The following is a 138,382-nucleotide window of genomic DNA, read 5'->3' as shown; positions in this document are numbered from 1 at the left end:
AAGATAAAATCTCTGGCTGAATAGCATCAATACCGTTGTTCAGTCGTATAGTCACTTGCTGGATCAAACGACTCATGTAATAACAAATAGTCAATATCGCCAATGAACAATTTTGAAGTCGTCGTGGCCTAAAGGATAAGACGTCTGGTGCATTCGTATCTAGCGATGCAACTTTGTTCGAATCCCGCATGCGGGTACCAATCTATTTTTCTAATGAAATACGTACTTAGCAAATGTTCACGATTGACCTCCACGGCGAAGGAAAAACATCGTGTAATAAAAATCAAACCTGCAAAATTATAATTTGCCTAATTACTGGTGGTTGGACCTCTTGTGAGTCCGCACGGGTTGGTACCACCACCCTGCCTATTTCTACTGTGAAGCAGTAATGCGTTTCGTCTTGAAGACTGGGGCAGCCGTTGTAACTATACTGAGAATTTATATCTCAAGATGGGTGGCGCATTTACGTCATAGATGTCTATGGGTTCCAGTAACCACTTAACACCAGGTGGGCTGTGAGTTCGTCCACCCATCTAAGCAATAAAAAAAAACATCAGCAAACAGAGCCGAGTCGCTTATGTTTTCACGCGTTTTAATTTAAATTTATCTCAACATGAATAATTACTTTATTTAGATGAGTAGATTTAACGAGTTCGCGGCCCGTTTAGTGTTAAGTGGTTAATGGAGCCCAAAGATATTATACATTGTGAATGCCATCCGTTTACGATGCGAGATGCAAGTAACAATAACAAGATGGATTAGAAGCATTTAAATTGAAACTAATTATTGCCTTAGCGCATGAATATACTGAAAGGAATTTGTAATTTAATCATCTGCTGTACTACAAAGTAGGAGGTTGTTAATGTAAATACGTATTTCTTTTTTGTCATTCTATGGCTCTTTTGAATATTGACACGAAATTTAACGGAACATTTCTACTTAAAAGTCGTAATTAATATTGGATTAGGCTAATAAAAAACATAAATTTGCATAGCTTTGCACATAGTTAAATAAGATTAGTTCATTCTTCATGAATGCATCTTTAATGAATGCAATGTAATCTGGTGCAATTACTTTTAAAAAAAAAATAGACGAGATTTTAGTCCAATTAATTTCTTCTACTACAATTGTTTAATTATTAACGGCCGTCTGGTGTAGTAGTAAGTGACATGGTCACTACACAAGGGAGTCTCGGGTTCGAATCCCGCCAAGGGAAGACATTTGTATGATAAATATAAAAATGTCTTTTCCAGCGTTATGGATGTATATTAAATATATGTATGTGTATAATAAAAATCTTATATTTATTTCCGTTATCTGGTACCTGTAACACAAGTTCCTTACGAACTTATCACGGGACCAGTTAACGTGGCGTGATTGTTAGTAAGTATTTATTTATTTAATTAAATTGTCGAAATGCATCACTAATGTCATATCTCATGAAGGTAATTGCAAATAAACATTTTAGCGAGACTAACGAACAGCAATTCATTTTCCGGGTCGGGTCAGCTAGTATTAGAAATAAAAAGGAATTTTAAGTACCTAAATGAAGCATTTTTTATGATATTATATTGATTAATTATGGCTTGTTTAAACATGAGAAACGAAGTCTAATAAATACAGATTACACTAATATTATATAATATAGCAAAGTTTCAGTATGACAATCATAAATATTATTGTGCTATACATATATTAAAGTTCACAGATCCAACTATTTTCGTGGCATTGCATTATTGGCAAATGGCGCGGACTGGTGTTTGTATTTGGCGATATAATATAAAAAAAAAACTATGAATATAAGATCAAGTTTATTTATTTACGCTTTTTTGCAATTTGTAAAGTAATAACCAGCAGTAGTTACGTAAAACGAAAAATGTGTTGTGATAAAACTATAATTTATTCTATATAGAAATTATGCAGCTAATACTTACTACACACGATGTAAAATCTTCAAACTTAGCTAAAACTATATAATTTACAAATAGGTCCCGTTAGAAATTGGCGATGTTTATAAAAATTATCAAGGGTATTCTCCATGTTAATAGTTTTTTTCCGGGCCGCGGGCCGAAACTCCTGCGAGGTACCCGCGCCTAAGGGGCGCGCGCGGTATGTGGGACTTGACGATCTGCAGATGATGGGATCAGATCGCGGACCTAAGGACATTGTAGGGTCCTGCTACACTAAACGATTCCTATGTATTCTTACACCTGACGTGCGATCTCCTCCTGGGGTCAGAACCCGGTCGGAGTAGGGGGGCTCCCGCGGTCAACACTACAACTTGCCACCCCTAGGACGCCCGACCGACGGGTCGTCGAGGTGATAGTCAACGACCAACGATGCCAGTCGCCACGGTACGGCGGCCCTAGCATTGCCCGAGCGATGCCGCTGATGCTCCGGGATACCCCGCTGGGTCAGAACCAGCCTGCCGGGTCGTAACGCGATACACCGCTGACCAGGTTGTTCTTCCACAGTATGTTCGGCGATGACAGCGACGACTACGACGCGGACCGCATCGCAGGCCGCAGCCGCCGACGCGTCGTCCCATCTTCCTGGTGCCAGCGCGCTAAAGTGACGGTAGCGTGCGGCGCCGCCTCAACCCCCTTAGGTCGCCCCCTGACCATCACCGGGAAGAGACTGCCTCCTCACAAGGGCCGGAGCTGGATGAATGCCCTCCTCCGACCCCCGGCTCGACGGCGGCGGCACCGAGAGGGAAGAAGAGCTCTCTCTCTCAATGCTAAAAGTAGATTAAGTAGTGTGATTGTTTAATATTTAATGTGATTTCCTTTGTGATTGTGATTTATTGTTATATTATTATTACATTTTTATTATTGCTATTTTATTATATTTATTATTACATTTTAATTTCTGACATTTAAAGTTAGATTAAAATTGAAAATGAATTGAGAAAATGGCTGAGATTAAAAGCACTCAAAAAATAATTAATCTATATATATAAAAATGAATTGCTGTTCGTTAGTCTCGCTAAAACTCGAGAAGTGCTGGACCGATTTGGCTAATTTTGGTCTCGAATTATTTGTGGAAGTCAATAGGAAGGAACTTATAATCTGTTAGATCTCATCACTATAAACTCCGATAACAATCAGACAAGCCAGACAAGACAAAAAAACACATACGCAAAGAAAACATTACCCAAATAATATTATTTATTTATTAAGAATAAAATACGTTAACACGTTAATAATTCAGAGATCCAAAATATGTAAATGATAAATTTATAACCTCAGCAGTAAATTTTAGTGGAACATACATCAAAATCTCTATTCGCTATTCATTAAATCATTATTCATAAATGATAATTAGTTTGATAGCGGTGTGCATTTTTAACATACATATGACTACCATATAAATAAATATATTAATGAAGTCACTAACGCACATATTTTATGAACGTAATTCGGAATGTTCAATGCTCCAGTTACCGTATTTACGAGCTATATTTGGATGAGTACAAGGGTGTTGGTTATTGAGGTGGTTCAGCAATAAAATCGAGGAAACAAAAAAAAAGGCGTATATTTTATCGAGAGTCACAATGAACAAAATTGAACAGCGCGTTGCGTCCGTTAGGCCGGTACACGTACGAGTCCTTCATTTGACCGTTAGGCGATCACAGACAATACCAGACATTACAAACATAGACAAAATATATTTTATTTGAGCGGTTAAACACGTATGATCTAGTTTTGGAAAAAAAGTATCCTCTTTAGTGTACATTCACGCGTCTCAACAGATCAAGTTCAGCTGGTTATCTTAATATTCAACACATGTCGATTCAATAGACAGGATGGTGGTACTACCTATAGTGATGACATTACTGCTTATCAACACTAACTTTTATTGGTGGTAGGAACTCGCGTGAGCACGGGTAGTTACCACCGCCCCGCCTATTTCTGCCGTCAAGCCGTAATGCGTTTCGGTTTGATGGGTGGGACAGCCGTTGTAACCATACTGAGACCTTAGATCATATCTCAAGGCGGGTGGCGCATTTAGGTTTAGATGTCTATGGGCTCCAGTAACCACTTAACACCAGATGGGCTTTGAGCTTGTCCAACCATCTATGCAATCAAAAAATTGAAAATCAGGATGAATCGCGAGCTCGTTTATCTACGCCAACTAATTAAAGTATAATTTATATCGGATAATAAAATGTAAACATTCTAACACTTTTTTCACGTATGATATAAAATAGAATTAAATAATATTATGTTTAACAGAAACGAGTTACAAAATAGACTTTCGCTCTCGTCGTATCTCATGGCCTTGTTTTGTTTTCGTTCATTATCGAAATTAGCACTTCACTAATGGCACAATCCTTGAATATATCTACAAATTCGAATTTTGTTGAGAAAAATCGATCATAATGTATTTTTTACTCGCAGTTGGGTGTATTGTAAACCCGCACGGTTAGGTACCACTGATATGCCTATTTCTGCCGCAGAGCTCTCATGCGTTCCGGCTCGAAGAAATAGGCAGGGTGGTGGTACCTACCCGTGTGGACTCACAAGAGCTCCTACCACCGGTGTTAGTGTTTCCATTGAGTGGAGATCACAATTTTAACACCGCAACCATATTTGACGAATGAGGTGGAGTTTGGTATCTATAATAGATATAGCGGCTATCCCAATTTTTTAAGATGGAATGAAGGACTGTTTGGCAAAGGCAAGATGGCGGTACCGCGTCACGTCACGATGGCACACTATACCACTAGTAAATACTAGTTGGTGATCGCAGTGTTTCGGTATGATACTCAAAAAATGCTGCTGCCCGTTCTCCGGTTATTTCATCATTTTAGATAACGCCGAAAGATATGGGATTCTCTAATTTTATGTCTACGCAACGAAGCCAAAAGATATACAGAGGTAAAAAATGCATGATCGTTTTGATTTGATTAAATTAATGACTTACATTTTTTTAAATCCTTTTGCTATTGATAACATGTGACTTATTAACAGACATCATAAACGTATGAGATATAGAAACAAAGTTTTGCATTAAATTTATTAATTTATGTTTTTGCAATCGTTATCAGCCTCGATCGTGTTGATTCGAAATTCGCAACGTTGCTTATTCTGGTTTCGACTACTCTCAATTCTGATTTACAATTCTAAAGCCCATTTTAACACTGAGACTGCACATTGAATTATTTCAAAAGTAAATTAATCATTTAAGATCATTTTATTAGACAAGCGTGTGCGATTCGCGATTATGCATTTATTCATAAGTGCACTTGAGGTTTGATTGACATATTATCTCAAGGTCAGTGTGCAGTGAATATTTGATTTGGTTGTAATTTAGCAGCATATGGCCCGTGAACTTGTCTACCTCTTTCGAGAAAAACAAAATCGCTGAAATAAAAACATTAAACTAGTTTTTCTTAAATTCAAGCTCCAGCTGAAATTAGTCCAGACAGACTTACGGGGAACAGCGTGCATGAACGCACCAGCAGATAAACAGTTTTTTTTTACCTTATGCAATTTGTAAGCGGAGTAAAATTTCTCTTTAGAACAAGGTGACACTTTATAAAATTTACGTAAGGCCCGTCATGACTTACGCGGGTGTGGTGCAAACATATGAAGTCAGCGTCGGAACGGTACTTCGATAAGGATATGCATGCCGCCGCTGACTACTAGCTAGTCACCGTCGACGCCCTAGACACATTCTTACGGATCTATCAGATCTAATAACTCTTGCATTAGAAGCCTTCAGCTCTAACACTAGGAGCAGGCATAAGGACCCCGATAACCGTACTCGTAACCGTACGTGCACCCTAACTTAAACATCAGATCGCTAAGTTTCTGGCCGGATCTTCTCAGCGGGTCGCGATTAAGATCCGGTAGTAGATTCATTTGCGAAGTAGCTGCTCTTGAGTTTTTAGGTCTCCTTTGGAGGCGCTCGGGTAGCTGTTAGCAAATGTCCGTACCGCCAGTACCCGCCTGAGATTCGAACATCGGTGCATCGCTCAACACGAATGCACCGAACGTCTTATCCGTTAGGCCACGACGACTTCAGACTTCAGTCCGCGCGGGTGGGTACCACCGCCCTGCTTATTTCTGCCATGAAGCAGTAATGCGTTTCGGTTTGAAGGGTGGGGCAGCCGTTGTAATCATACTGAGACCTTGGAACTTATATCTCAAGGTGGGTTGCGCATTTACGTTGTGCATGTCTATGGGTTCCAGTAACCACTTAACACCAGGTGGGCTGTGAGCTCGTCTACCCATCTAGCAATAAAAAAAAACACAAGAGGTCCTACCACCAGTAAATTATGTGAACACATTTCACTTTACTTATTTACTTATCTTAGGAATTTCGATTAAACAAAAAAAATAAACATAATGAATAATGCCCCAACAATTTAGCAACAAGTTTCATCTATTGGTCGGTAAAAAAATAAGCATTTACTTTGTATTACAGTCGAAGGCAGACATAATGCAGCAGACAAACACGGCTAGCTGATCGCTCACTTACATCAGCAAAAAGGAAAGGAAGATCTGTCGCTGAGAATTCTGTTCTGAAATCATTTGCAGAGTCGCATGATAAGTTGCAAAAATGATCTTTGGAAACGCCCCGGGAAGAATACTGTTGTTCCAGGTTCCACTTTGCTCTAGTGACGGGCGACGCGATTGAAAATGAAGATGATCTGAACATTTCCAAATACATTCTTCTCACTGTCCATGAGATAGTCGAACTGTAAGTCTAAATTTAAAGTTTCAGTAATATCGTACGTAAATGTAAAGGTACACATAATCATATCGTAAGTTAAAGAGTTGTTAATTAAAGAGTAAATATTTTCTAATCGAATATTCACTGTACGATTAAATAAAGTTTACAATTGAATTAAAAGTCAATAATTTAATTTCAGATTCACTTAAGTTTAGGTCAATGCTTGTAAAATAGATGAGCACGCGATCCCTCATTAAGCAAATATCACGTTTCCTGCCAATTTGAGATTAATCTCTCATTAACCCGTCAAATCAGGCATGATATTGTATAAACGCAATCTTATAAGTGTTAATTGTTAGCACAGATAAGAACGGAGTTTTAATTATGATGTCAAAATAATGATTCGTGATCATTTAATTAGTTATTTGCTGCTATCACGGGCGTGAGAAACACACACATAAATAGTAATGGAAAGGTACTAAAACATCTAATTAGTTTAGTATTTAGTTTAGTGCACAGTTTTTTATAACACCAAAGAGAAAAAAATAGGTTTTTTTTATTGCTTAGATGGGTGGACGAGCTTTAAGTGGTTACTGGAGCCCATAGACATCCACGACGTAAATGCGCCACACACCTTGAGATATAAGTTTTAAGATCTCAGTATAGTCACAACGGCTGCCCCACCCTTCAAACCAAAACGTATTACTGCTTCACGGCAGAAATAGGCAGGGTGGTGGTACTCACCTGCGCGAACTCACAAGAGGTCCTACCACCAGTAAATACCGTTTTGATGTTTTAATTGTTTTTTCTTACTAACCAAATGAAATGTAATTTTTTTTATTGCACTAGTTCGCTGGGTTACGGCCCACCTGTTGTTAAGCGGTCATTGGAATAGTTATCACAGTGTGAATGTCGCCACCCGCCTTCAGACATGAGTTCCAAACTCAAACTTCAAATGCTTATTTATTAGTATTTATTGTTCAACACGTGCATAGTTTTAATCAAATTATCTTTTTAAAGAATTTTCAAGTCAACTTTGGTTTGGCTTGTGATAACCGCGTTAATGTTTCCCGATAGTTGAATTCGTTTACTTAAAGACTTCAAAGCTTTCACTTCATTCCGATAGAGGCACCCGTCACGTGCGGACGTGCTCATCGTCCACTCGATCGCCCGGTCTTTGTTCGCCCGGCTTTTGTTAGCCCGGCCATTGTTCGCGCGGCCTGTGTTTGTGGTACATCTGCCGACTAAGTGCTCTTTCTGGAAGTTTTTATTTGTTTTGTTTCCTTTTGTTGTTTCTGTGTTCGTGGTACATCTGCCGACAAAGTGGTTTCCTGCAAGTATTTATTTGTTTTGTTTCTTTTCGTAATTTCTGTTTTGTTGTGCTTTTTCTTTGTCCTGTAGTAATCGCGCCGCATTGCCACCTGTGTTCAATAGAACCGCTCAGGTCCGAGAAGTTGGGGCCTCGCCGCAAGGCGAGTGTTTTCAAGACCCGGGGCCGCCCCACCTGGGTACTCAGCGATCATGGACGCTGTATTCGCGGAATTCCTCCGACTTCGCCACCCACAGCTCGCCTCGGAGTTTTTGGCCTTCAAGGCCAATCACACTGCGAGCCCTCTCGAGGACTCCGCCGCGCTCGCTGCTCCTGCGTCGCCTGTACCTGCGTGCAGAGCTTCTGCATTGAGCACCGCAGCCTCTGTCGTGCCTGCCGCTCCCGTGTCGCCTATACTGGCGAGAAAAGCTGCTGCGTCGTCCGCCGTGACCATCGTTTCAGCTGAGCGATCATCCGCGGCCTCCGTCGCGCCCTCTAAAACACCTACACTTGCTCGTAGGTCGCCTGCACCCGCCTCCTCGTGCTCCGACTCTGACTCGGACATGGAGGTCGACCTCGCCCCCGCCTCATCGACGGATGGATTCACCCTGGTACAGAAGGGTAAGAAGCGTGCCGCGGAGTCTCGAGCTCCCGCGGCCGCTAAAATTAGCAAAGCCGTGAACGCGTCGCGCCCCCGCCCTCAGACTCCCGTTGCGCCCCCAGCCCGTGCCACTCCGTCGCCGCGTCCGGTGGCACAAAATAAAACCCAGACCCCTCCCCCGGTTATCCTTCAGGAGAAGGCAGCTTGGGATCGAGTTTGCCTGGCCCTTAAGGCCAAAAATATAAATTTCACGAATGCCCGTAACCTCGCGAACGGCATTCAAATTAAGGTTCAAACACCCGACGACCATAGGGCCCTCTCTTCTTACCTCCGTAAGGAGCGTATAAGTTTCCATACGTATACGCTCCAGGAGGAGCGCGAACTCCGCGTTGTAATACGCGGAATCCCTAAAGAGTTAGATGTAGAGCTCGTAAAAGCCGACCTGTTAGAACAAGGCCTACCAGTGAATTCTGTGCACCGTATGCACACCGGTCGCGGTAGGGAGCCATATAATATGGTTCTAGTCGCTCTCCAGCCTACCCCCGAGGGTAAGAAAATCTTTAACACACAGACCGTCTGTAGGCTCTCTGGTATCGCTGTCGAAGCCCCCCATAAAAAAGGCACTCCTAGCCAGTGCCATAACTGTCAATTGTACGGGCACTCTTCCCGTAACTGTCACGCGCGCCCCCGATGTGTTAAGTGTTTGGGCGATCACGCCACGGCCCTCTGCGCTCGCGACCAAAAAACCGCGACGGAACCGCCTAGCTGCGTCCTGTGTCGAACACAGGGTCACCCCGCGAATTACCGTGGTTGCCCCCGAGCCCCTAAAATAAATCGCCGCGTCACCCGCCAAAACCGCCTCCGAGCTTCCGGCCCAGACAACCAAGCCTCGGCACCCTCTGCGTCGCAGGCTAAGCCAGCGTTCGTTCCGGCGGCGGTGCCCAGTGTCTCGGCCTGGGCAAAACCGCTGCCGTACACGAACACGGCTACAACTCCCTCCTCCGCGATTCGTCCCGCCCCCGCGACTCGTCCCTCTCCCGCGACTTGCCCTCCGACCGCGTCCGACAATCTCGCTTTAGCGATCGACTTCTTTCAGTCGATCAACTTTGAGCGCGTTAACGCTTTGGGCGACGCCATTCGCGCTGCCTCCACTGCACAACACTTTATCGCCGTTGTGCAGGAATACGCCGACGTATACGCGTCATTAAATACGTACGTCCTCCCCTCACTCCGCCGGTAATCAATGGCGTATATAAGTAGAATAAAGCCCCTATCCGTAACGATAGGATTTTTTAACGCTTACGGTCTCGCAATTCAACGTGATCAGGTTTCTGACTTTTTGCGTGACCACCAAATTGATATCTTTTTAGTGCAGGAGACCCTACTTAAGCCCGCGCGCCGTGACCCTAAAATCGCGAACTATAACATGGTCAGGAACGACAGGCTCTCTGCCCGTGGTGGTGGTACCGTCATTTACTATAGAAGAGCCCTGCATTGCGTCCCGCTCGATCCTCCCGCGCTCGCTAATATCGAAGCATCAGTGTGCCGAATCTCACTGACGGGACACGCGCCGATCGTTATCGCGTCCGTTTATCTTCCACCGGATAAGATCGTTCTAAGCAGTGATATCGAGGCGCTGCTCGGTATGGGGAGCTCTGTCATTCTGGCGGGCGACCTAAATTGTAAACACATCAGGTGGAACTCACACACCACAACCCCGAATGGCAGGCGGCTTGACGCGTTAGTCGATGATCTCGCCTTCGATATCGTCGCTCCGCTAACCCCGACTCACTACCCGCTAAATATCGCGCATCGCCCGGATATACTCGACATAGCGTTATTAAAAAACGTAACTCTGCGCTTACACTCGATCGAAGTAGTTTCAGAGTTAGATTCAGACCACCGTCCCGTCGTTATGAAGCTCGGTCGCGCTCCCGATTCCGTTCCCGTCACGAGGACTGTGGTGGATTGGCACACGCTGGGCATCAGCCTGGCTGAATCTGATCCACCATCGCTCCCGTTTAACCCGGACTCTATCCCGTCTCCTCAGGATACCGCTGAAGCCATAGACATCTTAACGTCACACATCACCTCGACATTAGATAGGTCATCGAAACAAGTTGTAGCGGAGGACTTCCTTCACCGCTTCAAATTGTCCGACGATATTAGGGAACTCCTTAGAGCTAAGAACGCCTCGATACGCGCCTACGACAGGTATCCTACCGCGGAAAATCGTATTCGAATGCGTGCCCTACAACGCGACGTAAAGTCTCGCATCGCCGAAGTCCGAGATGCCAGATGGTCTGATTTCTTAGAAGGACTCGCGCCCTCCCAAAGGTCTTACTACCGCTTAGCTCGTACTCTCAAATCGGATACGGTAGTAACTATGCCCCCCCTCGTAGGCCCCTCAGGCCGACTCGCGGCGTTCGATGATGACGAAAAAGCAGAGCTGCTGGCCGATACATTGCAAACCCAGTGCACGCCCAGCACTCAATCCGTGGACCCTGTTCATGTAGAATTAGTAGACAGTGAGGTAGAACGCAGAGCCTCCTTGCCACCATCGGATGCGTTACCACCCGTCACCCCGATAGAAGTTAAAGACTTGATCAAAGACCTACGTCCTCGCAAGGCTCCCGGTTCCGACGGTATATCCAACCGCGTTATTAAACTTCTACCCGTCCAACTCATCGTGATGTTGGCATCTATTTTCAATGCCGCTATGGCGAACTGTATCTTTCCCGCGGTGTGGAAAGAAGCGGACGTTATCGGCATACATAAACCCGGTAAACCAAAAAATCATCCGACGAGCTACCGCCCGATTAGCCTCCTCATGTCTCTAGGCAAACTGTATGAGCGTCTGCTCTACAAACGCCTCAGAGACTTCGTCTCATCCAAGGGCATTCTTATCGATGAACAATTCGGATTCCGTACAAATCACTCATGCGTTCAACAGGTGCACCGCCTCACGGAGCACATTCTTGTGGGGCTTAATCGACCAAAACCGTTATACACGGGAGCTCTCTTCTTCGACGTCGCAAAAGCGTTCGACAAAGTCTGGCACAATGGTTTGATTTTCAAACTATTCAACATGGGCGTGCCGGATAGTCTCGTGCTCATCATACGGGACTTCTTGTCGAACCGCTCTTTTCGATATCGAGTCGAGGGAACCCGCTCCTCCCCACGACCTCTCACAGCTGGAGTCCCGCAAGGCTCTGTCCTCTCACCCCTCCTATTTAGCTTATTCGTCAACGATATTCCCCGGTCGCCGCCGACCCATTTAGCTTTATTCGCCGACGACACGACTGTTTACTATTCTAGTAGAAATAAGTCCCTAATCGCGAAGAAGCTTCAGAGCGCAGCCCTAGCCCTAGGACAGTGGTTCCGAAAATGGCGCATAGACATCAACCCAGCGAAAAGTACTGCGGTGCTATTTCAGAGGGGAAGCTCCACACGGATTTCCTCCCGGATTAGGAGGAGGAATCTCACACCCCCGATTACTCTCTTTAGACAACCCATACCCTGGGCCAGGAAGGTCAAGTACCTGGGCGTTACCCTGGATGCATCGATGACATTCCGCCCGCATATAAAATCAGTCCGTGACCGTGCCGCGTTTATTCTCGGTAGACTCTACCCCATGATCTGTAAGCGGAGTAAAATGTCCCTTCGGAACAAGGTGACACTTTACAAAACTTGCATAAGGCCCGTCATGACTTACGCGAGTGTGGTGTTCGCTCACGCGGCCCGCACACACATAGACACCCTCCAATCCCTACAATCCCGCTTTTGCAGGTTAGCTGTCGGGGCTCCGTGGTTCGTGAGGAACGTTGACCTACACGACGACCTGGGCCTCGAATCAATTCGGAAATACATGAAGTCAGCGTCGGAACGATACTTCGATAAGGCTATGCGTCATGATAATCGCCTTATCGTTGCCGCCGCTGACTACTCCCCGAATCCTGATCATGCAGGAGCCAGTCACCGTCGACGCCCTAGACACGTCCTTACGGATCCATCAGATCCAATAACCTTTGCATTAGATGCCTTCAGCTCTAATACTAGGGGCAGGCTTAGGGACCCCGGTAACCGTACTCGTCGAACTCGACAAAGAGGTCGACGTGCAACCTAACCCATGCATCAGCCCGCTGAGTTTCTCGCCGGATCTTCTCAGCGGGTCGCGATTCCGATCCGGTAGTAGATTCATTCGCGAAACAATTGCTCTTGAGTTGTTAGGTCTCCTTCGGAGGCGCTCGGGCAGTTGTTAGCAAATCCCACCCCTCTTGGCTGAGCCTTTGCTCGCCCACCTGTCCTGGTGAAACTGGAAAGGCCTTCGGGCCACCAGTAAACTTTCAATCATAAAAAAAAAAAAAAAAAAAAAAAAAAGCTTTCACTAAAGAACCATCATTTCTACTAATCTCTTTATTCTCTCTCTCTCTTCGATCGGTTCCTCACTGCTGAGGATCGTGATTCCGTCCGATTTCGTCAAACAACTGTCTCCATCGATCCCGCCCTGCAGCCCGGTGGAGTGCGTCGCTGATAGGTATCCCCAGTCCCTCCGCTATTTGGTCCGACCATCGTTTGGGACCTCTACCCCTAGGCCTTTTTCCCTTCCAAATTGCTGGTATCCCTACGTGCAACATGACCAAAATACCGCAATATTCTTTGTAGGCAGATTGTGGATAGACGTTGAATCTTTTCTATTTTTAACTGCCTGAGAATAGATATGTTGGTGCGGCGGGCCGTCCATGGTATTCGTAGCATACGTCGCCAGCACCACATCTCAAAAGCGTCGATTCTCTGCCTATCTGCGGCTTTGAGTGTCCACGTCTCTTTATTACAATACGATGAAAACAACAATGATTTCCTACATTAATAATTTTTTAACGGGGTCAAAGTGATGAATCCAAGGCTAAACCTAACAAGTTTAATCCTTGTTTGTCAATTATAATTGGTTTTAACTCACAATTATACTAATTAATGCACAGTAAATTTGCCTTCATCGGCCGAAGAGTCGAGTTTCATATTCAAGGATTCGAAATTAAATTGATGCTTTGTTTAAAGAAGCACGTGGATATTTCTCGATTAGACTCTAGCACTTATTGTGGATTAGGAATACTTAAGCGGCTTTACGTCTTTGTCATTAACGGCAAACTACAAATTGGTTCGAAAGAGACAAAACATGACCTACCCACGATTAGTTACATTGAAGCTTATTATGAACAGGCGAAGAGTTGAATAATTGTTATGTAAGATAATGTATTCATGAATTCAAAAAAAAAAAACAAAGAAAATATAAACAAACAGATGAACAAAGGAAGATAAATACGGAAAGGTTATTTTTTACAATTGTTACTTATCTAAAATTAAAACAATTTATTGTTATCATTAAGATAAATAATGTCATTATTTTTTTATTCATTTAGGTCAGACGCAGTGAGGTCACGTGACTGTAACTATTTATGGATTGTTTATTAATCCGTAGGTAGATGCACGGGCTCACGGCTCAGGTCATGTTAAGTGGTTACTAAAGTCCATCGCAATGATAATGCCCCCACTTACTTTAAAACTGGAGGTCTCATTTGCAGAGTATTTATGCAAACTAAGGTTTTTTGCCTGTTTGTTTTTTATCACACGATGCTATCTATCCCATGAATGTGGAAGTCATTGTGGAAGTTAACTACGTGTCTCATTAGAAAAATTGGTACTTGCCTACGGTACTTGAATAGCGGCATAGTCGCATCGCTGGATACGCGTACCGGGCATCTTAATCTTAGACCACGATGGCTTCGAATTGGGTCAATATAGATATATCTCAGTTATTAATATCGGGGTACAGGTCTTTGATCTTCCCTCCCACTCCCACGACTGGTTCGTATAATAGTGTTACGCCAGTAAGAGTAACGTCATCTATCGCCGAATAGTCGAACGAATATCGAAGGATCTAGTAGCATGCTTGAGAAGTACAACGCCATCTATTGTCAGATAGCGGAAACACAATACTAGAGATGTGTGGAATATTCTCGATAATTCTAGGGATGTGGTATCAGGTATAAAAGCGTTGCAGAGATGGCACGCAGTCAGTTAGTAATCGGAACTACTCGAAGCGAAACAGCGAAAGGATCACCTGAAGCGAAGCGGAAAAAGCGAATTGGTAGTTTTAAAGTGTTTGTTGAGTGTTTGAAGTGTTCTAAGTGTTGAACACAGTGTTAGCTTGTAATTCGGTAGAATTTTATTTATCCCGAGCCCCAGCGTGATCACAATAGCATCATCATCGGCGGACGAGCACACCGCTCATCTGGTGTTCATTTTCGGAGCTATTAGATATCTCAACTTGAATGTAGTTTTTCTTAATAATGCACATTCAATTGATTTAAGCCGCCTTTCGCATTCTATTCGCATTTTCGTGCTCTATTGTTTCAGAACATTTTTGTGTTGAAATCAGTTGTCTTTTTTGTTCAAATTTTCTTTGTTGAAATCCAGTAACAATGTTACGAAACAAAAACAGTTATTTTATATAAATTGACATATTTTTTATTAAGCAAGTATATATTAATTTTGGAGTACTAAAGAATAAATTCTTCTTCTTTTTCTCAACCTTATCCCACTAGGTGGGGTCGGCACAGTTAATTTTTCTCGTCCATTCTCTTCTATCAGCCGCCATCTCAACACTCACACACTCCATCCGACATGGATGGAGTGTGTGAGTGTTCTTCAGTCGACCTCTTCTCCCTCTACCTAGCACTACCATTTCTACACATCTCCTAGTCATATGCATCTTCTCTCTACGCATCACACGTCCATACCACGCTAGCCGTCCGCTCTTTAATTTGTTGATTACCGGAGCTACTTTCACACTTCCTCTGATATACTCATTCTTTATCTTGTCCACTCTTGTCACATCACACATCCATCTCAACATTCGCATCTCTGCCGCATCACTCCTCTTTCATGCTTTACTTTGCTTCATTGCTTTACTTTACTTCCGTCGTCCAACATTCAGATCCATACAGCACGACAGGTCTAATGATCGTTTTTGTAAATGTTTCCCTTGAGCTGAAGGGCGCATTCTACGATCGAATGCTGTTGCAAAGACCTGTCGCCATTTCACCCAACCAGCGTTCATTCGGTTTGTTACTTCTCGGTCTATGTTACCGTCGTTCTGGAGTATAGAGCCGAGGTACTTCAAGTCGGAGTAAACTGGCAGGATTTACTAAAGAATAAATTATAACTTACAATAAACCAATAACAATAAAAAATAAGGGAAGCAGAATTCCCGTCGTATACCACTTTTATTTTTTCCCGGTTGAATTTTGAAATATAAATTACTGCTTCGCTTCAACAGAAACATATTTTCCAATAAAAACAAATTTACAACGTTTGTTTAATACTGGCTTTTGAATTCGCCTCCCCTATCACCCCTTTTCATTTAGTTTGCTACAAAGGGGCTCTCAGTGTTCTGCAAGAGAGGTTCCCTCTAACGACCTCCCTAGTTGATGAAATTCCATGGAGCCACGAATTTCTCTGGCGGTGAGAATACATATTTAATATATTGTTCTGGACAGAGTTATGTATAATGGAGCGTAATAACTATTAACTTCTAAATGAAAATTTATCAATGCTTAAATTTAGCACTAAACTTGACATATTAAAATTCTAACTAGATGATGATCGAGTTTTGTTCGGTTTTTTTTTTTGATAACGCCATCTTGTTGTTTCTTTAAAGCGGTTAGTTGCCCTCAATTAAGAAAAATAGTATTTTTATTCACCAATAGATGTCGGGAAGAGTTGATTATTGAAAACACGTATAAAACAACATTTTCTGAAAATAAATCGTAACTAGATCGATTTATCGCCCCCGAAATCCCCTGTATACTAAATTTTATGAAAATCGTTGGAGTCGTTTCCGAGATTCAGATTATTTAAGTATATATTAATATACAAGAATTGCTCGTTTAAAGGTAAAAGATATGTCAAGTGCCACGAAGAGTGACGTTATCGCTAACTTCTTTTAGACAAGCTTAGAACGTAAATGATAATCAAATATTATGTTTTCGAAACATAGACTTACAACGTAATTATTTGTAGATAATTAAAATCCTCATTCACACGAAAAAAGGAAAACAAGCGAAGATACACCGTGGACAGGAATGTAACTTGCAATTAATCAATGCGCTGTAATATATATACACAAAATTACGAGTATTTTGTGGAATTTGAAGGAAACATTTTTTTTAAAGTAACTCTATTGTAACAATTCTGTTTATTTATCTCATAAATTGTACATTAATATAATATTATTTTACAATCGATTTTTTATATGTGGACCTTCAAGTGGTTCTTTAATTAAAGTCAGATAGAAGTTCTCTAAGGTAACGTTGCCACGTACCATCCGGCTATGGAAGGAACTCCCCTCCACGGTGTTTCCCGAGCGCTATGACATGTCCTTCTTCAAACGAGGCTTGTGGAGAGTATTAAGTAGTAGGCAGCGGCTTGGCATTGCTGAAGTCCATGGGCGATGGCAACCACTTACCATCAGGTGGGCCGTACGCTCGTCTGCCTACAAAGGCAATAAAAAATAAATAAATAAAAAAGTGTCCAATGACAATGTCCAAGGGCGACGGTAACAAGCTATCTTCACGTTTTGACACGTCTTTTACAGTAATGTGAGTCTAAATCACTTTCCTGATTTACATAAACGTGTTATGCCAAAATATATCCGTAGACGGCTACGTGAGCTACACATAAGCCGCTACGGAAAAACGGATCTTCTGGCGTTTCGTTAATCCGTGTTGTTTTTGTACCTTTCAACTAAAGTGCTGCATACATCGTCGAGCTCTATAGCGCTGTGAAAACAAACAAACTATACCATAGAGTACGTACACGTTTTAGGGTTGCCACAAAGGGTGATTTTTTTTAAAAAAAGCCGCTTTTTTATTGAACTTAAGTCGACAGACGGACGGGCTTCTAACGCAATTATTTTAAATGTCAATAACGAACTAATGGCTTAAGAGCCCGTAAACCTCAGAACTTTGTTATTTTATTTATAAAAGCTGAAAGTTTGTCAGCGCTTGCTCCCAACATAGGTAAGAACGATGAAACATTATGAAGTTTGGGTTACAGTGGCTATGACAGGTACACACTACTAAAGGTGTGTAAAATACCAATGTTAATAATACCGATCTAAGTTCATTAAATAATAAAGTGTGATTTTTTTATATTATCTTCAGACTATTATTAAAAATCACGATAATCATTGCCAGACACTTAACATCGTGGCAATCCCTCGTCAGACACCCTTAATGTTTGTGAAATTATAATTCTACTTTCGTAATAGTATAAAAGCTGATTTTTATATATAATACTAGGGTAGCTTGAGATACTTGGGTTGTTCTATAACCGTCGCGAGCGAGCCCTAAATCTAATACATACTACCTTACCTTAAATAAAAAACTATATTTTTTGCATTTTAATTTTAGAATATTAATATTGAACAAGCGAAAAATGTCTCCATTGTTAGGACGAGGATTTATCTAAAATGAAATAACCATAAAAATGTAACTGAATAATTTTGTGAAATTTAAACGCCTTATCGACTTCAATTCTGTTTTTCATAGTATCGCGAATCTCAAAGTCGATTGCACGCACGAATAAAAGTTGTGGAACTAAATTCACGACGAAGTTTGATGACATTGGAAAGTTGTTTAATCTTCTATTTCAGTACACAATTTGATCTTGAATATCGAAAAAAAAATCGGTTGTCTGTAAAGTCGGTTTATTGACGATAGTTGAACGTGACAACGTCATAGGAAAATACTGATGGAATGGATATCATTTTTCAAAATAAAATTTTAATTTTATTTGTTTGATAGATCTTTTGTATGGACAATTGACACCACATTCACTTTTTACTGAACTTCATACTTGACGAAAAAATGTAAATGTATTATTGTATAGCAGCTGTCCACGCGGATGCATCGCTCACTCAAGTAGGAGAGAGACAGATGTCGGACGCTGCCGAACCCGAGGCCGGCGAGGAAGCTCGCTTGCACTTCAAGCCTTAAATGGAACGCCTCAATGAGTTATTTTTTTTTTCGTGCGTGCAGCCTGCTCCATCGAATTATAAGACGTTGTCACGTCAAAAATACGCATAAAAGTACCTTATTTAATTGGGTACCTCCGTTGATGTCGTGGTAATCAATTCTAGTCGAGTATCCAACACAACCGTGCATCAAAACCACAACACGAACAAACACGCAAATAAATAAATATTTGTTATCTTCATATTCGTATCTGAACAATGACTAATGTGAAACAAAATACATATTACATAAAATAACTCTTATTAGTTTTTATTATTTTACTAGCTGACCCGGCAGACTTTGCAGTGCCTCAATCGATAAATAAAAGACCTAAGCTTTTGTATAAAATAAACTTAAAACACGCAAAAGGAATCCGTCCGATGGGGGACACATCAAAGGAAAAACAAAATTGATATTTTTATTTAATTCCGAGCATTTTCATATTTATCTACCTTTTAAACCTTGTCTGGACTTCCACAAATAATTCAAGACCAAAATTAGTCAAATCGGTCCAGCCGTTCTCGAGTTTTAGTGAGACTATAGAACAGCAATTCATTTTTATTTATATAGATTATGACTAAGTATTTCCATCAACAGCTTGTTTGAACACACAGAACACGTAAAGAAAGGGAAAGTAAGTAATGAACAAGCTCCCAAACGTTTCTCTGTCTTATGTCATTAAAATTAAGACTGCATATTATTTTGTACGTGAATACGAACGAAGTAAAATGCATAATACATAAAAATGTATAATTTGATATTTACGAAGCCGATAAATCAAGCAAAGCAGCCGAAGAGTTAATTTGCACAATAAATTCGACCATTAAAATCGACTATCGGCATCATCAATTAAATATTAATTTCGTTCTCGTGTTTCAAATTAAAAGCAACTAAAACCATTACCACGTAAGTTCACGTATTGGATACTGAATTAGATCACAACATCAATCACAGTTAGTTAAATTATTTTGCAATTTCGATAACATGTACCAAATCCGTGACCTCGGTGCTTACTTTAAATTTAACCACGTCTCGATAATTTCATTGACATTTAACAGCTGACGTATCAACTGATATAAATCAATGGGTAATGCTAATAATATTCATACGTGTTAAAATTCAAATATTCATAGTTTAAAAAAAAACTGATAATGTCAAGTTCTGGTTAAGAATCACGGTTAACAAACTATGTAAAATCGAGCCGATGGAAAGCGTCATTTATGATTATTAAATGTATTTTAATGCGATTTTTTAATGCGATTCATATATAAGTAGACTGAAGCTCACTCCACGAGCGTTAACTCATTTTGCTTCACTTAAGAATTACGCACTTCGCTTTTCTTTTTTCTATTGCTTAGTTGGGTGGACGAGCTCACAGCCCACCTGGTGTCAACTGGTTACTGGAGCCCATAGACATCTACAACGTAAATGCGCCACCCACCACGAGATATAAGTTCTAAGGTCTCAGTATAGTTACAACGGCTGCCCTACCATCCAAACCGAAACGAATTACTGCTTGGTGGTACCTACCCGTGCGGACTTACAAGAGATCCTATCACCAGTAAAATTACGCAAATTATAATAATTTTGCGGGTTTGATCCCCATTACACGGTGTTATTCCTTTACCGTGGAAGTCAATCGTGAACATTTGTTGAGTACGTGTCTCATTAGAAAAATTGGTACCCGCCTGCGGGATTCGAACACCGGTGCATCGCTCAACACGAATGCACCGGACGTCTTATCCTTTAGGCCACGACGACGACATTCACTTACGCATTTCACTTACGAATAGACTAATTATGTAAATAGAGTGTAGAATATAGATACAATATGTACAATAGAATATATATACAATAGAATAAAAATAGTATAGAATAAAATTGCTGTCTACTTTTCTCTGTTTACTTCATTTAAATAAGGGAACTGGTTCTGATAAATTTTCGACGGTTAGAAGGAGCGATATTGAGGAAGGTTCTCGTATACATTAGGTAATAATACTTTAGAAAAAACTGTATACATATATGTTTACACAAGTTAAATCGTGACAGTGGTTTGTCTAAAAAAGTGTATATACAGATTATATTGCGACCGGAAATATTTTTTAAAAATTAAAAACAATATGTGAGTGTGGGTTAATAAAGTATGCACAATAATTTTCAAAAGTAATTAAGGTTTTAAGAAAAATATATTTTGAAAATTGCTAAATCTAGTCTGCACAAGGAGCTCATTTCGTGCAATAAATATGCAGTATATGTAATTGTTATAATAAGCCCGTATCATATTGAACAGAATTAACAGAAATTAAAGTGTTTATATTTAAAAACACACATAATTACTTCTGTATTTAATCGATGATTTCTTAATAATACTATCGGTACGTCATCACCATATTATACTTTATAATCAGCCTATAATACCTGTATAATATTCACGCTACCGACAAAACAATTGATTTAATTGTCCATGAATGTATAATCGTTCATTCGATACTTTAAACGCATTGTGTTGCGTTTTCTTAATACTCATTTAATTTATTATGCTAACTATGTAGATTAGAGAAAACTTAATCCAAAAATACAGACGGCGTGTGGTTCTGTTGAATTGAAAATACTAAATTCGTCTAATTTTTAAGCTATTGCATAGATTTTATCGCGGGCTTTGAGCGCGGCGACTAAATCAAGAAATTTCGTAACGAAAATAACCTGACACCCCCACTACGCCTACTATGTAGCTCGCATTCAACACATTCACACGTTGCGCTGGTGTAGTGTTTGTCAATAAGCGCGCGGCGTGACGTCGCACTGCATGAGCATCATGAAAAGTCTGCCCATCTCTCTCTCACGGGGTCTAGCTTATGAGTGTGAAGGAGACAGTTAATGTTTTGCTTTTGTTAATGTTTATAAATATAGCGTGGTCTTATTTTTATTATTGTTTTAATATTAAATTATTATTGTCTAATTGTAATTGCATAAGTTGATAAAAAATGCTATGCAATAGCTTTACCGCGGCAGTCTCCGAATGCCACACGTGTTTTCTTTTTCTTAGCACGTAACGTAAGTTGTCTAATTGTCGACGGCGCGCCACGCGGAAAACGAGTCTTGACAGAGCGCATGCTCCAGCTGTTTTACTGTAACATTATAGCCGGTATAACAGTAAATGTATATAGTTAAGTAAAAGATGTATTATGTTGATCCATGACGGTAGTTTACATTTCAGATTCAGGAAATCGTTCTTTTATACATCCTAATTACAAATATGAACATTTTCGGACGCAACTTCTAAACATAATTGAAGAATGAAAAATATCAGTTTAACTTAAATTCTTTAAACTTCAGTTCTTTCGACTTCAATTCAACTTAACACCAGGTGGGCTGTGAGCTCGTCCATCCATGTAAGTCATAAAAAAAAAACAAAAAAAAAAACTGCTGAAATATTTCGTTAGGTCGAGTTGCATCGCCAGCCAGAAAGAATCGACTTAATTTTGATCTGCCTTAGAAATCCGAAAGATTCATTTAATTTATAATCATGCTTCGTACGAACGAATGTATAACTAATTATTTGGAATTCTGAAATGATATATTTTTATTTTCAATTCTGTACCCGCCTGTAACTCAGCCGATCGTAAAACTCATGCCAAATCCAAGGATATTCCTAGCCTACCCCACATTTTCTGGGGATAAGGTCAAGAAGAAGAAGTGAAAAAATTAATTTTCGCAGGAACTTGTTCTATTAACCGATGTGGAAGTTGGCCATTACATACATAAATAAACAACTAACAAAAAAGCGTTTGACTAACTTAAGAGTAGCAATTAATTTTGTCGACAAAAATATGTCATTTACATCTTACTTCACTTCCCAAACACTAATGTGTTGTGAGGTATATAATGTGTTTAAGACAGAAAACAACTTTGTCCAAAACAGTAATTATTATTTTATTTACATACATGATGTAGCTAAACGATAGTATGTTTAGAAGGTAAACTGCATTTATGGTGTCCGGGTGAATTTTTAGTAAATTAGAATTTTATTTATTCATTGTTATGTTTCATTAATGCTAATAATTAATTAATGTATGTTCAATATAATAACGCGTTTAGGGTGCTGGTGGTGCTGCCCCGCTTTTGTAGCGCATCAGGGATGTTTGCAGACGCGCACGTAGATTGTTTTTACGCTACCATGCGTAAGAGGTGTGCATCTCTGGTAAGCAGAGTGAGGGCCAGCTCCAACAGTATCCTGAGCATGATCGCAAGCAGGCTGGACTGTGTATACATGGGTCGCTGTGGTGCCATCTCCCATGGGATGTTACGACAGTAATTCATTGTGGTGTAAATATAACTACTAACATAGGTCTAAGTCTTATTAACAATTTATATGAGTCATGGTTACTTGCATTTAAAACATTATTATTATTAATTTTCTTGCTTATTATTTGCTAGAAATAGCTTTTATTACCACCATTACCTTACAATAGAGAGTCAAGTTCCCAATTCATGTCATGTTTGTTTATATGTATTATTTAATTTAATTATTGTTTATATTATGATAACAAGTAACGACACACCGGGGGATGAGTGTGGTGTTAGGGTTATTATTACGAGTATTTATTTAGAAGATGTGAAGAATTTACTGTAGTGTGCAATAAAAATATAATTACAGACTTAAATTATAATCCTTCAGTGTCTTTCATAGAATTTGTAGACATATTGGGAACTGAAAATGAAACTGGGATTCCTAATACACTAACATCAAAAAACGGTAAAAATAACAAATCGAATGAAAATTCCAACTAAAGCGGTCTAGCGTGACGCATTCTCAGACGCATGCAATTTTGCATTCCATTGTTTCACTAGGTTTCCATTTTCTAAAATGAATACCCTTTTTTTTATAACTTCAGCAAATAAAGATTGTTTTTCAATATTCCGTCCGCATATTACACATAAGCAGTACGACTGCAATTTAAGAATTTAACAAAAAGGTTCAAATCCCTGTACAGATAGATATACCAAGCGTACCGAATCGGTGACAAGTACAATGGCAAAATATGCAAATTTGTAAAATGTACAAGTAAAATGAATATGTGCGAGTGTGTGCACATTTATTGATGTGTTAACACTCATACATAATGCGTTTACTGGTGGTAGGACCTCTTGTGAGCCCGCACGGGTAGGTACCACCACCCCGCCTATTTCAGCCGTGAAGCAGTGATGCGTTTCGGTTTGAAGGGTGGGGCAGCCGTTGTAACTATACTGAGACCTTAGAACTCATATCTCAAGGTGGGCGGCATTTACGTTGTAGATGTCTATAGGCTCCGGTAATCACTTAGCACAAAGTGGGCTGTGAGCTCGTCCACCTATCTATGAAATAAAAAATAAAAACTTTTCTATATATTTGGAGAACAAGTTCAATAGGTTTCTTTCTATTCTATGAACCCTTCTCAGCTATCACTCCATAAACACGATAAATCTACCCTCGCGGGTGTGTTGGAAGAGAAAAAAAACACTGCTTTTGATATAATTTTTCTGTTACTAATAATAATTTGTTTTTAATCTGTGTGTGTATAATATAGCTAAATAAATATACGTGTCTAAAGTATCTCTTGCTTAAATAGATCAAAGAAGGTAGGTAAATATATTTAAGTTGCACTGAATCTCATGTACAATACGTATAAGTGCCATAGACCTATATAGTAGGGACACGACATATTGTTCTATACGTACAATTGCTTATATAAATAGCACCCATTTTGAAGGCACACACATAAACATATATCTATCTCGTTCTTACTCAGCACTTTAACTCGCAGGAAAATAATATAACAGTATTTCAGTGCGTACATAAAATGAAACATGAATATACGTAAATGTCTCCGTCTCCGTCTAATGAGGCCGAAAAACCGCCATGTTTAGCGCGCCAAATGTCATTGTCACGTTAGTTCGGCCGTCTGTTTTGGGTTGTACATTATTTATTGACTTTGATATCGATTTAATATGATTGCTTAAACAAAATTTCTAATTTTATCATGCTTAAAACATACAAAAATAATAATTAAAACATATTTTATAGGATCTCAAGAAGGTCGATGCTCCAAAACTGTTATCTATATTTAAATTCATTATGGAGCCCTCATCCGAAATATAGATTATACACTTAATAATATATTTGAATCCGAAATATCGGACACCATTTTTCGGTCGGAATCTATTCATCATGACACTAATCATAAATACCTCTTTAAAATATGTCATCAAAACATATTTAGACATTCTGTTTAGATATTTCGGGAAAAAGGCTACCGACAAAATCTCTTCGGAACTATTTAAATAAAATAGTTTTATTCCGCAGTGAGTAAAACATTATTGTAATTTCGTTAAATATTTATTAATTAAGTGATTTTAGAGAGGAAGTCACAAGAAATGACGTTTGTAATTTCATTAACGAATAAATGTTCTGTAGGTGTTTTTTTTAACAGGCGGTCTCTTGATAAGTTTAAAATTTGAATCACTCTCAAGTGAGAGTGATTCAAATGGTGCGGTGCACCTTCCTTGAGGTGCACTGCGGTAGTCTGTTACGGACTTTAGAGTCAGCAAAACAATTAAAATAGATTGTACTAATCTAAGAAAAACACGTACTCAAAATACGATAACATTCAGCATGCTAAAAATGGGCTGATGGCACTGTACTATGCCATATTTTTATGTTTTGCGGCAAACGACAACTTTATAAAATCAGTGTAGCAAATTTTAAAAATCGTCATATCGTTTACTTGGAAGATTTGAAGCACGAACTCGTCTTAGATTTCACATAATATCTAAATCTCATCATCTTTGCACATAACAATATACTTAATTCCTATTAAAGTATAAATTCTACAAATACATTCATACTCAACAATATTTAAAATAAAATAAGCCAAGAACGTTTATCGATAAAACCTACTAAAATTAAAATCTTCTGGGCAGCACTAAAACCGCCATGTTTTGTGGCCAGATGACGTCACAGTGGCACGAATTTTTTGTTATCGTTTCATTTCCATAGGTTTCTTACTTCAGTGATAAGTGCATGTTCTACAATTTTGAATAATTCGAATACCTTCAACACGGACGACGGACCGGCAATCAACGACTAATATGTCCTGTAACCTTTTTTCTCTTCGATTTTCGTATTTTGAAAAGTAACTTGCCTTGAATCTGTCGCTGACCGACACGATGTATTGCAAAACTCAACATTGTTGTTTTCGTTTGCGAAAAACAAAAAAAAACACAAAAAACAAAAATAACAAAGCACCAGAGATCACGAAACGGTTTTAAAAGTCGCGAAATTGTACCTATTTTTTTTTATAGCTCGGTGGTGGTGCAGTAAGTAGTTAGCGGTCCTGACGTTCGCGCTAAGTGTCGTGGGTCGATTCCCACATCGGGCAAACGTTCGTGTGATTAACACGTTTTTTTGTTCTTTGTCTGGGTATTCGTTATGTATATATGTATATATTTAAACGTTTATATGTATGTCAGTCTCTGGTACCTATAACATTCCGATCCGGTAGTAGATTTATTCGTGGAGCAGCTGCTCTTGAGCTGTTAGGTTTCCTTTGGAGACGCTCGGGCAGCTGTTAGTAAATCCCACCCCTCCTGACTGAGCCTTTGCTCGCCCACCTGTCTTGATGAAACTGGAAAGGCCTCCGGGCCACCAGTAATTCTTGTATCATAAAAAATAGGGAATCCGAATTTGAGGCCGGACGACCCAGTTTGTTCTTCCCAGTTATTTATTATTATTTGTAGCTTCATCTGAGTCAACTAGGCCGTCTAGGGCTAAGTTGCTGACGGTAAGTAAATACCGTCGTCCACCATCAGACGTGATTTCTAGGTCTCAGTTTTTTCTCAGGCCACCCCACTCTTCACGGCCGAAATAGGCAGAGTGGCAGTATTTAACCGAACGGACTCACAAGACGCCTTACCACCATTAATTAGGCAAATAATATTTTTTTGCTAGTTTGATCTTTTTATTATACTACTAGCTGACCCGGCAGATTTCGTAGTGCCTCAATCGATAAATAAAAGACCTAAACTTTTGTATAAAATAAACTTAAAACGAACAAAAGGAATCCGTCCGACGGGGGTCACATATCAAAGGAAAAACAAAATTGTTTTAACGAGACTAACGAACAGCAATTCAGTTTTATATACTTATATAGATAGATAGATGTTACTCCTTCACCGTGGAAGTCATTCGTGAACATTTGTTCAGTATGTACTTCATTACAAATATGTATCATTAGTACCAGCCTGCGGGATTCGAACACCGACCATTATCATTTTTATCATATAATTGATTTACAGTTTCAAAAGCGTCGATAAATTACATCATATTAAATTTGTGCAGTGTAAAATGCAACATGTTTTTTTTTAAATTTGAATACGTAATCGAGGTACGAAATTTACAGACAGAACTCGCATGCAATTATTAAAATTAAATGTTGCCAATGTAATAAATCGATTGAGGATTTAACTTAATCTAATAGATCTATTATGCACAGGGCCAAACTATTCTATTTATAGTCTAGGTTTACAATCAACACGTGCAAACGAAGGCTTTGAATTCGTTGCATATATTTTTAAATTTAAAATTTTGGTTCCGTATAGAGCTTTTGTTTTAATAATATTAAGTTTGAATAGGATTCTAGTTTATCTATGTATTATTTAAATGTGAACACTTTAATAGGGAAAGCTTGATTCAAATTTTGAATTTAGATATCTATAATATTAAATACTGCTAGTGGTGCATTTAAATAATTGTCTTTTAAAAGATAAACTATAATATTTGTTTTAATGTATTTTAGTTGTTAATATCCCTAATCGCCGGTAGTCCAAAACTTACCCCGCTCGGTGTCAAAATTAATATTAGGCACTTGGATATTTTATCTGTAGGTTTCATTGTTGTCTTCTTTTATGTGTGTAACGTCATTTTATTAATAATTAATAGCTTAATATGGAACATTTAAAGCTATATTCAGGAAGTATTATTAAGATATCAATTTTCTTTTTGTAATAAAAATATTGTTTTTGTTTAATCCTCCTTGACCAATACTTAATCCTCTTAATACCCGCCATGGGTAGCAGGATATAAAACCGAGTCATATCCAAAAACAGTACTACTAGTAGCAGGCATTGAATATATGTTCAAAAAATATGCAAAGGCAAACAGCTAAGTGCTTTTTTCTCTTCTGTTGAGTTTGAGGTTGGAAAGTTGAGGTTGGATTTCGATCATTGGGTGAACACTAGTTCTATAAATCAGTCTCGAATTTTGAAATTTAAAAATCAATTTCTAAACCATCAATTTAAGAATCACAATTTAAAAAATTAGAAATGGAACGTTTAAAATCTTTTTTTTTTCATACAGGTTTCAACAATACATGCAGTGTTCTACTTATATTTGTAATATTAAAATGCACCACACTACGATTGACATCGGTTCAAAATGTCGAGTTCAAGATCGTGTCCGACTCAACATTGACACGTCAAATGTGTCAGGACTTTCACAGGAAGTTCCATTGTCATCAAATTAAAAAGTTAGGAAACCCTGTGCGTTCGTGAAGGCTAAGCATGATTAGTGGGTGCTGGTAATTGAACATTAGTGCACAAAAAAAAATTGCCGGTCCGCATAATTTTTTCATGAGCACTTAAAGTTTCTATCGTACTCAAAGTAAAGTATTTGGTAGCCGCTTTATGCCAGGTGGTGGTACAATCGTCTTTTTGGGGATAAAGTGAGGATAGAGAATATTATTACAGACTTCTTGACGTTTACGTAATTCCTCGGGATATCGTTTTTTAAGGCCATTATGTCATTCGGATGATATTACCATTGATACCGATCGCGTCCAGGCAATCGGTGGGCGGCCTCAACCTCCTTTGCCTTTTTCTTCACAACTAAAACCTCTTAGGTCAATATCGAGGGGTGAAAGGCTATGTGCTTTAAGTGACATTTCGCTTAATACGGGACACTTATCTTTGTAATTAAAGATCCGTTTTATTTGGTATTAGAATCAACAATTTGATGTTTTTAATTAAACTTAATTTATACCATTCAAATAGATCAAGAAGTTTTTTTTGTTATGATATTTTTTCCAAAATTTTCCACTTCGATAAAGCGGCACGACACGAGAACCCTCTCATCGTGGCCGCCGGTAACTACATTTCCGATCCTGCGGAAAGAATGGAAAGCAGTCGACGTCGCCCCAAACACGTCATTTCGGATCCTCCCGACCCACTAACGGTGCTTTTAGTACCTCAAGCACCGGAAGGGCTCGACGAGTAAATTAACCCTCAGACACAGCCCACTGAGTTTCTCGCCGGATCCTCTCAGTGGTTCGCGTTTCCGATCCGGTGGTAGATTCTGCGAAGCACGGCTATTGCTAGGGTTCGTGTTAGCAACGTCGTCAGGTTGAGCTCACCTACTAGTTAAGGTTACGCTGAAATAGCCTCTCAAGGCAATCAGCTTAAGTAGGGAATTAAAAAAAAAAAAAATTTAAATGGCTCTTCTCTAGAGTAGCAAAAATTTCGCTTAAGCGAAACAGCCTTTCATCCCTCGATATGAAATGATGTTATCTGTGATAAATATAAATGCAATATAGATACGTATTAGTTACACAAATTTCTCAACACATAACACGAATTAATCATGATGATTATTCCGCAAAAAAGAGAACGAACAAAGCTGCCAATTTAAAATCGCTAAAGATCAAAGTTCAAAATAATCGTGATGACATTTTGTGCTTCATTGATTGCTTTTATGTTACGAGCCTATAATGGATTGCAAAAAAAAACGTACATATAAAAAAAAAAGTTGTTTTTTTCACGTTTACATAAATGATTATCATATGTATCATAAACTAGGACACGGATTCAGTCATTAAGTACGCTATACTTTTATTGATCCAAGCATGAAACGAGATGTACAAACTTTTTGTATATGTATGAGTTCTCGCTATATCTATTATAATATTGAAAAACGTTAAATTAATATAGCAATCAAAATTATAGTGGCTAAAAATATATATGGAATTTTCTAAGATTTATAATAGCAACCACTCAATAGATTCAATTCATATCAATTTACGAAAATGTCGAAAATAAATGCTTATCGTAAAAAATATTGCTGTGCTAGGTATTGATATTAATTTTGTGTATTCCGCCTTTTTTTTTCAGTGTGTCTTAATTTGATCTTTTGTTTTAGAATCCACTAGAATTTTTGTTTTAATGTTTCGAAAATCGTTGAGAACATTTTTATCGCGCCAAAACTCTGGCAGCCATATTGGATTCGTTCACTTTACTATTCAGTTAAAAACACTGTTAACCGAAATGTAAGTACATCGAGTCTAATTTAGAGCGTGTTTTGAATTTCGAAAACAAGGAAATAATTTTAGAACAGGAAACTTTACTTGCTTGTTATTTTTTAATTTTATAGTTATTATTATACCTTTGGTATGTCGTTACAATATTCTTATGATTTAACAACGATACCATTAACTTTTTTTATTTAGAACATCGAGTGTCTAATTATAATAAAATGGTTTAAGCCAAAAGAGGTTTTGGGCGAGTCGAAATTTGTTAGAGAATTTTTACGCAACATGCGGTACCAAGTACCACCAAAGTTCCTCCATGGCTCCACCACGGTAACAGTTCGAACGATTTTCGTCTCTATTGCATTTTAATAAAATATTTTCAAGAAGACCGGTGCATTCATATCGAGCTATGCGACTATTCTGGTGTTTAAATCCCACAGGCAGCTATTAGTTTTTCTAATGAAATACGTACTTAACAAATGTTCACGATTGACTTCCACGGTGAGGGAATATTAAGTATATCATGCAAATAATAATAACATCGTGTATTGAAAATAAAACCCGCACAACTATAATTTGCGTAATAACTGGTGGTAGGACGTCTTGTGAGTCCGCACGAGTCCTGTCTATTTCTGCCGTGAAGCAATCATGCGCTCTGGCTTAAAGAGCGGGACAGTCGTCACACTACAATATTAGGACTTATACCTCAAGTATCAAGGTTTATATTCATGTGATGACGTCTACCGGGTCCGATAGCCGCTTAACACCAGGTGGGCCGTGAGCTCTTTCTTCGAGCAGAGCAATAAAAAGTGACAAAATATCGAAGAATCGTTTTCCGCATACAATATCACAACAACAACTTGTAAAACACGGAACTGAAAACGATTAAGAGATCATTTCGGAGACGGAACTTCAACTCGGAGTTCGTTCAAAAAGGTTTTGCAAAGATTCTCAAAAAAGGTTCAGAAAAATAAAATATATAATATACGTCGTGACATTGAAACAAAACATTTACTTGTAGGTATTTATTGCAAGTGTTTTGTAGACAGTTTTCACGTAGCATTCAAAACCAGAAGCTTAATACAGTAGGTCACCTCTTAATTCCTCAGTGGCTGGGTATCCGTAAGCTATCATTACCAAGCGATAAAAACTAGCTTAACTATTCAAACTATCTTAACTAACTACAAATACCATTCAAGTTATAAATTTTTAGATTTGATATTTTGCGATATTTTTTTCGATATAAATAGAATAATTGTTTTTTTTTTTTTTTTTTTTATGATTGAAGGATTACTGGTGGCCCGGAGGCCTTTCCAGTTTCACCAGGACAGGTGGGCGAGCAAAGGCTCAGCCAGGAGGGGTGGGATTTGCTAACAGCTGCCCGAGCGCCTCCGAAGGAGACCTAACAACTCAAGAGTAGCTGCTTCGCGAATGAATCTACTACCGGATCGGAATTGCGACCCGCTGAGAAGATCCGGCGAGAAACTCAGCGAGCTGATTCATGGGTTAGGTTGCACGGCGAACTCTTTGTCGAGTTCGACGAGTACGGTTACCGAGGTCCCTAAGCCTGCTCCTAGAGCTGAAGGCGTCTAGTGCAAAGGTTATTGGATCTGATGGATCCGTAAGGACGTGTCTAGGGCGTCGACGGTGACTGGCTCCTGCATGATCAGGATTCGGGGAGTAGTCAGCGGCGGCTACGATAAGGCGATTATCATGACGCATAGCCTTATCGAAGTACCGTTCCGACGCTGACTTCATGTATTTCTGTATAGATTCGAGGCCCAGGTCGTCGTGTAGGTCAACATTCCTCACGAACCACGGAGCTCCGACGGCTAACCTGCAAAAGTGGGATTGTAGAGATTGAAGGGTGTCTATGTGTGTGCGGGCCGCGTGAGCGAACACCACACTCGCGTAAGTCATGACGGGCCTTATGCAAGTTTTGTAAAGTGTCACCTTGTTCCGAAGGGACATTTTACTCCGCTTACAGATCATGGGGTAGAGTCTACCGAGAATAAACGCGGCACGGTCACGGACTGATTTTATATGCGGGCGGAATGTCATCGATGCATCCAGGGTAACACCCAGGTACTTGACCTTCCTGGCCCAGGGTATGGATTGACTAAAGAGAGTAATCGGGGGTGTGAGATTCCTCCTCCTAATACGGGAGGAAATCCGTGTGGAGCTTCCTCTCTGAAATAGCACCGCAGTACTTTTCGCTGGGTTGATGTCTATGCGCCATTTTCGGAACCACTGTCCTAGGGCTAGGGCTGCGCTCTGAAGCTTCTTCGCGATTAGGGACTTGTTTCTACTGGAATAGTAAACAGTCGTGTCGTCGGCGAATAAAGCTAAATGGGTCGGCGGCGACCGGGGAATATCGTTAACGAATAAGCTAAATAGGAGGGGTGAAAGGACAGAGCCTTGCGGGACTCCAGCTGTGAGAGGTCGTGGGGAGGAGCGGGTTCCCTCGACTCGATATCGAAAAGAGCGGTTCGACAAGAAGTCCCGTATGATGAGCACGAGACTATCCGGCACACCCATGTTGAATAGTTTGAAAATCAAACCGTTGTGCCAGACTTTGTCGAACGCTTTTGCGACGTCGAAGAAGAGAGCTCCCGTGTATAATGGTTTTGGTCGATTAAGCCCCACAAGAATGTGCTCCGTGATTCGGTGCACCTGTTGAACGCATGAGTGATTTGTACGGAATCCGAATTGTTCATCGATGAGAATACCCTTGGATGAGACGAAGTCTCTGAGGCGTTTGTAGAGCAGACGCTCATACAGTTTGCCTAGAGACATGAGGAGGCTAATCGGGCGGTAGCTCGTCGGATGATTTTTTGGTTTTCCGGGTTTATGTATGCCGATAACGTCCGCTTCTTTCCACACCGCGGGAAAGATACAGTTCGCCATAGCGGCATTGAAAATAGATGCCAACATCACGATGAGTTGGACGGGTAGAAGTTTAATAACGCGGTTGGATATACCGTCGGAACCGGGAGCCTTGCGAGGACGTAGGTCTTTGATCAAGTCTTTAACTTCCATCGGGGTGACGGGTGGTAACGCATCCGAGGGTGGCAAGGAGACTCTGCGTTCTACCTCACTGTCTACTAATTCTACATGAACAGGGTCCACGGATTGAGTGCTGGGCGTGCACTGGGTTTGCAATGTATTGGCCAGCAACTCTGCTTTTTCGTCATCATCAAACGCCGCGAGTCGGCCTGAGGGGCCTACGAGGGGGGGCATAGTTACTACCGTATCCGATTTGAGAGTACGAGCTAAGCGGTAGTAAGACCTTTGGGAGGGCGCGAGTCCTTCTAAGAAATCAGACCATCTGGCATCTCGGACTTCGGCGATGCGAGACTTTACGTCGCGTTGTAGGGCACGCATTCGAATACGATTTTCCGCGGTAGGATACCTGTCGTAGGCGCGTATCGAGGCGTTCTTAGCTCTAAGGAGTTCCCTAATATCATCGGACAATTTGAAGCGGTGAAGGAAGTCCTCCGCTACAACTTGTTTCGATGATCTATCTAATGTTGAGGTGATGTGTGACGTTAAGATGTCTATGGCTTCAGCGGTATCCTGAGGAGACGGGGTAGAGTCCGGGTTAAACGGGAGCGATGGTGGATCAGATTCAGCCAGGCTGATGCCCAGCGTGTGCCAATCCACCACAGTCCTCGTGACGGGAACGGAATCGGGAGCGCGACCGAGCTTCATAACGACGGGACGGTGGTCTGAATCTAACTCTGAAACTACTTCGATCGAGTGTAAGCGCAGAGTTACGTTTTTTAATAACGCTATGTCGAGTATATCCGGGCGATGCGCGATATTTAGCGGGTAGTGAGTCGGTGTTAGCGGAGCGACGATATCGAAGGCGAGATCATCGACTAACGCGTCAAGCCGCCTGCCATTCGGGGTTGTGGTGTGTGAGTTCCACCTGATGTGTTTACAATTTAGGTCGCCCGCCAGAATGACAGAGCTCCCCATGCCGAGCAGCGCCTCGATATCACTGCTTAGAACGATCTTATCCGGTGGAAGATAAACGGACGCGATAACGATCGGCGCGTGTCCCGTCAGTGAGATTCGGCACACTGATGCTTCGATATTAGCGAGCGCGGGAGGATCGAGCGGGACGCAATGCAGGGCTCTTCTATAGTAAATGACGGTACCACCACCACGAGCAGAGAGCCTGTCGTTCCTGACCATGTTATAGTTCGCGATTTTAGGGTCACGGCGCGTAGGGTCTCCTGCACTAAAAATATATCAATTTGATGGTCACGCAAAAAGTCAGAAACCTAATCACGTTGATTTGCGAGACCGTAAGCGTTAAAAAATCCTATCGTTACGGATAGGGGCTTTATTCTACTTATATACGCCATTGATTACCGGCGAAGTGAGGGGAGGACGTACGTATTTAATGACGCGTATACGTCGGCGTATTCTTGCACAACTGCGATAAAGTGTTGTGCAGTGGAGGCAGCGCGAATGGCATCGCTCAAAGCGTTAACGCGCTCAAAGTTGATCGACTGAAAGAAGTCGATCGCTAAAGCGAGATTGTCGGACGCGGTCGGAGGGCAAGTCGCGGGAGAGGGACGAGTTGCGGGGGCGGGACGAATCGCGGAGGAGGGAGTTGTAACCGTGTTCGTGTACGGCAGCGGTTTCGCCCAAGCCGAGACACTGGGCACCGGCGCCGGAACGAACGCTGGCTTAGCCTGCGACACAGAGGGTGCCGAGGCTTTGATGTCTGGGCCGGAAGCTCGGAGGCGGTTTTGGCGGGCGACGCGGCGATTTATTTTCGGGGCTCGGGGGCATCCGCGGTAATTTGCGGGGTGACCCTGTGTACGACACAGGACGCAGCTAGGCGGTTCCGTCGCGGTTTTTTGATCGCGAGTGCAGAGGGCCGTGGAGTGATCTCCTAAGCACTTGACGCATCGGGGGCGCGCGTGACAGTTACGGGAAGAATGCCCGTATAATTGGCAGTTATGGCACTGGCTAGGTGTGCCTTTCTTGTGTGGGGTTTCGACGGCGATTCCGGAAAGGCTACAGACCGTTCGGATGTTGAATATTTGCTTACCCTCGGGGGTAGGCTGGAGGGCGACGAGAACCATGTTATATGGCTCCCTTCCGCGACCTGTGTGCATGCGGTGTACGGAGTTAACCGGTAGGCCTTGTTCGAGAAGGTCGGCCTTGACTAGCTCGGCATCCAACTCTTTAGGGATGCCACGTATGACGGCACGGAGTTCGCGCTCCTCCTGGAGCGTATACGTGTGGAAACTTATACGCTCCTTACGGAGGTAAGAAGAGAGGGCCCTATGGTCGTCGGGTGTTCGAACCTTAATTTGAATGCCGTTCGCGAGGTTACGGGCATTCGTGAAGTTGATATTTTTGGCCTTAAGGGCCAGGGAAACTCGATCCCAAGCTGCCTTCTCTTGGAGGATTACTGGGGGAGGGGTCTGGGTTTTATTTTGTGCCACCGGACGCGGCGATGGAGTGGCACGGGCTGGAGGCGCAACGGGAGTCTGAGGGCGGGGGTGCGACGCGTTCGCGGCTTTGCTAATTTTAGCGGCCGCGGGAGCTCGAGACTCCGCGGCACGCTTCTTACCCTTTTGTACCAGGGTGAATACATCCGTCGATGAGGCGGGAGCGAGGTCGATCTCCATCTCCGAGTCAGAGTCGGAGGACGAGGAGGCGGGCGCAAGTGACCTACGAGCAGGTGTTTTGGAGGGCACGACGGAGGCTGCGGATGATCGCGCTGCTGGAACGGTGGCCACGGTGGACGACGCAGCAGTTTTACTCGCCAGTATAGGCGACGCGGGAACGGCAGGCACGACGGAGGCTGCGGTGCTCGATACAGAAGCTTTGCACGCAGGTACAGGCGACGCAGGAGCAGCGAGCTCGGCTGAGTCCACGAGAGGGCACGCGGTGTGATCGGCCTTGAAGGCCAGAAACTCTGAGGCGAGCTGTGGGTGGCGAAGTCGGAGGAATTCCGCGAATACAGCGTCCGTGATCGCTGAGTGCCCAGGTGGGGCGGCCCCGGGTCTTGAAAACACTCGCCTTGCGGCGAGGCCCCAACTTCTCGGACCTGAGCGGTTCTATTGAACACAGGTGGCAATGCGGCACGATTACTACAGGACAAAGAAAAAACACAACAAAACGGAAATAACAAAAAGAAACAGAACAATTAAACACTTCCAGGAAAACAGTTTGTCGGCAGATGTACCACGAACACAGAAACAACAAAAGGAAACAAAACAAATAAAAACTTCCAGAAAGAGCACTTAGTCGGCAGATGTACCACGAACACAGGCCGCGCGAACAATGGCCGGGCTAACAAAAGCCGGGCGAACAAAGACCGGGCGATCGAGTGGTCGATGAGCACGTCCGCACGTGACGGGTGCCTCTATCGGAATGAGAATAATTGTATTAAATGACTAATTGTATGAAATGACCGACTCAGTGGTGGAGTAGTTAGCCACTAATTATTGCGCCGAGGTTCGTGGGTTCGATTCCCACCTCGGGCAAACACTCGTTTTATTTATTTATTGCATAGTTTGATGTAAGAGCTCACAGCCCACCTGGTGCTAAGTGGTTACCGGAACCCATAGACATCTTCAACGTAAATGCCGCCGCCCACCTTGAGATATGAGTTCTAAGGTCTCAGTATAGTAAAAACGGCTACCCCGCCCTTCAAACGCATTACTGCTTCACGGCAGAAATAGGCAGGGTGGTGGTACCCACCCGTGCGGACTCACAAGAGGTCCTACCACCAGTTGTCTGGGTGTTTATTATCTAGATATGTATATATTCAAACATATATAAGTATGTATGTCAGTATCTGGTACCAATAACACAGGGAATCCTAAATTCCCCAATTAAGGATTCCGATGGCCATGCGTGATTTGTTCTCAGTTATTATTAATTATCGTAAAAAATATGTATATAATATGTAGAGAAAATATGTATAATTATATAAATATTTTCACTTTCACTATTAACTTTTGTTAACCTATTGCCAACGAGCCGAGTCTTGGTTAAGTCTTGGTTAATTTCTATTATAATTAAATAATTCTAAATTGGCAACTCCGAAATCTGACCACTTAATTTCTGACGTATAATGAAACTTTATTTCGAACACAGAAAAAAAAAACAGAAAAGTGTTTTGTAAATAAATGTCAAATTCGTATAATTTCAAAAAAGCAATTCCTCATTGAGTAATTAAACACATTTCCATTGATTCTACTTAAAGTTTAAATTCCTAGCTGTCATGCGTTCTTGCCATACTTGAAATCAAGTGCGCCTTTTACTTTTTTTTTTTCAATTGAATTCACAAGTAACTTATATCCTTCTTCAAAAAAGAAGGATGTTTTCAATTCACCTTTTTTTATCTGAGACCTTTGATGATTCCTTTTTATTTGAAAGCTGTTACTTTCCGTGTGGGCTTATTTAAATTTTATAAAGACGTAACCGATTATTTTTCGAGCTATCGTTAATAATGCATATTTATAATACTTGACTTTGACTATATTAATGATGTTCTAATTTTTTATGTTAAAGTAGATATTCATTTTGGTTCATATATCATGGAAGACCGACCGCTTGTCTTTTTTTATTATTACAGAATTATTATTAATTGTTACAGAATTATATTAAGATTATTACAGAAAATACCATATCGGACTTCACTATAGAGGCGTTTTATATGAAAACGTGACTTTTATTCGTTTAATTAAAGTTAAAATGCGATCGAAATTTAAACGAACAGTATTCTTGCTGAGAAATACTTTAACAAATCACAAATGACCTATACGATAAGGGAATACTGTTGTACATACTTTTATTTTATTTTTATTGCTTAGATGTGTGGACGAGCTCACAGCCCACCTGGTGTTAAGTGGTTACTGGAGCCCATAGACATCTACAACGTACTCACAAGCGTGCGGACTCACAAGAGGTCCTACCACCAGTAATTACGCTAATTATAATTTTGTGGGTTTGATTTTTATTGCACGATGTTATTCCTTCACCGTGGAAGTCAATCGTGAGCATTTGCTAAGTACGTATTTCATTAGAAAAATCGGTATCCGCTAGCGGGATTCGAACACCGGTGCATCGCTCGATACGAATACACCGGACGTCTTATCCTTTAGGCCACGACGACTTCAAAATACATAAACAAAATGAATAAAAGCTGTCCTACGTTTAATGGTTGGTCCCGGATGGAGGTTCCTGGTGTGGTCTCTGGCAACAACTTGCATACAGGACTAAAAATAAATGATCTTTGAAGTTTTTTTTTTTTTTGCTTAGATTGGTGGACGAGCTCACAGCCCACCTGGTGTTAAGTGGTTACTGGAGCCCATAGACATCTACAACGTAAATGCGCCACCCACCTTGAGATATAAGTTGTAAGGTCTCAGTATAGTTACAACGGCTGCCCCACCCTTCAAACTGAAACACATTACTGCTTCACGGCAGAAATAGGCAGGGCGGTGGTACCTACCCGCGCGGACTCACAACAGGTCCTACCACCAGTCAATATATAAAAATATAGTGAAACGATACATTAGATGAAATATACGATTTATATTGAAATAGCTTCAGTCGTACCTAAATGACGGTACTAAGAGAAAAACCACAAAAAAAAAAAACTTCAAAGTCGGAATTGAATCGGATGATCGACAGGCAAACGTATACGGTCACGAACAAATAAACACACAATTATTCATTTCATACATTTTATTATGCAAATAAGACCTAGATAGTTTTTATTACACGTGTATTATAAGTCCAATTAAATAGACGTGAACGGCATTGTGGTGTGTAGCAAGTTGATATACCTTTAGGTCATCTAAATCAGTTAAAATATCATTAAAGCATAAATCTTGTTTAGCGGTTTTGTTTTTAACTATTACTTGTTATTTATTAACCAATAGATAGCCAAACTGGCTGAGTTGGCATGTTCGAACGATATATGCGCTCTCTATTCGAGATTTCAAATAACATTTCTCCCACTTGTTTTTTTAGGACATAGTGATTTATTGGTGTTTTGGAAGCCTTTTCAACTACACCAGGACAGGGGGGCGAACACGGGCTCAGCCAGGACGGGTGGAATTTGATAACAATTGCCCAAGCGCCTTCGAAGGTGACCCGGTCCGGTGTGAAACTCAGTAAGCTGATGTGTGGGTTAGATTTCCCGTTTAACTATATATAACTATAAGGTGGGTGGCGCATTTACGTTGTGGATGTCTATAGGCTCCAGTAACCACTTAATACCAGGTGGGCTGTGAGCTCGTGCACTCATCTAAGCAATAAAAAAAAAACTCTTCGACGAGTTTGACTTAGGTTACGCATTGCCTTATCGAAGTACCTTTCCGACGCCGACTTCAGTCATTTTCTGATAGTTTCGAGCCCCATATCGTCGTGACGATCGAACGCATTTATTATTGACTTAAAGTTAAATATCGTGTGTGATATTTGGTGAAACTGAGTCTTCTGAGCTGGCATTGACGAATGGAATTTCTATCTAATTAGCATTTTTTTATTTTTTATTTTTTTATTGCCTTTGTAGGCAGACGAGCATACGGCCCACCTGATGGTGAGTGGTTACCGTCGCCCATGGACTTCAGCAATGCCAGGGGCAGAGCCAAGCCGCTGCCTACCGTATATAGGTACACAATAGTATTACAATAGGTATTACAATAGGATTTAAAAAAAAAGACTGCTGTACTGATTTATTTTACGAATTGTGTAGATTTTGCTTTATTTATCTGCCTTAGATTACTTTAGGGGCTTTATTCGATAATGTGGGTGAACACGCACACGGCCCACACATAGCAAATAGACAGTATGAAGTAAATGACGCCACGCACCTTGAAAAATGAGGTCAAACTCTCAATGTATTATGCTAGTCTCAGCCCTTATTTGATTTCCTGACGTAAATATAAACAGTGTAAAATCATATCTTTTGTTCATTTTATGACTTGACATTTCTTTATGTACATGCAATCTATTGATTTACACGCTTTTATTAGCTTTTTTTTAATTGCTTAAATGGGTGGACGAGCTTACAGCTCACCTGGTGTTAAGTGGTACTGGAGCCCATATACATCTACAATGCGCCACCCACCTTAAGATATAAGTTCTAAGGTCTCAGTATAGTTACAACGGCTACCCCGCCCTTCAAACCGAAACGCATTACTGCTTCACGGCAGAAATAGGCGGGGTGGTGGTGCCCACCCGCGCGGACTCACAAGAGGTCCTACCACCAGTATTCTACACATCTGACCTGCAAGGTCATACCGGCATGGCCTCTACATTTCTATGATACAATCCAACTGTAGAGAAAGCCCCGATCCTGATGAAGATGCAAACTCTTCTGGGCAACAAGCAATCCTCCACAAAACAAAGCTTAGGGCCTTAAAGTCACTATAAATTTTCAATGGTTTTTCTTAGGGTAATACCAATAAAATTGATATTAAAATGTTTCCGGAGGCTTAAATTTTTATTTACGATGCGTTATTATACATAGTTCATTAGAAAATATACATAAAAACTGGAAAAACTAGCTTGACCCGATTCACCTTGGCTTTGGGGTGAATCAGGCTACGTACGGGGACAATAGTTTTTCGATAGGGCTGGCACTATTTAGTTGTTAGGTAGCTACCTAACTTTAGGTAATTAACTTTTTAATATCTTTAATGAGTTACAAAACTTTGATGACTAAATTAAACTATTTAATATACTTAAACACTAAATAAAAGTCATATTCAGTTCATCAAAGTTATCAAAATCTAACAACTCAACAAAAGTATTGTGGCATCCCAGATTTATCCCTATTCTAACTCTAGTCTCTATTCCTCCCAATCTACTGTACTGGCACTTTAATTGCGTAAGCTTATACATTTTATTAACAGAACCCGTAAAGCTTAGAGCTATTAGAAGCACGGAAACTTCAAACTGAAAACGTTCAGGCTTGAAACTATTTAAAGAGACATATGTCAGTTTTGAAATCGTTAAAACTGTTCGGTTTCAAACTACTTTGATAATATCAAACTTAGCATCAAATTTACGATCTTGTTTCTATTAGAAGCCCTAAAAAACTCTATATATGAAAAATGTTTTTTAAATATTCCTTCCGCATTAAAAATTACATATTATATAATTAAATTTAACTAAATAATTATACTACATTAAAATTGTGAATTCTATATTAACCAAACCGGATTTCAAATAATAAATACATCATGTAAATTTTCAAGACACGCGATCTTCAATTCGTGTACTATAAAAATTATTTAAAAAAAAAAAAAAAACCATTTTTGTGTTGTCTGCAGAATAAAATCTAAAATTATCTGACTCTCAGACATGTTTTACTTCCTAAATCGTGTGAGTATTTCCTATGAAAGATAAATTAACTATATTATTTAATTATGTTTTTATTTATCTTTATCTTGTTATTTTAACTTAAATGTTACGTTTGGTTTAATGCGAAATGTCAAACATCAGTGCGTTTGAGTGGAGATACTACGGAACTTGTATGATTTTTTTATTGCTTAGATGTGTGGACGGGCTCACAGCCCACCTGGTGTTAAGTGGCTACTGGAGCACACAGACATCTACAACGTAAATGCGTCACACACCTTGAGATATAAGTTATAAGGTCTCAGTATAGTTACAAAGGCTGCCCCACCCTTCAAACCGAAACGCATTATTGAGGTACAAGAGGTCATTACCACCAGTAATTACGCAAATTATAATTTTGCGGGTTTGATTTTTATTACACGATGTTATTCCTTCACCGTAGAAGTTAATTGGGAACATTTATTAAGTACGTATTTCATTAGAAAAATTGGTACTCGGCTGCGGGATTCGAACACCGTTGCATCGCTAGGTACGAATGCACCGGACGTCTTATCCTTTAGGCCACGACGACTTTAGATATCGTCGGCGGTGCTATCTGTGATTCAGAAGTGGACTAAAATCGAAAGCGGTCTTCCAGGATAAGTATCCTAATGGAAGTATGCGTGTAAACTTGAAACATCGGCAAGATTCGAAATGCGGTAAACCCGCTGCATACACCGATTGAATTCATTGCTGACGTATATGACGAACACTGTCAGCTGTTCAGTTCCCTCATCGATAAGCAATAGATCACGTGGAATATGTACTTAAGAAATAGTGGCCTCTCATCTATTCGTCTATTCCGCGAGCAGTGTCCTGCCCACTATTTTTTTATTGCTCTTGTAGGCAGACGAGCATACGGCCCACCTGATGGTGAGTGGTTACCGTCGCCCATGGACTTGAGCAATGCCAGGGGCAGAGTTAAGCCGCTGCCTACCGTTAAGTACTCTCCACAAGCATCGTTTGAAGAAGGATATGTCATAGTCACTGCCCCTTTTACAACGCAATTCTCTGAGCTTTGTCAGTTATCATATTTCTCCTGCGAGTCTCTTCATTTCTTAACTAACCTCACAGGAAAGTTCCAAAGATAGCCCCATGCTGCAGTATTTTCATCAATTTTTCGACTCAGTTTAGGTAAATTAGCGAATCGCCTAATGTTTTACTCTCTCATTTGTATATATATTGTTACGCCAGTAAGAGTAGTGCCATCTGTCGTCGAACACCAGATGGTGTGAAATCAAAAGAACTAGTAAAATCGAGAACGCTCGAGAAGTGCAGCGCCATCTATTATCAAATAGCGGAAACACATATCGAAACGACAGGCTTTATGGAGAGTGTCCTCGATAATTCCAGGGGTATCATAACAACTATAAAAGCACTGCAGACATGACACGAAGGCAGTTAGTCAACGGATCTGCCACCCCAGCGCGCAACAATATCTATATAATATATCTATATGCGATAAAGTAGATAAGTTATAAATAATTAAACTTGGGAAAATTTAAAACCAATTTCAAACGATATATTTACTTACTTATGTATGTCGAAATGAGTCTTATCGTAAAAACCCTACAATGTGGATTATGTACTTGTTATGAAATGTCAAAAATTCTCCAACGCACCAGAATCCGCGTTCATATCCGTTTCGATGCTATGCAAATTTTATCTTCCTATATCAAACGGTACTAATTAAATATTTAAATATTGCATACATCCGAACCGGTAAATGCGTTATGTAGTAGTCGATAAATATATTATAAACTAGCTGACCCGGCAGACTTCGTAGTGCCTCAATCGATAAATAAAAGACCTAAACTTTTGTATAAAATAAACTTAAAACAAACAAAAGGAATCCGTCCGACGACATCAAAGAAAAAACATTTTTTTTTGTTTTTCTATAATTCCGAGCATTTTCATATTTATTCATTCCTTCCTTCCTATTTATTCCTTCTCTGGACTTCCACGAATAACTCAAGACCAAAATCAGCCAAATCGGTCGAGCCGTTCTCGAGTTTTAGCGAAACTAACGAACAGCAATTCATTTTTATATATAGAGATAGAAGATAGATATAGATAGAATAGATTTTTATATATATAGATTTAATTATCTGGCTAATTAGTGTCGATGAAGCTCTTTATACGTGGAGGATATTTCCAATGAACCGACTTTTAGACCTGCGACAGATTTAAAGCCTAATTGTAGCGGCTTGGTACTAACTTTACAAATAATATTTTGCTGCAACGTAATTCTCGTAACAGAGTATGCTAAATCCTGTATTTAATTCAATATAGTGGAATGTATTATATTATGTTGCAGGGAAACTTGGAAAACCGATTTTGTTTGTTATTTCAATATATCCATCTTTGTACGTACTTTGTTTTTATTTAATTTATAAATAGCATTGCTAAATATATTATTAAAGCTTGACCAACTTAAATGTAAGGGCTTAATCTCACACTGTTATAACTGACTAGCTGTACCCGTCCGCTTTGCTGGCCATTTAAAATTACTTATTATTATTTCTTATCCACACAAAGATTCTCGTCATTAAGGCCCTCGAAATTGATGTAGGGAGTCCAACACTCATATAAATATTAGCCTATCCATTAAGTACATGTATTTTCTACATGGATACCAAGTTTCAAATCAATCGGATGTATGGTTTAGTAGTTATAACGGAACATCCGAAGGAAAAAACCGCAGTAGATTTATATATTAGTATAGATAACGGTAAACAATCAAATTCTTTGGGTAGTACAATGTTAATTAGTAGAAAATTAACAATGGCTGAAATAGAAATAAATGTAGAGAAATTTGCATTTTTTTAAAACCGGTGAAGAGTGAAGGCTATGAGGCTTAATCACTAACGTATCAAAATTACGTTCTTCGTGTACTTTGGTGACGCTACCGAGATCGTCTATGTATGATTGCACCGTACATTAATTAAAACTAGTGGTCCCGCAGTAGTCGAAATTCGACTATAATTAATTGAAATTGTAAGTTTGTACACTATTATGATTGTAATTTATATTTCTATAATCACAAATTTCGCCAAGGCTACACTATAAAAAAATATTAATAAAGACAAACCATATTTAATCTATTCTCAATTTGACCACAGACGTCAAGAACAAAAGTTTGACAATAAATAGTATGCATGCGTGTGTGCGTCAAATACATGGTATGTAGTGTGTGTAATGTTTTCTTTATTGATTTAATGTATCTTTTATGCATTATTTAAAAAAAATATTAGCTTTGTGCACTTCTTCTCTATATTCTCTATAAGTATGGAAAATTTAATGCTCCTCCGTCCGCGCAATTTTCGTAAAAAGGGATACAAAGTTTTTGCTTCACGTATTATATATAGATTATCCTGGTACTGACGTATTAGAAGCCTGCAGGGGTAATTATTTACCTATATTTCTATTCTGTTTGTTGAGTCTCTATATTGGGCAAGGATTAATAAGACACGTGTTCAGTTAAGTGATTAACGTATATTGGGATTACAACATACGTGCTATCGACAGCCCGACAATCCCGAGACTGACGTAGCATCACTGCAATATAATAATTATCGCTAGCACATACATATTATTATTATTAGTTGCTATGGGGAAATTTGTGGTCCGTACATGATCTATTCTTCACTTATTTCTGTATAATAGAGCGGTCAACTCCTCGTGTCAAGATGGACATTCAAGTGATTATGTTTATGGACTCTGCACGTTACATCGCTTTAACGGTAGGCAGCGGCTTAGCTCTGCCCCTGGCATTGCTGACGTCCATGGGCGACGGCAACCACTCACCATCAGTAGGGCCGTATGCTCATCTGCCTACAAGGACAATAAACACCAAGTGGACTGTGAGCTGGGTCACCAAAATTTTCAATAAAAACCAAAATATATTTCATTATTCGGCGCTTATTTAGGTTTTATATCAATCTTCAAATCATTTTCCAAATCATTTTCCTACCTACTTCCAGTCCTAATCTTAGTTCTTTTCAGATCATTAGTGTAAATGGCTCACGGCCCATCTAGTATTTAAGCTACCACAGCATCACGCAGAGAACAACATCTTTGAGCTATGAAGTCGAAGACCCGTGTACAACGGTCGTTCAATCAGTCATCAAGCTACGAAATCATACTTTAATTACTAGTGGCAAATAGTGCCATCAGCACGCGGCTTGGTACTGATGCCCTTACTATTTTTTTTTTTAAATATAACCTAAAATTTAGAGTTTCAAGCAATTCATCTTCCTGTGATATCATGAAAGAAGGACATTGAAACTTAATTAAATTCAAAGTCTCATTAATAATTACTAGCGAACGGTTTATGAAAGGGGCCATATATCATGTCAGGATTCAACTAACCGCGACCCTGAGTTTTTGATTTAATTAAAAGTACATGTAGATAAATAGATATGTACCTACGTAGTAAATTTTATTGCTCTTTACAAAACCGATCTAATCCGATAGCGCTCGCTGGATTATGTAAATACAAATAAATTTATATTATTATGGTTAGTTTTTTTTATTTGCATATGTACTTCCCGTAGTTAAAATTTTGTTTCTAATTAGCTAAGATAACAAACGTTTGGTTTTTGTAGCATTGAGAGCAACAAAACTGAAGATGTTCTTTACGCGTACAGATATCTAATTTTGCGTTTGAATTTGATCAATAAAAATAAAAATAATGTTATTTCGTTAATTTATTTCACTTTAATTTCATTATCTATACTAATATTATAAAGAGGAAAGATTTGTTTGTTTGTTTGTATTGAATAGGCTCCGAAACTACTGAACCGATTTGAAAAAATCTTTCACTGTTTGGAAGCAACACTATTCCCGAGCGACATAGGCTATATCACGGAATAGATAAAAATAAGGTTACCTAATTTATCTATTCCGTGGGCTATATAATCTTAATTTTTTTAAATTAGGGATCTTTACTAAAACTCCAATAATGTAACCCAAGGTGTAAAAAAATTATCTAAAATATTCTTTACATCGGGTACCCTGCGAAAACTATTGATGATAGAATGAAATAATGTACTACGACTACTATTAATTACAAAAAGTGTCACGACAGCATATATCTAACTTGTGCCGCAATAAGTGTTCTTTTATTTATCTATATATTAATACGTGAAGCAAAAACTTTGTATCCTTTTTACGAAAACTGCGCGGACGAAGGAGTATGAAATTTTCCACACTTATAGAGAATATAGAGCAGAAGTGCACAATGCAAATATTTTTTTAAAATAATGCATAAAAGGTACATTAAACCAATAAAGAAAACATTGCACACACTACATACCATGTATTTGACGCACACACGCATGCATACTATATATTGTCAAACTTTTGTTCTTCACGTCTGTTGTCAAATTGAGATTAAATATTGTTTGCCTTTGTTATTATTTTTTATAGTGTAGTCTTGGCGAAATTTGTGATTATAGAAGTATAAAATGCAATCATAATAGTGTACAAACTTACAATTCCAATTAATTATAGTCGAATTTCGCCTACTGCGGGACCTCTAATAAAAATAAAACAACGTCAAATATCGTTGAAATTTTTTGTTAAAGACCCGAGCGGAGCCGGAGCGGGCCGCTAGTCTTCTTATACTTCTGCATAGGTATGTGAATAGAAAACTGAAAATTGTGGAAAATTGTAAGCTATCATTGATGGACGAAAGCCAACTGGACCATAGATAAGAAAATGATAAGCTTGTATTTAAAAAAAATAACATAAAATAAATCGGTAAATCAATCGGTAGGTAAAATATTCTAATGAAAAATAATATTGTATCTGGACATTTCCTTTAATTAGATGCTCCGCTTAATAAATTTTAATATCAAGAGTCTAATTTAATTAGCCAATAATAAAATTTGGCAGTTAAATTTGCAACTGTCTGGTATGTTACCGGAAGCAATCATAAAGTTGGTTCTTTGAGCCTTCGAGGAAGGTTGTGTAGCTAAATCATTTGAAGAATTAAAAGGGTAGCCTCTTTAACCTACTTCTTGGAAGGGGTTCTCAATTCGACTGTGTTTTGTGACCTCAGAACTTTGATGATTACTTTTTATTTGAAAGCTAGTTCTTCTTACGTGGTCCCAATTAAATTTTACCCAAGATCCTGCCCGAAAATAAAAAGGCAATGGAGACGTGATCTCCTTGACGTGGTCTTTTTTATGATTGAGGTATTACCGGGTACCCGGAGGTACCCGGAGACCTTTCCAGTTTCACCAGGGCAGGTGGGCGAGCAAGAGCTCAGCTAAGAGGGGTGGGATTTGCTAACAGCTACCCGAGCGCCTCCAAAGAAACCTAACAACTCAAGAGTAGCTGCTTCGTGAATGAACCTACTATCGGAATCGCGACCCGCTGAGAAAATCCGGCGAAAGACTCAGCGGACCGATGTTTAGGTTAGGTTGCACGTAGAACTCTTTACCGAGTTCGACGAGTACGGTTACCGGGGTCCTTAAGTCTACTCCTAGTGTTAGAGCTAAAAGCGTCTAATGCAAGGGTTATTGGATCTGATGGATCCGTAAGGACGTGTTTAGGACGTCGACGGTGACTGGCACCTGCGTGATCAGGATTCGAGAAGTCTTAGTTCATATAAACACATAAATTTGTATTTAAGAAATACCGTTTTGATCGGTAACATGAAACACAGGATGTTTTTCTTATATAATTTATGCGTTTGCCAAAAAAAAACTGGCTACAAATAGTAAAGATAGGACATCTCTTCATTATAAATTAAAACGAGTAAGATACTAAAGTAACTGTAGTATTTTATGGTGTCATTTATCGACATTTGAACATTATAAACACTGTCTGATTATTTAGTAAGAAAATAATAATGCGTTCGAAATTAAAGCTTTAATTACAAAGTTGTAAGCTTACAAATGTATATTAATAACGACAATTAGAAAAAAAAACATGACATTTTCAAAATCATAATGATTGATAACTTGATTATATTGTGGTTGTTGCATAAATGTGAATACATTAAGATTAATTATGAAACATTATCATAGTATTGCAGAATTTGCACACAACAGATTTTAGTATAATTTTTATTTCAAATAAGTATTCAGTTGTATTCATTAGTTCCGTAAAATGAGTTAAAAGATTTGAAACCTTGCAATATATATGTTTTTATTATTATTTGTTAATCTATGGCAAATTTTTAATAACGAATTAGGATTAAGATTTAGAAATGCTTATAGTATTTTTTAAAAAATGACCTAATAAGTCCTGGACGGAAATTTCCGAATTACTAAAAGCGTTACGCAATATGTACTCTATAGTGTTCAAAGAACAAAAAAAAACATGTAAACATAAAAATTGGTAGATAAATGCAATAACCGGAAATTTTATACTTAGTCTGGCCATAAATACTGTTACAATTAAAAATAAGCAAAATATTACATTTGAATTTGGAATCTGTCATTTTTATATGATTGCTCATTGAGTTTTCTCATTTTGGCGCCAATACATTGTACAATATTTTGCGATATTAAAATGGAGTGGGGTGATAAAGAGAACCGAATCGCTGTGATTGGATTACACAAAGTAGGTATGGAGCCAAATGCAATTTTTAAAACTCTTCATACGCTTGGTATTAGTAAAATGTTTGTGTACCGGGCTATTAATGGGTGCAATGAGACCTCCTCTGTTTGTGACAGAAAAAGATCTGGCCGTCCACGTAGTGTTCTTACAAAAAAGGTGGTCAAAGCAGTAAGGGAAAGAATTCGAAGAAATCCTGTCTGAAAGCAAAAGATTTTATCTCGGGAGATGAAGATAGCACCTAGAACCATGTCGCGTATTTTAAAACATGACTTAGGACTTGCAGCCTATAAGAGACGTACTGGTTATTTCTTAACTGATAATTTAAAAGAGAATAGGGTAATAAAATCGAAACAACTACTGAAGCGGTACGCAAAGGTAGGTCATAGAACAGAATTTTTACAATTGAGCAACATTTTAACAAAAAAAATGACCGTATTTATGCTCAAAGCTCTAAGGAAGCTTCCCAATTAGTCGACAGAGTGCAACGTGGGCACTATCCGACTTCAGTGATGGTTTGGTGGGGTATTAGCTATGAAGGAGTGACTGAGCCATACTTTTGTGAAAAAAGTATCAAAACATCGGCACAAGTGTATCAAGATAACATTCTTGAGAAGGTAGTGAAGCCCCTTAACAACACCATGTTCAATAATTAAAAATGGTCCTTTCAGCAAGACTCGGCGCCAGGTCATAAAGCTCGGTCTACGCAGTCTTGGCTGGAAACGAAGGTTTCGGACTTCATCAGAGCTGAAAACTGACCGTCGTCTAGTCCCGATCTTAATCCACTGGATTATGATTTATGGTCAGTTTTAGAGAGTACGGCTTGCTCTAAACGCCATGATAATTTGGAGTCCCTAAAACAAACCGTACAATTGGCAGTGAAAATTTTTCCCATGGAAAGAGTGCGTGCTTCTATTGATAACTGGCCTCAACGTTTAAAAGACTGTATTGCAGCCAATGGAGACCACTTCGAATAAGCTTTTTATACTTTAAATTGTTTTATATTTATTTATTAAACTAACACACTGTAAAAGTAATAAATGTTATTTGCAATAGAAATTGTTTTTTTTCCTTTGTCTCAGTATTTAAGGCAAGACTAGGTATTTTCCATTGTAGGAATGTCGAGAGCCATTTACTCGGAAACTTAAAAAGCTTCTTTTACCAAATTTGAACGATTACCAAATTTATAATCAAGGACGGACTTCATACATATAAGTAAAGGATAATAAGTAAAGAATAAAATAGTATGTTGTGCACCAAGGGAGAAAAGTTGGACATCGCGGAAAAGTTGGACATGGTAAACACGCGGGATAAGATATTCTACTTTTTTCCCGCGGTGCACATACTATTTTTTCTCCTACCAGGCCGAAAGTTCGTGGAGTACCGAGCCGGGGTCCAGGGGCGAAACCCTGGCGGGGGTTGAGGGCGGAGCCCCCCTCACTCATAAAAAAAAACCATTTAACTGTTTTTCATTTTTTAAATAAACTTCTATTAATTGAATAACAATTGTCTGATGAATTCATCTTTGTTTAATACTTCACTATTAAATTTTATTGCCCTTTGTTTATTTCACTTTTACACTAAACACAATATTGCAAATTACCCGAGCACAACAATGGCGGAGAATTTTAGGTGCGTGAGAGCAGACGTAGACACTAACGCGCATGCGCACTTGTCAGTACCCAGGGAGAAAAAGATAGACTTTCTTCCCTTACAGCGGGACGAAAGCCGAACTTTCGGCGTAGGTAGGAGAAAAAAATATTTAATGTATCATTGAAAATGTGTAACAATACACGCACAGGAACCGAAAATCACGCGTGAATGTTGCCATTAGGAAAACAACGAAGATAACCCATTGAGTTTCCCGCGGGATCTCCTTAGTGAGACGCGACCCGATCTAGTGGTAGATTCAGCGAAGCACTGATCTTAGCCTTCCACGTTCATAGTTAACACTCTATTACCAACCTCATTGTCATTTCGTCCTTCATTAGCTACTGAGCTATGTATGTTAGAGGAAGTCTGAAAGTGGCACTTGTGACAGAGAAGTTGAGAAGTGCTCTTTTTGGTTGCTATGGACATATGATGAGACGAAATGACAATGAGGTTGGTAAGAGAGTGTTAACTATGAATGTGGAAGGCTATAGAAGAAGAGTTAGACCTAAGAAATAATGGATGGATTCAGTGAAAGACAATATGTGTAAGAGAGGAGTGAGCGATGAAATAGTATATGATAGAGGAGTATGGAAGGAGAAAACATGTTGTCGATCTCAGGTGACTGGGAGAAGGTCGGAAGAATGATGACTGGTCTTAACCAGTCATAAGCAAGGGCATACGTTAGCAAATTATTTCAGGCTGAACATCGTAAGCTGGCCCTTCAAACTACAGTCAGATAGGCAGGCAAAAAGAAGAAGAGGAGCCGTTAAATTATTGATGTTTTCGATATAGTGTAAGTCCCATTAAAACATAGTGCTCTCATTGCATTGCACACCCGTAACGCGGATGGCGAATGGCTTAAGTTTAGTTGCGTGAGGCAGCGCTTTCTTCTTTATAGCTTCTCCTACAATTTTCTCGTTTGTAGTGTAGTATAGGTTGGTAAGTGATGGATTGGTTCCATTTCTAAATATCACCCCATGACCTCACCACGTGGAGTAAAAATGTAAGCCGTCAAAACCCCAGCTAAAAAAACGGCAAAAAAGACTACCGAAACACTACAATAATTTTTCGGCCGTGAGCCATGATGCTAGTAATGTAATTGTGTTTAAAGAAATATAAAATTAATGAAGCAACTTGTCAACACGATTGTATATTATTAAAAACTCATTGCATTGCGAATTAACTGACGTATAATATAGTCCGTGTGTTTAATGAGTTAGGTTACTTAAATTATAAACCAAGTCAGGATTGCGATCAATTCTGATCTTGACATTTCGGTTTTTGATCTGCCCATGACAGTTTGTTACTTGTTATGTTTAGAAACATTTATTTTAACTAGTCATGTTCATATAGCATGATAAAACGATCTGTCTAAGTGGTTTCTTAGAAAGTGGACATAAATGAATATGGTAGATTGTTTCAACACAGGCGTTTTTGTTTTCTGAAATTATTTTCTTGTATTTATTTATTTATTTTAACCATTTCATATTGGTTTTGATGAGAAAATTATTATAACAATAATAGATACAATATTAAATGCAATAATAAATCCATTGATTACAATAATAGTCATCAGGCATACGTGATTATTGTTTTCAAAAAATGCACCAAGCCGAAAAAAATACCATAATTATATTTTGAAAACTCAATAAAATTAATGAAATAAATTTTAAATTTATTATATTTAAATTTAAAATTTATTGATAATGTTATAATACAAAAGTAAGTATAAACAAAATAAATATAAAATTTTTATATAAATGCAAAATATTCAATCTCTCTAATTAGTGCGCGAAAACTCAGTCTCGTCAGAGTCCTGACGAGTCTGAATCATCATCATTATCCTACCTTTCTCCCAGTCACCTGGGGTCGGCGCAACGTGTTTTCTCCTTCCATACTCTTCTATCATATACCATTTCTTCGCTCACTCCCCTCTTACCCATATCGTCTTTCACGCAATCCATCCATTTCTTCATAGGTCTACCTCTTCCTCTGTACCCTTCCACATTCATAGTTAACACTCTCTTGCCAACCTCAGTTTCATTTCATCTCATACATACCGTCCCAAACGTGCACTTCTCAGCTTCTCTGTCACAGGTGCCACTTTCAGACTTCCTCTAATATATTCTACCCATTCTCGTTACTCCACACATCCATCGCAACATTCGCATCTCTGCTGCATGCAATCGCCTTTCGCCCAAAGCCAGACCAAAGCCGTTCCCAAGGAGGGTTGACGTCAGGCAGGCGGCCGGTCATAATATTTTTGCCAAAACTTAGAACAACATGAGAAGGACATTCCACGTAATACGTTTCATAATAGTGTCTTATAATATTCATGGACTTAATAGTTCTGCATAATGTTTGTATCTTATTTTAATATTGTTTTAATTGTGCAAAAAATCCGGAAATCATTTGTTCTTATGTACAAAATTGAACTTTTTTATTGAATAATTAATGGGTGTAGTAGACTTATGCGTTGAATCAGTGTTTTCGATTAGAATAACCTGAGTATTCTGCGTGTCGAGTGCATGTCGGAGAACAAATAAAAATAGATATGCGTTGCCACGGGCTTTTTTGTAGGACTGTTTGAGATAAACATTTACATATAATATAGTAAGTACAACAGTAAGTAACAACAACGGTTTTTGCGATACGCGCAAAAATAGCTCGCAAATGGCAGATTTTTTTTCTTCTTACGTGACATTTATCGTTATATTTTCAATTATTCACACTATATTTTTTTAAATTCTAGCCTATTTGTAAGCTTAGTGTCATATTTATTTACATCGAATCCACAGACCAAACAAAGGTTTCAAGATTTTAGTTCTAAAAATGACGATAATTCCATACAACTTTTCATGCCCCCCTTACAAACATTTTTGTGCATTAAAAAGTAGCCTGTTTTCTTTCTCAGGCTCTAGACTATCTGTGTACTAAATGTCATTTAAATCGGTTCAGTAGTTTTGGCGTGAAAGCGTGACAGAAAGATAGACAAAGTTATTTTATTTTATTATATTCGCATTTAAAATATTACGTATGGATAGTGTTGGTCATCATGCTTCTACCCCAAATTATATACTAAGCATACTAAAGTACAATGTGATGTTCCATTAGTACTCTAGTATTGCAAGAGACTGGAACTTTCAAAATTTGTAAAAGTTTTGTCATTTCAAGATCATAAATTAATAAGTACAAAAGACATTTTTACAATATTACAAAAAGTTTTTAAAGAAAGAAAGCTTCAAGTGCTTTTCGAAGTTGTTTTTTTTTTAAACCAAATTACCTACTTATTTGATTTTTATCATCATCGTGATCTTCAGCCTATATAGTTGGCTTCTCTGATCCAGCTCTTGCCAGCCACCCTGCATAGATCGTCACTCCACCGAGCTTGAGGGCGACCGCGCCACGTTTTTTTTTATTGCTTAGATGGGTCTACGAGCTCACAGCCCACCTGGTGTTAAGTGGTTACTAGAGCCCATGGACATCAACAACGTAAATGCGCCACCCACCTTGAGATATAAGTTCTAAGATCTCAGTATAGTTACAACGGCTGCCCCACCCTTCAAACCGAAACGCATTACTGCTTCACGGCAGAAATAGGCAGGGCCACGTTTGCTGGTTCACTAACGATAAAATGTACCTTAATGTTTCGTAAATTGTTATGTTCTTTCCGTTCTTGTTTTTTTGAATGAGTGATTACTGGTGGCCAGAGGCCTTTCCAGTTTCACAACGACAGGTGGGCGAGTAAACGCGCAGCCAGGAGGGGTGGGATTTGCTAAGAGCTACCCGAGCGCCTCCAAAGGAGACCCATCACCTCAAGTGCAACTGCTTCGCGAATGAATCGACTAGCGGATCGGAATCAACCAGCTGAGAAGATCCGGCGAGAAACTTAGTGATCTGATGTTTAAGTTAGGTTGCACGTACGGTTGCGAGTACGGTTACTGGGGTCCCTAAGCCTGCTCCTAGTGTTAGAGCTGAAGGCGTCTAATGCAAAGAGATCCAGCTGAGAAGATCCGGCGAGTAATTCCGTTTATTTTAGTTCCACAGTAAGCGTCTTTACTATAAATAATGTATCAGAAATGCTTATTACAGTTCTATTTATAGTTCTCGGGACTAATCAATCGGATTCTCGAAGTATCCATCAAGTGTGAAATTGTTTTTTTAGTGACGTGCAAATCCTAAAGAAACTAATTGTATGCACAAAAAACGTAGGTACTATTTACTTGTGGATAAAAACACTTCAGGAAGACAAATCATTTGTTACTCAGCTAATTGTCGAGGTTGGAATTTATTCTAATTTAGTTGCGAGATAAAATGTGAACTTGAGACCTGAACTTGGCAACGGCGTGGCTCTGCGTCTGTCATTGTCGATATATTGCATGAGCGATAGTAATCATTCGTCATCGGGTGGAAATTGCATCTGGCAATAAACTTAATACACAAAACACACAAAATAAACCTAGATCTTTTGAATACATTGAGGAATTATAAAATGATAGTCTTGGTTTTTTTAATTATTCTATACGAAAACAAAGTTTGAAATCTTGATTGGCAACCTATTAACGGTGGTTACGGAGATAGGACTTTTACTATACCGATCCCAAAAAACATGTTTATTATTTGAATTACTGACATTGAAGTTATATATCTCATTAATATCCGAATTATTTACATTTTTAGTCAACAACATGCATGCGTTTTTTCACGATCATGAGATTCAAAGTTATATTAAATTTTTGTGTGTTTTCTTTAATTATTGACTTATTGTACAATTTACATGTAACCTATCAACGTATTTTTCTTTCTATAATTCAGGTTTTTATTTTTAATATCTATGTTTGCTTGACCGCTACAGATATAACAAACAATTATTAAAAAAAATGCATTAAGTCCGTAGTCTTAATAGTTGCGGCGTGAGTTAGACCATTAATTTCTACACGACCTTGATCACGTTTCGATTATTTGTTGACATAACTATATGCGTTGTAATTGTTTTGTTATCTGCGTTTCTAATCATTATATAATATACCACAATTCTGCTCATGCGCATCATCAGTTTACGATTCATCGGACGTCTAAGTTGATATGATACTGTATCGTAAAATTAATAAATCAATGCAATGTGAAGGGTTTAGACATTTTGCGTGAGTAACTGTTTTGGCCATTAGATAAGAGTAGAAATATTAATTATTTCTGATCATTTCCATGAACATAAGAAATTAGTTAAGATTTTTGCATACATTACATTAATTAATCTTAGATATTCGGCGTCTAAAACGGTCACATAAAACTTATAATTAGTATATATGTACTTAATTTAGAAAAAATATAGCTTAATATAATAAATATGTCCTGTACGAGTATATTACTATTATTCCTGTGTTTTTTTGTTCATAATCTATAAAATTTAATTATTTTTTTTATTGCTTTGATGGATGGACGAGCTCACAGCCCACCTGATGTTAAGTGGTTACTGGAGCCCATAGACATCTACAACGTAAATGCGCCACCCACCTCGAGATATAAGTTCTAAGGTCTCACTATAGTTACAACGGCTACCCCACCCTTCTAACCGAAACGCATTACTGCTTCACGGCGGAAATAGGCGGGGTGGTGGTACCTACCCGTGCGGACTCCCAAGAGGTCCTACCACCAGTGATTACGCAAATTATAATTTTGCGGGTTTGGTTTTTATTACACGTACATAATAACTTTTATTTGAAACCAACCCTTATCGTTATATGAATAGTGTTGATAAATATTTGTTTTATCTTAAACATATTCTACGTGTTTTATGCAGCACTTTAAAAAAAATTAAATCCAGTCCAGATATGATTATATGATAAACGATACATCATATTTGTGGTAAGAAGGTAGGCGTTGTATTTGGTACGTAGGAGGTAATTTAGAATAAAGAAATAAATTCAGAACAGACCGGTCATTGAAACTGCTACTCATAAGGGATAGCTACGGAATATTTGAGAAAAAAATGTATAAAAAACACTAATTAACGTTCCAAATTTAGAAAATAATTCAAGTAAACCAATGCTTTTTGTTGAGATTATGAAATATAAGATAATTTTAATTCAAAACGGAATCACATTTTCGCAGCAAATAAGACATTAAAAGCATCTCTCTGCTAAGGCTTTCATGATGATATTAACAATAGTATCCACATTGGGCAATCCTGCATCGTGGGTACTGATATCTACGTGTTATAATCTATATATATAAAAATGAATTGCTGTTCGTTAGTTTCGCTAAAACTCGAGAACGGCTGGACAGATTTGGCTAATTTAGGTCTTGAATGATTTGTGGAAGTCCAGGGAAGGTTTAAAAGGTACATAAATATGAAAATGCTCCGAAATAAATATAAATAACAATTTTGTTTTTCCTTTCATGTCGTCGGACGGATTCCTTTTGTTTGTTTTAAGTTTATTTTATACAATAGTTTAGGTCTTTTATTTATCGATTGAAGCACTACGAAGTCTGCGGGTCAGCTAGTTTGTTATACATATTTTAAAGTCGACCACATTATATTTAAATTAAAAAAATAACTTACCTTACAGAATAGTTGCTTGTAGAAACGAAGGAGCCTGCCTGTCTTGTTTATCCCACGGGAGACGCGCGAATGATAACAGGACGAGAGGGTGTCTGACGGATATTCACAACCTGTCCCGTTTATTGCGTCCCATTACAAAATTACACTACACCCAATGAACTGTATTATGTACATATCTGACTATATTTATAAATGACTTTGATAAGTTAATCAAACAGACAGCAGACAATCGATCGAAAATTTAAGAGAGATCGAATATTCTAGAAAATGCAGAACGTAATAGATGCGAATAAGAATAATCCAGTATCTAGTATGGTAGGTAGGTATCTAGTTAGAAATCGTCAGAAGATCGTTTCAGAACAGAACAGATCGTTTTACGTATTGAAATAATACCATTGCCTTTCCGGCAGATATCACTGATTTGTTTTTTTTTTACGTAGACTTGAGCCCATAGTTAGCGCATTAAGAGTAGTCGAAACTTGTGATTGCTTGCAAAGATAATCATGTACTTACCGTCTTGGCTAAAATATGCTTTATTAAGCCATATCTATACAGATTCAAAAAAATATTAATTGTTCTCGGGTAGAAAATACGAAAAGGCACAAAGCTTAACGTACGAGGTTAGGGCTTCACTTCAGAGTTTCATTTCTAAAGGACATCTAACGAATTATAGGTTAAAAAAATTGCAGTTGTATGGGATATAAGCCGATAAGTGGACGAGCTCACAGCCTACCTGGTGTTAAGTGGTTACCGGGGCCCATAGACATCTATAACGTAAATGGCGCCACCCACCTTGAGTTATGAGTTCTATGGCCCCAGTTTAGTAAAACGGCTGCCCCATCCTTCAAACCGAAACGCATTACTGCCTCACGGCAGAAATAGGCTGGGTGGTGGTACCTACCCGTGCGGACTCACAAGAGGTCCTACCCTGAGTAGTCTCGAATATAATCGCACAGAAATAAAACATCTTAATTTTCGGTTTGCAATTACGGTTTATAGAAAACTACATGTAATCGGCAATAACTGTAATTAAGAAAAAATGAAGCACGTTGCTTTTTTCTGAGGTTACATATATATTATTAGTATTTTTATTATACCTGGCGTTGTCCGGGTCATGCCATTTACCACTATAAAGATTTTATCCTATGTTTGTACGAAATCAGAAGGCACAGAGGCAGAAATCCAATGCGCTGGTCGGACCAAATACGCTCCACTCTCAATAACTCAGTCCACGTTGCTATCCACACAGCCAAGGAAAGGCAGGAATGGCGCAAGATAATGCAGAAGAAAGTTATTAGAGGAGGCCACGACCCTCAGCACTGAGGATTATCGACGCAAGGAGGAGGTAGAGTACGAAATCTAAACATTTACCAAATTTGCGTGATTGAGAAACTTTCAGAACTATATTATTATTAGTACGTGGTTAAGGAAAGAGATGTGTTGAATTTGAGTAGATAGCTATGATACTCCAAAAATGCCAACTTCGTGAATTTAGTTGTCTTGTGATATAAAACTAGAAATAGTAGTTGTAGATTTTTATTGGCGGAGACCAAGTTGGCTGTAAATCGACAATCGGTAACCGGGCACCAGAATCTGAAAACCGGCAGTTACTTGAGACATGTGAGACAAATTTCAGTTATATTAGAATAAGGATTATTCCATTCTTCAGATCGAAAGGTCCGATTCCATTACACACGAAGATTTGCTGATCTTCAAGGGCTCACCACACATCACGCTCTGCCACTAGCTTCTGCGCAAAATTTTCTATACACAATATTAATTTTTCATGGTAAAAATACGGAAACATAGGTTAGCATATAATTAAGCCGTAGCATGAGATTCAAATGTCAACGAATAACAATTTAGTCATGCGTGACCACGAGATTTTTTAGAAACTTTAGTAATAATAAAAGTGAAATAAAACCGTGCAATTTGTCTTATTTTAGATATGCACTCGCAAAAACTGGAGAAAACACTAGATATTGGGACATTGCTATAATAACAGAGACTGTTTTTCATTGGTTTATCAGTTAGACTACGGACATTTCGCATCACACAATATCTTTTTTTAACGCGATTCTTATAGTCCCATACCGAAGTAGTTAGTTCCTGTCATTGAACAAATTACGTAGGAGTGTGACGCTTAAAAAAATCGACTCCCAAAACGTAATCAGCGTCAATTGACTCAAATGGACTCCGACCTCGTTCCTTATTTGAATCATAGGTGATATTCTTTCGGTTAGGCAATATCCAATTCAATCTAGATAAGTAAGGCGTCTTTTTTTTTCTCCCTACCTAAGCTGATAGCCTTGAGGCTATTTCAGAGTAACCTTAACTAGTAGGTGAGCTCACGGGGCTCAAGCCTGACGACGTTGCTAATACGAGCCCTAACAAGAGCCATGCTTCGCAGAATCTACTACCGGATCGGAAACGCGACCCACTGAGAAGATCCGGCGAGAAACTCAGTAGGCTGTGTCTGTGGGTTAGTTTACTCGTCGAGCCCTTCGTCGCAAGCGACGGGTTCGACGAGAACGAAGACCAGTGTTTGAGGTACCTAAAAGCACCGTTAGTGGATCGGGAGGACGGGAAATGACATGTTTTGGGCGGCGTCGACTGCTTTCCATTTTGTCCGCAGGATCGGGAATGTAGTTATCGGCGGCCACAATGAGAGGGTTCTCGTGTCGTGCCACTTTATCGAAGTGTAAGGCGTCTAAGAGCAATTGCATGATATAACGAAAGTTTAGATATTAAAAATGTTGTAATTTGTAGTTTATGGATATTCGATTCGGGTGATTTGAACAGGTCAACTGTGATAATTTTCAATCATCATAGAAATTCTACGTGTAACTATATTTGATGCATGATTACTTTTAATTCTAATATAAGGTTAGCATTAATAGCAATTGAAGCATACGTGGTATACAGACGGCTTGTGATTTAATATCGAGGGATGTGATAATAATGCCAGTTTCAATCACAATTTTTCTAAGTAAATACGTCTATCTGAATCCTGGCGCTCACAAAAGATGTCATCGATAGTGGGATAGCTTCGTGTATTTTTTATTTGTGACAAAATTGTAAATTGTTTTACTGGCGATAGAATGAATCGTAGAACTGACATGGGGAGATATTATTATATTCGTCGTATCTATTTTTGCCGTGAAGCTGTCATGTGTTCTGGTTTGAAGGGTGGGGCAGCCGTTGTATCGTAAAAACAGCCTTAGAATTCACGTTGTTGGTGTCTATGGGCTCCAGTAACCATTAATCATCAAATGATCCATAAGCTCGTCAAGTCACGTAAGCAATAAAAATAATTATAATAATATCAAAGTTTGTTTGTCATTAAACTCGCAAATATTTCTGATCGCATTTGGATGATTTTTCAGATGATTCTACCGGCAGTTTATAGCCCAAAGAGTGATCCTAGTAAGTTTTTTTTTATTGCATAGGGATATGGATGTATGGACGAGCTCACAGCCCACCTGGCGTTAAGTAAGTTTTTTTTTATTGCATGGGGATATGGATGTGTGGGCGAGCTCACAGCCCACCTGGTGTTAAGTGGTTACTGGAGCCCATAGACATCTACAACGTAAATGCGCCACCCACCTTGGGATATAAGTTCTAAGGTCTAAAATCGTCGTGGCCTTAAGGATAAGACGTCCGGTGCATTCGTGTTGAGCGATGCACCGGTGTTCGAATCCCAAGCCGATACCAATTTTTCTAATAAAATACGTATTCTACAAATGTTCACGATTGACTTTCACGGTGAAGGAATAACATCGTGTAATAAAAATTAAATCCGTAAAATTATATTATAATTTGCGTAATTATACTGGTGGTAGGACCTCCTGTAAGTCCGCACGGGTAGGTACCACCACCCTGCCTATTTCAGCCGTGAACGAGTAATTCGTTTCAGTTTGAAGGATGGGGCAGCCGTTGTCACTATACTGAGACTTTAGAACTTCTATCTCAAGGTTGGGTGGCGGCATTTACGTTGTAGATGTCTATGGGCTCCAGTAACCTAACACCAGGTGGGCTGTGAGCTCGTCCACACATCAAATAAAGAAAAAAAAATATCTAAAAATAAAAACACCAACATATCTTATTAACACATTTTTATTTATACACAATACTTCCATTTAGGTACATCACTATGATAAAAATTACATTCAAGTTTGTTTGTGCAGTTTTTCCCGAAGCGGCAGGGCTTTGGGTGGTAGAAGTGGCACATTGGATTCACGCAGCCCGGGTAGAACTTGCACATGCCCGGGACGGCCACAGACGATATCGACTTGTAGTTCGCGACCGGGATCACGTGGGACGCTGTTGGAACATATAAAGGTTATTAAAACGATCGAACCTTATACAGGGTGATAAAATATAGTTCGATTTTTTTTTATCATAATATTGTAATCATAATATCGAAATATAATCACAAAGTATATCTTGGTTTGAATTTCGGTAAAATAGTTAGGTATATATATTTACATTTTTTATTGCGGTGTAGGGCGGCTACTGGAGCCTATTGAAACAAAAATAAGGGATGAAGTATAAGTGTCAATAAAACCTTAATGGTATACGTAGCAAGCTTTAAAAGAAACTCCACCTTTTTAGGGACTATTTGAAATAAACTTAATAATAGCAAAAACCGTAATTGAATTGTTATTATTTATTTTTAAAACAAAACTCTTAGGCACACAAATTTAAAGATTAAATGAAAAACGCGTCTTCCGATAAACTTCGCTTCGTCAAACGAAAGCGCACGAGCCGTGAATGTTCACATATCACCCCCCCCCCCCCCCACCAATAAATTGCAACATATCAATATTAAAAACTTTTACACGCCTTTTGTTTGGAATTAATGTACAAAATATATAAATCCTTCAGGAATAATGGGTATAAAGTACCCTTGTCCATTTAATTGTGTATCTCTAACGACGTGATATTCTCAAAAACATAATGATCGCTAGATTATAGTGCGCGCGGAACTAGTTGGCCGCGCCTTAGGTGGCGACAGGGGTGAGGGGGCGGGTTGCCTACTGCTCGTAACGCACATGAGATTAGACAGTGATGACCAATCTCGAGATATCGTGAACAATAATTGTTCAATTACTGAAAAGAATTAATAAAAAACAATTCATGATTTAAATGATATATGAAATTATTTAATTAATATATTATACTTATATGAAATTACTCTGACATATCCTCTGAATCACTTGATTCTGAACTCTCTGAACTTGATTCAGACTCCTTTTGTAAGTAAGTATTGATTTCGTCCATCATATATTATATTATTTCCGTCGATTGTCTTTTTATAGGCGGACTCATATCGCTATTGCAATCTCATGACAGCAAGCGCCCCCGACTCTCCGTCTCACCACTCACATACCTAAGGCGCGGCCAACTAGTTCCGCGCGCACATTAGTTAAAACGTCAATACGTAACTAACATCTATACTAATATTATAAAGAGAAAATTTTTGTTTGTTTGTTTGTATTGAATAGGCCCCGAAACTACTGAACCGATTTGAAAAATTCTTTCACTGTTTAGAAGCTACACTATTCCAGAGTGACATAAGCTATAACCTTTTTAAAAAAAATTAAGGATCCTTACTAAAACTCCAATAATGTAACACAAGGTGTACCTAAAATATTCTTTACATCGCGTGCCCTGCGAAAACTATTGATGATAGAATAAAATAATGTACTACGACTTTGTAGAGCACATTATTATTTACAAAAAGTGTTGCGACAGCAGATGTCTACCTATTATAGTTATGCCGCAATAAGTGTTCTTTTATTTAAAAAAATAAAACAACGTCAAATATCGTTGAAATTTTTGTTAGCGACCTGAGCGGAGCCGGAGCGGATCGCTAGTTTTAGTATAACACTAAACAGACCATAACGGGTCAAATGAACCATTTTGAACTTTTGCATTGAAAATGGACGTATCATCTTATTGCTTTTGCACATTTGACTTCATGACTTTCTTACGAATTAATCTACAGTTATTATACTATTTTGTTTGTTTGTTTTGTTTTGTTTTTTTGAGTAATACATGTCGTATACCGTTATTTACTTTCGCTATGGTAGAAATAGGTATCAGTAAGTGTTGGTATGATTAGTGATAATATGGAGGCACTCACCGACAGATGGCGTTGTCAGTGGCAAGGGCGCGCCCGGCAGGTGCGAGTAAACGCAGTTCCGTCGCGTGCAGCTCGCGGCGAACTTGCAGCGCGGGTGTATGAAGGCGCACGTCGAGCCGTATCTACACATCGGGAACGCCTTGCACCATATCGGCTTGCGTTCCGCTTGGGACACTGTAGAAAGACAAATAAATTAAATACAGTACCCGGCGATAAATATTGCACATCGGCCGTGGGAAAGAGACGGTTAATTTTTGCTTCGTAGAGCGATTTATACCTGTCGCACGTTACCTAATTGACAAGATACCGGATCGTTAGAGTTTCGTCGCATACAGGTAACGCCCTACAACAAAAACAAAATGAGACGACTGTCTCTTTCTAAATATCGATGTGCAATATTTATTGCCGGGTACTGTACTTACGTACGTTCCGAATTGAGAAACTATTTTTTTGCGATTTAGTCGTCGGTCGATCGATTAGTTATCCTCACTAGTAAACCACGAAGAACTGATTGAAGGCCAATATACCCCGGTCACGGTCCGATTTTTTCCCTACCTATTCGTTGGTATTCCAGCTACGCCCGGAAATCGATGCCTGTGGCGGCATTTACGTTGTAGATGTCTGGGTTCCGGTAACCACTAAGCACCGGGTAGGCCGTGAGCCTTTCACCCACATAAGCAATTAAAAAAACGGCTTTAAATTATAATTTTTAGTTCTTGGTCTCCACCATATCCCACTAGGTGGGGTCGGCACAGCCAAAATTTTCTATTCCATTCTCTTCTATCAGCCGTCAGCTCAACACTCACTCCTCTCTCTCTCTCATATCGTCATTCACACACTCCATCCATGTCTTCTTCGGTCGATCTCTTCCCCCTCTACCTTGCACTACCATTTCTATATATCTCCTAGTCACATGCATCTTCTCTCTACCCATCACATGTCCATACCACGCTAACCGTCCTGTCTTTAATTTGTTAATTACCAGGGTTACTTTCACACTTCCTCTGATATATATCTATGCTAATATATAAATATACAGTGGTTTTTACGGATGTTCCGTTATAACTACTGAACTATGCATCCGATTGACTTGAAACTTGGTATCCATGTAGAAAATACATGTGCTTAATGGCTAGGCTAATATTTATCTGAGTTTTGGACTCCCTACACCAGTTGCGGGAGCGTTAATGATGAGAATCTTCTGAAATCTTTGTGGGGGTGAGAAATAATAATGTTAATTTTAAATGCCCAGCGAAGCGGACGGGTACAGTTAGTTTAAATTATAAAGATAATTGTTGCGTATTAACCGAAACGTCGCTTAAACCATATAGCCTTTCAGCCCTCAATATTTACTTACGTGGTGGAACTGCATCGTATTTATGTGTGTTATTAGTGGTGACCACGATATGACTGTCACTACTGGCACTTTCCGTTCTCTGTCTCTCTTCTTTTTCGACGACTTTCTCTTTCTTCGACACGTCGAATACAATAGGAGAGGCCTTTCTTTTCCTAACAGGAGGCGACAGATCTTTTAGCATTTCCGTGGTTATCCTTTTAGCGAGTACTTCTTCGGTTTTTATCTTGGCTTCTGTCGCGTCATCTTTTGTAGCACTGAGACGTTTTACTGGCGTATCTTCGTCTGTATTTTCAGCGGGTTCAAGTTCAATTTCGTCTGATTTTTCTTCTTTAGTAACGTTAGCTTCCACTGGAGGTTCTTTGGATTCTTTCGTTTTATTGGCTTCTTCATCGTTCAAGATGCCCTCGTCGAGAAGTTTCTTTTTCAAAAACGAGTTCGGATGGTAACCGTCCATAGTGACTATGAACTGCGTACTTTTGTCTTTGTCTACGGTTGGATTGTGAATATTTCTGTAACGAAAAAAAAAATGCATTGAGAAAAAGTGTGGCTTTAAAAATGATTCCGTTATGATACTTCTAGTCTTATCAACTGTGCTTCTAGGTTGATCATAGATGTAAACTCGGCAAATATATAATAGTTTATTGAAAACCAGCGACCCGCCCTCGCTTCGCTTCGGAAACTGTATTTTATTATTGATTTCTCCACTATTTAATGGATGTTATTATACATATAAACCTTCCTCTTCAATCACTCTATCTATTAAAAAAAACCGCATCAAAATCCGTTGCGTAGTTTTAAAGATTTAAGCATACACAGGGATATAGGGACAGAGAAAGCGACTTTGTTTTATACGATGTAGTGATGAATTATTATGCAACTTACATTGTTTCAATGATAAGCGTGTCGTTTTTTTTCGTGGAGATCCTTCCTTCGAATCGCCTCGAAGGTACGTATTCGGTGTTTTTTATTTTCTTCGTTATCGAAGCCGGTACATACTCTTCTTTGTCAACGTCACTCGGCGCTCTGTTAAACAAAACGTTTTCGTTGTTTTTTAAGCTATTGGATAAGCTTTTATCGCGGGCTTTGAGCGCGGCGACCGAATCAAGAAATTCTGTAACGAAAATAAAATCTAACACCCCCACTCCGCCTACGATGTAGCTCGCGTTCAACACATTCACACGTTGCGCTTGTGTAGTGTTTGTGAATAAGAGCACGGCGTGACAACGCAGTATGCGAGTCATGAAAAGTCTGCCCATCTCTCTCTCGCGCGGTCTAGCTTTTGAGTGTGAAAGGGACAGTTAATGTTTTGCTTTCGTTAATGTTTATAAATTAGCGTGGTCTTATTTTATTATTATTTTAATATTCAATTATTATTGTCTAATTATAATTGCATAAGTTGATAAAAAATGCTATGCAATAGCTTTACCGCGGCAGTCTCCGAGTGCCACACGTGTTTTTTTATTGCAATAAAAAAAAATAAAAAATTGTGGGTTAAGCCACATTTATGCTGACGGCCTCACATGTAGTCTATAAAGGTTATTTTTAAACGTGATCGTGTCACCTGGAGCTCTCATCATCATTGCTGTCCATTTCGAGGCTTATGACGTCAGCGTTCCTGTCAGCATCGTCAGCATCGGCAGCGGGACCGCCCGCCGGCACTTGGATGACAATGTTCTGCGCGTCCATCCGACGCATGGGCAGTACTAGGGCCCGTTTCACTTTCTGTGAATCCGCTTCTATTTTAGGGGGAATCTGAAATATAACAATCAAATTGATGGTAGCGGTGAGGCAGAAGTTTGTGTACGATGTAGCTGCGCGCTCATTAGGCGCCCTAATATTAACATTACGCAGGATTACCTTTATACGTTTATTGTGTAAATTCATTTATATGTTGAACTTGATTTATGTATGTAAGCATACGATGTTAAGTACGTAATTATTATTATTATTTATTGCTTTTGTAGGCAGACGAGCATACGGCCCACCTGATGGTGAGTGGTTACCGTCGCCCGTGGACTTCAGCAATGCCTGGGGCAGAGCCAATCCGCTGCCTACCGCTTAATACTCTCCACAAGCCTCGTTTGAAGAGGGACATGTCATAACGCTCGGGAAAGACCGTGGAGGGGAGCTCATTTCCGAGCTCATGCCGCATGTGATTGACATCTTGCTGACACCTTAAATATATCCATAACGATTTGAGACAGATCTGCTCAGTGTGCTTAGTGAGAGTGCGTTCTCGATAGCGTAAAAGTTCATATTTGTATGAAATGGGATCGTTTGCGTACGTCTGTCGTTAGGGGCGCTGTTCCAACTGCTGGCTAGAAAATTGGCTTAACTTTCACGCTATCGGGAACGTTAAGAAACTCTCACTAAGCACACTGACCATCGTTAAACGCATGAAACAAATTTGTTATAACTACCCGCATACTACTATAATAAATGAAAAAATACCCTATAATCATGTTCAATATAAAAAGTGATCATTGATTTATGTTGACGTCGATACTCACATTTAATAAGCTCTTATGAGCATCAGCTACGGCTTTCATGAGCAGGCTGGAGGCAGTGGCGGCGACACGCGGCCGCGGGCGCACCCGCACTACGCTTGTGCACGACGAACGGACAGGACGATTCTCCAACACCGATATTCTGTTTAAAATTATACACACATTAAAAACTCAAGAATCAGTACCGTAAAATCGGGACGCTTTTTTTTTTTCTACCTAAGCTGATAGCCTTGAGAGGCTATTTCAGCGTAACCTTAACTAGTAGGTGAGCTCACCGGGCTCAAGCCTGACAACGTTGCTAACACGAACCCTAGCAAGAGCCGTGCTTCGCAGAATCTACCACCGGATCGGAAACGCGACCCACTGAGAAGATCCGGCGAGAAATTCAGTGGGATGTATCTGTGGGTTAATTTACTCTTCGAGCCCTTCGTCCCAAGCGACGGGTTCGACGAGAACGGTGACCGGACACTTTTTAAGTTCGACATTGATTTTATCGTTCTTTTTTGTAGTTATAGTAATAAAACGGAGATCATAATGGATCCGGTAGTTTAAATTTTCATTCATAATGCATTCAGATATCGTATATTAAAGAACAATCATAAGTGACAAAAACTCACTTGTCCCTATTCACCCAAGCATGGGGTGAATCGGGTCGCTTAGGGAGACAATAGTTATTCGATGGGGCTGGCACTATTTAGATGTTAGGTGGTTACCCAGTAACTTTAGGTAATTCACTTTTTAATGTCTTTAATGAACTATTTAATATTTTAACTATTTAATATTCTTAAACACTAAATAAAAGTAATTTTCAGTTCAACAAAGTTAAATCTAACAACTCAACAAAAGTATTGTAACATTCCAGATTTGTCCCTATTCTACCTCTAGTCCCTATTCTTCTCAATCTACTGTATCTAGAGTTACTGCGTTAATATTTCAGCAGCGATTCGTAAACACAATTTGTGTGTGACATTTGTATCAAATCATCTTTTGGACGGAAACTTCCAACAGTGTAATTGTATTTCAATTTCGAAGTGACATGTGCACAACTAACTTGCAGTTTAGAATTATAATTATTTAAGCGGTTTTGTACATTATTTATTAGTCATATACGAAGGTGTTATTCTAGGACGACTGCTTTATATTTTTTTATAAAGGACATTTAAAATATAAAGAAAGATTCCGGATATTTCAAAAGCTCAACATGGAAAAAGATGTTTCAATAATTAAATATTTTTTTTTCAAATTTTACAATACTTTCTATATATCTACTATATAAAAATAAGTCGGGTTTTCCTTCCTGACGCTATTACTCCAGAACGCACGAACCGATTTCCACAGTTTTGCATTCGTTGGAAAGGTCTCGGGCTCCGTGAGGTTTATAGCAAAGAAAATTCAGGAAAAAATTCAACAGAAAAGCGGGAAAATCTTTTTTTCCTAACGGCAGCGGCAACACGTTTATTTGACAACTGTCTATTGTGTACTACTAATCAATTGAATTGTCCTTAAAGCATAAAAAATCACTTAATGATACAAACACCATTCGTTTAGTAATTAGATTTAAAATAAGAATTTAATCGATCAGAAATTTAGCTTTATGATTATTTTTCCTGGGTTCTTAGCTTTGAGTTTATTATCAGTATAATCTATTTTATATGTTTAGTTTGATTTATGTTAAAAAGAATATAAAGTAACAAATTAAAATGTTGTAAAACGCTACTTATTTCAAAACGTTTCTAAACGTTTTGTAAGTTATCAAAATGACATCCAGCAAAGTGACGTTTTCTAAAGTCGGGGCGGAATAAGCCCCCAGTTAATTTCATATGACAAACCGGTATTGTGTTCACTGTGAAATTGTGAAAAAAAGTAAAAAAAATAAGTTATTCGTTTCCTAACATTTCAATTGGAAACCATCAAATCAATCACGTGTATTGTGCAAATTTTTATTCAATTTCAACAGCAGGCATTTGTTTTTAAGGTCGTAAGTTGAACTGTGTAAATTATGTGGATCGTGCATTTGAGGTTAAATTCACCACTCTGTCCATAGTCCAAAATGCCTAGAGGACGACGTGCGAACATTGGCCGCCGCACAAGACATGCAAGCCAGCAACAAGTGTATTCACAGAACTTAAGCGAAGAAAGACAAAATATAATAAGAGAAAATGCCCGATTGAGACAACGCGTGAGCACACGAAGATCATTGGCATCATACAATCGCTTGGCATTCCAATATGATCCCACTGCGAACTACAGTGATGATGAAAATTTAGATATTGGACCAATGACGACTATATGCCGATATTGCAATGCGTTAAAGTTCAAAAGAGAAACGGCTGGATTGTGCTGCGCAAGTGGAAAAGTCAAACTAGATCCATTACTTACACCACCACAGCCACTGAAACCATTGTTCGATGGAACTGATCCCGATTCCAACCATTTTCTTCAACACATCCTTGAATACAATAACTGCTTTCGCATGACTTCCTTTGGAGCTAATATCATTCGAGAAGGCGGCTTCATGCCGACTTGCAAGGTAAAAGATACAACACACATAACCAATCACTCACACCAACACAATGAATTGCAACACATAACAACTACATATACACCACACACTACACCATCACACGATCAGAAGTTACACCGTATTCTTCAACAAATGATTGTTTGCAATTACAGATACAAGGACAAATATATCATTTGCATGGTTCAATGGTGCCAACACGAAATGAACCGCATCAATTTCTGCAAATATATTTCATTTCGTCGATGGTGGATCAGCTGAATGTGCGGTGCAATATACAGGGAACACAACAGTTAAAGAGACGAATTATTGAACAGTTGCAAGCATTTTTTCACGCTAATAATGCTGTGGTTAATATGTTCAAAACAGCATTGGAACGAATGCCATCGGATACGCACAAATTTGTCATAAGAGCGGATTGTACCCCAACAGGGGAACATGTGCGAAGATTCAATGCACCCACCGTTAATGATGTTGCTGCTATTATTGTTGGCGATCCAACTAAATCGCGAGACATTGTCGTTCAGCGAAGAAGCAATATCATGCATCGTGTAAACGAGACACATCGTTTGTACGATGCGTTACAATATCCAATCATTTATTGGCAAGGACAAGACGGATACGACATCACGTTGAAGATGGTCGATCCAATTACAGGTACAATATTCACACACAAATTATTGCTATTATTGCTATTATTGGTTTCCATTAACAATTCATTTAATTTTGCATTTTCAGGCGTATCAACGAATAAAAATCTAAGCGCAATGAATTACTATGCGTATCGTATGATGATTCGTACACATGAGGAGAATGTCATTCTGAAGTGCCGTCGGCTATTCCAGCAATTCGCTGTCGACATGTATGTCAAAGTCGAGACCGAACGTTTAGCGTTCATCCGATTCAATCAGGCAAAGCTACGATCTGAGGACTATATACACTTGCGTGATGCTATTCATTCAGATGGTGATGTTCAAAATATTGGACGTCTGACGATTCTCCCATCATCTTATATCGGAAGCCCACGCCACATGCACGAATACGCTCAAGACGCTATGACGTACGTGCGAAATTATGGAACTCCGGATTTATTTATTACGTTCACATGCAATCCGAAGTGGACGGAAATTGAACGTGAGTTAGAACCGGGCCAAAAACCGCAAGATCGCCATGACATAATCGCCAGAGTATTTCAGCAAAAACTCAAGGTTATGATGGATGTGCTTACTAAGTATCGAGTTTTTGGTGACACACGTTGTTATATGTACTCTGTGGAATGGCAGAAGCGTGGACTACCGCATGCTCATATCCTAATTTGGTTGCTGAACAAATTACATTCAAATGAAGTGGATGACATCATATCAGCTGAAATTCCTGATCCAGTCACTGATCCCCATCTACACGACATTGTGACAACACAGATGGTGCATGGACCGTGCGGTGCATTAAATCCATTATCGCCTTGCATGGCTGATGGAAAGTGCACAAAACGATATCCGCGACCGTTAGTTGCTGAAACAGTCACAGGGAACGATGGATATCCAGTTTATCGTCGGCGTTCAAAAGAAAATAATGGTCGAACTATCTAAGTTAAAGTTCAAAATCAAGAGATTGAGATCGGAAATGAATTCATTGTACCATATTGCCCGCTGCTATCAAGAATTTTCGAAACACATGCAAACGTTGAGAGTTGTCATTCGGCCAAATCAATCAAATATTTGTGCAAGTACGTCACAAAAGGCAGCGACATGGCTGTGTTTGGTATTGCGTCGGAAAATGCCAATGATGAAATCAGTAACTTCCAAATGGGCAGATACGTTAGTACTAATGAAGCACTGTGGCGATTATTGTCATTTCAAATTCATGAAAGATATCCCACAGTTGTACATTTAGCAGTGCATTTGGAAAATGGCCAAAGAGTTTACTTCACTGAGGCTAATGCGGCACAACGAGCTGAAAGACCACCATCGACAACATTGACTAGCTTCTTTGCAATGTGTGAAGCAGATCCATTCGCAGCGACGCTGATGTACGTTGAAATGCCCAAGTATTACACTTGGAATCAATCAACAAAGAAATTCCAACGTCGCAAACAAGGAACCCCAGTTCCAGATTGGCCACAGGTGTTTTCCACTGATGCACTAGGTCGCATGTATACTGTTCATCCTAGAAATGACGAATGTTTTTATTTGCGACTGCTGCTGGTAAATGTACGTGGACCAAAATCATTTGCGCATTTGAAAACTGTGAATGGCCACCAATGCCAAACATATCGAGAAGCATGTCAACTATTGGGTTTGCTGGAGAACGATTCTCATTGGGATTTAACACTTGCGGATTCAGTTGTTTCATCAAATGCGTACCAAATACGAACGCTGTTCGCAATTATCATCACCACATGTTTTCCTTCACAACCAATTCAGTTATGGAACAAATTCAAAGACGACATATGTGAAGATATCTTGCATCGCTTGCGCATTCAAACGAATAATCCTGACATCCAAATAACCGATGAAATCTACAATGAAGGATTGATTCTGATTGAGGATCAATGCTTGACTATTGCAAACAAGTTACTGATTGAAGTAGGAATGATTGCGCCAAATCGATCGATGCACGATGCATTCAACCAAGAATTAAATCGAGAGCTGCAATACAATGTTGATACATTGCAGGAATTCGTGCGAAATAATGTGCCGTTACTGAATGAACAGCAAAAACAAGTATACGAAACATTAATGCAAGCGGTGGACAATAATACTGGTGGTCTATTCTTCCTGGACGCACCTGGAGGAACAGGGAAAACATTTGTCATTTCATTGATTTTGGCCACTATTCGATCAAGATGTGACATAGCTTTGGCGTTAGCATCATCTGGAATTGCGGCGACTCTTCTAGACGGCGGTCGTACTGCACATTCTGCGCTTAAGTTGCCACTCAATTTAAACACAATTGATACTCCAACATGCAATATTTCCCGATCCAGTGCAATGGGAAAATTGTTGATGCAATGCAAGCTCATTGTTTGGGATGAGTGCACAATGGCACATAAGAAATCACTTGAAGCACTTAACTTCACACTGAAGGATCTTCGGCGAAATAACAACATCTTTGGTGGCTTGATGATATTGTTGGCAGGCGATTTCAGGCAGACGTTGCCAGTAATTCCCCGTGGAACGCCTGCAGATGAATTGAATGCTTGCCTGAAGGCATCACCTTTATGGAATAACGTAAAAACATTATCGCTAGCCACTAATATGAGAGTTCAACTTCAAAATGATCAAAGTGCTGCACCATTTTCCAAACAATTGTTAGCTGTTGGAAATGGAAAAGTCCCAGTTGATGCGACATCTGGATTAATTACTCTTACCAACGACTTTTGCCGATTTGTAGACTCTCAATTAGCTCTTATTGAAAATGTTTTCCCAAACATTAGTGAGAATTATCAGAATTATGCTTGGTTAAGTCAACGAGCAATTCTTGCCGCAAAGAATAATGATGTACACGCACTGAATTTCACCATTCAATCAAAAATTGCTGGCGATTTGGTGACATACAAATCCGTTGATTCCATAACAAATCCCGATGATGTAGTAAATTATCCAACGGAGTTTTTGAACTCTCTGGAGTTGCCAGGATTTCCACCACATAACTTGCAACTCAAAGTTGGTACAGGTATTATGATATTGCGTAATTTGAATCCACCGCGACTTTGCAACGGTACTCGACTTTCGGTAAAAAGACTTATGCCGAATTTGATTGAGGCAACCATTATTAACGGAAAGTACGCAGGTGAAAATGTATGTATTCCTCGAATACCAATGATTCCTACTGATCTTCCGTTTGACTTCAAACGACTGCAATTTCCAGTTCGCCTTGCGTTCGCAATGACAACTAACAAGTCGCAAGGCCAATCGCTTAGTGTTTGCGGGATAAATTTAGAAAATCATTGTTTTTCACATGGGCAGTTATACGTTGCGTGTTCACGAGTTGGGAAGCCATCGGCTTTGTTTGTGTTAACGTCAGACCAAAAAACAAAAAATGTGGTTTACCAAAGAGCACTTCAATGAAACGGATAATTTGCGGACACGTATAACGCTTCGATTCAGTATTTACTTTGGATTCACTTTCATTTACTTAGAGAAGTTCAACTAAATAACACTTCATTTTTGTAATCGAAATGAATTCATTACTGTTGTGAAATGAAATAAAAATTTTCCTTTTCAAATATAAAACAAAAAAAAAAATCTTCATCTTTTAATCACCAAACGAAATGTTACATAAAATGAAGCCATCTGGTGGCGAAACGGAGTTCGCCGGGTTTGCTAGTTATATGTATAAAAAAGTATGAATTATCCTCACATTAATGATAATAGTATTAAAATAATAAGTTTACTTTTTTGGCCTACATGCACCTAAGTATATGTGAGAGCACAATCTATCGAAATGTATAGAAATTTTTAGGTACATACCTGGAAGTGATCTTTTTAGAACTACTTTCAGTATTACGTTGACCTGCTTCATCGGAGTCTGACTTCCTTTTTTGGGATGCAGGCTGATCGTTGTATGTAATCTTTGTTGGTTTTTGAGGTGGTTCCGGTTCTGGTGTGAACCTAAGAATGAATGATGATGAATGTTCACATAGCTAAGCTGTGATGAGAGTATTATAAAATTTAGACCTATTTGTTAAAACTGCTAGTAATCCTATCATGGCACTATCAAATTTCCATGAAATACCAAAAACAATTGAGAAAATTTTAAATTAATGGGTTAAACAACGCTTGTTTTTAAAACGATCAAGTAAACAAACAATACAAGTGTGCATTTATGGATTGAGAGATTAATTTTCACTCTGGATAAAATCAAGTGTCAAATTTTGTTTGTAAATACATTGTTTTTTCTTTCACAATGTGCAAACTGAACCAGCATTTTAATTTCTATGCAAAATAGTTTATATAGTTACTGAGTTCTTGTTTTCCCTTGTTTAATTTTTTGACTATATTTTTCGAATACTCACATTAACATTATGATATGTTAGGTTTACTTTATTTATCTTTTATATTAATTTCAGTAACTAAAATACTAGTTGCATTTTACTATTACTAAATAACAGATTTGTAATCTCATTAAAAAAAATGTTTACCTTTCCGGACTCTTCTGTTTTTTCTCTGTCTCTTTAGATTCGACCTTTCTGGTTATATCTCTACTAATTCGATCTCTTGCAGGCCTCTTGGGTAGCTTTAGTTCAAATTGGGGTAACAATTCAACAGTTTCTGCACTGCGATTTGGAGTAGGGGGAACAGGTTCAACCATTTTCCGTGGTGATGTAAGTTTCTTTTGCAGCGGTGGAGTCTTTGGGATGGACTGTGAGACTTCCTGAAATATATTAACAGTAGTTAAATACGTTTAACATATCAAGTTGATATTTTTATTGAAAACTTATATAAGTCGTGAAATTGCGATTATAATTTTAACTGAACTAAAACAACGAATTTTACTCAAACATCTGACCAATACTCCATTTAGAAGGTTAATAATATATAAGAATTAAAGTATTTTCATTTATTCTGCGGTATGGTTTTTAAATGTAGTGCTATAAATATATTTGTTATACAAAAAGGCTTTGAATAAATTTCAATTGAGTATTATTACTGGTGGTAGGACCTCTTGCGAGTCCGCACGGGTAGGTATCACCAATCTGTCTATTTCTGCTGTGAAGCTAAATGCCTTTCGGTTTGAAGGATGGGGCAGTCATTGTAATTATAATGAGACCTTAGAACTTATGAGAATGTTTCAAGGTGGATGGCAGCATTTATGTTGTAGATGTCTATGGGCTCCAGTAACCACTTAACGCAAGGTGGGCCGTGAGCGCGTCCATCCATCTATGCAATAAAAAAAGTCAAAAATCTATGTTTGGCTCTGTTAGGTGACAAGGTTGCTGACCACTGCCCTGGACTTATCAAGACCTAGGTTGATACCCTCTAATATAAGGTAAGTCAGATTAGGCTAAAATCTCTTAAAATACCGAAATTTACCTGAAAGACTTCATCGGCAAAATCATTCATTAGCTCATCAGCTTCCGTCCTTATATTTAAAAAGTCTTCATCATCATCTGACATAGAATCCAACTGTTCCACTAATTTTTGCTTTAGTCCCTGTATTTTGACTTCAATCTCATTGATTTCTTTAATTTGTTCATCTCTATTCGCAGACGATTCCGTTGATTTTTCAACCACTTCTTCCACAATCTTAGTAGATTCAGATGTAGAAGAAAGATTTTGTTCAGATGAAATTGTTGCTAAATCAATTACAGGTACGACTGGCTTTTTGCTTTCTTTAACTGTAGACTTAGTTTCATTTTTTTCATCCTGGCTTTGTGGTTCTATTAATACACCGTGGTTTTTTAGTATCTGGCCAGCAAAGACATCAGTTATTGATGGCTCTGAATTCTTTTCCATGTTCATCAGCAATGGAGGTATATTTGGTCTTATTATATCGTGATGTTTGCTTTTCTTTTTCTTGTGAGCTTTCTTGATTTCTTTCTTATGAATTTCTTTTTCTTTAACTTTCTTTTTGGATTTTTTTGAGTCACTCTTTTTCGATTTTTCTTTTGCTTTCTTTTCTTTCGGCTTGCGGTCTTTGGACACGGATCTTTCTTTGCTCTTCTCTCTTTCAACTGCTTTAAAGTAAAAACCATATAATTAATACTTATCAATACTTTACTTTTTATTTAGCAGTATAACAAATTATATACACTACCGTCTAAAAGTTTGGAAGCACACCTTTTTTACAATAAAAACATTGCCACCATATAGTCAAATTGTATGAAAAAATATTTAATTTAAGGATGAATAATTCAAATTTAAGAAATTTGTTGAAAATCTCAATAATGCTTTTATGACTTCATTTGTTGGCTGCTTTCTTTTATGCAATTTATTGATTTTCTTGTAAATGTGTCCACTACACATTTGCTAGAAAACAATAGACTGGGAAAAGGCCCAAATCCACAACAATTTGATGCTTAACTACACCACTAATAACCAGTGCTGTGTATGAAATGCGAGCAATAACCATTTTAATAACAACCGTGAAAAGACGTCTACCTTCTGCAGGACTAAGAGGATATGTTGCAGTTAACTAACAAATCAATATAAGAAAAATATACTAGATAAAAAATGGTCAATATGTATTGATCTATTCCAATTGGGGAATGCTGATGAACAGAAGAGAGGGCTTTAGAAGTATGTACAGTGCCTATTATCAATCACAGAGGTGGAAATGTTATTATTTGGGGTTGGTTTGGCAACAATGAGTCTGAATGTCTTTTGAGGATAACCAGAAACCTAAATAAAGAAGCCTAGTGGACTGAATCACATTGGTTCTGAATTCAACAAGATAATGATCCTAAGCATTCATCTAAATTTTGTCAGAATTTTTTAAACATAAGTAAGATGATGAAAGATTTTAATAATCATGCAATGGCCATCTCAATTACCTAACCTTTCTCCCATTTAACTTATTTGGGATAAGCTTGACAAAAGACTAAAAATCGACCACCCTGAAATCAGAGCATTTCTGGCAATTAATAGTGAGTGAGTGGAAGAAGTTGGAAGAAGAAAATTACAACATTAATAGAATGCCCAGAATATGTGAGATGATACCAAAAGAAAAAAAGTGGGCACTTGGATGAGGATTATAAGTGAATGTTTATTTTGCGTGCTAAATTCTTATTTTGTTTATGTGTTTTTTATTTAAGATCAAATTAAACAAAAATTTACCACATTTTTGTCTTTTATTAGATTTTACTTGGCTGCTACAAAACTTTTGGATAGTAGGGTATTAAAGCAATACAATATTAACTTTATAACATAATACATACTTATTGGGGCAGTGACTGAAACTTGTTGTAGCTTTTTGAGAACTTGGTGAAGCCAATTCACAAAGAGTTCAGTATTGTCTCCAAGGAACAATTGAAGATCTTCTTCCATCTGCCCACGAGTGCGCTTGTTTGCTACCATCACCATGACATAGTCGGGTAGCTCATCATCTAGAATAGAACACAATAAGAAGCAATATGAGTCATTTGAGATTAACTTGCAGAGAATGCTGTCTATGTAAAATTAAAACCTTCTAAAATATATTGAGTAAGGATCGAACTAACAGTTGCAACATCTGTTACAGAACGTTATGAAAAGGATTAAAATATTTTATTCATATAAAATTTACAAATCGTAATTTAATGATAAAGCAGAAGCATTAAATCACACATGAAGGATCTGTAAGTTCTCTAACCAACAAAACAAATTTCAAGTCTCTTGAAGTATGTTGAGTTTACCCAAGTATTTCTGAAGAACATGATCTTTGTTTTTAAAACACTAATTCTAATTTACATTCAGCTATTATTTTTTTTCGTACTTTAGGATACCAAATTTATTATAATTGAGAAAATCTCAAAGCAACCTCAATTGAGCAAGACAAGGCTACCAAACTTTCATTTGGGCAAGGCTTAAAATATGAATGAGGGTTTCGGTTTTTAGTGATATTTCTAAATTAGCACATGCAGATACATTAGACAAACTATTGCTCTGAAAATTAAGAATTTTAAAGTTCATGAGGAGAATTTTGTGTGGAGTGTGTGAAAAAATACAAACTTCTATTAAAATTATAATTGAATAGGCACTTACCTACATAACAGCCCAGTTCGGTCAGCTTAGCCTTGATAGCAGACTGAAAACGAGAATAGAATCTAATCAATAAATTTGCAGCAGTATATGCCTAGGATATACGCCGGCATGTAGGGCGAAAATAACACAAACAATAGTGATAGCAAGGGAGTTTCATGGGAAAATAGATTTGCTGGAACATAATTGCAATGTGTTAAAGTAATAGTTTATTATTAACTGAAAATTTTATCATAAGAACAGTAGCAGTATGTTGAAATTGGCTTTATTTACCCGCATTTTCTGGCCTATTTCACTTCCTACGACGTCCATTGTTTTAATACAGTACACAAAAATAAGCAAATATTTTTTTAAACACACACAAATGTTCTTAAAATCTATATGTATAATATTACTTTTAACTAGCAGAAATCACAAATTAATACGTTCAATACACTCTTCCCATTTTACGAAATCTGATTGATTTTTCATTGCATTTCATTCGTCTCGGTTTGACATTGACATATGAAATCTGACAAAGGTGACAGAGAAAACGAAAGAATCATCTCATAAAGCTCGATCCTTTTTTGTAGGGGCAGCCGGAGGCTTAAACGGCAGATTTTTTGTAAGATAAAGACCATAAAAAGACCAGGAAAAGTAAAACAAGGATCAATGAAATGAAATTTATTTATCTGAACTATCATAGATTATGGAATTAAATTTGATGAGGTGATTCGAGAAGCGATGAGTCGAAATCTCTTATTAGCAAACAATTGTAATTTATTGCCATATAAATGAATTTTTAGAAGAACGCAAAAAGTCTCGTCAAGCCTTTTCTATTGCTTCATTTTTCCACATGCACTTTTATGAGCTACTGGTAAATTAGCCTCCATTTTTACAAGTTTAAGCCAGAAGAATCTAAAAACAACAATCAAAACAAAAACTTTTGTACTGTCATTTTACCGAATAATCCTGAAAGCTGACAATGGACAGTTTTTGTCGTAACTTTAGTAACATTAATTAATTATTTTCACAAGAAGTAAATGCAATGCAACCCGAGTGCAGGCGATGAAATGCATTGCCATGCCAAATGCCAATATTTATTTTCTTTGCATTCTAGACGTAAAATTTGCAAAAGTTGCTGTCAAGTCAATATTATTATGCCACATTTACATGTTTAGTTTACCAGATTACTTCTACCAATGGAAATAAAAAAAATGTTAAAATCAAAAAGAAGATCTATGTTGCGGACGACTCCTTATTTTTTAATACTTATTACAAAAAAAATAAAAATAATTAAAATATTTTAAAACATAAAAACTGAATAAAGCGTTGTTGGGTCATAGCAAATAAGACTGCTGTAGGCACTATAGTAGAATTATTTTGTCCGTGCAGTTTGGGTCATAAAAAATCGGAGCTGTGAAGCGAATATTTCACTTTCTCTTCCACTCACGAGCCTTATGCCGGCCACTTACATGCGCGCAAATATTCGTACATTGTACGAATGTTTGCGCGCATGTGAAGGGCCATCAAACATTCGTTCGCAAACTTAGCGGCTGTGCAAATGGGTTCCGTACTCAATTTGCGAACCCGTTTGCGCTTCCTCCTACACTTGTTTACAAATGTCTCACGAATTTCTCCTCCTTTTTAATTCGTCAATAGAACATTGAAGAGAAAAAGAGTTTTTAATTCTTTCCCAGACATCATTAACAGCCAATAGCCATGCTGTTTTTATGGGATTTCTTTTGATGAAGGTACGCTACACAGTAGACGTCACGATCTATGAAAATAGCGAAACGTCCGTTGCCTTCGCAATTCTGGGCGCAACTGGTTACACGAATGTGTGGGAGACTACGCGAAGGATCGCGGTTCGCGCGCTTTGATGTCTGTTAAAAAACCGACACAGCTTGGAAAACCACGAATGCAGCGAAAACTTTGCATAATCATTTGCAAATGTCGTCCTACACTTGCGGGTTTGCGTATTCGTGCGAATATGAGTGACCGGGGTAAGAGTCAGCTTCGACATATTAAGTTCCAATTTGACATAGGATGACTGAAGAAAATCCATGAAATTCGCATTATTCGAAATTTATATTTCGATTATTTGTATCAAATTTACGCTATAATTTAAATTGAATACATTATGAACATAAAATAAAATAAAAATTCATTAAGCCATTATTTCAAATTAAAGATGTACATATCGACGCTTGAAAGGCAAACGTGACTAAGCGACAATAACTGCTTTATACATAAATGATAGGCAATAACCATATCCGATGCGCAAAAAAAATATATTTGTAGGTCTATTAAAATCATTTCAATCCTACAGCTACCAGCTAGATTCTACTACAGCTAGATTCGTTAAAATAAATTTTGTTTTCATGTATTTTAACTTTAAATTAGTCTACTGTAAAGATCACGCATTGTCGCTTAGTCACGTTTGCCTTTCAAGCGCCGATATTTTTATAGACATGATTCATTAAAAAAAATAGTTTTATAAAGTAGTACATAATTCTATTGATATTCAGTACTTTGCAGTTAGCCCTTTTTTAAACTTTTTGACAATAGCAGCTAGGATTGCTACCTCTAAAAAAATTCAGTCCGTATAAGTAGGCAAGTAATAGAGTCTCGTCTTTACTGGGGAGAGGACGTAGCTGCTTGCGATTTGTCGGGTATAGTCTGTCTAAAATGAACGCGGTGCGATTATGGATCTTAATGCGAGGACAGAAGGCCACGGAGCTACCCAAAATGACTCCGACATATTGGACCTTCTTCGTCTAGGGTATAAATTGGCTGAAGAGAGTAATTGGGGTATAATCTTAGTTGTCTCGTCCTTAGACTTAAATACCATTTTCACTAATGCATCCTATGCCTACGGCGTATGATTTAATCTAAAAAAAATGTATATTAACTGATGAACGCAACTACTAAAAAATAAATTCAAAACGTTCACAATAGTCCTGATAGGAAATGATAAAATTGTTTTAACCTTATGAGTGTCAAGATTTGCACTCCATGGCTCCGTACCTTATGCTAGGAAATATAAACAAAATAGCAGTGTGCAATAATTTAATTCTCATACAATATAATACCTAGGCAAAAATTTCATTACATCTTTTTATATTGCATCATTAATTGTGTTAGCACGTAAACGTATTGGAATTTGAAGTTTTAGTTATTATGGCAGAACTAATTTAACCTCTATCAAATTATGTTACAAAAAAATACTGGTGGACATAAGTTATATTAAATAACACGTACATCATACATATTTTATCTTACTTCTCAACTATCTACATTTTCTTTGGTAAAAACAATAATTATAATAATATGTATTTCATTAGACACTATTTTTAAAATGTACATACTTATTTATTTATAATAAAATGGAATGTAATAAAAGTAATCCTGTTAATTTATTTAGCTGTTCAGACGTTTATGATTTAAAATTTGTAAACATCTCTCCATGAATTTTCAAAAATGGAATAATTAAAAACAACCTCAATTAGGTAACTACATAAGTTTTGATCTTTCTATGAGAACTTTTTGGCGGCAACGCGAGGAGCGAAGTTTTTTTTTTTTGTCATTTATTGTTTTTTCAAGTTTAAATGTGTAAAGTCGCTGGACGAAGATTCTCGGGTTCTACCAAAAAGTTCACTGAAAAAGTATCAGTAAAAAAATCATCATTTTACTGAGACTATATTTTATTTCATCCCACCTCATCTCGTTTCATTTAATTTCATCCAAATTTATTAAAATATCAAAATAATCAACTTATTTTGATTTCATTTCACTTTATTTTCCATATTTTAACAGCAATTGATAAGAAAGGATAATTTGACTTAAAGATCTCGTTACCAGGCCAAAAAATCTAAAAAAATATTCTGATTTGACACTGGCAGAAATAAACAAATTAGAATTGCCAGCAAGATATAGCATACATAAATGTTTTTTATTCAACATATACCTCTACCGTACATTTAAAGTTAATCAAAATGTCATTTGTCAACGTTTTTTGGCAGGTTCACTACTACGTGAATTATGCGTGAATTGCATATAGTCGGATTTTTAATTAGACGAAGCCAGCTGACAGTAGCTAATGTCACTTTGTGAAATAATGTTGCTATATTTAAAGTAATAGTGATGCGTTCAGTTCTCGTTCAATCACATGAATGAACAATGAGTGTGAAGAGTTAATCATTAATTTCAAACTCTAAAAGAATATTATTTATATTTTACAATAAAATTGTATTAAAGTGCTCCAATATATGTTACTAGTAGTATCAGTTTTTTTATTTTCATTACCTACCCATAATTGAGTCGACTATTATCAAAGGCGGCAATCTGACTTTTGGACAATGATTGGTAAATCAGAAAAACGAATTATTGACTTTGTATTCCATTGGCAGTCACAAAACTCTTCGGAACGACGTCTTAGATAAATAACAGGTTAACTATTAACCTTTATTTAATGCAGGTTTTGAACCGTATTCTTTGAAGGAGACGATTATATTCAAATAAATCTGTATTGACATATCAATAAAAATTTTTTGTCCAAATGCACAGATTGCCACCTTTGATAATAGACGACTCAATTGTTATATTTTATACGTCTATAATTTCAACTATATGATGTATTGGAAATAGGACAGTCTTACAAGCTTCCTCGCAATGTTTTTCTTAATGTTTAAAACACTCGGTATTCAGTACAGGTAGATACTACAGGAACATAATATTTCGTCGAAAACTCGTTGGTATGTACAAAGCACGCCTAAAATACGAACCCCGTACCCGATATCGGCAATTCGGCACACCAACTATTCACTAGACAATCGAGGCAATTTCATTAATTCAGGAGTTTTTTCGTACGTTCACTTTGTCACAACACTATTTTTATTTCATCAAAAACTGACAACACAGTAAACGTCAGTTGACTTCGTCTAATAAAAAATCCGACTATAGATAATCCACTTAATATTTATGAGTGAATTGTGAATGGAATGTTATAAAAATAAACTTAAACTGATGCGAGTACAACCATTTTGTCTTATTCAAAGTAAAATTAAAACACTATCGGAAGACAGTTACGCACAACTAAAACTAAAAAGAAAATGTTATAAATTATTAAGATGGGCACCTGTTTAACTATACATAAATTATCATTATAAATTACTCTCCACTTATTGTTTAATTAATTTAACTTGTATAATATCTTAGATACCTTGTCGTTCGTTACAGGACGGAACATTTATATAGTCTAGAATTTAAAAAAATCGTATATGGATTTCATATTACAAATTAAATATTAAATGAGTATTTGGTCAAAACAAGTCAATGTTGTAAAATCTTTGGCACGTTCTACAACGAACGACAGGCTGCTAAACTTTCGTCTGCTCCTTCCTTGGGTCGTGGTTCACGATCTGGAATCTGGTGACCTTGGGTCCGACGTCTCTTTTTTTGTTCAGTGGCGAGCCGTGCGGCCTGGTCCCGGTGGGTGAGTCGTCGTCTACCTTGAGCCACGGACGGACGTGTCCGGGGCCGGTCGAGGGTCTGCTCTCGACTCGCCCAGTGACACTTGGCTGAGCGCCGTTCGTGTGTTGCTGAAGCTGTACCCGTGACGCTCGTTCCATTTCTCTAAACGAATTAGGGACTAGTTAATTGTTGGAGGCATTGGAATTTATAGACTTTTTTTTTTATGGCTTAGGTGGATGGACGACATCACGGTCCACCTGATGTGGTTGGAAACGGACATGTTGGGACAGTGGTTACCGGGGTCCATAGACATCTACAACGTAAAAGCCGCCACCTACCTCATCAAACCATCAACTAACAAGACGTCACCAGTAATTACGCAAATTATAATTTTGGGGGTTTGATTTTTATTACACGATGTTATTCCTTCACCGTGCAATTCAATCGAGAACATTTTTTAAGTACGTATTTCATTAGAAAAAATGATACCCGCCTGCAGGATTCGAACAGCGTTGCATCGCCACATTCGAATGCACCGGACTTCTTATCCTTTAGGCCACGACGACTTCTTCATTACTTCTAAGCTTCAATTTTAATTAGTGAGAAGACTTTTTTTATATCTTTGACCATTTTGTTATTAATGGATGTTTACAGTGCTGTTTTTTGTGAAAAACAGCACTGTAAACACCGTGTGCGGTACGTCTGGGAATTAAATTTTTCTATTTTTTTTAATTTCTTAACATCAAATTGGAGGTAAGACATGTTTAACAGAATTAAATATAAATAACTAAGGTGATGAAGTAACTTATAAAGTCTTAAGTTATTACATAAATCTTAATAGTTAATGGTAAACCATGCATTCCTTAATTAGTTCAAAAGCGCCTCTCCTTAGTTCAAACAAAAGCAAACAGTATTATTGGATGTCGGTTAACAATATCGAGATTTTCGAACGAAGCAAACTATTATCCGTTTAAAAAAATCTGGACAAGCTACTGATACTTCCTAATTACCAGCTATTAGCAGTATCTTCACGTATTTTCTATACTGTGTTGTTTCGAACCCCCTATTTTAAGTCTTGATTAATAGGTACGGCATGTTCCAAGTGCAGACAGTTCCCTAATTAAATGACGTAATTCTGACTAGATTACGCTATTTGTTGGTGACGCTGAATATCGCTAGATACCTATAGTTATAATTAAATTTGTCAAAATATGATAAATGTGAACCGGGTACCAATTGGAATTAATCATGAGTTTCGGTTTAAAGTTACATTTGCTGGTGTATCTGAAACTTTGAGCCTTGTGTCGCAAGATGAACAGCGGAATTCAAACTTAGGTTTTTATAGTTTTAAAAAATCACCTAGGCATTATTTATTTATTTTGGAAAGGTCACGACGCAACTTGTTGAATAAATTATGCCTATTAGTACGCAATAACATCGAAACCCTCATTACCAAAAATAATTTCCAACAATCCATGCAGCAAGCTTTTAGATCACTATAAGACTAAAATGCGAAGGAGAATGAAGTTGCCTGTTAGTGGGAAAACTACCATATTAGTAGCTTTTTATTTGAAAACTAATTTGGGTATTACTTTACTTGTCAATCTACTATGAAAATATTATATCAAATTTGGTGAATATTCATTATTTTTTTTATCATCATTTTCATTATTCCATGCAATAACCATCACGTGTATTATAGCTTGGTCATCGGCGAAGGTGAAATAAGGTGAAGGTATATTTCTCTTAAAGCGAATAATTCTGAGAGCTAATCTACAACCACCAAACCTATCCCCCACCGTCAATGATACCTTCAAGTTCTGATATACGAGGCGAGTGCTGACGTACGGTCCGTCTTCCTGATGACGTGTTGGCATGCGGGCGAGGAAGGATACGCACCGCTGGTGAGGCCCGAGAGCCGGGACAGAGGGCAGCACAGGGCAGCCGCGTACGCCGCGCGGTACTGCGCGTTCATTATCACGTAGATGATCGGGTTCACGCATGCGCTTGCGTACAGTAGCAAGTAGCCCGCTACGTGGAATACTGTCGGGTGTTGCAATAAACGATTATTTTAATAGTTCACTGGAACATTGCGAACTCCCCATCATAGTATCTACTACTATGCGGTTATATGAACACAAAAAAACGATCCTTATTTTATTGCGTTCGAAAATGAAGTTTAATTATTACATGTCTTTGAGGTCAAGCACCATCTCTCTGAAGTCCTACACTCTTAAAAGAGTGCTTTTATAATAATATAATGAGGATTGTTGTTGATGGTTTATTATCAACACGCCGCAGCGCCGGAGATTTTTTAGTGCTACAAAAAATTATGTAATACTTGTAAATCATGTAATACTACTTATGTAATACTAGTACAACGCTCAGGATAACTAGCGTCAATAGATGCAAAAAATATTTCAGAAATCGGAGAGCACAACCTTGACAATAAAGTACTACCATTTACCTTAGAACTGAAATTTTACACGGGTCAATACGACTTCACACTGTAGTGAATGTGTTAAGTAAGGCAGAAAATTAGGATTCTATTGCAGAGTTGAATAATAATCAGATGGTATTTTATTCCAATTTGTTTGGATAGTTGTCCGCGAAAATCTTAGCTCGGCTATTCATACGTATCTCAATTCAACATATCTAAAGTTAAAGTACCTACTGAAATGAATTACTATTCAAAATTTTAGGGTTTTCTTTACTTTTTTTTAAGCCTTACCTGGATAATGTACGTGAGCATCAGTGACCTTTGCAATAGTAATAGGCAAATAGCAAACAATAAAAGACAGGAATATAGCTAAGACCATCTTTGTGATCCTCCATTCATTTCGTCTCGCCTTAGTCTCTCTGTTGTCTTTGATCGTGGATCTTTTGTCTACGGTGCTGTTGTTTAATGTTCCCGGATTGCTGTGTTGGGATCTTTGATGTTCACGCATTCTTTGCTCTGAGCTGAAATTTTGCGAAATCTATTTAAAAAAAGTTTAGGTTACAGAGGTTGCATTTAAAAGATTGAGTTGAATCTTGTATATACTCTATAATCTCCAAAGGGATTATCGGGTTCGTCTGGTAATAAATACCTTGAGACATTGAGGTAGGATTCTTAATTGCATAGCGCGCATTGCATAGGGGCGCCCCTCCATACGAGCATAGCATACGCCCTCCTACAGTTCATGCGGTCGAATAATGCTGACATAACACTCAAAGAATATTTTCATTTGCGAAATCCACGGTAAGAGATGAGTCCGGCCTTGGAATGAGCTCCCCTCCACGGTCTTTCCCGAGCGCTATGACCACAGATAGCCCCCAATATGTGGCTATGACATATCCTTTTTCAAACGATGCTTGTGGAGAGTACTTAACGGTAGGCAGCGGCTTGGCTCTGCCACTGGCATTGCTGAAGTCCATGGGCGACGGTAACCACTCACCATCAGGTGGGCCGTATGTTCGTCTGCCTACAAGGGCAATAAAAAAAAAGTAAGTTGGTGGTGGTGGTATATCGTATATCAGCGTTTGTAGGTGTAATATCATCCAATGAGATGCAAAAGATAAGACTGCTAAAGAAACCGAGCATCATCGGCCCTTGCGTTATGATCAAGGGAAAGGAAAATCTGATAACGTAGACATAATTCGTTGAATATATCACTTAACAAACCTGTGTACGACCCAGAATATTCTAGCGTAGCATATCAAGATTAGCAAAGCGGGAACTATGAACGCGATCACGAAGAGTGCTGTTTTTGAAGAACGTCCAAATTCGTCTGGAACTATTGAGCAAGTTCCCAATTCGGGGTCGTAGTCGAACTGACCTGAAGGAGAAAATAATGGAATGTAAGGCTTTTAAGGTCGATATTTCAAGGTCTATGTATAGGCGATTGCATGCAGCAGAGATGCGAATGTTGCGATGGATGTGTAACGAGAATGGATAGAATACGTAATGAATATGTTAGAGGAAGTCTGAAAGTGACACCTGTGACAGAGAAGCTGAGAAGTGTGCGCTTGGGATGGTATGGACATGTGATGAGACGAAATGAAAATGAGGTTGGTAAAAGAATGTTATCTATGAATGTGGAAGGATATAGAGGAAGAGGTAGACCTAAGAAGAAATTGATGGATTGCGTGAAAGACGATATGGGTAAGAGGGGAGTGAGCGAAGAAATGGTATATGATAGAAGAGTACGGAAGGAGAAAACATGTTGCGCCAACCCCAGGTGACTGGCAGAAGGGCAGGATAATTATGATATGATTTCAAGGTCTATGTATAATTACGCAAATATAGAACAAGTTTTCCTTCTTTTTCTCCCAAATTATTTTATTGATGATATTTAGTGTTTTTAATAAAATAAAAAATTCTCTTTTTGACACAAAATATTCTCTTTGATAAAAAAACGTTAATAGCAAAAACAAAAGAGAAAATATGATGAATAACATAAATCAAAGTTTTTGGTGTCAGTCGAATTTTAATTTGCGGGTTGAGTGGGCCAACTTTTATTTAAATACATATTTATTTTGTGCAGTAAATGAATTTCGGGATGGATTCAAATTATTTTTAAATTTTATATCAACTGCATCAATAGCTCAAATTTACCCCAAATTCCAATGAGAGTAGGTATCTGCATTCCATACGAGAACATCCACGAGAACAGGATCATCAAGGCTATGTTGTGTTTTCTGTAAACGCGGCCGTACCAACTGTGGTGAGCTATCATAATGTACCTGCGAATAAAGATTTTATATAAATAAATATATAGTTCATTTTTTATGTTACTAAATAACTACTTTTTGACTGTTTTTTTTTTAAATTGTAAATTGTGTTGGTGTGCAATAAAGTGTGTTCTCTGTCTCTCTCTTTCTCTCTCTCTATTTATAGTTTATAAATTAAAACGACCTAAGTTATTTAAGAATTATAATATTATTTCTTAATTATTTGTCAATCCATTGTCACTATACTATTTATAAAAGTATGATACTGTTAAATATAACATAAATATTCAAATTGAGGCATATTTACATTGGATATAGTACCTACAATATCGAGTCCGTTTTAATTTAGTCCTTATTTAGTTATAGGTTTAAAGGATTCATCATATAGTTCAAATAAGACTTTCTTCTGACATTTCAAAATGAGTGGCGTCATTAATGTTGTTACTTTTATAGATATCACTAACTAAGGCAATTCGCAGTAATTTCAAGTTTTATAGAACAACTAGCTGTACCCGTCCGCTTCGCTGGGCATTTAAAATTAACATTATTATTTCTCACCCCCACAAAGATTTTCATCATTAACGCCCCCGCAACTGGCGGAGGGAGTCCAACACTCATATAAATATTAGCCTATCCATTAAGTACACGTATTTTCTACATAGATACCAAGTTTCAAGTCAATCGGATGCAAAGTTCAGTAGTTATAACGGAACATCCGTAAAAACCACTGTAGATTTATATATTAGTATAGATAAAGACCATCAGTCGCCGTTCAACTTAATACACTCTTTATATTCACAATATAAATCCTCATGAGTCACAATTACCTGTTGACAGTTATAAGCGCTATGCTTAATAAGGATACGCCGACGTTTCCGTATCGGAGAAACGGTACTAGCTTGCAGAGGGCGACCCCATGAGACCAGGTTCTAGTCCAGAACCCGGATATGGCGAACGGTAATACCATGGCGCAGAACAAGAAGTCAGCTATACATAAACTGAAAAAGAAAATCATTTTATGTAGAGTCTTCGTTGAATTCAAACGTGATTCGCGGTAGGAAATAAAAAAGTATAACTTTAAATTAAATAATTATTTGCATTTCAAATAAGTGTTAGATTGTGTTGAAAAAATTTAGGCTTAATCACAATACCAGGGACATAGTTAAGACTCTGCCTACCGCGGATTCACGATGGTATAGTTAAGTTAATGATGAGAAAATATACGTTGATGAGAAAAGCATTATAATGAACCACAGTGATTCAAGGTAGTAAGGATATAATTGTTTTAAAATATATGACCCTTATTTTATTATTGTTTTTTTATTTATTTAATGGGCTAGTCATGAGACCTTTAAGCCAAATCTTATTTCTTCTTATGAGATAAGGTGAAGTTGATTAATTTGAAATTTAAACCAAACGGGATGAAAAATAATGAAATGAGATGGCATGGGATGAGATAGAGTCTCAATAAAATGGTGGTTATTTACTGAGATTTTTTTTAGTGGACTCTTTGGTAGAACCCTTGAAACCACGTTCAGCGACTCTGTTTCGTTTTCCCACATTTGTGCATTTTCACAGATGCTAAAGAGTTACTAAATCACCGTCATTACACATTTAAGCCTGAAGAAGCACTAAATTAACAAACTAAAAATATTCACACAGATTCGCTCATCGGGTTTTCCGCCAAAAAATCCTAAGACGTTTAAAATTACATTTTGAATTTTGATTTGTTCCCATAATATCGATTACGACCATACTCACTGACAAATTTTGATTTAGATTTCAATTCATTACATTTCCTATTTTGTTTTTATTGCTTAGATGGGATGGATTGCCTTACAGCTTAATATGGCTTGAAGTTCTAAAGTCTGAAGGGCCGTGGACAAGCTCACAGCCCAGCTGGTGTTAAGTGGTTACTAGAGTTCATAGACATCTACGGGGTAAATGTGCCACCCAGCTTGAGATATCAGTTCTAAGGTCTCAGTACAGTTACAACGGCTACCCTGCCCTTCAAACCGAAACGCGCGGACTCACAAGAGGTCATACATCCAGTAATAAATTTTGTTATTTAATTGATATTTAAAAAAAAACTCATCGCTTAAGCTTGTCAATAATAGTGACTTAGTACTAGTAAAATAGGAACTTGGTTAGTAGAGGTTAAATAGGTACTTAACTCTTATGTATTTTTACCTATGTTGCATATTTTTATGCAACTAACATTCTAAAAAAATATTAAATATGAATTTAATAAATGTAAGCGACTATCTTCTTAATGCAATGTAAGGCTGGCTACTTTTCAAAGCAAGTTTGGTTTGCGATCCACGTAAATTCTATTCTAGCTTATTCTAGCTTATATTTCTAGTTGAATACCATAAATTACTAATTACCTATTCATAAAAAGACTTCAACAAAAGTTTAATAGCCTGTTAAGCTTAGTTTAAACTTCAGAATTGCTCACTAGACTGAGTGCTAGCTAATTGTGAAAATGAGGGTAATTTTTTTACAGTGAATGCTTTTTAAAGGCTTCATGAATATTCCGGCAAATATAACGCAAAATGAATATTCTTCTTGTTATTTTCATATTTTTTTTCAAATGTATATTTATTTTAATCGACTCAATATTTACGTGTGGTTGTCGTTTGTTTTTATAATAAAACTGACCAGCTTTTTTAAACATCACGACTCTACATCCGGATTGTAGAGTCGCACATGCTGGAAGTCTATTATTTCTCGACAACCAGAACATATTATTGTTTTCCAGAAAAGCGTTGATGGCCTCAAGGAATTCAGGTTAATGGTACTTTGACCATAATAAGCAATACGAGGGATTTTAATTTAGGTCAATATATTTATGTATGTATTCAGCGCGACCTTTTGTTTTGTGACAAAAGAATTATTTTTTTGGTTTTCGGCCCTCGATTTCGGTGATAAAGGTAAAGTGGATCAAAGCCACATTACTTTGAATGTTGTTGTACTTGTTATTTTTTATTGTATTATAATTGTTAAGAGCTTTTCCTTTAATTTCATCGCCTCTTTAGCTAAGTAGTTAGTGCTGATCCCGATTTGAGTCCCTATTTTCTATGAAAGGTATTTGGGTACTTTGAAACTGTTCCCGGCACACTCAAACTCAGGCTCTTGAACTTCATTTTATACGTTATATTTTCCTAATTATGTATCGATTAATTGTGATCTAGTGACTCGGTGGTGCGGTAGTTAGCGCTTCTGACTGTTGCGCCGAGGGTCGTGGGTTCGATTCCCACATCGGACAAACATTCATGTGAAGAATATTATTTGTTTGATCTTTATCTGAGGGCTAATTACCTTTACCTGTACATGTATATTTAAAAATACACATAGGGAATCCTAATTTGAAATTACCGTTCGTGATTTATTCTTAGATATTTATTATTTAAGTATGCAAAAAATCCGAATGATAATCTCCAATTGTTCAGTTTTTTTTTTTTTTTTTTTATTACTTAGATTGGTGGACGAGCTCACAGCCCACTTGGTATTAAGTGGTTACCGGAGCCCATAGACAATTACAACGTAAATGCCGCTACCCACCTTGAGATATAAGTTCTAAGGTCTCAAGTATAGTTACAACGGCTGCCCTACCCTTCAAACCGAAACGCATTACTGCTTCACGGCAGAAATAGGCAGGGTGGTGGTATCTATCCGTGCGAACTCACAAGAGGTCTTAACACCACTAAAAAGTTGCATGTTATATTTTTTTAATCAGACATGGACGAATAATGTAGGTAACTCTCAGTAGTATATGGTATTCAATAACTTTAAATAAAAAAGTCCCAGCTAAAAATACAACTTCATATTACTATAATCTTGTTTAGCCTTTAGAGTTATTATAAAATTAATGAAACACAATTATGTACGTAATATTACAAATAACGGACGCTGTTGGCATTCCTGTTATGGTTTAAATGAATCACAGCATGGGTATTATTGATGAATGAACTTAGATTCCTGTTGATAGCTAGCTAAAGAAGGTGTTATTTAAGAATAATTATTGATCTGCATTTGTAGGCAGTGATTTAATATAATATAATAACAATATTTATTAACAATCACGCCACGTTAACTGGTCCCGTGATAAGTTCGTAAAGAACTTGTGTTACAGGTAACAAATAACGGAAATAAATGTAATATTTTTATTATACACATACATATATTTAATATACATCCATAACCCTGGAAAAGAAATTTATATTTATCATACAAATATCTTCCCTTGGCGGGATTCGAACCTGCAACCCCCTTGTGTAGTGACCATGTCACTTACCACTACACCAGACGGCCGTTTTTGTGATTGGATGTCCATTGGGAATTGCATATGTCCATGAGCGACTCTTTTTTTTTTATTGCCCTTGTAGGCAGACGAGCATGCGGCCCACCTGATGGTGAGTGGTTATCGTCGCCCATGGACTTCAGCAATACCAGGGGCAGAGCCAAGCCGCTGCCTACTCTAACTCTGTGTTGGCATGTCGCTTCTTTGTGCTAATGTAAATTAATATACATATTTATTCTGACATTAAAATAAGCGTGATTCATATTTCGCAATCTATTTATATTAGAATACCTAGTATTATATGCACTATAATATAATGAGTTTATCATTATTTTCGTACTTCATGAGTTCATGATAATTCGAGTCTATATATTTTTGAAAATCGAGATAAGAACTCAATAAATGTCTGTGTAATGTAGACAGCCGTCGCGAAAGTTTAAAACAACCAGTCAAGTATGTCCGAGTTGCAGTTTACCAAATTAGTTTTTTATTTTGTAGAATATAGTCGTGAGCCGGCAGGACTTTGTATCACCGCTTTGCCTATTTCTGCCGCGAAGTAGTAATGCTTATTGATTTGAGGGATGGGGTAGCCGTTGCACTATAAAAGTTGAAACTTGAGATACATGTCTCAAGGTAGTTGGCAGCACTATGATCTTTAAATGCTCCGGTGTTCACATAGCATTAGGGCCGTGAGCTCGTCCACTTGTCTAAGCAATAGAAAAAGGACTGACATATGCATTAGAAGGCTATAGAGGATAACCTCTTGTGAGTCCGCACGGGTGGGTACCACCACCCCGCCTATTTCTTTCGTGAAGCAGTAATGTGTTTCGGTTTGAAGGGTGGGGGCAACCATTGTAATTATACTGAGACTTTAGAACTTATATCTCAAGGTGGGTGGCGCATTTACACGAAAAAATGGTATCGATGGTGGTAAAAAAAAAAAATTCGCATAAAAAAATATGGGTCTTACCTTATAATAAAGGCTGCTGCCACATTTCTTACTTTAGGGCATTTGAGCAGCGCGACCACGGTGAGCAGGTTACCAAATAAGCCGATAAGCATAATGATGCCAGTCGCTATAGCTGCAAACGTCAATAAGCCGGGTGAAAATCTGAAAATGAAATAAATCTCATTAGAAACATATTGCGTGTATTGCGTACATACGTCGTTATCGTCTAAAAGATAAGACGCCAGGTGTATTCATATCCACGATGTTATTATGCCGATATTTAATCCCGCAGCCACCATGGCACCATTTTTGGAACGAAGTTCCTTACGGCAGGCTTGGAGGGGATAGGGATTTTGCTGCGCGACCGAACTGAAAAAAATGTGATAGTAAAACCGTAAGAAAAAATCCATGGAAAAAATCCGTGGAAAAAAGTGCGTGGAATAAAACCGTTAAATGAGACGTGCGCAGGCGCGACAGTCGCATACACAAGCGAGTAGTGTATAATACCTTTCTCTTTCTCCCTCTTTCTTTTCGTTCTCTCATCCATTCTCTTTCTATTTTACGTAATTTATTATTTCCTAAAATACTGAATTTCCTAAATACTTTCCTATACTTAAATAAAAACTAATCAGCAAAATTTAAGAGAAAAATCAAGAAAACCTACATAAAATTGAGCACGATTTTTTTTTTGCAAATTGTGTCGATTCTACATTAGCCGAAGGAACTTCGTTCCTACCTGGTGTCCCATTTGAAGTGAAACTTTTTGAGGCGCGTTGAGAGTGAAATTTAATTCGGGACAGATTCGTTACGGCTAGAGAGAAAAGATACAAGATCAAAGATACAAGGGCGAGAGTCAGAAAATAGACAGAGCGTCTCACGAACCACTCGACCGTGGAGAGAGGAACAGGAAAGGACAAAGTGAGCTGGGTCGTTTTTCTAATAAGCAGCATTCCAAGAATTATAACAAGAGAAATTTGATTTAAGGATGAAAAATTAAGAAAACCACAATAGTACACACCGCAAAAGAAGTTCCACTTCTTTCAGATGCACAAAGTTGCAAACGCACTATTTAAAAAAAAGTGAAACATGTACTTTTAGGTTTTCATGACTGAAGTCTACGATAAAAGGATAGTATATTTATACTTAATTCCGAAACAATTGAAATAAGGAATCTCAAGTCGCAAGTTGGGTGAGGCCGTATTCATATTCTAATGGTACCGGTAAACAATTAATACCAGGTGCAGGTTGCATTAGACGCCTTTAGCCTTTTAGCCTTTTAGCTCTAACACTAGGATCAGGTTCAAGGACTCCGGTAGCCATAATCGTCGAACTCGACTGAGAGTTCTACGTGCACGTAACCATCATCAGCCTGCTGAGGTAGTAGATTCATTCGCGAAGCAGTTACTCTTGAGTTGTTAGGTCTCCTTTGGAGGCGCTCGGGTAGCTGTTAGCAAATCCCACCCCTCCTGGCTGAGCCCTTGCCTGTCCGGGTAAAACTGGAAAGGCCTCCAGGCCACCAGTAATCCCTCAATCATAAAAAAAAACATCAGGCGAACTGTGAGCTCCCCGTTATCGTCTAATACATATAAATATACAAAGCAATTTCCACGTAAGCTGATTAGACCTAATAGGGCTATTTTAACCACGAGACATTATAAGACAACATTGTACAATTGAAAATGAAATGAAAAACTTAAAATCAGATTGTTTTAATATCCCAGTTAGACTGCTTTGAATATTTGTTAAGAAATGTTCAGAAAACATAATACTACAGTTGTGGCGTATACAATTCTTTTATGCTTAACCCGTCTTTTATCTTTGCCGCAAAACTGTAATCTAAATCTGTTTGTAGGGACTGGCGACCCGTTTGTACCCTTCACGGGTGGCGGCAATATCTAACGAAAAGAATAGGGAAAAACGTTTTCTAAATTCAATGTGCTGGCAAATAATATTCTTTGACAACATAACGATATTTTTTGTTCTTAAACAAAAACTATTGTTGAATAATATACAAATAAGTTCCCGAGATATATTTTGTAGTGCACTATACGCGTATCATTTTATTGTTACATGTTTTATTAAAATATCTATATATTAATACGTGAAGCAAAAACTTTGTATCCCTTTTTACGAAAATTGCGCGGACGGAGGAGTATGAAATTTTTCACACTTATAAAGAATATAGAGAAGAAGTGCACAATGCTAATTATTTTTTTAAATAATGCATAAAAGATACATTAAATCAATAAAGAAAACATTACACACACTACATACCATGTATTTGACGCACACACGCATGCATACTATTTATTGTCAAACTTTTGTTCTTGACGTCTGTTGTCAAATTGAGAATAGATTAAATATTGTTTGTCTTTGTTAATATTTTTTATAGTGTAGTCTTGGTGAAATTTGTGATTGTAGAAGTATAAAATACAATCATAATAGTGTACAAACTTACAATTCCAATTAATTATAGTCGAATTTCGACTACTGCGGGACCTCTAGTACTAATAAGTGGGCTAAGTATTTATTACTTTACATTGTTTTTTATTGCTTAGATGGGTGGACGAGCTCACAGCCCACCTGGTGTTAACTGGTTACTGGAGCCTATAAACATCTACAACGTAAATGCGCCACCCGCCTTGAGATATATGTTCTGAGGTCTCGTATAGTTACAACGGCTGCCCCGCCCTTCAAACCGAAACGCATTAATGCTTCACGTTAGAAATAGGCAGGGTGGTGGTACCTACCCGTGTGGACTCACAAGAGGTCCTACCACGAGTAATTACGCAAATTATAATTTTGCGGGTTTGATTTTTATTATACGATGTTATTCCTTCACCGTGGAAGTCAATCATGAACATTTGTTAGTATGTATTTCATTAGAACAATTGGTACCCGGCGGCGGGATTCGAACACCGGTGCATCGCTCAACACGAATACACCGGACGTCTTATCCTTTAGGCCACGACAACTTCAAATGTATTCTGGTTTGATGGATTATCCTGTCGTACTATAGAACTAAGACTTACAACTCATGTCCCAAATTAGGTGGCGGCATACTTATACGTTGTTACTATCTATGGGTTCCTGTAGCCATTTAAAATCAGTTGGGCCATGAACTGGTTCATATGGTTAAGCAATAATAAAAACAAAATGAAATACAAGCCGTCGTACTTGATATAATTGCTGCGAATTTCCGGGAAATCAATAGTACGTACAATATTGATGTTTCATAAGTAAGAGAATGTGTTTGAAGATACACGACAAAACAATAAGCTACATTGCTCGTGTTCACATGTATTAAACATTCAATCAAGCATAGATTAACAATAACATAGTGTATAGTTCAGGTATAATGTGGTAACATGCTTACATTACTATTAGTTTGGTGATAATTGGTTAGGTTTGTGAATTTAATGTCACAAATGTTTAATAAAATTATTTGGGTACCTCAATATGATCTATCCAGTCGAATATTAATCGGTAAACAGATATGTATTTTTTAAAGTCGACTGACTTGGTGGAGCATTAGTTACTGTTGTCCCGAGGGTCGTGGGTTCGATTCCCACATCGGGCAAACATTCGTGTAAAGAAAAGGTTTGTTTGCTCTTTCTCTGAGTGTTTATTATCTATAAACATATGTATAAGTATGTATGTCAGTCTCTAGTACCCATAAGACAGGGAATCCTTATTAGAGACAGAACGGTCGTGCGTATTTGTCCCCAGCTATTTATATTTATATATTTATTTAATATACGTATCAGTAACCAACCATTCATCAACAGAAGCGGGTCGCTTTAACTTTAGTGATGTCCATTATGGAACGTGATTATGTATTTGAATCGTGTGACTAAATTACTGGTGGTAGGACCTCTTGTGAGTCCGCACGGGTAGGTACCAACCATCATTCTGCCTATTTCTGCCGTGAAGCAGTAATGCGTTTCGGTTTGAAGGGTGGGGCAGCCGTTGTAACTCAGACCATAGAACTCATATCTCAAGGCGGGTGGCGGCATTTACGTTGTAGATGGCTCCGGTAACCACTTAGCACCAATTGGGCTGTGAGCTCGTCCACCTATCTATGCAATAAAAAAATAATAAACATTAAATTATAATAGTTAAATTTTCGAAAACTACAATACCATCGCAATTTGATAGCAAGCGTCTTAATGTTAATTCTGTAACGTACACCTCAGTCGAAGAGTGATCGTATTACGGTCTCGACCTCCTTTGTGAGTCGTTCGACTAAAATGAAAAGAAAACTAATGAAAGGATTTCCGTAGCCTCCATTGAGAGCTGTGAATAGCTACGATTTTTCAATGGAAACGTTCCCTAGCGGTTGGCTTTTTTATTATTTTATTTCAGCAGGAAGTTGTAATATAAGAACTTTTAAAGACTTCCGGATCTGCAAAGGTTTAGAACAAAAAAATTAATATTACAAGAAAAAACTTAATAATGGTACCAACGCTTTGTATTGAATACATTTCTTATATTATAATTTGATTAATCAAATGTAGTATGCCGACTCCGTAATTTTGGCATGAGTATACGATCTTACACTTTATCTCGTATTGATTGATTATCGACACCTTAAGAGAATTAATTTCGTTACCCATTTTGAGATATGCCTTGTTTGAGAAATGACTTTATATGTATTTATAATGACGGTCTTATAAAACTTTAAGACATTAGTGATTCTGCCTGGTAGGACCCCTTGTGGGTCCGCTCGGGTAGGTACCACCACCCCACCTATTTCTGCCGTGAAGCAGTAATGCGTTTCGGTTTGAAGGGTGAGGCAGCCGCTGTAACTATACTTGAGACTTTAGAACTTATATCTCAAGGTGGGTAGCGCATTTACATCGTAGATGTTTATGGGCTCCAGTAACCACTTAATACCAGGTGGGCTGTGAGCTCGTCCACCCATCAAAGCAATAAAAAATAAATAAAAAAATTAGGCAGAATGGTCGGTGTACGTTATCACATACTAGGCATATTTTAATTTTCGCATATTCTACGTTTAACAAACACTAGGCTATTTCTTGTACAAAACAGACAAGAGAATGGAATCCGGATCGAACCCGGATCCCGTTGTATAGTAGTCAGTTCCACAAAACCACTAGCAAACCATCGAAGACTTTGAATTATAAAAGGGATCCAAAATACAGCAATAGAATCGTTTTATTTATGATTTTTTTTACGTACAACATAACTAAAGTATTATTTGATTTTTTTACATATTATGCTAGCTGACCTGGCAGACTTCGTAGTGCTTCAATCGATAAATAAAAGACACATCAAGGGGACACATCAAAGGAAAAACAAAATTGTTTGTTTTTATATAATTCCGAGCTTTTTTATATTTTCTCACCTTTTAAACCTTCCCTGGACTTCCACGAATAATTCAAGACCAAAATTAGCCAAATCGGTCCAGCCGTTCTCGAGTTTTAGCGAGACTAACGAACAGCAATTCATTTTTATTTATAGAGATTATATTTATTATTTACAGTGTAGACCGTGGCGGGTAGCCATCATACAACACAAGATAATTGACAGATGCCTGAATCTCGCTTACGACATTTTCAAGATAAAGCGCATAAATATATACAAGTTCCGAACAACAACATTTGGACCGTCGCCGCGTCGGTCTTAAGTGTATAATCTATGCGTCGGTCTACCGAGCAAAATCACCCGCTCGGTGAAAGATTTTCCCTTTGTCGTTAAACTTCCCAAATATGTATACCTTTTTTACTGTAAGTTTAAAACCAAACTTAAGTAGATTTGTTCGTCGTTTTAATTGACTATTTTTTCTATCTCGATATCACAATTATTCTGCATACAATTTTTTAGACAATATTTTCTGTGAACTACCAAGTTTTTATTCATTTTGAAGATTCGAACAGAATTCATTTTCCGAAAATCGTTCGTAAACATTTGAAGTTCCCTCAAGTTTAGTAACTATTGGACTTACTTGGATAGTTCGCTGGGCTCCGCGCTGGTCGTGACGTCGTCTGTGAAGTTTATATTGTTTTCAGACATGATTCCGTTCACCTGGAAAACATAAAAATTTATTAGTAAAATATTTTGAGATCCAGTTTATTTGAGGAAAAACCTTGCAGTAATTTTTATTGTTTAAAATATTCAGAAGGCATATTGATGATCCACCTTGTGTAGTTGCCGGTGTCTATAGACATTAAAATGACATTACAATATCGCTACCCGATTTTGAATGGAATCTCTGTTGTGATAAACGATGGCTGGCTTTAACGGGCTTGCGACAAGAAGGAGCACGGCAATGTGTATGTTCTAACATATGTTCCGTGGGCAATGCTCTGAGGAGCTTAAGACGATCCCATGTCTTCATTTTTACCATCGCACCGATCGCCACCGGAGAGTTCATCCATACTACCTAGAATCAATGCGTTCATCCGCAGTGCGTTCCCGGAGATATTTTATTGTCACGCACCATCCGGTTTTAGAATTACTTCCCTTCTCGGTGATTTTAAACGACATGTTATGCCTTTCCTCAAACTTGGTCTGCGGGAAGTACTTAGAATTAGGCCGCCGCCTGGCACTATCCCTGGCATTGTTGATGTCCTTGAGCGACAGTGACCACTCACGATCAAGTGGGAGGTAAAGGGCAATAGAAAACAATACCTTATTCAATCAAACAATTATAATTAAGCCTTATTAGCTGATTAAATTTGCAATGTCTAGACTCGGAGTGAAGCCGGAAATATCAATTTAAATCCTTCATTTAATCAGTGATTTCTAACTGTCTTTTGATTTTAGGCTTCATCAAATCACGTACTTAATGTATAGTAGAACAGGAACACTTAGAAGTAATTAGCTATGACTATTTCATTTATTTTTCAATAATGACATTAGATGACTGATGATTAGTTTCAACAGTCAAAACCGGTCCACCGATCACTCATATCATTCATGATGACCTGTTCAATTAGGCTTTAGTTTGAGACGTGACTCAGCTACTCAGTTTCTTTGTAGAACGGATACATCCAACGATGTATTCAAATGAGACTATTCCGGTGTTTTAATTGATTTCACAAATTCTGAGACACGCTTTAAAGAGGCGCTTCCTTGATCTTCGAAGACAGCGGCGTCAATTTAGATTTTGTGTTGGCAAAATTTGTACCAAGGTTTTACTTGGTGTAGACATTTTTTTTACGAATATTTAAATGAAGTATACTACTAGCCGTACTCGCCCGCTTCGTTGAGCATTTAAAATTAACATTATTATTTATTGTCATTATTATTAGAGAGTTTAACACTCATATAAGTATTAGCCTTTCCATTAAGTACATGTATTTTCTACATGAATACCAAGTTTAAGGTCAATCGGATGCATGGTTCAGTAGTTATAACAGAACATCCGTAAAAACCACTAGATTTATATATTATAGGTAGTATAGATGAAGATTATTGATTAAACGTTTTCGAAGTGAATTTAAGTCCGATTGATTTCCGAATTATAAAAACCAAATACTAGATTTCAGATACCATTTGTCGATGGGAGAAAGGCTACCTGATTTAAGTAAAATTTTGCAACTTTAAAGGTGAGACATTGAAAGTTTAAAATTTGGAAAAAATATCATAACAATAAAACTACTTCAGCTATTTAAATGGAGTAAACTTAATTGAAGTTCTAATACTAATCTAAACTAATCTCAGGAACAACTGGTCCGATTTAAAAAAATCTTTCGGTATTAGATAGCCCGTTTATTGAGGAAGGCTATAGGCTATATAACATCACGGTAAGACCAATACAAGTGGAGCACCAATAAATAATGTTTCAAAATAGGGGTTTAAATAGCTCCTATGATTAAAAAGTATCTTCACTTTCTACGTAAATGAAGTGGGGAGTAAAATTTTGTGTTATGCCAAAGTAACTATTCCACGCGGACGGAGTCGCGGGCAAAAGCTAGTATCAAATAAAATGCACCATTAATTACAAAGATAAATGTCACGTATTACGCGAACGACATATTGCTTAAACCAAATAGCCTTCGATATGATAATAAATAATAATATGATGAAAATTTGTACGTAATACGTAATTTCTTGGACCAATCACACTAATTATATCGTTTTCAAAGCTAAGTTACAAACTATAAACCCCAGACACGTAGTATGCTTCGTATAGATTTCATTCGTTATCTCTTTTCAAAGTCATATTCTAAAGCATTTATAAGTTTACCGAATAAATAAATGAGACAACTAATTAAGAGGGGCCGACTGTCTGCTCTGCAATTGTTTGAAATGCTTAAGTCCCAATTTAGGTTATTTAACGCTTCCGACCACCGTCCGACAAAAGACGACGTCTCCATCGCTTTGTATTATTGAAAGGAATATTGTACAAGTAAGGAATATTCCAAAGTTTCAGACTCTATAGTTCCCTTTGACGATTACGAACAATGTAACACCGGTATTGCTTGACGAAGTTTCAACTGAATTTGCGAAAATTTCGAAAATTGGAACTGTGCGAGATTTTTAACTTTTCGATCGCGTAAAAGTTAACTCAGATTTGTATGGAGTTGGAACAGCGCCACCTAGTGGCAAACGAAGGAAAGCTGTTCTAACTCCATACAAATTTGATTTAAATCGCAGCACACTGTAAACATTCATTTGTCACGTTTGTTTGTTTTACATATTTCTTGACAACTAGCCAAATAAGGTACTTAATATTGTTATTTCAATACAATGTTGCGACCATTGTTATAATTAATTCGTTTTTGCCTTAAGAAAAAAAAAACAATAAATAATTCTTGTTATTTACAAAATTTTCCGCAAATGAGTTGGTGACCAAGGAATATCTTAAATAATCGATAAATCTATTTTGGGTCCAACTTGAGATGTACGACTCTCTACCCCAAGACAATCAACTGACTTCGGGGAGCTATTAACGATGGAAAAACCTGGAAGGTTTTGGACCTTTGCGCTTAATGTACCTCCACAAGTCTTACTATCGTTTCTCGAATCGTTTCTACTTGATTTGATTTTTTTAAGGGATTTTATGACCTGGTAACTAAGACCTTTAAGTCATGTCTTATTTTAATTTATATTCTTATTTTTATGAAAAATGATAGTATGGAGTGAAATGAAATGAAGATGATTAATTTGAGACATTAATCAACTGGGATGAAACGAAGCGAAATAAGATGAGATGATATGGGATGAAATATAATCTCGGTAAAATGGTGGTCATTTACTGAAATTTTTTCAGTGGACTTTTTGGAGGATCTCGAGAAGTTACGTCCAGCGACTTTGTTTCATTTTCCCACATTTGTGCATTTTCACAGATATTAAATAGCTGTTAATAAACCACCGTTATTACACATTTAAACCTGAATAAACACTACATAGACAAAATAAAACAAATCACACAACATCATTTCTCGCGTTCCCGCCAAAAAGTCACTTGATTTGATAATATTCATTTTCTTTTACCTACATACCAAATTATTAAAAATGGTGTACAAAATACGTGTACAATAAAATTATGTAGTAAAACATTGACAGAACATTCCCCTTTTTATCTTTTAATTATAAGCAATTTAAAAATGAACCAAAACGTTTTAATTCTAGTTATTAGTTTCAAATTATATTGTAGCTTCCAACTTTTCGAAGACTTTTATTATTTCTTTTCAGTAAGGTGTCATTTGTCGAAAATCCGAAATTGTAAAATATAAAATAACATTAGATTATGATCTAAAAAGCTTAAAATAAACTCGCAAAAAGTTTAGAAAATATTGCAAAAATGAAAAATCTAATTTTGTTTTTAATTTTATTTGAAGCTCGGTGTGTCGGCTACAGCTCTCCGCGACTGTGGCTATAGATATGATATAGAACTTGGTCACTTTTGACGTGATAACGTCTTATAATTCGATGGAGCCGGCTGCACGCACGAAATAACATGACTCATGCGGCGTTACTTCGCTCTGAGGCATATATGCACAATACATTTACATGTTTGGTCAAGTATGAAGTTCAGTGAATGTGGTGTCAATTGTTTACAGCAACGATAATTGAAAAATGAAACCATTCCATCAGTATTTTCTTATGACGTTATCACGTTCAACTATCGTCAGTAAACCGACTTTACAGACAACCGATTTTTTCAATATATTTTTTGACGAAAATCCAAGTACAAACACATGGCCCATTGATCATTTGGTCATATTGTATAATACATACCTATCATTAATTATTAGGCGAGAAGATATTTTCGACCACATAATTACGCAAATACGCATTTTAATATAGTAAACAAAACATTAGCTAGCCGTTGTAATTGAAAATCTATATTCATTATGTATTCATAAAAGTATCTAAAAGTTACATACTGAAACGCATATATTAGTTTGGATTCGCAATTCTAAGTCGGTATTACTTCGTAGCATTAAGTAAAAATATCAGTACTATTTTTGGTTTGGTCGAAAACAAGCGATGCCTTGGGACTGCGGGATCCCATCGCAATATCCACGATTGAGTCAAACCATTCTTTTGAATACTCCTACGGTTTTTCCGTAACTTTCGATGTAAGTAAGGGAAGTAAATAGCAGTTTGTTGTTGTTATTCCTAACTTAGTGATTTCGTTAGTGAAAGCACTTTATGTGATGCTCAGATAAAACTGCCAACATTTGTTTTACGTTCTAACTTTTTTTGGGGAAATTATTGACGGGATTTTTGAAATGAATAATATAGAATGTACAGGTACTGCCTATACAAGAAAAAAAACAACTTTTTTTCATTTTGATTAAAGAAATATGATGAAGCGGGAATGAAATTTACTGGTGGTAGAACCTTTTGTGAGTCCGCACGAGTAGGTACAACCACCTTGCCTATTTCTGCCGTGAAGCAATAATGCGTTTCGGTTTGAACGGTGGGATAGCCTTTGTTACTATACTGAGACCTTAGAACTCATATCTCAAGGTGTCGGCATTTACGTTGTAGATGTCTAGGGAGTCCTGTAACTACTTAACTCTGGGTGAACTGTCAGCTCATCCACCTCTAAGCAATAAAAAAAAAATGCGAACAAACAGTTATTTTCTGATCCTATTTTATCTCGTCATCAGTAGGATTCTATTTACCTTCCAATAGACTAACATTCAATTTCAAATCGCAAACGATGACTCATTATTCAATATTCATTCTCAATTCAAAATCAAATTTACAAAGTGACTCGGTTAAACTCTCGGCGATTTCGCATGTAAACTTTGCGGATTTGCAAGAAAATTGTCAATTGGTACAGTCCGTTTCGAACACAATTTGAAATGCATAGCGTCACATTGAATTTCGGACGGAGACACGAGACAAAAATTACGTGGCTAATCTACGTTCATGCATAGAGATTAGATTTTAACGATCGCTATCTATTCGACGGCCAGATTTGTCCTTAAATGTTCGTTTCTAATTTGTTTAATCTAATACTGAATACTGAATGTCTAAATTTTTTTTTTATTGCTTGGATGGGTGGACTAGCTCACGCCCTACCTGATGTTAAGTGGTTACTGAAGCCCATAGACATCTACAACGTAAATGCGCCACCCACCTTGAGATATAAGTTCTAAGGTCTAGGTATAGTAACGGCCGTCTGGTGTAGTGGTAAGTGACATGGTCACTACACAAGGGGGTCGCGGGTTCGAATCCCGCCAAGGGAAGATATTTGTGTGATAAATATAAATGTCTTTTCCAGGGTTATGGATGTATGTTAAATATATGTATGTGTATAATAAAAATCTTACATTTATTTCCGTTATCCGGTACCTGTAACACAAGTTCTTTAGGAACTTATCACGGGACCAGTTAACGTGGCGTGATTGTTAGTAAAATATTTATGTTTATTATTATTATTATAGTTAACGGAATGAAAATTCAATTTTATTCCGGTAAAGATTTTCCTAGGTTTGAGTATTTAAAACTTGGAAGAGTGAGTTGATTTTACGGCAAATTGTTTATATTAGTTTTAGTATTTTATATAAATCACTTTTCATTTACCTTACATTGTTTTATAATTGTGTTGCTTATTTATTATAAAACAATGAGCTAATAGTTTTGTGTTAGACGAATAAACAATCACTAACAGTTAAGAAATGTAATAGTCAGTTACTCATTGTATATCAAACCTTCTTTATATTCATGGAGCTATTCTTCATATTCCGACACGAAAGTAGTATCAGCGTTGAAAGATTTTAAAGACGGTACACATAATAGGTCCGAAGCTGCACGGAAGTATTAGTTTGAATAAATTATAACATCCTATTCAAGTCAAACGGGCAAGCGTCTGAAGCTACACTCAATCATGCATAGAACACGTTCGGCTGATTAGTATAAATGACTGTAGGTTGAAACTTCAATACCAGAGTCGTTCGATAATAATTCGAACATACTGTTACCTGAAAGCCGCTAAAATCCAATTAACTTTGATTAATCAATGAATTAAATAAGTACTTTTTTTTATTGCTTAGATAGGTTGACGAGCTCACAGCCCACCTGGTGTTAAGTGGTTACTGGAGCCCATAGACATCTACAACGTAAATGCGCCACCCACCTTGAGATATAAGTTCTAAGATCTCAGTGTAGTTCTTAAATAATCTGCCAACATTTTGCATTTAAAGGCATTTTAATAGTATCCTACTAACAGTAATGACATTTGCTCATATTTTGTTCATCACATTTTTTTTGGTTTTGTTTCCTAAATTGTATTTTCACTGCTTTACCGTTTGACGAATTTTTCATAATTTACAAACATCAGCGTGTTACTGAAAGAAACAATCTTTTAAATTAAATTAAAATTTTATGTCGAATAACTAAAAACATTACGAGTCCAGAATAGTCTCTCAGGCCTTCCTGTGACATGCACTGACAATTATTAGGCAATTGAACAACATCTCAAATTGGAGAAGCACCCACGTTATTGTTCTGTTTTATTTGTGTAGGGTTTTGTTAGAAATTTTTTTTCAAAGTGATGTATGCACTGCAATAAAATAGTAAAATAGTAATTTTCCTTTCGTTCTATTCGATTTAATTAAAAAATCCTTCATTCTTTGAAAAATCGAGCGTCAGCAAATCTTTCTCAACTTAATGGTAGCTTCATATTTGCGATCGTTCCTATTACCTACCATACAGTACGATTTATACAATCGCAGATGCACTTATGGAGCCACAACTGAACTCAGTATCCAATTAAAATTTTACACTGTGAAGTTAGCCGTCAACGAGGCCTTATATTTAATATAAATAATAGTTTAAAAAAACTAAAAAAGTATTTTATATTAATATTAATATTATCATTTTTCATTTTGTAGTTGAATTTAAATTTTTTCAATATTTATTACTATTTAATTGTTATCGGTCCTTAATAAGTATGCCAAATTTCGAGTTAATCCGACGTTTTGAAGGGGGTCAAAATCATGTTCAAAGATTCCGTTACATACATACTAACAACATACATACGTCTAAAGCTAATAAAAGCGTATTGAAAATAGACGAGTATAACTAATTAACGAAGGTGATTGAACCATCAGATCATCATCGCTCATTTACATCAGCAATGGGCAAAGTCAATATACAGATTATTCAGAAGCTTCATTTGAAGAAGGAAAATGTGAGAGTGTTCAGGAAATACCGTGGATGGAAGTTAATTTTTAAGCATAGACGGTATGTGACAAAAAAGATCTCTGGAAACGTATTGTGGATGAAAATAAAAAAAGAGATAGAGGTATCATCTCGAAACACTCCTCGGATCACTTCCACGTACGATATTACCGAAATAAATGAAGTCAGTCCGTAGACTCAGAACTATAATAGTACGAGTGTCTTTGTTGATATTTTGAATAAGCGCATCATCTGTTACAGAACGAACTTAAACTATTTGGAATGAGAACATTTTTCATTTCACTTTATACCATATCTTTGCAATATTACTGATACGTACTGTAATATAAATATGTAAGTTACTAGAGTAGTACACAAATACTAGAGACGCGTGAAGCAAAAACTTTGTATCCCTTTTTACGAAAATTGCGCGGACGGAGGAGTATGAAATTTTCCACACTTAGAATATAGAGAAGAAGTGCACAATGCTAATATTTTTTAAAAATAATGCATAAAAAATACATTAAATCAATAAAGAAAACATTACACACACTACAAACCATGTATTTGACGCACACACGCATGCATACTATGTACAAACTTACAATTGCATTTAGTTCTAGTCGAATTTCGATTACTGCGGGACCTCTAGTATTTAAAATTTCGTTCCACAAATGATTTAAAATTTGAGAAAATGTATACAATCGAACATAAGCCTTCGTCTTTTTCAACGTCGGCTAAAACATTTAACTAAAGAGTAATTGCGACTTTTCGAATACGACTTTTCGCGTATAAATTGAACGCTTTGAAACATTAAATGTACTAAATAACTTGAATCATCCATAAAACTGCTGTAGCTTAACCATAATCGTTTATAATCTCTGTATAATTTCAATAAGCGAAAAACTTTGTTATGAAATTGTAAAACATTACGCGATTGCGAAGACTTAATGGCTCGAGAGACCCCTGAATAAAATTAAAATGGTCCCACCGACGGAACTTGAGTCGTTTTGCGAGTCTCAATAAATTACGTGTTTCATTACTATAAATATTTTTTACCGGAGCTTATGATAAACTTCGTTTGGGAATTTTTCATAAAAATGTAAGTTAGAGTTGAAGGGCTTATTTTAGTTTCCGATCCCATTTCTGCAATGAATCCTTAATTCGTTTCGGCTTGAAGTGTACGACAGTCATTTTATAATAAAACTAGCGACCCGCCCTCGCTTCGCTTCGGAAACTGTAATTTATTATTGATTTCTCCACTATTTAATAGATGTTATTATAACTAGTCAGGTCATAAGTATTGTCACACAGTAAAAACTTTTCTTTTAGAATGCTGGCCACAAAAAAGTTTATTGAATTCGAATTTCGAATTGTTCATGAAAATAAAAATGTATACTTTTAGAATTTTTACTCATTTTTAAATATGGAGTGGACGCTTAAACAAGACCGTGTTGCAGTTATTGCGTTGCATCGTTGCGGTTACGCGCCAATTCAAATTTTTAACATACTGAAAAATTTTAATATAACCAAAAGATTAGTTTATCGTACCATCAAACGATACAATGAAGACTCTAGTGTAGATGACAGGTCAAGAAGTGGTCGCCCTCGGTCTGTTAGGACTCCAGCAGTGATAAAAGCTGTGAAGGCGCGAATTCAAAGAAATCCCAAACGTAAGCAGAAACTGTTGGCCCTTCAGATGGGGTTAAGCAGAACCACGGTGAAAAGGGTGTTAAATGAAGACTTAGGGCTTCGGGCGTATCGAAGAAAAACAGGACATCGTTTGAATGCTCGTCTGGACCTGAGACTGAAGAGATGCCGCGTTTTGTTGAAGCGGTACGCGGGAAAAAAATATCGGGAAATTCTTTTTTCGGATGAAAAAATTTTTACCGTAGAAGAGAGCTACAACAAACAAAATGATAAGGTACGCACACAGTAGTGAAGAAGCGAGCAACCGTATTCCGCGTGTCCAACGAGGTCATTTTCCATCCTCGCTCATGGTATGGTTGGGAGTTTCTTATTGGGGCTTAACAGAGGTACATTTTTGTGAGAAAGGTGTAAAAACGAATGCAGTTGTGTATCAAAATACAGTCCTGACGAAGCTTGTGGAACCTGTTTCTCATACCATGTTCAATAACAGGCACTGGGTATTCCAACAAGATTCGGCGCCAGCTCATAGAGCGAAGAGCACACAAGACTGGCTGGCGGCGCGTGAAATCGATTTCATCCGGCACGAAGACTGGCCCTCCTCCAGTCCAGATTTGAATCCGTTAGATTACAAGATATGGCAACACTTGGAGGAAAAGTACTCGTACTCAAAGCCTCATCCCAATTTGGAGTCACTCAAGACATCCTTGATTAAGGCAGCCGCCGATATTGACATGGACCTCGTTCGTGCTGCGATAGACGACTGGCCGCGCAGATTAAAGGCCTGTATTCAAAATCACGGAGGTCATTTTGAATAAACTTTAGTGTCATAAGAATCTATGTTTTGTTAAGTTCATTTTGGTATATGAATGGTTACATAATGAATAAACTTGTTTCAATTATTTTACATTAAACATGTGACAGAATTTATGACCTGACTAGGTACACAAACTTTCCTCTTCAATCACTCTATCTATTAAAAAAACCGCATCAAAATCCGTTGCGTAGTTTTAAAGATTTCCTGCCTCATAATTCAAGCATTTAAATTGACATGATTAGGGTATCCGATGACCATTTAACCAGATAAACCACATTTCCCTTTTTTCCTCTACTAATTCGCCGGTAGCCTAAAGAGCTATTCCAGTTACGACCAACCGGTCACCGTCCTCGTCGAACCCGTCGCTTGCGACGAAGAGCTCGACGAGCGAATTAACCCATAGACACAGCCCACTGAGTTTCTCGCCGGATCTTCTCAGTGAGTCGTGTTTCAGGTCCGGTGGTAGATTCTGTAAAGCATTGCTCTTGCCAGGTCCAGTGGTAGCAAGACTGTGGTCTCAGCCCCGTGAGCTCACCTACATGTTAAGGCGAAGCTGAAACAGCCTCTCAAGGCTATCAGCATAGGTGGGAAAAAAAAGACAGAAAACCTCACCTACCGATGCAGTGTGAGAAAAAAACAAAACGACGCATTAAAAGTTTTACAACAATTAAACATCATCGCTTTAAAACAATTCATTCACAATTTTTAAATAGTTTTGTTTACATAAATATATTCAGGCATTCACGATAATGACATTGCATTCGAACCGATTTGTCGGTCGTCGACGGACCTACAACGTACAAAAGATAAATGGGACTTTGTGTTATCGCTCAATTGCGGCCAAACCCCCTTTGAGCGATCACGTCGGTAAAGTTCGTTACGGTCTGGTTGACTGAGCTCAAAATTAGGAAAAACTAAATTTAATCACACGTCATTTCAGAATTCAAAACTTTTACATTGCGTACAATTAAATCCAGAAGTTCTCTTAAATCGTTAGCGGTTCTAAAGTAGTATTTAGTTTGCAACACTTTAAAATATTTGCTGGTTACTAACCGGGTTAACCAGTAATAATAATACATCTATCATAGTCTAGAATTCACTGTACTGTATGGGAACCACAAAATAATGCACTTATATATGTAGGTACGTTAAAATATCTGAACCAAAAATAAAAATCATGAATGTATTTGAAGCATTAGCATCATAAATGGACACAGCCGGTTGTCATATCTAACATAGTCGTATAGTGTGCAAACGTGTCGTGTTTTCTTGGTAAATAATCTTCGATCAGCAAGTACTATTATTGATCGAAGTAAATTAAATACGTACTTTATAAACAAGTGTCCATGAACGACTTTTCGATGAAAAAAAATTACGTTCTACAATTACAGGAAAGTTACGAAAAATATTAATTTGCATGTTTATGTGCTATATGTATTACGAAAGTCTAATTATTTAAATACAACTTCATACGCTTTCACTTGTGGATTTACTCGTGTTTATATATAAAACAACAAAAAAACTAAGAACCTGCTCGAGCATAGTTTTTCTGGATACGTCCTTTTTGATCCCCCTGAGAAAGTGTATGCAAAACTTTATTTTTTATTTTTTCCTAGCTATGATGATAGCCTTGAGAGGCTATTTCAGCGTTGCCATAGCATGTAGGTAAGCTTTCGGGGCTCAAACCGGAGTTGTTGCTAACACTGGCCTTAAAAGAGTAGTGCTTCGCAGAATCTACCACCAGATCGGAAACGCGACCCACTGAGAAGATCCGGCGAGAAACTCAATGGGCTGTGTCTATGGGTTAATTTACTCGCCGAGCCCTTCATAGCAAGCGACGGGTTCGGCGAGGACGGTGACCGGTACTTGAGGTACCTAAAAGCACCGTTAATGGATCGGGATGATCCGTAATGACGTGAAAATTTTATAATCTTCGGTTCAGTAATTAAGTCGGGAAGGTTAATTAGCAAGCACACATTATAATATATAAATAAATAGTGCGGAGCATTTTTGCCATTAATGACGTTACCAACAACATACCAATAATGGCAAGCACGTAACACGGCAATAATGGAAATGACTCAATATTTACTGGATGAGTCATCGTTCTGTGCATAAATTTGAAAGGTTTCAAGCACATACAAAAACTGACCGTGGTTAGTCACCGTAACTGGAGACAAGAATGCTTCGAAGGTGAACTATGCTTTTGAATCGGTTAGCTAAATTTTTTTATTTTCAAATATTTTTTCAAAGCGGTGGGAAGGGCGCTCCGATTCACGACTGGATCGCAGTTCGATCCTGAGACACGTTATTTCACGTGACTCGAGGTGATGTGGTAAAAAAGAGAGGTAAAAAAGAACGGCTTGGCTCTGCCCCTGGCATTGCTGAAGTCTATGGGCGACGGTAACCACTCACCATCGGCTGGGCCGTATACTCGTCTGTCTACAAAGGCAATTAAAAAAAAAAGAGATGACCGGTTTATCCCAAACAATTTTTGACTATACTCCTCATATACTGAAGATACAGAAAACTCAGAATCTCTGACGGTTGTGAACGATCAGTATTATCGATAGACGGCCTTCTTCTGAGCGAAGTAATAAAATTCGAAAATTTAAATTTGTCGATCGTGCTGTAGTATTATTGTTTCAGAAAAATTTTTACTGGTGGTAGGACCTCTTGTGAGTTCGCGCGGATAGGTACCACCGCCCTGCCTATTTCTGCCGTGAAGCAGTAATGCGTTTCGGTTTGAAGGGTGGGGCAGCCGTTGTAACTATACTGGGACTTTAGAACTTGTATCTCAAGGTGGGTGGCGCGTCTACGTTGTAGATGTCTATGGGTTCCAGTAACCACTTAACACCAGGTGGGCTGTGAGATCGTCTACATATCTAGGCAATAAAAAATAAATAAAAATAAAATCAGCATTTCTATAATCAGTTTTCGTTCACGAAAACGGATTAAAGTTAAACTGTAAATCCTTTAAAAAAATATTAAAGTTTAAAATGCAAATTACTGTACCGCGAGACTCATTGTTGGCATTCATACAAATTGGCCTGTCTAATGTGTATGTAAATTACACACCATTGTAGAAAATACGCTCGTTTGTATGAAAATGCTTTTGGAACCTAAAAATTTAGTGAGTGAACGCGGTTCAGCATAATTTCTAGCTAGCTAGCTAGCTAGCTAGTTTTTAATTGAAACTGTTTTTTCATATATTTGTATTAAAAGCGTTCGTATTTCATCGTACATTAAACCTTGCTATACAAATAATTTACTGGGGAATCCAGATGGTTTTCACTCGTTTGGCATTACGTGGTAGCTAAAGATGACTCGAACCATGTTTATTTACACTTTAGAACTAAGGCGATATGGCGAATACTAATATCCTACTCAATTTTATCACTATGCGGATCTAATGCTGGAGTACTGAACGAAGAAATTTTAATTTGAGTTCGTCTATCAAAAAACTACCCCACCACCTCTAAAATTAGGGCTGATTTCAAGTGACATCCTCTCAGCTATCAAAGTGTGAATGATAATATTATCGTTTCAGAACTAAAATTCCGCGCAATCAAAGAAAGCGTCGAGGAATAACGCTCGGGCGACTTGGCGTACTATGAATCTTGCTGGATCAGTAGCATCATACATTATTTGCCTGAACTTAACGATAGGTAGGTAGGTTTTAAGACTCATGTAGCTCAACAATATGCCTTCGAATCACGTAAATCGGACAGATATCTGTATAGGCTTATTATTATTATTTAATTTTTATTGCACTAAAAACTACACATTTTGTTAGTATTAGTGTTTTAATCTATGTTAGTAACTTAAAAACCTAACACATTAATATCCGACTTTTTATGACAATATATATTTTTTGAGTCTCTCTCAAGTGGCTGCTGCAAAGGCTCTTGCTCGATATGATGTTCAGAAGATACCTATATATAGAGAGAGATTTGTAATTGATCGATTTAGTTCATTGTACTCGTATCGATGCAAAATCAGCGACACGTTTTAAAAAAATTCAGTCATAATTATGAGTTTTCATTGATAATGTAACCATATAAAGTTATAAAGCAAAAAATATTATTTGTCAAGACGTGACTTTTGCGACATGAGTCACAAACCTGAGACACGCAAAGAATGGTCTTGAGTCAGCATCGTGCATCAAGGTATGTTAGCTTACGCCCACATTATGCCATCACATGTTTCACTAAACGAATCAGATAATTGAGATAACAATAACCTTTGAACGTGTCCAGTGCGATATATGAAGAAGAATAATAATATTTTAATTAAACAATCTGTAAGATACAATTATAAACAGCATATGTACGACTGCAAGTAATTGTAAATTGTTGCAGTCATAATTTCAACATCAGGATACAAGAGGTAACAATGAATACAGGTAAAAAGTAACAAAGAATCAGAAATGCATTGCATGAAGTAAATAATAATTATAATAATAAATAGAAATAAATATATAGCAATAAAGGCTACATAACTAATTATGAGTTTTAATAAAAGCTCAACTACTAATTAATAAAATATAGAAAAGAATAATTAAAAAAACACACACGTAAAATGCTATGCTAAATACAAATGCTAAAATTATGTTAAAATTTATGAAGTGTCTAGATGTGCAAGTGCGTGTGATAAGATAACAAAGAATCTTCGTGGGTATTATGGAATATGACTTCTCTATGAACCCTAACGTGCAGGATAGGTTCTAGAATACTGTTGCAAAGCTTTTATTGTGCATTTCGGCTTGAAGGGTTGGACAGCTGTAATGCACCTCAAGGTAAATTTCTTTTAAAATTCTTTTTTTTTGGTGGTGGTGGTAGGACCTCCTGTGAGTCCGCACGGGTAGGTACCACTGCCCTGCCTATTTCTGCCGTGAAGCAGTAATGCGCTTCGGTTTGAAGGGCGGGGCAGCCGTTGTAACTATACTTGAGACCTTCGAACTTATATCTCAAGGTGGATGGCGCATTTACGTTGTAGATGTCTATGGGCTCCAGTAACCACTTAACACCATGTGGGCTGTGAGCTCGTCCATCCATCTAAGCAATAAAAAAAATATTTATTGAAAATTACTGGTGGTTCGGAGGCCTTTCCAGTTTCACCAGGACAAGTGGGTGAATAAAGGCTCAGCCAGGAGGGGTGGAATTTGTTAACAACTGCCCGAGCGCCTCCGAAGGAGACCTAACAACTCAAGAGCAATTGCTTCGCGAATGAATCTACTACCGGATCGGAATCGCGACCCGCTGAGAAGATTCGGGGAGAAACTCAGCGGGCTGATGCACGGATTAGCTTGCACGTCGACCTCTTTGTCGAGTTCAACGAGCAGGTAAATTTCACGTTGTCATCACAAACTATGAGTTTTTTTTTATCTCTAAATGTCAGTTGACTTTATTCTCTGTATAAAGTGTAATTTGGTTTAGAGGCAGTTAGATGTAGATAAAACACGTATTGCAAAATGCTTTGTACGAAAAGTTTCGAGAGTAATTTATAATATTAATGTCCCTTTTTTTTCTTTTTAATTTTACGTACTTATTGTTATTGAAGGTAAATATATGGTGAGCTTCGTAAGTTATCACTGTTGCTTGCGGGCATCGACAATGAGTCACGTCATTACGGATCCTCCCGATCCATTAACGGTGCTTTTTGCTACCACAAGCACCGGTCACGTCCTCGTCGAACCCGTCGCTTGCGACGTAGGGCTCGACGAATAAATTAACCCACAGACACAGCGGACTCAGTGGGTCGCGTTTCCGATCCGGTGGTAGATTCTGCGAAGCCATACTCTTGCTAGGGCCAGTGTTAGCAACACTCCGGCTTGAGCCCTGTGAGCTCACCTACGTGTTAGGGCGAAGCTGAAATAGCCTCTCAAGGCTATCAGCATAGGTAGAGAAAAAAAAAAGACAATGAGAGAACCGTACAGCCTAACCGCTGCGTATAGCTTGGGAAACTTTATAATCCTCGTTTACAGAAAATATGAAAAGTTTGATTCTGGTCCGAGATTTTTGTTGGGTAATTTTGAAAATTCTAGTAGGTAACTACCCAATATTTTTTTTCTATATTTATGCTCAAATTCGTATTATAATGAGTTTTAAAGTTTTAAAGGTTACACAGACTTTGCTGACATACGAATAGCGACTTTGTTATTAGCTGCATAGAGAATATATTCTGCTACTAATCTACTTACCTGAGTTAGATCAGTTCCCAACGGTATCTATCGTAACTGGTAAAGTTTTGTACAAGCCAGTGACCTTTGACGACCATCGCCAATTTACATTTAATACGCTCGATTTAAAGACGCAAATTATTCGCGGTTCTGATTGCTGTCAGAGATATGTGATGCTGTTGATTAACATCCTTCTTCCTACGTCTTCACTTATGGTTTAAGAAGGAAGTGACTGAACTTCCTATATGTTAGAGCGGTAGATGGGATATGTAGAAGTCGAATCGATTAAACTCTCGCTTAGAGTGGAGAGCATAGTCGTTTCTCATCTACTGGAAGCCGGAGCAGCGGTACTAGGAAACTTATCGAGTTGAATCCCATTAGCTTTTCGAAACAAAGTTTTCATAATAGCTCTGATTATGTTGGTTATATACAAAGTCAAACCTCGATTTCAATTATCTTGAACCTCCTGTGAGGTTCCTGCGCCTAATGAGTTCGTGTTATATGTGGTACTCAGTGACCGACTCGGTCCCCTGCACATTCACCTGACGTCCGAATCCGGAGACAAAACCCGAGCAAGGTCCCGGAATTACCGCGGTCAACGCTAGAACCAAACGTACAGCTCATCCCAAAGATACCCAGCCGGCGCGATCGTCGGTGTGATAGACGACGACCCTACGTTAGACATTATGCCATGGCTGGATGTCAGGCTACCCAAGGCGATGTCGCTGGTGTTCTGGATTACCTTGCTGCCAGAACCACACAGCCAGGTCGGAAGTGCGGCACACAGCCAACCGGTCACTCCATAACCTCTACCGAGGGAAGGCCGCCTTCCTCAGGGGACGAAGCCATGTGAAAGCCCCTCTCCAGACCCAGGCTCGGCGGCGACAAATCGATGCGGAGAACGATGAGCTCCCCATCTCTCGTTTCGTAGCGCCCTTCTATAAGATAGTGGAGTCGCAGAGTTCAGCAGATCTGCTTACGCCCTAACTGTTCAGATTTTTCCTTAAACATATGTATATCTACATAATCATTCTAAATATATTTAATTCCTCGTATACACGGTACGCCTCACATGTACTACCGAAAAAAAGAGATTTATTTCAGTTTTATTTATTTAAAGCTTAAAGAACTCCCACGTTGATGAAAGCTTACTTACTGTATTCGGTTAACGGTTCTATTTCTAATAATACAAAGCTGCTGATGTTTTGTTCTGTTATACGTCAGACACAATCCTGAATGAATGTGGTAGAAAATTTACTTGACTACAATTGTTTTTATTTGAATATTTATTTTGATATATACCTACAGTTGTTTTATCTTAACGAAGCCCGATTGACCTTAAGTATGTATGCATATTAGTTCTGTTTTATTATCGCCCGACCTGCCCGGCGGATTTCTTGTTCTGCCTTGCGCCAAAATATTGCATCGCGTACTATCGACATGAAAAGCAGAACGGAGAAATCCTGTTCACAGTGAAGTGCGTATATAATGTTTATTATCAAAGGAACTAGCAAGTCGCACCGGCTTCGCAGGGATCCATTGCTGATTTAAAAAAAAAAGTAGTATTCAATTAATTTAGAATTCAGCACATCCATATTGATTATTTTTGCGGGTAATTCTGGTTGCGTGAAACTAAAACGTTCATTTAAATCATAAATGGCAATTTTACGTCAATAATCTACACTGAACGCCGAATGTGGCTGACAAATTTTTGAGTGATTCGACAAGAATAGCTTCGCAAAAGTACGCTCTTTTTATTTTTAAAGGAAAAATTGTGACTATAAGTCAACTATAGGAAATAGAGCCATATCTCTATATTTCTTTTTTATCTATTTTTTTTTTTCGGAACAGAGTTTAGTTGTGATTGGTAATACGTGTTTCTAATTATGCATTGTTAGCTTTAATGTCATCAAGCGACTGCAAATCTATCTATCTATTACTCAAGAAAAAGCATAAATTCACATTAAATCCTCAAAGACCGAACTGTGATTTAAATATAAAAAATATAGTAAATAAATATGATTTTTTATAGACTGATGAAATGAATTTTAAGTCTAACTACCTAATTATTTATTGCATTTTATTTTTCAAAGCAACTATGAACTTGCTAACGCTACTTCCAGTATACTCATAGCTACAAGTATAGCCAAACATACTAAATAATATATACATATCATGTATACATACTGTCTGCATTATCTACGTAGAATCATGTACATTTAAAAAAAAAATACATTTTTGTTTCTTAATACCATTGAATTCCAGATGACAGATAAGATAACTTACTTTCTCAATTTGTGTTCAAGATCAACGGCAATTGAGAAGTGATAACACCTAAACCAAATGAAAATTTGCGAATCGGGAAACCAAAATCGTCCTCATTAATTTCCTTTTAAATTATTACCAATAAATGTATTCACTTGAAACAGATATAAATAAGACAAATTACGTAAATCAAAAATAACTGAGATAAGAAGATCAGAGGTCCAAAGAATAACAGATTTGCTACATCTTATCGCAATTTAAACAGAAGGACACGTTCTCTAGTAGACTACAAAATATGTAGACATTATTTCAATTAATTTCGATTTAGATCTAGTGCTTACTCATAAATTATTTTAAATAAACAATGAAATAATGATGTTATTATATCTATTGTGTCTGTCTATTTATGACATTGACGGTAAAATTATGTTAATAATTCCCGAGTACGGTTAAATCGACCGGATAGTTGTACTTACCTTTATATTTATTTATACTAATATTATAATATAAAGGGGAAAAATTTGTTTGTTTGTTTGTATTGAATAGGCTCCGAAACTAAAATAAATATTATTTTTTCGACAAAAAACGGCGAAAACCTATTTGTACTCCTAATAAAACAACGTCAAATGTCGTTGAAATTTTCGTTAAAGACCCGAGCGCAGCCGGAGCGGGCCGCTTGTTTACTATATTTCCTCTATGCGTGTGTTTGTCACTGAACTCCTAAGCGGTTGGAACGATTTGAAATTTTTTTTTGTATGCGTTTGGGTGGCACCCTGGATGGTTTAGATTCACAAATCAGCCCGGCAGATGGCATTGCAGTCGGTATCCAGGTTATTTATCTTACCTAGAAATAATTTATATGGGAAAAACAACGTTTGTCGGGTCAGCTAGTTAGAGTATAAAAATATATAAAAAATATAAAAATACAACGAAGCATCAATATTTAAATCATGAATAATTGTTACGTAAATAACGTATTTTTAACACAAATCATTTCGAGATGGTCCGTGAGAATAAATTACACTTTTTAATGTGACACATTTAAGCTGGTGACCGTTGGTTGAGTCATTTGAAGAATTTGAAACCTAAAGATCTCCAAGCATTCACATTTTAGCGTAATCGATGAGGCATCGAATTTGGAGACATTGCTTTGGTAAATTCTAAGAAGAATTTTGAGGATAATTTACTAATAATATTTATGTTCGAAATTTATTCGATATTATATTATTACATTTTTTTTTTATTAAATTAACGAACGATTTCAAACGCAATAAACGGATATTATAATAACGGACAATAATTACAACATTAATATTATAGAATTTTAAGGTTCAAGTCAATATTTTGTATAAAATTATGGATTTCGATACATTTCATAAATTCCTTAAAAAAGTTAATACCATTATCAAATGTAACTCGCGATTATCAACTTTACGTTGAGTATCGAATGATGCGTCGTCTGTGCCGGTGTTCGAATTCCGCAGGAAGGTACCAAATTTTCTAATACACCGTTCATTAAAATAATTCAATTAACACGCGTACACAAATTAATACTATTATTAAGAAAGGATATCGTTTAATAAAAATCAAAACAGCAAAAGCTATGATTTTCGTAATTACTCGTGGAAAAGCATCATGTGAGCCATAACCGGTAGCTATCATCCTGCCAATTTCGGACATATTTTTATTTTTTTTAACGAAGAAATGAAAGCCTATTATTATTGAAAATTTATTCAATCAACTTTAGTTTTCGTGGAGGAATTATTTTCAGTCCTCTCACTTTTTCTCATATTTTTCTTTACCTATTTGCTGGTAGCCTAAGAGGCTATTTCAGCCAGCCCGTTCGGGTAGGTGAGCTCACGGTCTCAACCCGAGAGAATTTGCTAACAATAGCCCTAGCAAGAGTAGTGCTTCGCAGAATCTACCACCGGATCGGAATCGCGACCCACTGAGAAGATCCGGCGAGAAACTCAGTGGGCTGTGTCTATGGGTTAGTTCCCTCGTCGAACTCTTGATGACGGTGACCGGTGCTTGAGAGATCTAAAAGCACCGAGAGGGAATCGGAATAGTTTGAGAGCAGTAATCAAATATTTTTAAAAGCATTTTTCTGGTTTAAAATGTTTTTTATATTTGATTTTAGATTACGTCCTAAACTTTAAGTTAGCGATCTAGGACAATGGAGTACTGTAACATAATGTTTCCGAGAACGCCATATTGATATTAAAATTCTAAATAGTTAAGAACCAACACATTATTTAATAAAACAGCGATTTCTTTGTTTGTTATCTCACAAGATATTCATGTCATGCGGTGACAACGTCGGCTTACAAAAACCGCAGCGTAATTAGTTCAAAGTCATAAAACTTTAACCTCAACAAAGCAATACATTCATTATTCGTATCATATTTAAAAAAATAAATAGAATATTTGTATGAATCTTTTTTAAGTGAAAATAATTTAAAAAGGAAATAATTTAAAACTTGTTCGATCAAATGGTTATCGAATTTCAATAAGTCTATTTCATTAATTTCTTGAGTTCATAATACCGTTTCCTTCATAAAATTTGCTTTCACAACAAATAAAGGCTGTTATAAAAAATGGATATAAAATATTGTTTTTTCGACGACTTGTAATACTTAAAACTAATAAAACTCTTGTACTTAATCATAAATTAATTATTTTTTTATTTAAATTGTATATTTTAGAGTAGGTACTTTTTTAAATTAAAAAACTCACAATTTAGCAATATTTCAAACAATTTTAAACATTTTGTTGCTGTTTATATGTAATTTCGTAGTAGGGCGTATCGGTTTGAAGGATGCGGCAATCGTTGTACTGTTAAAACTGAGATTTGCAACTCATGTCTTAAAGTAAGTGGCGGTACTTACGTTGCTGATGTCTATGGGCCCCGGTAACCACTCAACATCAGGTGAGTTCGTTCACGTATCTAATTACATATTATAGTATTGAAATAGTTTCGTTAATACGTAAAACTTTTACACTATTCGACCTTGTGAATCCCGGGTAAGCCCCGTGAGGACATAAATCAGCCACACGTTTGTATTCTCTTGATAAAACCATCCCTACATAAAGTGATGTTGAAAAATATATGTCTGTAAATACCGGTCTTTACACCATTATTAAATAAATTGAAGCTATAATTCTAGACAATGGAGGAACAGAATTATAAAGTTATAGTGTACAAGGCACAGAGTCCTTGACAACTTGATTTACCTATAGAACCATGATACGAAGGCTAAGCTTCAGAGAAAAATGGTAATAAGCGCTTATACGTAATAAGGGCAGTAAAAAAGGGCAGTATTTGAATTGTATTTTTTGACTTGTTTTTTCTTTTATTGTAAATATTTTTATTTATTTAAAAAAAAGAAAATATTTGAGAAAAAACAAAAAAAAAAACAAACCCGCTGAGTTTGTTTCGCCGGTTCTTCTCAGGACTGTGGCTTTTTTTGGAACCGGTGGTAGAGTTAACATTGTTATTTGTATTTTGACATTCAACAAGTGTGTCATACTGACATCTAAGTTGAAATAAATGATTTTGAATTTGAATTGAATTTGAAAGAAATAACTAAGTTCTGTAAATACTAAGTGACGTCACGAACAAAAACTAGATAAACAGGTAATTTGCGCTAAAACGGAGCACGTGCTCTGTTAGTTTAAGGGTCGAATTTCTCTAGAGACTTCAGAGCTATCGGGTTGAGTTCGGGTTGTGTAAGTCAAATTAATGTTCATCTAAATCGGACGTACATGTGAAAATTTGGTTATAATGTTTAAATTACCTGTATAAGAATTATTGAACAAATTTTACGAATAATTACAGATTCCTATTCAGATTTGGTTTTTCAATTTTCGGATGTAAGGCAGTTAGCTATCTTAATGTCTCGAAGTGCATGGCGTTACTCAAAAGATGTCCATGGGCTCCAAAAACCACTTAATAACAAGACGTGCTTGAGTTCTTCGGCCCAAAAATAGCGTAATCTAAAATCCTATAAGAAATGTTACGTTCTATCGCTTATATAAAAGCCACATACGGAATCTTTTTGGACGTTTTAAGTTGAACAAATTGTCCATGAAATATAAAATTGCAATAAGGCAACAGTAATCGAAAAAGTAACGGTACCGGTCAAAGTGAACTGCCGAAAAAGCGTAGCGGATACGGATACCATAAACGATAGTATGCTGTATGGGTGTGGTAAAATGTTAGAGCAATGAACTTTGGACTATCAATTACGGACGGGATCTGGGATTGCCAGGTTAAAAATGTAACATAAATTATAGAAGTTCAAGCTGAATCGTACAAATGGTGTCATATAGACAGATGCCAATCGGAACTAAGCTTAGAGAGTCAAGAATGCTTTAAGAAATAAAATGTTTATATTAAACTCAATAAGTAAAGATAGATCGAATATTTTGCTTGAATGGCAAATTCCACTCGATTTAAATAATATTGTCTTTAGTTTCGATTTTTTAAATGACTACTTTCGTTCGTAATACACGAAAGATATTCGATTCATTGGCCTAAGGTGTCAAGGATTATGGGTGAATTCTGATTGCTCTGGGAACACTAGTTTAAATATGTATCACACTCTTCATAAATTAACCTGTTTTCTCACACTGTGTACAAACATTTTTTTAATGTCTACTAATGGTAATAAACCTATAGGCCACTAGTGAGTAAGTATAGTCTCTGATGCATGCCAGAAACTCCAAGCCGCTACCTCAAACACATTTCAAATCGTAATTCAAAAAAGACATGTTCTTAACGTTCAGACAATACTGGGTCTCTGACATAGACGACTTAGTCATTTAATCTGGATATTGTTTAAAAAAAATCCGGAACTCCGGTTACATTTCGAAGTTTGGTATCCCGAACGGGATGTTGCCGGATCACATAAATAGACGGGTATCTACTAACAGGGATTCTCCAAAGATTGTACATGACAATGGCGTCGAGATTGATCCGAATACCATTGTGTTTTATTCAATTACATTATTGACGTTCGGGTACCGTATTTTACCCTCGTTTTGGATCTACTTTACAGAATTTAATTTTGAATTGGGCATGTTCTAAGTCATTAGGACGTGTTCATTTAAATTTCATAATGTCAACTTTGATAGGATATCATATTGAAACTCAATAAGCGAACGTTAATGGGGCATGTTTTTGGGATATTCGTGCATTGCTTAACTTTAATTTAATAGTCAATGATAATTGGATTAAGGTGTCTTATTGAAATCAATAATATCCTTGCCATGTTGTCGCTGAAAAAATTTTTGGGTAAAAAACATTTAAAAACGGTGGTACCACTACTAATTACCTACCTATCTACTATTTTAAATTGACCGTTGCGAACGTCCAAAGATTAAATTACTTGACGAGTACATTCGTGTGTACTCGTAGTAGTGGTAATGCAATGATCATTGGACGAACTAAACGGTGCACACATATATCGTCAATTAAACCTAATTGTTTTCATTCGACTAACAAACGATGCTATGCGGGTAGACTAAAGACGCCATCGGGAATTTTAAGCATCATTTGAAAATGTTTAAAACCAACGTAAAAACGTAAATGGCGATTTTGAAATTTTAGGTCGATGTCTCAATTGTATTACAATAACTGCTTTTCTTATGTTTGCTTATGTTTGCTTCGCGATATCTGTGAGCAGGACGATAATGCTAACTATCATCCCATGCGTATCTCCAACATTGTCTCTGTTGTGCTTACAAAAACAATTTTAGCTAAATTTTTATTGTGATCTCACGCACTCAATCTCGTCTGCCTAAATAGAGGAAGCTACAAGATTATTTTTTTATAGTGATAATTTACCAGCACATGGAATGAAACTCTTGGATACTTAATTACTAGGAGCAGAATTGCAAAACTTTATGAACATTACAGAAAAAAAAATAAAAAAATCTTCGAATAACTCGCAGGCCATTAATATTTAAATTAGAATCTCAAATTACTCGGAATAGCGCTTTCGTAGGAACGGCGTGCCTTTTAAATTTCCCTAAAAATACGTAATTTTCGCGTTTAAAATGACCAGGTTTGTCACTGTTAGCTGATTATTGGCAGTAAAATGGCCACGTTAACCGTTGGCGCGAACATTGTTAGCATTTATGACCATGTAGCTTATCTATATTTAAAACCCATTTTTCTACAGCCAAAATGAGACTTAGAGCGTCTCACACGATAAAAATAATAGTATTTCGAATTACGTAGTATATAATAAAAACATACTGATTTCGGCGCCCAGTGTTCTTGTGTCAAAGCACACAAAAAATTAAGTAAATATATGCCTAACATATGTTTACATACGACCGTTTTCACGATAAAGCCGATAAAGACATTACATACTCAAATTCAAACACGAAGCATTGATAAATTTATGTGCCTAATTACTAAAAAAAATTTATTGCTTAGATGGGTGGACGAGCTCACAGCCCACCTAGTGTTAAGTGGTCACTGGAGCCCATATACATCTACAACGTATAAAGATACAAGTTAACACAGGTTCAACGATCTAAGTTCTAAGATCTCAGTATAGCTACAACGGCTGCCCTACCCTTCAAACCGAAACGCATTACTGCTTCACGGCAGAAATAGTCTGGGTGGTGGTACCTACCCGCGCGGACTCACAAGAGATCCTACCACCAGTATGATAAGGCTTATTGTAAACTAGCAAGGGAAACTACAATCCAGTGCAGTTTTGACCACCAAGCGATTATGCGTTACGGTTTGAACCCTTAACCCTTAAAATTAAGACAACCTTTATTAGATCACGATTAAGTGAGCTTTCAACGTCTTGTCTCAATGTAAGCATTCATATTGTGATTGGCTATGAGGTCTGCTTCCAAACTATGTGAGTGTCAAGCTCGTATGACCTGGTACTCTTATAAAACAAAATAAAAATGGAACATTCATTAAACACATTTATCAAAATCGAAATACTAAGATGTACCGAAATACCGAGAATAATATGTTATTTTCTAAATTAAGCCTCAAGATACGGACCACACATCATAACTGACTCACACGACTTCACTATTGTTTTAAAGTTAAAATACTCATTATTATGAAAATATTATTCTCGTTAACACTATATCATTCTGTCGTTGAATAGCTATCAATTTTGAACTTTATTGCGTTATGTGGAGGTAGTTTCTGCTACACAAGAATACGTAATGCTCGTGTAATATTTTTTCTTGTTAATCCCAATCGAAAAACAGCCGTTATTACTGATATTAATCTAAAGACAATAATATTAATTTTTTTATTGCTTAGATAGATGGACGAGCTCACAGCCCACCTGGTATTAAGTGGTTCCTGGAGCTCATAGACGTTTACGATGTGAATGCGCCACCCACCTTCAAGTCGAAACGTATTACTGCTTCACGGCAGAAATAGTGGTACCTACCCGTGCGGACTCAAAAGAGGTCCTACCACCAATAAAAAAATATTATATATTATAAATATTCCTAATCTACATTATTTTAGCACTCTAGGCAATGTAACCCTCTTGAACCAGATGACGCACGTGGCCAAAGGTTTTGTTTGACGCGGTGGACCTCAACTGGTTGTCTTAACTTTAGATTACGGGTTCACTAATTTAAATATCTCTGTAAATCATATAACTTGCTAAAATGAAATATATTTATCCTTTACGATAGAAATATTATTTTTAATTGTTTTTGAAAATGTTTTTTGAATTCATATTCAGATTGTATTTCCAAGATGTTAGATATCGATAACACATATAAATTATATGGCAGATAATATTGTAAAACAAAACAAAAATTCACAATTTATTTTAGGATAGTGATAACGTCTTAAAAACACAAGGCTAATTCACGCTAAGCTGAAAGCTAAAAAACTAATTCTGTAAAATAAATAAAACATTGATCTAACTATTAACGAAAATAATAGTCACTGTATATAAATAAATAAATGAAATGTAATTATAGTTGAACATTATGACGTGCATAAAAGACTAAAATATTTTTACTTATTTGTAAACAAATTTCACGGGACAGCGACATGCGGCAATGTTATCTTAGAAATAGTTCACTGAACCCGTCGAAACTTGCATAATATGTAAAAACATGAAAATGAAACGATGTTTTGCGGCTGAAATAAACCCAAAGGCATGCATTACACCGATGGCCAGGTAGAGCTGTCTAACAACACACATAAATATAGCTTTACATAAAACATATACGTTAAACATTAGAACTATACATAAGCCCTCTTATTTCCGTATTCTGAGTGTTTTTTTTTATTGCTTATATGGGTGGACGAGCTCACAGCCCACCTGATGTTAAGTGGTTACTGGAGCCCATAGACATCTACAACGTAAAGGCGCCGCTCACCTTGAGATATAAGTTCTAATGTCTCAGTATAGTTACAACGGCTGCCCCACCCTTCAAACCGAAACGCATTACTGCTTCACGGCAGAAATAGGCAGGGTGGTGGTACCTACCCGTGTGGACTCACAAGAGGTCCTACCACCAGTAATTAGTGATTACATAAATACCGTAATAGGTGCCATTTTGTCATAATTAGTCACGTATTATCTAAAGGTTGCGACCTTGAATGTTCATCTTCTTTCGTAATTGATTATAATACAATAAATAAAGTTTACTGTTAACTGTCTATTATTTACTGATAATGATTTGATAGTAGTAACGCGGCGGTTATTAACAAATAAACTTATTTATCATATACGTTATAAGGATATTATTTAGTATGTTTTAGATAAATATGTGTACGATTTAAAAACACTTGATAAGGTTACAGTTTCTAATTCTTTTTTGCTGTTATGTGTTTTGGAATAACACAAATTCGACGACTGGTGGTAGGACTTCTTGTGAGTCCGCGCGGGTAGGTACCACCACCCTGCCTATTTCTGCCGTGAAGCAGTAATGCGTTTCGGTTTGAAGGGTGGGGCACCTGTTGTAACTATACTTGAGACTTTAGAACTTATATCTCAAGGTAGATGGCGCATTTACGTCGTAGATGTCTATGGGCTCCAGTAACCACTTAACACCAGGTGGACTGTGAGCTCGTCCATCCATCTAAGCAATAAAAAAAAACCAGGCGGGCTGTGAGCTCGTCCACCCATCTAAGCAATAAAAAAAAACCAGGTGGGCTGTGAGCTCGTCCATCCATCTAAGCATTAAAAAAAAACCAGGTGGGCTGTGAGCTCATCCATCCATCTAAGCAATAAAAAAAAACCAGGTGGGCTGTGAGCTCGTCCATCCATCTAAGCAATAAAAAAAAAACCAGGTGGGCTGTGAGCTCGTCCACCCATCAAAGCAATAAAAAAAAACCAGGTGGGCTGTGAGTTCGTCCACCCATCTACGAGGGCGGCACTGAAAATTTCGGGAATTAACGAAGTGACACAACATTACTATTTAAAAATGTATTTATTGCTTTTCGAAGTATTCTCCGCGAAATTTGACACATTTCTCCATACGATGGAACCAATCATCGAAGCACCCATTCCATTCGGAAGTTGGGGTCTCCAAAATGGCCGTTTTGTAGGCGTCCACAGCTTCTTCAGGTGATGTAAATCTCTGTCCACGCAATTTATTCTTTATTTTAGGGAAAGTATAGAAATCATTAGGGCTTAGGTCGGGGCTGTACGGCAGATGGTCTAATAATTCTATGTTTTCTTGCTCTAAAAACTCTTTTGTTCTGTGCGCGGTGTGAGAACTCGCATTGTCGTGATGGAGGATGATGCGGCGGTTGCAGTTCTCTTTACGGAGTTCAAAAACGACCTGTGGCAAACAAATGCTAGCATACCATTCTGCATTAACCGTTCTTTGTCCCTCAAGAGGAATAGTCGTAACATGGCCGGTTTTGGAGACAAACGTGGCCACCATTTTTTTTGCAACACTTCGTGAAAGAACAATTTTTGTTGGCTTTAACTCATTTTCGAACACCCAAACTCGTGACTGGTTTTTTGTTTCGGGTTCGTACGCGTATATCCAGGATTCGTCACCTGATACAATGTTGTATACAGTATTTGAGGATCCTGCGTGGAATCTTTCGAGAGTTCTGACGCACCAAGTAACGCGAGCCGCTTTTTGCTCTTCACAGAGCGAATGCGGTATCCATCGGGAAAACAACTTTTTCACACCTAATTGTTCATGCAAGATTATTTGTATTTGACTCATGCCAATGTCTAAAGTTGCCTGAATTTCGCGGTATGTCACATGTCGATCTTCCTCAATCAGCTTACGCACAGCATCAACGTTTTCTTGGGTGACTGCAGTTTTTAGACGACCTTGACGGGGATCATCACTGAGCTTGACACGTCCACGTTGAAACTCAGCAAACCAGCGATAAATTGTGGTTTTGGATGGGGCTTCATCACCAAATGCAGAAATCATCCGGTCAACACACTGTTTTTGTGTTAAACCACTTCGAAAGTCATAATAAATCATCGCTCTTGAATTTTCTCGAGTCAATTCCATTTTCTCAACGACTAAACAAGTTTGACAAAACCTCGTGACAAGACCGAGAATCTTTTTTTAAATAAATAAATGGTATTCGATTTTTAAAACCAAGGAGTTTTCAATTAAAAAGATTTTAATAGGACAGGAACAGTGGAAATATTCCATTCCCGATACTTTTAGTGCAGCCTAGTAAGCAATAAAAAAAAACAGGTGGGTTGTGAGCTCGTCCACCCATCTAAGCAATAAAAAAAAGATTGTTAATTTAATCTAAATTGAAATTTTCTTTTCCACGAAACTAAATTCGAATGAACGTATTCGATTTAACCGTCTAAACTAAAATACAAAACGAATATACGATTTGTTATGTAAACAGCGAACGTTCACAAACAAAGCGAACTGTCATTGAAATAACCAATAAACAATTGTTTTACAGCGATTTCTCTTTCATTTCTGATGTACTTACCGATTTTTCCCCGATATCATTTTCAAGTAGATACATATTTACATGATCAAGTTGAAAAACAATATTGATGATTTAATAGTATTCAAAAACACTTGCGGACATTGAAAACGGAATGCACGACTGTGCCAATCGTGGTCCGATAAAAATACTAGCAATTGCATTGCAGCGTTGTTATACGAGTAGACTATGTGAAGCGCCCGTATGCAGGAGTGGCGTGTTTGCACTTCATAAGTGTGAAGGGATTAGGGGCGGTTCAGATAGAAGATAAGATTTTTGCGATTAAAACACTGCTTATTTATTTAAAGAGGGTTATTTGTTTTTTCACAGTTCTGATACAGAGAGAGAGACAGAGAGACAGAGAGAGAGCGAAAACGACAGAGAGAGAATATAATTTATTATACACCAAAACAAAATTAATAATGAAAAACAGTCAACAATTTTATTTCATTAAATACGTATATACTATTAGAGTCTAATAATAGTTTGAATTAATAAATATTCATATATAAAATATATTATTGTCATATATTTTAATTTATATATACATAATAATTTTCAATTATTTGAGGGTATTTTCTTCGACGTTACATTCTAAACATAGCGCTCGTGCCATTTTATAATACTATGGTTGGCACACAACAGGCTTCATTATTTCCCGCTAGCAAGGGATTGTAGGTGTCACTACGTTGATCAGTGAAGATCTAATGCCGATTTCACCTGATTTATTAATCGTCTAGATGAGCTACCGCGGGGTCTGATCCTCTCCACTCTAATCTACACGACAAGTCGTTCTAGAGAATCAGGAATCTTGTCGGAAAACTGATCGGAAAATTTTCATGGGGAGACTTTTCAATTGATCTGATAGATGCTCTCTCATGTATAGTTTAGTCCATTCCAAAGGTACGTATTGGATTATTTTTCAGAATACTAACAATGATTTTAGTAATAAACCGACGTAACAAACAGATACACTATTCAATAATGAGTAACATTCTCAAATTTATTTCAGACTGAGAAACCGCAAGTTTTCCTGTTTTAGTGCACAAGTGCTTCAAAATTGTTATTAGCTAATGGTTTTAATATGTTTAATGGCTGTGCACTCGATGCGGTAACTTTTATTAGAAAAAAATCAATATTTTGTACTTGACAACAATGTCGAGTGCAATCGTGACCGTAAATAGATTCGTTATTACTTTATATTATTATGTCATAAACACAAACATTTATTGGTCATGGGGTGTGTGGTGAGCCCGCGACGATACGTACCATAGTTTCACCTATTTCTGCCACGATTTACATGTGTGATAATTCACCCAATGACATCTAAAGGTGGACATTAAAATCAGGTGGACTATTTGCTCATATTAGCTCATCTCCCTAACTTATTAACCACCGAAACTTTAAACTTAATAGTTGTAGTGATATGCGTATTGATTTTTTTCATCTGTTTTATTGAAAACTAGCGGCCCGCTCCGGCTCCGCTCGGGTCTTTAACAAAAATTTCAATGACGTTTATTTTTTTTAAATAAAAGAACACTTATTGCGGCATAACTATATGCTGTCGCGACACTTTTTGTAATTAATAATGCGTTCTACAAAGTCGTCTATACTAATATTATAAAGAGGAAAGATTTGTTTGTTTGTTTGTTTCGAATAGGCTCCGAAACTACTGGACCGATTTGAAAAATTATTTTTCCATTAGAAGCCGAAATTGTTCCTGATGAACATAGGCTACTTTTTTATTTATTTTTTTATTTTATTTTTTTGGTTTCATGTGTGTTTTAATGTTTCCGAAGCGAAGCGAGGGCGGGTCGCTAGTAGTACATAATTTTATTCTATCATCAATAGTTTTCGCAGGGCACGCGATGGAAAGAATGTTTTAGGTATTTTTTTTACACCTTTGGTTATATTATTGGAGTTTTAGTAAGGAACCCTAATTTTTTTCAAAAAAGATTATAGCCTATGTCACTCGGGAATAGTGTAGCTTCCAAACAGTGAAAGAATTTTTCAAATCGGTTCAGTAGTTTCGGAGCCTATTCAATATAAACAAACAAACAAATCTTTTCTCTTTATAATATTAGTGTAGAAGTATAGATTAAAATACAGCTAACAAACGTGGTACAACTTGAAATCTCCACCGATTAATAATAGATCAGTTAAAATGACATCTTTATGCTATTACAAATGGAATCATTAAGTATTGTTCGAAAATTTTAAGTATTTTTTTTATCTTTAATTCTTTAATGTCGACGATGTGGTTAATTATAGGAAGTAATTGCATCAGTATCTGTTTGTTCAGCCACTTTGTCGTATTTAAATAATAACTTGGATAGTTTTATAGAATTTATTAAACGTAACTTTTTAGAGACAAACAATCTGTATAAATTTTGCAGCAGTAATGGAGGGAAAAATGCAATGACACAGATTATACCTATAAAATAGATTACCCAACTCAACAGTATCTTTTAATATCATTCAACGAGTTGAATTCTTTTAGTTTTATGTGTGGTGGAAGCTACCATACAAATTCTGAAAAATCCGCATAGCGCTCAAAATTTTTCCAGACAAGTTTTCATATACTATAGAAATTCTTAACAACAACAAGACGGAACAAGACTAAATTATGGCCTTAACAAAGTTTTGATAGTATAAAATGTGAATTTAAAAACGTTATGTTAATATTTGGAGGTCACTCGCCACCTGTGTGCTAAGTGCGAGTTTTTTTTTTACTTCTCGATCGCGTAAAAGTTAACTCGAATTTGTATGGAGTTCGAACGTTTTCATACGTTTGCCGCTAGGAGCGCTGTTCCAACACCACATTGAGATAACTTTAACTCGATCGAGAAATTGAAAAACTGGTAAGCACACCGGGCACACTACGTCTCCGCTTTCATTTTCCACTTCTTGAGTTCTTTATTCAAGGCAAACGATATCTGTATGGAATGCCATCGTCTAATGAAGAAAATTCCTTATAATGTGAATTAGGATGTAATATGAACCGGCATTGGCAAGTAGCATTATGATTTAGATGGATAGGGAATTCACTTAGTTTGGTTGATCTATTCAGTAGTATATGTCCAATCACCACTCCACGATTGTGCTGGATTAAAACTTGCAAACCAAATATCATGCCATTCTAATAGTTCTCATTGAATTAGGTATGACCATACGAATCATAAGGATTGCAATTGACAGATTTCTCCTAAAGTTATAAGTCAGATGTCCAATTAGCGTATTTGACCTGTTGCTTCCTAGTTCTATAATTAATTTAACTAAATAAACAAGCAAGCAAATGGTCACCAGAAATCATTCGTCACCCTCCGTATTAGCCAGACCTTGCTCCAAAAGACTACAATTTTTTTCGTGATTTGGACAATTTTCTACGTAATAAAAAGTTTTCTTCCCAGGAGGCAGTACAAAATGCTTTCATACAGTTTGTAGAATTTAGATCACCAGATTTCTATCGCAAAGGCATAAATGACCTTCCTATTAGATGGCAGCAATGTATAGATAATAATGGTAGATATTTTGATTAAATAAATTTAAATTTTTCAGTACAAATCGGCAATTTCATACTTTAACTCCTAATATTAAAATGTTTCCTCTTTGCTTGTATCTTTAATAACAGCAAATACCCCACTTAAGAGGAAATAATTTTGTCAACACACCGCCGAAATTAAATTTATAATAACGTAGGTAACAAAGATGGGTAGGTTACTAAATATATCTCGCTCTCTTTCGCGCACCTGCAACTACTAAAGGTGACGTCATGAGCTTTATTGCACATCCTTTTTATTATTTTGTCTGTCACCTCCATCACACGAAGTGTCTTTTATGTTAGCATTTTTTTACTAACGTATTTAACGTAGATGCAGTGAAATATTATTGTTATAATCGACGTATTATATATTTCCTAATAGCGGTAAACAAAAAAAAAATTGATTGTCTAAGAAAAACAGATTTTTATATTACTAATATGCAATGCACACAAATAATCGGAAATAAGTCCGCATTGTCACTTAATACCGACATATACCGTACAAAATTTTACAGTCGCGGACCAGACACGGTTTTAATTTTGTCTTAGCACTGTTTCAATTCAAACGAAGGATATCCTGCTTACGCTGTATTTTTTTTTAAAAAAGTAATTTTCTCTTTATGTGTTACCAATTTTTTTAAAAGTATCTATGGTGTGAAAACTTCGATCAAAAAGAATTCTTCTGAGTCTGTTTTTTTTTTATTTAAGTGGGTGGTTGAAGCATTTAAGCAGTTAAACTTAATATTGAATGTTTAAATTAGCTTAAAACTTACCGTTTTGTAACTTTGTTGATTTAAAAATCCAAAATGCTTATTATCCCTTCTGTTTACTCCAATTTATTTTATTAATTCCTTTCGGCAAGCACAATAACACGTAATAAAATGACACCAACATAAAAATAACGTTTATAAACGCGTTTTTTGGGTGTACTTAATTAAACATTTTAAATTTCGATTTATTTGTTTTTAATTCGCGGCAATTTTATTGCTTACGCACGTCTTAACCGTTCGACCGCGTGTGTCATACTAAAATACTGACATAACAGAACGGTAAAACCTCGTACAATGCGCTTACGCATTGTCAATAAAATTGTACGAACAAAACGTTCTAAGTTAACCTTCAAAGGAATTTGATACCCAAAATCGTTCACATAAGATTTACTTTTCTATGCAGCTTTTAACTAAGAGGCTAGCCTGGGGTGTGACTCATTCATCTGTCACAGCTGGCCTCGTCATTCATAAGTAACTTAACAACCTGTTCTGGCCACTATCACGCCAACCTAAAGCATAAATTTGCATACATTAGCTAAATTACCTGTTTCGTGCTTTGTTAGTTTCGCTTGTTAGGTTGCATATTTTCTTGCTGTTTCAAATTTCGCAAAGATGACCAATTCTAGTTATCTACAAGTAATTATTTGAACAATATTTTTAAGTACTTTGGTTACTACTTATTGCTTAGATGTGTGGACAAGCTCACAGCCCACCTGGTGTTAAGTGGTTACTGGAGCCCATAGACATCCACAGCGTAAATGCGCCACCCAGCTTGAGATACAAGTTCTAAGGTCTCAAGTATAATTACAACGGCTGGCTCACCCTTCAAACGCATTACTGCTTCACGGTAGAAATAGGCAGGGTGGTGGTACCTACCCGCGCGGACTCACAAGAGGTTCTACCACCAGTAAGATTCAAATACTTATGCAAGATTCAAGAAATTGTAATGATAATTAATAAAATCCATTTAGAAGTTTAATATTCCTATTTGTTGTAGCGCTGTGGTAACAAGTTCCTGTTACACTGGGATTTTAGTGGCAAACAAGTAAGTACTAGCCACAGGAAGCGAATGTGAGTATGTAAGCCACTTTCTATTTTTATTTATTTGTTGGTATAACAGTACAATATTTATAGGTATAGGTACAACGTTCAAGATAAGCGCAAGATAAGCAAACAAAACCAAACCAGTTTCTTAATTTTTACCACTTAATTTGAAATCATCTGTTTTCTTATTGGCAGAACCTACAGCTGTCCTGAATGGCACATTAAATGCTTACCGGAGTTCAGTTGGATACTCTATTTTTTGGGATAAGCCCCATTCAACCCTTCAAATCTATACGAATGATAGATTTCCGATAAAAATATGTTTAATGGAGATAAGGCCCTATACCTAATTTATAGCTCAAATACCCAAATAATCACTAAGTAAATATTTAGGTAGATTAGGTAAGTAAATGATTTAGGATTCACCGGAAGGCTCCGGCACATATCCTAATAAAAAAACATGTGTGGTTGTGTGGCGTCGTGGGACACCGGATAGAAACGAAGTTCCTTATTATAAAAAAAAACATTAGTTTTAAGTTCTATTCGAGGTATAAAGAAAATAATTATTCGGGTATACATTTGTTATGATGACTTTTTATTGATAAAAATAAAAATAATCGCAAGGGTCAACTATTCGGTAGTGCAATGAAGCAGCCTCGCCCTGGGGGAGCCGCCTGCATGGTCACGGTATGCCCTACGTTAGGTAAGTATGATTTAGCAAGAGAAATACGAGAACGTCTATCAACTGTGTAATATCTCGTCACCGCAATTCAGGAATTGTTGAATTTACGTGCAGCGACATCTTTTGATAACAAACGAAATAGAAAAAAATCTTACGTTACGGACGTTTTTTTCCGGTTAAGGTACCTCTCCGCATCGTCCCATAAGGAACCTCGTTCCAAAACAGCCTAACAAATTTTTAACGTATAAGATCCCATTTCAACTAAAAAATGTTGCTATTTTATAGCATGAACCTTTAACAACACTAAGAGTAGCACTAAGATAGACGTCAGGGCAATTTGCTTAAACTTCGCGTATTAAGGTGTAGACAGTCGAACTTAACAGGGAACGAGAAAAGTAATTAAATTTCAAGGACTAATTAGTAAGTTAAGCGAACCTTAACGACCGACACGGGAGCCGCGTGTGAACGTAATATAATTTTAAATGCTTCGACTAACGTGCGAAGGGCACATAATTATACATTTTCATTTTGTTCGATATGAAATGTTTGTGCGAGATTAAACCGAAAAACATGCGACCCAACGGCATCATCTTTTTCTCTCAATCTAGAAATAAAAAGATGTGTGGTGTCGTGGGACACCGGATAGGAACGAAGTTCCATATCAAAAAAAAGGAATTACGACAAAAATCGCGCGGTGAAATATCGCTGTGTGGAAAACAAGGCCTTATTCCACGGACTTTTTCTTACGGTTTTTACTATCACATTTTTTTCAGTTCGGTCGCGCAGCAAAATCCCTGTCTCCTCGAAGCCTGCCGTAAGGAACTTCATTCCAATAAGCCTATCATTCTGTGCGTAACTTCATTTACATTAATATACATTTTTTTTGTCCCGTGAAAATCACCGGACTTCAGCCCTCCACTGGTGATGGAGGGCGGGGCATGTCGGAGTCGAACCAACTAAAACATCCTGTCGCTCAACAACCAGCATCCAAACCTCGCATGAGACAGAACTCATGAAAAGGCAAAGGGGGAAAGTGAAGCGCTTAGTGCGGAGCACATCTCTCCCATCACCCTCCCCCTCGGGATGCCGGACCGGCGGTCGTTGGTACCACGACCACCAGCCCTCTCGGTCGGCAGACTATCCGATACAAACGTATTAGTGTTTTTAAATGATCAATGATAATTTGCACAATACTATCTACGTTTTAAATTAAGCCAGTAACTGGAAACGATACATCATCTCTAAATGTCCAATGAAAAATCATGTGTGCAAATCATACGCGGTAGAAATGAAAGCATCAATAATATTGTTTCATTCTTTAGCAGGCTAAAAATCCTACAATATGTTTGTAACTTTATTTTGTGTCAGTTTTTTGGTCCTTCGACTTTCAAATGACAACCGTGCTAAATATATTTTCACTGCAAAAAAACCTCGCACTTATAATATCATTGTGCACATAAATAACTTTGTTCCAAATTAGAATGTTAATAATTGTTTATTACATAAAATATTTATTATTTGTCTAAGTACTGTAGAAAGAAATCAATCTATTGAAACTAGGCATAAAAATTGATTGGTTACGGCAATCAATAAATCAATCTTTAGACATTTCTTGGTTCAATCATTCTCAAGAATGGTCTCAATAAAAGTGGCGGAAAATTAGAGTCAATAATTATTTTATTAGACCCAAAGCTATGCCCAGTGATTTTGTGCAATTTCCCCTCACCCGAGCACTTTTTCTATCTAATCTTTTCTTTTCTATCTAAGTTGAGAGCCTTGAGAGGCTATTTCAGCGTAACCCTGACTAGTAGGTGAGCTCTCGGAACTCAAACCTGGAAAAAATCACATAAAAATTACACCTGGTGTAGGACCTGGTGGTAGGACCTTTTGTGAGTCCGCGCGGGTAGGTAACACCACCCTGTCTATTTCTGCCGTGAAGCAGTAATACGTTTCGGTTTGAAGGGCGGGGCAGCCGTTGTAACTATACTGAGATCTTAGAACTTATATCCCAAGCTGGGTGGCGGTATCTGAGCCATAAAAAAAAACTGGTCAAATATATTAAAAAATACACATAAAATGATACACATCAAACCCAGTTAAATAAAGATTAGTGCTTCCAATAACTTTTTTATTGAACCTCTATTTCATTCACGGTTTTCTTAACGAATTAAAATATTTGATAGTTAATATTATTCAATACTTGTTATAAGTTCGTTACGTAAACTATTACCAACATTGTTTTGTTTGAACTTTGGATACCCTGAGGTTTTGTTGTGTACATAAGTTCACTCGGGTGTGTTCCGGTGCGGTTTGCTACAGTTATTATTATATGTAATGAGTAGTAAATAGTCACTATTATGTTGGATTTATCATGAGAGTGTTAGGGCATATCGGGAACCCGAACTGTTGGGTATTAACATCCTGCCTATGTCTGACGCGAAGTAATCATGCGTTTTAGTTTGAAGCGGATGGCGGTATGATATGCGTGGGGTCCAATAACCACTCAATACTAGGTCAGCTGTAAGATCCTCAACCCAACGACCCGACCACTGGATAAAATCTTTTTTTTGCTCCTCTATTTATCTTTACTACCTATATAATGGAAATTTAACGTAATTGCACTTCAATCAACACGATCGATTTACACACATACCAAGGACCGATGATGATAATACATACAATAATCTATATACATATTAATATGTAAAGCAAAAATTTTGTGCCCCTTTTTATGATAATTGCGCGGACGGAGAACTATGAAATTTCCTACACTTATAGAGAATATAGAGAAGGAGTGCAGAATGTATTTTTTTTAATTATGCATAAAAATACATTGGCTCATACACGCAAACTCTTTTGTTTATTGTCAAAATTTTGTTATTGTATAAAGTCTGTGGTCAAGTCGAGAATAGATTAATATTATTTGTCTATAGTGTAGTCTTGGCGACTTTTGTGATTAGGAGTATAATAAATTTACTTTGATAATAGAACCACATAATAATTTTCAAACTTATAATTTCAATTAATTATAGTCGAATTTCGACTACTGCGGGACCACTAGTTATATT

At 37.4% G+C, this 138,382-nt stretch overlaps 2 protein-coding genes and 1 long non-coding RNA gene across 6 annotated transcripts; 1 reads left to right on the top strand and 2 right to left on the bottom strand.

The window, feature by feature from the left end:
• Positions 1 to 61,278: 61,278 nt before the first annotated feature.
• LOC101737780 (zinc finger CCCH domain-containing protein 14) lies at positions 61,279 to 78,899 on the bottom strand. Of its 2 annotated transcripts, none has more exons than XM_004928378.5 (12): positions 78,666 to 78,899; positions 78,396 to 78,438; positions 77,591 to 77,758; positions 75,747 to 76,390; positions 74,855 to 75,087; positions 74,184 to 74,324; positions 67,194 to 67,332; positions 66,245 to 66,435; positions 65,566 to 65,706; positions 64,684 to 65,192; positions 63,327 to 63,500; positions 61,279 to 61,501 (listed from the first exon to the last, which is right to left on the bottom strand). In XM_004928378.5, the coding sequence occupies exons 1-12, from the start codon at positions 78,702 to 78,704 to the stop codon at positions 61,299 to 61,301; spliced, it is 2,625 nt and encodes an 874-aa protein (XP_004928435.1). In that variant the 5' UTR covers positions 78,705 to 78,899; the 3' UTR covers positions 61,279 to 61,298. The 2 variants fall into 2 exon arrangements, with proteins under 2 accessions (XP_004928435.1, XP_012547648.1); XM_012692194.4 differs by having other exon boundaries at positions 75,747 to 76,387; positions 78,666 to 78,898.
• A 2,529-nt stretch (positions 78,900 to 81,428) lies between these two features.
• On the bottom strand, positions 81,429 to 133,858 carry LOC101744412 (G-protein coupled receptor moody). 3 transcript variants are annotated; one of them, XM_062673732.1, is made up of 9 exons: positions 133,592 to 133,858; positions 99,780 to 99,859; positions 93,833 to 93,973; positions 89,387 to 89,557; positions 88,444 to 88,571; positions 87,511 to 87,664; positions 86,578 to 86,807; positions 85,695 to 85,889; positions 81,429 to 84,008 (listed from the first exon to the last, which is right to left on the bottom strand). In XM_062673732.1, the coding sequence occupies exons 2-9, from the start codon at positions 99,845 to 99,847 to the stop codon at positions 83,881 to 83,883; spliced, it is 1,215 nt and encodes a 404-aa protein (XP_062529716.1). In that variant the 5' UTR covers positions 99,848 to 99,859; positions 133,592 to 133,858; the 3' UTR covers positions 81,429 to 83,880. The 3 variants fall into 3 exon arrangements, with proteins under 3 accessions (XP_062529716.1, XP_062529715.1, XP_037873177.1); XM_062673731.1 differs by having other exon boundaries at positions 81,429 to 84,006; positions 85,746 to 85,889; XM_038017249.2 differs by having other exon boundaries at positions 83,869 to 84,008; positions 85,658 to 85,889.
• Positions 88,238 to 89,869, top strand: LOC134200582 (uncharacterized). The gene is made up of 2 exons (XR_009975562.1): positions 88,238 to 88,552; positions 89,397 to 89,869. It is a non-coding gene; the product is annotated as an uncharacterized LOC134200582 (long non-coding RNA).
• Positions 133,859 to 138,382: the final 4,524 nt, after the last annotated feature.

The sequence above is a fragment of the Bombyx mori genome, chromosome 18 (assembly GCF_030269925.1).
Source record: "Bombyx mori chromosome 18, ASM3026992v2".
In the NCBI taxonomy this organism is placed as follows: domain Eukaryota; kingdom Metazoa; phylum Arthropoda; class Insecta; order Lepidoptera; family Bombycidae; genus Bombyx; species Bombyx mori.
The sequence above is the reverse complement of the archived record's forward strand: the minus strand, read 5'-3'. Positions and strand labels throughout refer to the sequence as shown.

Bases quoted from the DNA above. Each gene is read 5' to 3' on its own strand.
- LOC101744412 (XM_062673731.1), bottom strand. From the start codon at position 99,847: ATGTCTGAAAACAATATAAACTTCACAGACGACGTCACGACCAGCGCG. The intron at 88,572-89,386 runs GTAATTGTGACT...CTTTATTCGCAG, and splicing joins GCGCTTATAACTGTCAACAG to GTACATTATGATAGCTCACC. The intron at 85,890-86,577 runs GTAAGGCTTAAA...AACACCCGACAG, and splicing joins TGCTCACGTACATTATCCAG to TATTCCACGTAGCGGGCTAC.
- LOC101737780 (XM_004928378.5), bottom strand. From the start codon at position 78,704: ATGGACGTCGTAGGAAGTGAAATAGGCCAGAAAATGCGG. The intron at 67,333-74,183 runs GTATGTACCTAA...AATTTTAAACAG, and splicing joins TCTAAAAAGATCACTTCCAG to AATATCGGTGTTGGAGAATC. The intron at 65,193-65,565 runs GTAAGTTGCATA...TTTTCGTTACAG, and splicing joins ACGCTTATCATTGAAACAAT to AAATATTCACAATCCAACCG.